Source organism: Crotalus tigris, unplaced genomic scaffold, assembly GCF_016545835.1.
Source record: "Crotalus tigris isolate CLP2741 ecotype Arizona unplaced genomic scaffold, ASM1654583v1 scf7180000024317.942107, whole genome shotgun sequence".
Taxonomy (NCBI): Eukaryota; Metazoa; Chordata; class Lepidosauria; order Squamata; family Viperidae; genus Crotalus; species Crotalus tigris.
The window spans coordinates 107,752-251,930 of NW_024100489.1; the positions used below are offsets into that span (position 1 = coordinate 107,752).

The 144,179-nt window shown below is 40.3% G+C and overlaps 1 protein-coding gene across 2 annotated transcripts; it reads right to left on the reverse strand.

The window, feature by feature from the left end:
- Positions 1-11,943: 11,943 nt before the first annotated feature.
- MXRA5 (matrix remodeling associated 5) lies at positions 11,944-64,615 on the reverse strand. 2 transcript variants are annotated; one of them, XM_039325160.1, is made up of 7 exons: positions 63,702-64,615; positions 57,470-57,685; positions 55,826-55,955; positions 49,400-49,790; positions 36,693-41,360; positions 35,188-36,088; positions 11,944-15,518 (listed from the first exon to the last, which is right to left on the reverse strand). In XM_039325160.1, exons 2-7 carry the CDS (start codon positions 57,673-57,675, stop codon positions 13,610-13,612), a joined length of 8,205 nt encoding a protein of 2,734 aa, XP_039181094.1. In that variant the 5' UTR covers positions 57,676-57,685; positions 63,702-64,615; the 3' UTR covers positions 11,944-13,609. The 2 variants fall into 2 exon arrangements, with proteins under 2 accessions (XP_039181094.1, XP_039181095.1); XM_039325161.1 differs by lacking the exon at positions 57,470-57,685.
- Between the last annotated feature and the right edge of the window lie 79,564 nt (positions 64,616-144,179).

Sequence of the window (144,179 nt, forward strand, 5' to 3'; positions counted from 1 at the left end):
CCACGATAGATGTAACACCTTCAGAGCAAAAGAACTCTAGATCTTATGTTTCTATTCGCCATGTATTAGAAAATCAAATGGCGAAAGGAGAGGGAGATATGCAGGAAATAGCAGATATGCTCTCAGTTTGTCCTGTACATTTGACTGGGCAGGTAGATGAGAATGGAGCCCCAGTGGTTGAATATCGACCACTTTCTTATGCAATCTTAACAGAATTGCGTAAGGGTATAAGAGATACTGGGTTAGGTAGTTCATATGTGCAAGGTATGTTAGAAGCAACAATGAGGAATCATGTTTTGGTACCAGAAGATTGGAAAACAACAATTCGTATGTTATTAACACCAGCTCAGTATGTGGTATGGGATAGTGAGTTTAGACATCAATGTGCATTAAGAGCAGCAACTTTTGGAGGTGCTTACCTCCCAGAGCAGTTATATGGCTCTGGTGATTACACTCCAGTGGATGCACAAATTGTTTTGCCTATAGCTACTCTTCAAATATCCTCTGAATGTGCTTACAAAGCTTTTGGAAAAGTTCCTATAACTGGGAAACCATCTCAAGCATTTTCAAATATTCGTCAAAAGGCAAATGAACCATATGCAGATTTTATTAACCGTCTGCAAGATGCCTTGAGATGACAAATTGATAATCCTGATGCCCAAGCTGAATTGCTTATGAAATTGGCTAAAGAAAATGCCACCTCTGAATGTAAACGGGCCATTATTGGATTGGGAGCTCAACCAGATTTAGCAGAAATGATAAAAGCATGTCAGGATATTGGGACTGTTTCTTTTCAAACTAATCTCTTAGCTGCAGCTCTTACAAAACCTCAGGGGAAATGTTATAATTGTGGTAAAATTGGACACTTTAAACAGGATTGCAGAAATCCTGGAGGAGGAAAGTATGCCTCCCGACCATTTAAAAATAATGCTGGGAGACGTCCAAAAATAAAATGCCCTAAGTGTAATAAGGGATTTCATTGGGCTAATGAATGTCGGTCGGGAAACTTCAAAGCGGGCCGGTCTCTGGCCCCGGTCCAAACAGAGACCCTTCAGTAATTCCATCAACAATTAACAATAGCCCTGCTGCCACTAGAGGGAGTGCTGGGATAGATTTAACTATCCAACAAGACGTATGTTTCAAATTTCCCAGAGAAGTACAAATTATTCCTTCACAACTTTCTGGACCTCTCCCTTCTGGATATGTTGGATTAATTTTGCCTCGCTCTAGCATGGGAAAAAAAGGGAATTTTTGTAATACCTGGAGTAATTGATTCTGACTATACAGGTGTCATCTTTATTCAATTATGGACTAACATGCCACAGACTTTGCCAAGTAATACTAGTCCTGCACAATTACTCCATTTGCCCTATTTTGTCCCTGCAGGGGGTCGTGATAGGGATCGAGGGAACGGCAGGTTTGGTTCCACAGATCCTGTTGTAATTGCATTAACCACCCCAATCACTACCCAGCGACCCCGTCAGACAGTCTTTTTTCAGGGTAAGCCTTTTGAGGGCATAATTGATACAGGGGCTGATGTTTCAGTAATTTCAGCTAAAGATTGGCCTGCATCTTGGCCCACTGACCCATGCCCTAGTGTCTGGGGTGTAGGAGGGCGACAAGGTGCACGACAAAGTACACAATTTCTTTCTGCAAGTCTTCCTAATTCTACTGTAACTGTTCAACTTCGTCCTTTCATTCTTGACATTCATGTCAACCTTTGGGGAAGAGACTTGCTTAGTAAATGGGGGGCTACTGTCACCTTTGATGAATAAAGTGTTTGTCTTACCCTTAACTTGGTTAACTACTACCCCTGTTTGGGTGGGACAATGGCCTCTTCCTCTGTACAGATTACAGGCCTTAAAAATTCTTGTTCAAGAACAATTACAAGCCAAACACATTGCCCCTTCCACTAGTCCATGGAACACTCCAGTTTTTGTTATCAAAAAGAAGTAGTGAGAAGTTTGTAAAAAAAATTTTTTCCTGTCTCTTTTGTTTTTCAACTGGCTGTGTTGCTTTAAGAGCAAGAGAGACCAAAAGAAAGAAGGAAGGGGGGGAACTGTTCGTTTTAAACTTTTTTTTTCCTTCTCTGCTTAGAATTCCAGTTTGCGAATGGAGATGAAATTTAATCCCGGCTCTTGCAGTTTCAGCTGGCAAAACTTAAGTTTTGTAAATGTTTAACCTACTTAATAGAAATTTGTTTGCATCTTTGATTAACTTGGAATTTAATTTATTGACCAAAGGAAAACAACCTGGAGATCTCATTTGTAGTTCCACTTGCAGCATTTACCACAGTTGAGCAAATTAAGTACTTGAGTACTCAATTTGTGGACAGAATTTCATATAAAATTTGTCACTTAACACTTTTGATATTTCTTACTAGTAAACTACTTACAGGAGTATTAGCTGTGTTAGAAGCGCAAAAAGTATATTGTATTGAATGGCTTTACTTATCCCATCACAAAATGTTTTATCTTTTATCCAGGCTGTTACTGAAATAACCTCAGGACACAATCAAGCTTGTCCTTGAAATGGGACTGATTTAATTAATATTTTTCTTCTTATCCCAAAATTTGATTTTCAATTTTATTTTCAGAATAACTTATCTCTTCAATGCTGAATATATAGGCTGTATTTCATATCATCTGTCTACATTGCAGTGCAATCCTCATTACAACGCTCAGAATTATCTGCTGCTATTTTAGCTTTCCACACCTTTTCTCAACAGATTTTTAACTTAATCTCTGATTCTCATTATGTGTGCCAATTTATTTTTAATCTTACAGGTACTTACATCATGCCCAGGATCAACCCCAATCTTATGGCTTTGTTTTTAACTTTACAGCAGCTATCCTTTGTTTCTCACATATGTATCGGTCCTTTAAGGACTGTCTTCATAAACAATTAAAAAAGGAGGGATCAAGGGTACCTAATTTGCAATTTGCATCAAGTCAATAAAGTCCTAATAACTTTAAACCAGCTAAATATTTCTTTTCAAAACACTACTGCCTACCAGCGTCACTTTCAGCAGAAAGCTGTGCTTCCTAATCCATTGGTATATTATCAGCAATTGCCTGATAAAACCTGGTTAGATCCAATTCCAGTACTAATTTGGGGGCAAGGCTATGCTCTGTGCTTGCTCCTACAGGCCCTCTCTGGATTCCAGCCCAGTGTGTGTGACCAGCCAAAGATGTCATGGCATCAAGTCCAGAACCCAATAATGGAAATGAAGCAGATGACTCTTCAGACAGCACAACATCCCTTTCACTCTTGCCATCGCAATTGACCAACAACCTGGGACAATGTGAAGAACCTGACATCCAAAGCGCAGGAGGTTCTGAGGCAACAGGAAAAAGAACCTACACCAGAGAACTTATGCGCTGCCATATTTGTGGTTTTGACTGCAAATTCCTTAGTCATTCTTTGCCTCTCTTTCCTTCTTAATTGCTGTGTGGGGGCTCAAGTTCTTCCATCTCATCCTTTAGAATCACGGATGAAATATAATATCTGGGTGCAATTAGCTAATGTAACACAAGTGACAGACTTTTGTATTTCTGAATCATATGACATGGAAAATTTACTCTCTACCTGTCTTATACCTGTGTGTGTCCCAGCTTCAGTTTTTTGTGTTATTTCAATATTTCTGAGCAATCTGGCATTATTCAAAAGCAAATTAATGTTTTACATAACTTGGCTTCTGATTTAAAAATTGATACCTTAGGAAATTGGTGGAGTGCTCTATGGTCATGGCTTCCCATTGGCCTTCTTGGAAAGATTGTTCAATATCTCATTATAATAGTTGCTATCCTTATCAGCTGTTATTGTTTATTTCAATGTCTTTTTTCTTTACTTAATAAGATGTCTTGCAATCTTCCATACTAAGCTAAGACCCACTAACTACTCCTGCTTAAAATGTCTTCATTAATAAAATAAAAAAGGTGGAATGTGGAGGAATTTGCATGTGCAGCAAACTGCCGTGCACTGCTCCCCACAAACCTCATAACCTTTTGATACCCTTTGTCCCAAGGAAGTAGCCAAAAGATCACCCCCTTTTTGACTTAATATCTTACCTACCTAAATAATAAGTTCCCCCTTATCTCTTCCTGTCTTTATCTCTTCTTGTCTTTATCGGTTCTTTCTCCTTTCCTAATTTACCTGTATTTGTTTTACCTGCTCTCAACAGGTAATGTGTTACTAGAAAATAATTGCTTATATGAAGGAATTTTTCAATTACTTTATGTCAACAGCTAAAGATTAAACTTCTAAATGTAAAATGTCAGCAGTTAATGGTAAAGCCTATGTATGTAAAAAGTATATAAGAAACAATAAACTCAGAGTTTGTCAAGCTGTGTGAAGCTGTGTCATGCAGCTTCAAAACCTCTGCTCAAGACATGCCTGAGTCTTTTTCTTAGCATCGTTACACTTCTTAATGCCAGCCACAATAGCCAATGCTTCTCTGTCAATTTGAGTGTAATTATGCTCTGCAGAAGACAGGGTCCTGGAATAATAGGCCACAGGGACCTGTGTCCCATCAGCCTTCAGGTGGCTAAGTACAGCTCCCACCCCATATGGAATGCATCGCAGGCAATGCAAACAGGTAGCTGCTCATTGAAGTGAGCTAGCACTTAATTGGAAGTAAGCAAGGCTTTAACCTCATTGAAATTTTTTCATGGACTTTAGTCCACTGCCAACAGGCTTGTTTGTCTAAGAGCCTGTGCAAAGGTTCAGCTATTGCAGCTTTATGTGGCAGAAATGCATGGTAAAAGTTTAATAGCCCCCAAAAGGCTTGTAGTTCTCCCTTAGACTTAGGGCTTGGGGTCTGCCGAATGGCTTTCAATTTAGTTTCAGAAGGGTGAATGCCTTGAGCATCTATCCTGAATTCCAAAATGTCAGTAGAATTGACTCCTATCTTACACTTGTCCTTCTTTAACTTAAGGCCTGCTCTTCTAAAACGAAGCAAGACAGCCCTTAATCTCTCTGCCAAGTTTTTTTTTTAATTGAAAATTTTTAAAATTTTACAAAAAAGAAAAACAACCCTACCCAACCCACCCCAACCCTCCCACTCCCTCCCTCGACCTTCCCAGAGCTGAATATAGGCTTAATTAAAATTTCTTAAGTTTCTTAAAATCTCAAAAAGAAGAATATAAACCATAAATAAGTCTAAATACAATACTTATACAACTTATAAAATAATTAACAATAATATATATATATATGTAAAAAGCATAACTATTAGGAAAAAAAAAGAAAAAAATGCTTAGAAAGAAGAAGAATAAAAAAGAAAAAAGAGGAAAAGAAATATAAAAAATAAAGTAGAGATAAAAGATATAAGGAGCAAGAGAAAAAAATAAAAGAAAAAAGAAAAATACAATCTATAAAATATAAAATTTATATATAAGTTATTGAAAAACTAAATAATATTTTTTTATATCCAACCTGTGTTGTACAAAATCTATCCATTTTTCCCATACCGCAAAGAAGTTCTCTTGCGATTGATCCTTTAAAAAAGCCGAAATCTTTGCCATTTCCGCCAAATAAGAAACTTTAGAAAACCACTCTTGCAAAGTAGGCAAAGATTCCTTCTTCCAATATTGCTCTACTAACAACCTTGCGGCTGTGATTAAATTTAACATCAATATAACCTCCTTAGTGTCACAATCAGTAACAATACCTAACAGAAACAATTGTGGGGTAAATTTAACCCTCCTTCTAAAAATTCTTTGAATATTCCACCATATCTTAATCCAAAAGGCTTTTATATTTTTACACGACCACCAGATATGATAATAAGTAGCATCCAAACAACCACATCTCCAGCATTTAGGCTGTAGGTCAGGATACATACGAGACAATTTTTGTGGATCAAGGTGCCATCTATAAAACATTTTATAAAAATTCTCCCTTAAGTTCTGGGCTTGAGTAAATTTAACATTCCTCTCCCAGATGGTTTCCCAGGTATCTAGTAGAACTGGTTCACCGAAATTTTGTGCCCACTTAATCATACAATCTTTAATTAATTCTGGTTCTGAATCCAATTCTACTAGGACCCCATAAATTCTCTTAATGTGAGTTCGCCTTTGATCCTTTACTTGTTTAAAAAAATTTTCATCTTCTCTAAGCAGACCCACATTACGATCTATCTTCCATCTATCCACTATTTGTCTATACTGAAACCACGAGTATATAATGTTTTCTAGTGCTAAATCTTCCAAAGATTTTAACTGCCAATTTTTACCATCCCATCTGAGTAGTTGTGCATAGGAAACGCTATCCATCTTAACTCCTCTCTTTATACCCTCTATCGCATGCCAAGGTATAGCCCATAATGGTATTTTAAAATCACTTCTATAATATTTCCTCCATACCCGAAGTAAAGAAATCCTTATAATATGGGATTTAAAAACCCGATCAACTTTTTTATTAAAAATTAAATAGGCATGCCATCCAAAAAGTAAATCCCAACCCTCCAAGAGGAGTATTTCTACATTTGTTAAATTAACGCAATCACTAATTAATGTTAAAACCACAGCATCATAGTACAATTTCAAATTCGGTACCTTGAGTCCACCTCTCTCACGAGTATCTTGTATAATTTTAAGCTTTACTCTTGGTTTTTTCCCTGCCCAGATAAATTTATTGATACCTTTCTGCCATTCATTTAAATTGACCTCATTCTTTAAGATAGGTATCATTTGAAATAAGAAAAGGAACTTAGGCAGGACATTCATTTTGATCACCACAATTCTTCCCAAAAGAGATAATTGCAACTTCTCCCAATTTTTCAAATCTCTTTGTATCCTGACCCACAACCTTTCATAATTATTTTTATACAATTTTACATTAGAGACAGATAAAGTAACCCCCAGGTATTTTACCTTATCAACAACCTCAAAATCTGTCAGATTAACCAGAGTCTGCTTATCCATGTTAGTCATATTTTTAGGTAGTATTTTAGTCTTGTTGTTATTAATTTTAAAACCCGAAACCTGTCCATATTGGTATATCAATTGTAATAACTCTACTACAGAGTAAGTAGGTTGGGACAGTGTAACCACCAAATCATCTGCAAAAGCTCTTAGTTTATATTCTTTTTATTGACTTCTATTCCTTTTATTTGCTGTGATTCTCGAATTTTAGTCAACAATATTTCCAGAGTTAAAACAAACAGCAGAGGTGACAATGGGCATCCCTGTCTAGTCCTCTTTTCTATTGTAAAAACCTCTGATAAGCCCCCATTAACTATAAGTTGTGCCGTTTGTTTTTGATAAATAGCACCAAGAGCTTGTAAAATTTTTTCTCCAAAATTCATTTTCTCAATTAGTCTTAACATAAATTGCCAATTCAATTGGTCAAAAGCTTTCTCGGCATCTAAAAATATCAATCCTGCAGAAACTTGATTATTTTTATCTAAATATTCTAATAAATTAATAATTTGTCTGACATTATTCTTCATATACCTTCCAGTTATAAACCCCGTTTGATCCTTATGTATAACCTGATGCAGAACCCTCATAAGCCTATTAGCTAGTATTTTTGCAAAAATCTTATAATCTACATTTAGAAGTGATATAAGTCTATAATTCTTTGGTAAGGTAAGATCTTGATCTTCTTTTGGGATTAAAGATATAAAAGCTCTACCCCATGACGGGGGGATCTCTGAACCCTGTAATATATTATTAAACAGCTGTCTTAAAGGTTAAATCACCTCTTGTACCAAGGTTTTATAATAAATAGATGTCAAACCATCCGTACCCGGTGCTTTACCTAATTTTAATTCTTTAATCACTGTCTCAATTTCCTCACTGGTAATTAAACCATTAATTTCTTGTTTCTGGTCTTCTGTTAATTTAGGAAAGTTGGCTTCATTTAAGTAGTTGTCTATATCTAAAACCTGTATATTGGTACTCTTATATAATTTCTGATGATAATCTAAAAAGGATTTCTTAATCAACTCCTTCTGATGTACCAATTTACCATTATAATTTATTTTATCTATAATTCTCTGTTTCTGTTGCTTTCTCAATTGGTAAGCCAACCATCTCCCTGGTTTATTGGCATTGCAAAATATATTTTGTCTCATATAAAGTAAATTAGTTGCAGTTTGATCAGCCATCAACATATTAAATTGTGTTTTAAGCAATTTTATAGATTCTTTAACTTTTTCATCTGTGGGATTTAAAATCAAAATTTTTTCTTTTAATTTAATCTCATCTTCCAAATCCTTACGTTTCTGAATCTGTTTTTGTCTATGAATATTATTCATTTGTATCAAAATCCCACGCATGAAAGCTTTACCTGCATCCCATACCATTGACATTGGTGTTCCCTTGTGCATATTTAAAAGAAAATAGTCCTTTAAATGTCCCTTTAGTTTTTGAACATTCTTTTCTTGTCTGAATAAATTCTCATTGATCCTCCATGATCTCCTCTCGTCTTTTTCCTCAAGCAACTCCATCCAAACTGAGCTGTGATCTGTCAATGTCCTAGGAAAAATCTTAACGTTCTTTACCCTAAAATATAAATCAGTTGTAATAAAAAAAAATCAATTCTTGAGAAGGATTGATATCTGTCTGAAAAAAAGGTAAAGTCTCTCTCCTCCTGATTGCGTTCACGCCAGTAATCTCGCAACTCCCAGTCCTCTTTCAAGTCAAAAAAGGCTTTAGGTAATTTAGCCTGTTTAAAAGAAGTGGAAGTTCCTTTTTTATCTCTTTGTGTATCTAACACACCATTCCAATCACCCATTAATATCACAGATCTATAGTCCAACAAAGTTAAGTTCTGATGTAACAATCTATAAAATTGTTCCTGTTGTTGGTTTGGTGCATACAACCCCACTATAAGTATTTTTTTACCATATAAACCAACTTCAATCATAACATATCTCCCTTGAAGATCAGATTCTACCAAACTGGCTGGTAAGTTTTGCTTGACATAAATAACTACACCCCCTTTTTTCCTAGGAGCAGAAGATACAAAATGAGATCCCAAACGAGCATTAACTAAATATTTTTGATCTTTAGATAAGATATGTGTTTCCTGCAAACAGATAATATCATTATTATGTTGCTTTAAGTAGTGAAAGATTTTCTTTCTCTTTTGTGGAGAATTGAGGCCGTTAGCATTCCAGGTCAGGAGCTTTACCATCTCCCTTAACCAGGAGCCTGGAGAAGACTGCTTGAAGATCTGCCATTGAAGAATGTGCTGCAGAACTCTTGGGTCTTGCTCCTCCCACCGGCAAAGAAACAATTTCTTGAAGAGATTCTTTGACTTCTTTCTTCTGTTGTTCCTTTTCCTTGCGTCTATGTGCTGCACGGGTCATTCTTTGCTCTTTGATCTCTGTTTGTTGCGACCACTCCACCTGTGGTTTTCCAGCAAGCATCACACCTTATCCTTCAGACTGTTGTTCAACCTCTTTACCATCCAGAACTTTCTGCATCATGGATAATGGTGAGCCTGCTCCCAGGACCGATCTGTAAAACTCCTTTGCTTTAGTGACTGTATTAAGTCTATAACGCGTCCCCGCATGGCTCACAACAATACCCATCAGAATCTCCCATCTGAATGGCATCATTCTTGTTTTAAGTTCATTGGCTAGAAAAGCAAAATCTTTTCTCTTTCTTAAAATTCTAGATGGGATCTCCTTTAAAATCATAACATCTTGAGCAGCAATCTGAAATCTCTTATTATAAAAAGCTTGTATAATTTCATTACGCAGAGATCTCTTTGCAAAGTAAACCACCACATCTCTTGGTAAATTCTTCTGTTTTGCGACCCAAGAGTTAACTCTGTAAACTTTTTCCACTTCTCTAAGTATTCCGTCTTTCTCCCTATTCAAAATAACAGCAAAGTCATTTACCACAATCTCTATCAAATCTTGATCCATATCCTCTTTCAGACCCCTGATTCTTAAAGCATATTCCATTTCCCTATACTGAGACATAACAATGTCATCTTGTGAAATTTCCATCTTTTTTTCCATGCCTTCAAATTTATCTTCCAGAACATCAACCTTATCTGCAACCTCTTCAATCCTGGAATCAAGCTTCTCAACCACAGTGGCAAGTCCTGATATAGCCATAACTATATCTTGCCTCAAAATAGTGTTATTCTGCTCTAACAAATTCTTCATTTCACCTCTAATTTGAGTTTTATTCTGATCTAAAAGCTCCTTCATTTCCCCTCTAATTTCAGTTTTATTCTGATCAAAAAGATCCTTCATTCCTCTCTGATTTGGGATACAGCATTTCCCATTATATCTTTCATATCTTGCACAGATAGTACTGGCAGAGAAGGAGAAGATGGTGGTGTAACTTTAGGTTGTTGTACCGGTGTAGCTTTAGATTGTTGTATCGGTAAGATCGCAGGGGAAGAAGCTCTCTGCCAAGTTTTGAGATGATTCCCCAGCAATGAGAACATCATCAAAATATGAGCAGACCCCAGGAATATCCCTCAGAGTGTTTTCCATAACACTTTGGAATATGCCAGGAGCTACATTCACCCCAAATTGCAATCTCTTGACTTTAAAGGCCCCTCTATAGGTTACAATTGTTTGAGCCTCAGCAGCTGCTTCATCAACAGGCAACTGTTGATAGGGAGGTCAAGCTTCGCAAAAATGCCCCCCCCCCTTGAGGGAAGCCAGGATGTGGCTTACTACAGGTACTGGATAAGCATGCTGCTGCAGTGCCTTGTTTAGTGTGCACTTGTAGTCTGCACATATATGTATGTCCCCATTAGCCTTTAGAGGCATTACTATGGGGTTTTCCCATGGACTAGAATCTACAGGTTCTAAGATGCCCTGCTGGAGCAATTTGTCCAGTTCAGCATCAGTCTTGCCCTTGAGAGCAAAGGGTACCCTCCTGGGCTTAACTCTGATGGGCGTTATGGCAGGATCTAATCATAATGAAACTGGAGGCCCCTTGTAGGTTCCAAGCTCAGAGCTAAACACATCTGCAAATTCCTTGCAGACTTCTGCCAGGCTCCACGTTTGCAAATTGTGTAGCCCTATAACCTGGATTTCCAGAGCCTCGAACCAATCGAGTCCAATAACACTTGTGCGTTCACCCCCAACAACCAACACATCTAAGGGACCTTCAAAATCCTTGTACTGTATCTTAAGGGTGGCCTCCCCCTTAACACACACCTTAGAATTCTGGAAGTCTGTGAGTATTACATTGGATGGCCTGAGTTTAGCTCGAAGACCACTACTGCTGCAAATTTTCCTGAATGTGTTGAGGGAAATAATGGAGAGAGCGGACCCAGTGTCTAATTCCATGGATAAAGGAACCCCTTGCAACCTTACTTTAAGGGATAGCTTCTTCTTAAGGGGTTTATGTGTGCCTATCCTTAAAATATTACTGCACGTTGCGCAGAAAGCCACCCTATTTTGGTTGGGGACCCTGGTACCTTTCAGATGCAATTCTTCTCTAGGTTGTACCTTCTGATGACCCAAACAGATGGATGCGATGTGGCGTTGCTTGCCACATGCTCTGCAAATGGCGGAACGGAACCGGCAGTCAGCTCGTTTGTGGCGTCCTCCACACCCGAAGCATTGAAGAACTGTTGGGACCTTTTCTGTGCATTCCTTCTGTCTCCTTCCAGCTGCCTGGTGAAGCTTATCCATCTCCTCTTCAGGATCTTCCTCTGAATCTTCTCGCACGTTCTCCTGATGTACAGTGACTGTCTCTGGAGAGCTTCTGGTGGCCGTAGATTCTTTACCGCCCTGCCTGCTGCTTCCTCTGCTGTAACCTCTCGCAGAGCATCTTGGAAAGAGACATCTTCTTTAGCGAAGATCTTCTGCTGTAAGTCTCTGTTCCTTAACCCACATACAAAACGATCGTGCAGCCTTTCTTCCAAGTCTTTAAACTCGCACGGTCTGGCTGCTCGCCTCAAGGCCGCAATAAAGTCCTTAGCAGATTCACCTGCTGGTGAATCTGGTCCCTTTGTTCAAACGTGTGCCTCCAAGCAATGATGGACAACTTAGGCTGGAAATGTTCTTTCAGAAGTTTCTTTAGGTCAGTATACGTTATTGACTCTAGGGAAGCAGGGGCGACCAGATTTTCTGCAATTTCAAAGGCTTCCTGTCCACAGACACACAACAGGGTTGCAGTCTTCAAGCCATCTTCTCTGATCTGGTTTACCCTAAAGTAATTCTCCACCCTCACAACGTAGGATTCCCATCTCTCCAGGTGTGAGACATCGAACTCAGATAAACGGCCGATCTTCGCCATCTTAAACCTGTACTTCACCACTCGCTACTCTTAGGGAAGGGGTCTTTCAGCCAAACTCACTCTCCAGTGACGCTGTACTGGCAGGCTGGGACGCTGACTTTAACACCATCTTCCCTCTTCAGGACTTCTATGGGTGAGTATTTACAGCTTCCTCCTCGCAGTAATGGCGAATGATGAAGACACATCTTTCCAGGAACACTCTTTATTTCAGTTTCAGCCAAAACTCCAACAATGAGCAAAAACACGCAGGCCTCCTTTTATATGCCCAAATCCCCAGACACAATGGCAACAGAAAACAGGCACTTTTCCTGCCTTGCGCATGCGTGCAAAGCCGGCGCCACTCAGTCTGGTCCCGGGCAGCTTCTGCAAAGCCCGGGACACTTGCAACGTCCCAAGCCTGCATTTGCAGGCTCAGGACACAACAGCTATGGTATTTCTTAAAGTGTTTGTTTCAAAAGCTTATCTGTGGTTAGAATACAATAAAAATGGCTTATAAAAATTGTCAACAAATGTTTTCCAATTTAGCATTCTTTGTAAATATTGACATATTTACAGTACATTCCAATTTGCTTCCTGTCCAATAACATTACAAATTATGGAAAATAAATGAGAACAATAAATAATTTACAAATGAACACTAAATAATTGGATTAAATTTATAAATGAGATTTAGGCCAAAACTATATATTACTAGATTTGCAGGATTATTGCTGGAAAAGGTCTCCTTGTCTTTCCCTTGTAACTTGCCCCATCGTGGCAACTGAATTTTGAATTTCTGCACCCACCTCACTGGTAGCTAGTGGCATAATATGGTAGCAGGAACCTCAAAAACGATGCTACCACATTCAAGGGTCAGTTATATCAAGATGATGTATATTCATATTTACATATGAATATATGAATGTAAGGAAGAGAACTTGAAATTAGAAGAACACGTAGTACAGCCTAAATTGGGTTAAGGATTAGTTTTAGGCTTTATGCATAGTACAAAAGAATTAATTACACTGGTGGTCCTCATGAAATCCCCCTTAATCAAATCCAAACAAATTTGGCTTGATTGATACATGGATATAGGGTCCCTCCAAGTCAAATTTCAAAGTTCTATTCAAACACATCCATTTTACGGTGGTCCCCACTGAATTTTGATTGTATACCCCCTTGTTCTAGTGCCAGGTTCCAAGGCAGATGGTGAGAATTTCTCAGTATTGAGATTGTTCCTAAGCCTTCTCTAAAACAATACCTGTCTCAATTGCAGTTCGTTATTTTATTAATATTTAGCTGTGTGATTCACCATTTGTATTCAGCAACTTTATATTTCTATCATTGTTCACGTGACAAGGATTTTAAATACCTCTACATATTCAAAGATGTTTGCTAGGATTTTAGAATATGTGTATATAGGAAGCTTTGGAATCACTGCCTAGTATATTTTTAGCAGTGCATTTATAGACACCGGCATCCTTTTGTGTAGCCTGCTGGATGATTAGGGAGCCCTGAGGATGAAGGAATTTGTTTCCATACAGACGAGACTGGACTCCTGTGGTTAGATGCAGTTTCTCTGGCAGTTCCCATGTTATTTCTGCTTTAGGAATTCCAATGGCCATACAATTCAGCTTCACTGTATTCCCTGGCCTTGCATAAATTACAGGTGCTGGTTCGCTTGTGATCCGGGGTGGGTAGGCAATCACAATCACAGGAACTTTCATAAAGGAAGAGCCATAATCTGTTGCTACCTTACACAGGTAAGTCCCTCTATCAAATACAGAGGCCTCATGTACAATGAGAGAGCCATTCTCAAACAGGAAGAATCGTCCAATGGCCTGGGGACCATCTAACACCATTCCATTAGGCAGAGTCCAGGCTACATGAGCTCGCTGACCAGGCTGGGTGGCACAGTGAAGCTGCAATGTCTCTCCATTGATGATGCTCACCAGGTTGTTATAATGATTGCTGATTTCTGGTTTCACTCCCACTTTGAGGAAGACCATCCTCTCTGCATAGCCCCCTGGGTTTCTGGCAGTGCAACGGTAAGTCCCAGCATCTGTTGCAGAAAGAGCACTGATGTGAAGTATCCCATCTCTTTTGTGATAAAATCTCTGCAGATGACTGTGTTTTAACAGTTCAGTACCATTGGGAAGGATCCAGGCAGTTCTAGGTGAGGGGGTCCCATGGACAGAGCAATTTAGATTGATGCTATGACCTGCAATGGCTGTTATCTTTTCAGTAACAGGATCCCCAAAGAAGGGTTTTTCCACATGATCCACAACCTGAAGATGCACAACTAGGCGGGCCTCTCCCCCTTCATTTCTGCCAATACACACCAGCTGCAAAGCATCTGTGTGCCTTACTCCACGAATATCCAGTGTTCCATTGCGATGTACAGTGATTCTGTTGCCATAATAGGGGGCAGGGAGGATCACTCCTTCTGGGAAAGCCCACATGATCCGGGGAGATGGGATGCCATCTGCCTTACAGTCAATAAGTTTCTGGCTGTCTTTTACAGCCATTTCTCTGACTGAGGTGATGGTGCTAGGATGACCATTTATTTTAGGGGGTTGAACATTGACATGGATCCAAACAATTTTGCGGTCCTCTCCAGCACTATTGCGGGCTACACATGTATAGTTGCCACTGTCAGATCTTTGGGTTTTTTGTATGAGAAGTGTCCCATCTATGTACACTTGATATTTATCTGATAAGACTGGGATTGGTCTATTGCTTGGTGATAACCAGAATACTTTTGGAGTAGGCTCCCCTTTTGCTTCACATCCTATAGATATTGCATCACCGTATGGGATGTTGAGAATGACATAGGTTTTATTCCTAATTGTAACAGGTTCAGCTACTACTTTAACCCGCACTTTCATTTCATCTTTACCAATCTGGTTCTCAGCATAACAAGTATAGTCTCCTTCTTCCCTCAGCCCTACTTCATTGAAATACAATGTTCCATTATTAAATACTACATATCTCTTTGCTCGGCTTCCACTGTCATCTGATTGCACAAAGGTATTAACCATACTTCCATCTGGAAGACTCCAGGAGATCTCAGGGTTTGGTAGACCTGTGGCAATACAATCAACTTTTAGATCTCCTCCATATATCACTTTGTGATTATTCTCATTCTTGTGTTCAATTTTAGCAGGTTTCATCATTACATTCACCTTGAGGACGACATAATCATCTCCAATCTTGTTGCGGGCCATGCACAGATAGTCTCCTGCATCCTTGTCAGTGACAGAGTGGATAACCAGAGTTCCATTGCCAAATACCTTGATTCTGCTGTTCAAACTGTTTTAAAGGGGGAAAAAAGGAAGGAGAATATACTCTCATTAAACCGTCATCTGTTGAACTACCAACAAACAAAAATAATTATCTTCATTTGCAGGCTAATGATCCCATACTGAAACTTTATTTTAATAAAAGGATGTTTTTATTTACTTCCAATTTCCCTTTTGAATACTGTGATTTTATATATAAAATATATATAAAATAATCTTGAAGTTGTGAGTCTTGGGTATATTCATATTCAAAAATGTAAAACACAGATCACTGAGACTGAAGAATTTATTTAAAAACTTAGCTTTCATTAGCATCTGCTGACATCATCAAGAGTTCTAGCCAGGACTGAGAATCACGTTCTTATAGTCTCTGTAACACCAAGTGTTTGGCTAATGAGCATGTTACTGGTCTATTCAGCTCCTGCCCCCCTATAGTTAATTGCTCTATTGTTCCAAGTAACTTTATATGCATGGGTTCACATGTTTATAAAATGAACAGGATATTGAGACTACAGTCCATATTAAAAGATGTACAAATTTTTACTAACCAAGAAATCTTTCTGCAGAGGCTGATGGTATTTTGACTATAGCAGTTATACATTTTTGTATATTAAAAGTGAAATATATATGTATTTATTAATATTCAAATTTTGACATTAATCTCATACATATTTCTGGGAAATATATTTCACATTTGAATAGACTTACACTAAATTATACTGTCAGTCAGTAATAATCCATCGTGGGTTTCTTTATTTCTAGGCGGTTTTAAAATCATTTCCTCGAATGCAGGAGAAAAAACAAACAAACAAACTGTTATGTCCTGGGCCTGCTGAGTCATTCAGCAGGTGCAGGAGGCTGCAGAAAGGCCCGGGTAGACCACGTGGATGCCTGGGACCAGACAGGCTGTCTCCAACCTACTGCGCATGGGCAAGGTGGGAGAAATATGTTGCATTGATTGGTTGAAACTGTCTCTGCAAAAGGGGTATAAAAGGAATCTGCACCATTTTGTTTTGGTTCTGTTGTGAATTGAATAAAGACAAGACTGTTTGTTATTCCTGCCTCGTCACAATGCCTTTTACTTGGAAACAGAACACAAACCACAACCCTTTTAAAACCCACAGCTGGTTTTTACCTTTGTAAAAATCTAAAGACACATATTTTGCCAATTGCACCCTCAAATCCTCATGTAGACGTAACCGTTTGAAGCACGGACTTAATAAAATTTATTCTGTCCCCCTACAGCAAAAGACAAGGAATATTAACAAAAATTAAAATGCTCACAAGAGGCAAGGAGCCAGGCAGCAAGTAGGGGTTAAGCATTGTTCAGTCATGTCAGGACCGCGATTCCAGGCATGCGTGTTTCTGTCTGCTAGTAAAAAAGGGGGTTAGGCCTTGCCCAGGCATGTCATACCCCCCATGATTCTGGGCATGAGCAATGCTCAAGGGTAGGGGAGTTTGTGTGGGCAGGCCTGAACAGCTAGCGATTTAATTCCAGCAGTCTTTTGAAGATGGCAACCTCTGATTCCAAAACTCTTTTTAAAACAACAGCAAAAGCTACCGTCGCACGCTCTGACACAAGGCCCCAGCTGGCAGAATGCAACAAAATCTGTTGCAGGGGTTATGATAAAGAAAATTTTTTATTCAGACCCGTTTTGCACGGCTGTAGCATGGTGTGTTGTAACTTTAACGATGAGGTGCAGAGTAGTTACCAGATAGCTCGTGAAATGGTGAATGATGCTACATTATCTCCCAGCAATAGTAAGTAAATATGTTTTTATTTATGATAATGTAAATGCTGCTAGAGTGGATAGCATACTAACAGGATGTGCTTTATATTTTGCAGACTCTGAATTAATAACACCTAGACAGCAAACATTTCAAGACACCCTGATTTTATATTCCTGTGATAATCACCGTGGTCACAAAGCTTCTGCAGATTTTTCTGATCTAGACTATAACAGGGATTCTGAGCTATCCCAAAGATCATGCTATCTACCCTGTGAGTTAAAGAGCTGCAATTTGTGTAAAGTCTGGTTTGCTTGTGACTGTGGACATGATTTGTGGGGTACAGGCGGGTCAACGTATTGTAAAATAGCGTGTTATGGTCCTTTATCTTCTGATTCTGATAGTGGTGATGAGGGATATTTTTCTGATGGTGGAGCCATGTCCCCTCTGAACTCTGTATAACCAATAAAAGACTGTGTTAACGTCAACGCTTGACCATTTGTCAGTGGTCTTTCAGTATAATGATGCATGAAAAGCTTCTAAGCCATATTTATTATACACCAGGATGTGTAGGGAGTTATGGAGGTGTGAATACCCTTTTTCAGGAAGCTAGAAAACATGATAAAAACCTGACCATGAAGCAAATCAAGATGTGGCTGTCAGGGCAAGACGCTTATATGGTTCATAAACCTGCAAGAATTAATTTTCCTAGAAATAAAACAGTAGTGTTTGGCTTAGATCATCAATGGCAGGCTGACCTCATAGATGTCTCCAAATTTTCTAAGGAGAACCATGGAAAAAAGTACATCTTAGCAGTTATTTTTTTTTTATTAAAAGTTTTTTATTTTTTCCATATAAACATTATAAAAAAAAGTACAATACAATTTTGAAATGAAATAACCATTAATACGACCTGCCCACTCCCCCCAGACCGCGTCCACCCTCTCTTAAAACATTCCCTACTTCCCTCCTCTTTCTCACCTCCCATCCTACTCTCTTCCCCTCCCCCTCTCCTCTCACTGCCCTACTTCCTCTCTACACTTTCTCACCTCTCATCCCTATCAAACCCATGAACGCAGCATAAGGGGAGTGCCCAGGCCACACCCCTATAAGCAACCATTATCTATATTACACTTACCCCCCCACATTTCCTCCCTCCCACCCCCAACCCCCCTCCCTTCACTTCCCAGACATCTTAGCAGTTATTGTTGCATTATCTAAATATTCCTGGGCCTCCCCTTTATCTGATAAATCAGGGAGGGAAGTTACAGCCACCTTCCAGAATATCTTTGAAACAGAACACGAACCCCGAAAAATACAGACAGATGCAGGTAAAGAGTTCTTGAATATTCCGCTGAAGAAACTTTTAGCACGTTATGGCATTCATCATTTTGTCACTCATAGTGAAACAAAAGCAGCCATTATAGAGAGGTTTAATAGAACCCTAAAAAACAAACTCTGGAGATATTTCACAGCTAGAAATACCCATCGTTATGTGAAAATTTTGGCAGATACTCTTCAAGGGTACAATAACACTTACCATCGTAGTATCAGGACTGCTCCTACCACCATAAATTTGTCTAACGAAAGGGATGTGTGGATGAGGCTTTATGGGGTAGCTTTAAAAAGTAAAAGAAAGGAAAAATGTCTTAATATGGGAGATCATGTCAGAGTATCCAGACTGAAGAGTAAGTTTGAAAAGGGCTATCAGCAAACCTATACGGATGAGATATTCATTGTCAAAGAACTGGAGACAAGGGGGGAAAGAGTGGTGTATAGATTAAATGCACTAACCAAATAGGTAGTAAGACAATAGGTGGCGCAGCAGTTAGAGTGCAGTACTGCAGGCCACTTTAGCTGACTGTGTTCAGCAGGTCAGCGGTTCAAATCTCACCGGCTCAAGGTTGACTCAGCCTTCCATCCTTCCGAGGTAGGTAAAATGAGGACCCAGATTGTTGGGGGCAATGTAAATATATATATATATGCATTGCTTACTGGTGTACACCGCTTAGAGAGTGCTTGCACTTAAAGCGGTATATAAGTCTCATAAATAAATAAATAAATAAATAGGGGAAGTCAGGCACCACACAGGTTATGTAGAAAGTAAACACAGGGTCAGTCATAAAGGACTCAAATGTCTATATACCAATGCACAGAGTATGAACAGCAAACATGGTGAACTAGAAATTCAGGTTAATGGGGGCAGATATGATATTGTTGCCCTTACAGAAACATGGTGGGATGAAACCCACAAATGGAACACACAGTTAGAGGGATTTAAATTATTTAAAAGAAACAGACCAAATAAAAGAGGAGGCAGAGTTGCTCTATATGTAAGAAATAACTACATCTCTACAAAAATAGAGCACAACCAAACAGAGTAAATCGATGAACTTTTTGCTAGTCAGCTAATTAAGGTATGTAGGAAGCACATCACAATAGTAATGAGGGACTTTAACTACCCTGACATCAACTGGGAGACAAACTCTGCACCAAGTGGAAGATCAAACAGATTCCTTGAAAACCTAGCAAACAATTTTGTCTTCCAAAAAGTAGAGAAGGGAACTAGGGGATTAGCCATTTTGGATCAAATTCTCACTAACAGAGATGAAATTATAGAAGGTGTTGAAGCCACAGGAACCTTGGGAGGAAGTGATCATGCAATATTGGAATTCAACGTTATGGAAGCACAAGCAATAGAACACAGTCAAACTAGAGTCTTGGATTTTAAGAGAGCTAATTTCAATAAACTTAGAGAGCACTTGGGAAGGATTCCATGGATGAGAATCCTCAAGGCGAAAACAACTCAGGAAACCTGGGAAATTTTGAAAAGTGAGATAATAAAAGCCCAGTCCAGCACAATACCAACAAAGAGGAAAAATAACAGCTCTCAAAATAAACCATGGCTGCATAAAGAACTCTCTGATAAATTGAAAGATAAAAAGGACAAGTATAGAAAGTGGCAAGAGGGGCACATAACTAAGTCAGAATATCAATAAATAGCTCGAGCCTGCAAAGACGAAGTGAGGAAAGCTAAGGCTCAAAAAAAAACTAAGGCTTGCGACCAAGGTCAAAAACTAAAAAAAAAAAAGTTTCTTTCAACGTGTAAAAAACAAGAAGAAAGTGAAGAAAATGATTGGTCCATTAGTGGGGGAAAGTGGCAAGAAGGTGACAAGCAACAGGGAGAAAGCAGAACTATTTAACTCGTTTTTTGCATCTGTCTTTACCCAAAGGGAAAAAATAGACCAACCTACCAAAAATAGTGCCATAAAAAACAGAATAGAAACACAAGTTAAGATAGGCAAGAAAACGGTAAGTGAGCATCTGTCCAGCCTAGATGAGTTCAAATCGCCAGGAACAGATGTATTACACTGCAGGGTTCTCAAGGAACTGGCAGATGTGATCTCAGAACCATTGAACCATATTTTTCAAAGATCCTGGAGCACTGGGGAACTACCAGAGGACTGGAAAAGAGCTGATGTAGTTCCCGTCTTCAAAAAAGGAAAAAAAATGGATCCAGGAAATTACAGACCTATCAGCCTGACCTCAATACCTGGGAAGATTCTGGAAAAGATAATCAAACAATGAATCAGCGAACACTTAGAGGCAAACAAAGACATTACTAAAAGTCAACATGGGTTTGTCAAAAACAGATCATGCCAGACAAATCTTATTGCATTCTTTGACCAAGTGACAAAATTAGTGGATCAGAGGAATGCTGTCGATATAATTTACTTGGACTTCAGTAAGGCATTTGATAAAGTAGATCACAACCTACTACTTGATAAGATAGAAAAATGTGGGTTAAACAGCATCACTACGAGATAGATCCGTAGCTGGCTGACCAGCCGTACTCAGCATGTGGTCCTCAATGGAATCACATCTACATGGAGAGAAGTGTGTAGTGGGGTGCCCCAAGGCTCTGTTCTGGGCCCAGTGCTCTTCAACATCTTTATTAACGATTTGGACGAGGGGATAGATGGGGAAATCATCAAATTTGCAGAAGACACCAAGCTGGCAGGAATAGCCAACACTCCAGAAGACAGGCTTAGAATACAGGAGGATCTAAGTCTAAGTGTTCTTTTCCCTCTGTTAACTCTGTTTTGCCAATAGAGTTACAAAATCTTCTAAATACTTAGGAGATTTCCTGGCTCTCTGTGACCTCCTAACTTCTGGGTACCTGCCAAGTACCCCTTGACTGAGGGGTGATGCGTGCCTATCCCCCTTGTTTTGCCTCGGTGGTTCCCAAGGACTGTGCTCCAATGCCTGGCCTGCTTGCTTGCCCACCAGGCTCGTCAGGCCAGGGCTTCTTTCTTTGTTCAACCTGGTTGTCCTGCCTTGCTGCAGGCTCTCTGGCCCCTCTAAGTGACTGTCACTGTTGGGTGATTCTGTAGAACCTCCAAGGTCCGTCCAAGACCTGTCAGGAGGTTGTCTGTCCCCTGGTTCCCGTTCTGTCCCCAGGCATGTGGGGTTTTCAGTACTGTCCCAAAACTCAGTTGTCTCCTGAGTGAAGTCAGAGGTGTTGTAGTCGGGATTTGGTTCCTCGACCACCTCCCTGTATGTTTGCCCCCTTCTAGGGACAGGGGTAGTGTCGGGCCAACTAGAAAGAGTGTGTGCCAGCTCTCTTGCGGGAAATGGTTTATTGGGATGCTCCCTGACTGGAGTACTGTGTGATGCGGGTGAGTAGTGATTATGCCCCCGGGGTGACTCCCTGGCTGGAGTAGGCGTTGATGCCTGGTATCTAGTTGGGCTCCTTGAATTCCTGTTTGGAGCACTCGCGGAATCTTGAGATGAGCCGTTTGTGGCTTCCTCATTGATAATGGGCAGCAGCCCATGCCCTTCCCCTTGCCCAAAGGGGTCCCCCTCCCCCCCTGGAAAAGACCCAGAAGTCTCAGAGGGAAGGTCCCATCTAGGGCGAAGTTGGTCGATGTGTCGACGCAGGACACGACCATTGTCCAGGGACACCTCGTAAGACAGAGGACCTGTGACCCTGGATATAGAAGCAGGGACCCATGAATGACCAGTCCCGTAATTACGAGTCCAAACTGGGGCACCCACAAGGAGTTGTCTCGGTGCCCTGGGGCGTGAGTAAGAAGAAGGCAGTCTATCCGGATGCAACCGGTCAAGCTTGGTAGTCAGTTTGCGCCCCCAACGAAGTTCAGCTGGGCTCCTCCCTGTAGAAGTGGACGGTGTAGTGCGATAAGAAAGGAGGAAGTCAGCCAACCTGTGATGCCAGTCTCCGTAGGTAATTTTCTTCAAGGCGTCCTTGGTGATGCGAACCATGCGTTCAGCCATACCGTTGGTGGACGGGTGGAAAGGTGCAGAGGTGGCATGACGAATCATGTTAGCCTGTAAGAAAGCTTGGAATTCGGCAGACGTGAATTGAGGGCCGTTGTCAGACAAGAGGACATCTGGAAGCCCGTGTGCAGCAAAAATCCCCCTCAGTACTTGAATAGTCTTTGCAGCGGTGGTGGAAGATACAGGTACAACCTCAAGCCATTTTGAATGGCTGTCAACTAGGACCAAGAAGAATTGACCCTGAAAGGGCCCAGCGTAGTCAATGTGCACCCTTGACCATGGAGACTGTGTTTCCTCCCATCTATGTACAGGGGCTTGCGGCATTTCGGGGCGTGAGCGTTGGCAAAGGTGGCATGCGTGCACCTTAGCTTCAATGTCACTATCTAACCCAGGCCACCACAAGTGGCTGCGCGCGAGCGCCTTCATGCGTACAATGCCAGGATGACCCTCGTGGAGGGAACCTAAGACCCTAGTCCTCATTGAGGTAGGAATGACAACTCTGCTTCCCCAAAGCAGACAACCCTGGAAACTGGACAACTCGTTCCTTTTAGACCAGAAACTCTTAAACTCAGTGCCAGGACAGCTCTCTGGCCATCCAGATAAAACCCAAGAAAGGACACGTGAAAGTGTGTGATCTGTGCCTGATTCAGCGGCTACATCTCTGGCATTCAAAGGAGACTCGGGCAAGGCCTGAATGGAGAGAAGATTGATAGCTGGTGCAGGGTCAGCTTCTATTACCGGCAGGGGTAACCTACTGAGACCATCAGCATGGCCCATTTCCTTCCCAGGTTTATGAAGTAGGGAGAAATCATAGGCAGAAAGAAAGATAGACCATCTTAGCATTCTGGGGGAGATGATTTGGGGAGTTTGCTTACGTGTGGTAAACAGCCCCAACAAAGGCTTATGGTCCGTGAAGACTGTGAAATGCCTGCCATATAAAAAATCATGGAATTTTTTAATTCCAGCAACCACAGCTAAGGCCTCTCTGTCTATTTGAGCGTAATTACGCTCAGCAGAAGACAAGGTTTTGGAGTAGTATGCAACAGGAACCTGAGTTCCATCTGCCCTGAGGTGGCTTAGTACAGCTCCTACCCCATAAGAAGAAGCATCACAAGCGATGCACAGAGGAAGGGATTCATTGAAATGTGCGACTGTTAGAAGTGAGTAAGGCCTTGACCTCATTGAAACTTGCCTCATGTTTTTGTGACCACTGCCACACTGCCTGTTTGTCTAATAGCCTTTGAAGAGGCTCAGCTACACTAGCCTTATTGTAGAAATTCAGAAGGCCCAAGAAAGCCTGTAGTTCGGCCTTAGACTTTGGCCTGGGAGCATGCATAATAGCTTTCAGTTTGGATTCAGCGGGGTGAATCCCAGAAGCATCAATTTTGAATCCCAGAAAATCAGTAGAAGGCACCCCAATTTTACATTTGTCCTTTTTAAGCTTGAGGCCCGTTTTCCTGAACCTTAACAGGACAGCCCTTAATCTCTCAGCTAAACTGTGTGTAGAATCTCCTGCAATTAAGACATCATCAAAATAGGGGCAAACCCCTGGTATACCCCGTAGTGTGTTTTCCATTACGCTTTGGAAAATTCCAGGAGCGACATTTACTCCAAATTGAAGCCTCTTCACCTTGAAGGCCCCTCTGTGGGTCACAATGGTCTGCGCTATAGCAGCAGCATCATCAACAGGCAGCTGTTGATATGCCTGAGCTAGGTCAAGCTTTGCAAAAACGCGCCCGCCCTTGAGGGAGGCCAGAATATGACTGACCACAGGAACAGGATAGGCATGTTGCTGCAATGCCTTATTCAGAGTGCATTTGTAATCAGCACAGATGCGAATGTCCCCATTTGCCTTGAGAGGCGTGACAATGGGGGTTTCCCAGGGACTGGAGTCAACAGGTTCTAGAACTCCTTGCTGAATCAGTTTGTCCAACTCAGTGTCAATTTTACTTTTTAAAGCAAAAGGGACCCTTCTTGCTTTAATTCTAATGGGAGTGACAGTGGGGTCTAGTTTTAATGACACAGGGGGTCCTTTGTATGTGCCCAGCTGGGGGCTGAAGACATCTGCAAATTCTTTGCAGACTTCTTGTAGGTCAAGTGTTTGCAGACTATTGAGCCCTGTGACGTGTATTCCCAAGGCCTCAAACCAATCGAGTCCTATGAGACTCGTTCGTTCACCCCCTACTACTATTAGATCTAGTGGACCTTCAAAATCCTTATACTGTACGTTAAGGGTGGCCTCCCCCTTAACACACACTCTGGAGTTTTGAAAGTCTGTTAACACAATGTCAGAAGGCCTCAGCTTGGCCTGAGTTCCACTACCGGAACAAATCTTCCTAAACGTTTGCATGGAAATGATTGAAAGTGCAGACCCCGTATCCAGTTCCATAGCCAATGGAACCCCTTGTAGCTTCACCTTAAGTGACAGCTTTTTCTTAATGGGCTTGTGTGTGCCTGTCCTATAGATGCTTCTTCGCGAAGCGCAAAACCCCACCCTGTTTTGGCTGGGAACCCTGGTACCTTTCAGGCGCAATTCTTCCTGAGGTTGTACCTTCTGACGGCCCAGGCACACAGCTGCAATGTGTCCTTGTTTTCCGCACGCCCTGCAGATAGTGGAGCGGAACTTGCAGTCGGTTCTCTTGTGGCAACCTCCACAACTGATGCACTTGGGGAGAGCTGAAGAGCTTCCTTTTTGTTTCCCTTCTTTTGTGGAGTGTAGACGGTCCACTTCCTCGTCAGGATCCTCCTCAGAGTTCCTTTGGACTTCTTCCTGGTGCACGGACGCAGCATCTGGACTGTTTCTGATCGGCCGCATGTTCTTGATGGTGCCGCCCGCTGCTTCTTCTGCGGTGACCTCTCTCAAGGCATCTTGGAATGACAAGTCCTCCTTGGCATAAAGTCTCTGTTGTAACTCTCTATGCCTTAGACCGCATACTAATCTGTCCCTCAGTTGTTCTTCGAGGTCTTTGAACTTGCAATGTTTGGCGGTTTTCCTCAACGCGGCGATGTACTCCTTGGCCGATTCTCCGGGTCGTTGATCCCTCTGCTCAAAGGTGTGGCGCCACGCGATGACGGACATCTTGGGCTGGAAGTGCTCCTTCCGTAGCTTTTTTAGATCTGCGTAGCTGACACACTCTAGAGGAACAGGTGCTGCAAGGTTCTCAGCGATTTCGAATGCGTTTTGACCGCAAACGTACAGCAGGGTGGCAGCCTTTAAACTATCTTCCCGTACTTGATTTACCTTGAGGTAGTTTTCCACCCTGGCTACGTAGGACTCCCACCTCTCTGGATGTGAGACGTCGAATTCCGAAAGCCTTCCAATTTTTGCCAATTTGTAGAATGAAGGGTCTATCTGCCAGCCTACCCCCGAATGTATGCTGGATTGGCGGGTAGCTGCCGAGTCAACGCCATTCCTGCCGCTCAGGACTCACTCGGGTAAGCTTACACCTTTTTGCTTGATGTAAGGCATCCCATCCTCGTTGCCAGTGTTGTGTCCTTCGCGAAATGGCAAGACACAAGAAGCAGTTGTAGTTCTCAAGACTTCTTTATTCTTAGTTCAGCTTACAGTTAGAAGACACACAGCAATGCCCAAAACTCCTGGCCTCTTATATAGGCCATTCCCGGGTCAATCTGCAACTTTTGGCATGCCAGCACTTGTGCATGCGCACAAGTACTGGCGACAGCCTGTCTGGTCCCGGGCAACTTGCACCTGCCCAGGACTATTTGCAATGCCCTGAGCCTGCTTGCACAGGCCCAGGACATAACATATAGTATAGGGGGTACCTTGCTCAATAGTAGTAACTGTGAGAGGGACCTCAGAGTCCTAGTGGACAATCACTTAAATATGAGCCAGCATTGTGCTGCAGCTGCCAAAAAGGCCAACACAGTGCTGGGCTGCATTAACAGAGGGATAGAATCAAGATCACATGAAGTATTAATACCACTTTAAAATGCCTTGGTAAGGCCATACTTGGAATACTGCATCCAGTTTGGTCACCATGATGTAAAAAAGATGTTGAGTCTCTAGAAAGAGTACAGAGAAGAGCAACAAAGATGATTAGGGGACTGGAGGCTAAAGCATATAAGGAACGGCTGCTGGAATTGGGTATGTCTAGTTTAATGAAGAGACGGAAGAGGGGTGACATGATAGCAGTGTTCCAATATCTCAGGGGCTGCCACAAAGAAGAGGGAGTCAAGCTATTTTCCAAGGCACCTGAAGGCAGGACAAGAACAATGGATGGAAACTAATCAAGGAGAGAAGCAACCTAGAACTAAGGAGAAACTTCCTGACAGTTAGAACAATTAATCAGTGGAACAACCTCCCTCCAGAAGTGGTGAATGCTCCAACACTGGAAGTTTTTAAGAAGAGACTGGACAGCCATTTGTCTGAAATGGTATAGGGTTTTCTGCTTGAGCAGGGGGCTGGACTAGATGACCTCCAAGGTCCCTTCCAACTTTATTATTATTATTATTATTATTATTATTATTATTATTATTATTATTATTATTATTATTATTATTATTATTACTACTACTACTACTACTACTATACAGGTGACCCTGTAAAGAGGGCTTTTTACTTTGAGGAGCTCAAAAAGGTTCCTGGTGACCAACAGCGCATATACAGAATAGAGAAAATTATCTAAAAAAGAGGGCTGGGGAGACACAGAGATTTCTAGTCAAATGGACTGGATAGCCAGAGAAGTTCAGCAGTTGGGTTAAGGAGACTGAAGTACAACATTTTTGATATGGAGGAGTTTTACATCACCATTCCCAGCAATGCATCAGCAGCAATTTTCCCCCAAAACAAAAATTCTAATTTTACTATTCAGTTAGCGAGATTGTTGGATCTTCCAGAGTCATTGGAAGTAGGGCTAGTAGAGATACAGTATCCGCATAGTTGGCACACATTAACTTCTCCTGGATATTTTGAAATTGCTAACGAGAGAAAAAGATGGAATTTTTCTTTTGAGAAGCGGGTACTATAACAGCATCTGACAACTGTTAGAAAATATGAACAAGCTTATATCAAATGCCAAGGATGGACCTAAGACAACCCTACATTATGATTCAGTGGGTCAAAAAATTAATCTTAAAGGAGATGAACTACATACCATTCTAGGTAGCGGAGAACTTGGACATCTGTTAGGTATGTTCCCTGGGTTCAGCACCTTATATGTTTACACAGACATTGTAGAGCTCCAGATAGTGGGTGACTTCTATGTGCCATTACTGTGAGAGGGCAAGACAATAATTTCATCACAATGATCTATGACCGTCCAGATTATGTACCAGTCAGCAAACATCACATCGATACCGTTACTATAGAAATCAAAACCGACCAGGACAAAAACGTGCATTTTTATCACGGGAAGGTGATTGTCAAGCTTCATTTTAGGCCTCAGAAAAGTGAAGGATGGTTGTAATCAAGGAGCACAGGAACCCTCAAGACTACGTGGCTTACTACAGGGCACAAGCTGGTGGCGGCCTTCCAGGCTTCCGAGGAGCCCCCATTATGTACGAGATAGGTTTAGGGGGTCTGTTCCATGGGCTTTTTCGAAAAGCAATGCCTTTTTTGAGGCGAGGATTAGAAATCATTAAGCTGCATGTGAAATCTGCTGCCAGAAAGATTGCCAGAGATGTTGCGGGGCATCTTGTATCCCGTGTTGTTGAGAGGCAGCAGGATGGATCAGGGATGTTCATAGCCAGGAAGAATTATGCATCGGGCCCACCTATTCCATTTAAAAAGAGAAGACTTGTGAAAAAGACCTGTCATACCAAGAGGAGACATGTGCAGAAGAGGAAGCCCTGTGACAAGGAAGACATATTCTAATACAATATGTCATTTATTCATTCTGCTTCAGAGGAATGTGTTAAATCAGAACTGTATCTTTTTCAACTGGCACCTACACAGACTAGTATTGAAAACAGTACCTATGTCAAGATCCCTCCTTTATCAGCGCTAGCACCCAATGCTCCCCTGGAATTTTTTATCATGGGGCATGGTGAGCATTACATGGATTTAAACAACACATTGCTGTATGTGAGTTGCAAGATTGTAAAGGCTGACGGGATTGATATTGATGATGGGGCAAGGGTGGCCAACTAACCCATAGCATCACTGTTTAACCAGCTGGATGTTACCTTGGGAGATCAGCTCATTACACAGAGCCATCATTGCTATTCTTATCGGGCCATGATTGAACTGATTCTGAACTTTGGTGGTGATGTGCTGGGTACCCAATTTACAGCTGGGGGGGGTTTTACAAAGATGACTCGGACCTCATGGAGAGTACTCTACTGACAGCCACTGGGAACTCCGGTTTCAAACTAAGAGCAAGACACACAGCTGGTAGTCGTAAATGGGACCTGCTAGGGCCTCTGCATAGTGATCTGTTTTTTTTTAAGACAGACAGCTAATTAATGGCATTGATGTGAAAGTCAAACTCACAAGAAGCAGAAATGAATTTTGCGTGATGAAGGATGGCAATGAGAATTACAAAGTGCAACTCCTGGTGGCTTCTCTCATCTTTGTAAAATTCCCCAGCTGTAACCCTTGGTTTTGATTTCTATAGTAATGGTATCGATGTGATGTTTGCTGACCGGTACATAATGTGGACGGTCATAGATTGTGATGAAATCATTGTCTTGCCCTCGCACAAGCACACAGCGCAGTAATGACACATAGAAGTCACCCACTATCTGGAGCTCTACAATGTCTGTGTAAACATATAAGGTGCTGAATCCAGGGAACATACCTAACAGATGTCCAAGTTCTCCGCTACCTAGAATGGTATGTGGTTCATCTCCTTTAAGATTAATTTTTCGACCCACTGAATCATAATGTAGGGTTGTCTTAAGTCCATCCTTGGCATTTGATATAAGCTTGTTCATATTTTCTAACAGTTGTCTGATGCTGTTATAGTACCCGCTCCACAAAAGAAAAATTCCATCTCTTTCTCTCGTTAGCAATTTCAAAATATCCAGGAGAAGTTAATGTGTGCCAACTATGCGGATACTGTATCTCTGCTAGCCCTACTTCCCATGACTCTGGAAGATCCAACGATCTCGCTAACTGAATAGTAAAATTAGAATTTTTGGTTTTGGGGAAAATTGCTGCTGATGCATTGCTGGAAATGGTGATGTAAAACTCCTCCATATCAAAAATGTTGTACTTCAGTCTCCTTAACCCAACTGTTGAACTTCTCTGGCCATCCAGTCCATTTGACTAGAAACTCTCTGTGTCTCCCCAGCCCTCTTTTTTAGATAATTTTCTCTATTCTGTATATGCACTGTTGGTCAGCAGGAACCTTTTGGAGCTCCTCAAAGTAGAAAGCCCCCTTTACAGGGTCACCTGTGTAATCATTTAATCTATACACCATTCTTTCCCCTCTTGTCTCCAGTTCTTTGACGATGAATATCTCATCCCTATAGGTTTGCTGATAGCCCTTTTCAAACTTACCCTTCAGTCTGGATACTCTGACATGATCTCCCATATTAAGACATTTTTCCTTTCTTTTACTTTTTAAAGCTACCCCATAAAGCCTCATCCACACATCCCTTTCGTTAGACAAATTTACGGTGTTAGGAGCAGTCCCAATACTACGATGGTAAGTGTTATTGTACCCTTGAAGAGTATCTGCCAAAATGTCCACATAACGATGGGTATTTCTAGCTGTGAAATATCTCCAGAGTTTGTTTTTTAGGGTTCTATTAAACCTCTCTATAATGGCTGCTTTTGTTTCATTATGAGTGACAAAATGATGAATGCCATAACGTGCTAAAAGTTTCTTCAGCGGAATATTCAAGAACTCTTTACCTGCATCTGTCTGTATTTTTGGGGGTGCACGTCCTGTTTTAAAGATATTCTGGAAGGCAGATGTAACTTCCCTCCCTGATTTATCAGATAAAGGGGAGGCCCAGGCATATTTAGATAACACATCGATAACTGCTAAGATGTACTTTTTTCCATGGTTCTCCTTAGAAAATTTGGAGACATCTATGAGGTCAGCCTGCCATTGATGATCTAAGCCAGACATTACTGTTTTATTTCTAGGAAAATTAATTCTTGCAGGCTTATGAAGCGTACAAGCATCTTGCCCTGACAGCCACGTCTTGACTTGCTTCATGGTCAGGTTTTTATCATGTTTTCTAGCTTCCTGAAAAAGGGTATTCACACCTCCATAACTCCCTATACATCCTGGTGTATAATAAATATGGCTTAGAAGCTTTTCATGCATCATTATACTGAAAGACCACTGACAAATGGTCAAGCGTTGACGTTAACAGTCTTTTATTGGTTATACAGAGTTCAGAGGGGGCATGGCTCCACCATCAGAAAAATATCCCTCATCACCACTATTAGAATCAGAAGATAAAGGACCATAACACGCTATTTTACAATACGTTGACCCACCTGTGCCCCACAAATTATGTCCGCAGTCACAAGCAAACCAGACTTTACACAAATTGCTACTCTTTAACTCACAGGGTAGATAGCGTGATCTTTGGGATAGCTCAGAATCCCTGTTATAGTCTAGATCAGAAAAATCTGCAGAAGCTTTGTGACCACGGCAATTACCACAGGAATATAAAATCAGGGTGTCTTGAAGTGTTTTATTAATTTTGAGTCTGCAAAATATAAAGCACATCCTGTTAGTATGCTATCCACTCCAGCAGCATTTACATTATCATAAATAAAAACATATTTACTTACTATTGCTGGGAGATAATGTAGCATCATTCACCATTTCACAGGCTGTCTGGTAAGTACTCTGCACCTCATCGTTAAAGTTACAACACACCATGCTACAGCCGTGCAAAACGGGTCTGAATAAAAATTTTTCTTTATCATAACCCCTGCAACAGATTTTGTTGCATTCTGCCAGCTGGGGCCTTGTGTCAGAGCGTGCGACGGTAGCTTTTGCTGTTGTTTTAAAAACAGTTTTGGAATCAGAGGTTGCCATCTTCAAAAGACTGCTGGAATTAAATCGCTAGCTGTTCAGGCCTGCCCGCACAAACTCCCCTGCCCTTGCAATGACACGCCCTTGAACATTGCGCATGCCCAGAATCACAGGGGGTATGACATGCCTGGGCATGTCCTGAACAAGGCCTAACCCCCTTTTTTACTAGCAGACAGAAACACGCATGCCTGGAATCGCAGTCCTGACATGACTGAACAATGCTTAACCCCTACTTGCCGCCTGGCTGCTTGCCTCTTGTGAGCATTTTAATTCCCGTTAATATTCCTTGTCGTTTGCTGTAGGGGGACAGAATAAATTTTATTAAGTCCGTGCTTCAAACGGTTACGTCTACATGAGGATTTGAGGGTGCAATTGGCAAAATATGTGTCTTTAGATTTTTACAAAGGTAAAAACCAGCTGTGGGTTTTAAAAGGGTTGTGGTTTGTTTGTTTGTTTTTTCCCCTGCATTCAAGGAAATGATTTTAAAACCTCCTAGAAATAAATACCTTTTAGAAAAAAGGAGGTTAAATGCAGGCCCTGGCTGCCTTTTAGGGGTTCCTTTTTTCCCAGTTTTTGAGGCACTGATTTTTAAAACTCCACAAAAATTAAAAGCATCATTAGGCTAGAATGATTAGAAATAAAAAGCATTTTTTAAAATTTCACAGCTCCCCAAAGTAGGGGTTTGTTTCCCCAAAACACAGGCCTCTGCTAATTATTCACTTTACTTAGCTTTTTTTGGTTTTGAATGTCCATAGAATTAGTCTAGAGTTAAACTAATCATGTACCCAGAGGATTGACTGCCACATCTTTCTTGATGGGGTTAGGTTCAACACGCCTTATCTGAAAATAGGGCTGTTAGGGCTACTCATGCTTATCTTGATGGGCTTAATTGACCTGGTGACATAATCATCACGTGGGTTTGTTTACTTTGATGATGTCACTGATCAAAAGTGCTAATAATTTTCATTTTAAAAGGTACACACTATATCTACTCTGGCATTCCCAGGGAACTAGAAACATGCTTAAATGGTTCAAGTATTGAGGTCACAATTTTTATCCCCTCTTTGCCTAGACTTTGTACATTTGTTTTTCTAATACTTATCTTTTAATATGAATTTTATTTATTTTATAATTGTTGTTTCTATATTTTTGTTTTCTTCAGTTGCTGTATGCCTGCCAGAGTCACTCTTTGTGAGATGGAAGGCTAAATGTAATTAATAAATAAACACATAAAAATAATATTGGATCACATTTTCAGTATTTTGTGGTAGTTATCTAGTCATAACTACTACAGCTTTGGCGTAGAATGCAGTTATACGTATCAGCCTAGTACTCTTGAGACTCAGAACTGTGAGAATAGGATATTTAATTGCCACTCATTCATTTGTAGCTGGTATTTTAGCTGATACTTTTATACTTGTTACCTATGATTTTCTATAATTAATTTCCTTTCTACTATTCCTGATCTGCCTTAGAATATCCTATTCAATATAGGTTCTGCCCATGTCACAATGCAATGGGTAAGTAATTAAAGCCCACCAATTTTCCCATGCTAAGGTATTAATCTATGTAGGAACATGTAGATTGAGCTAGATAATGGGGTTACCAGATCTGGACTGACAAAAATAGCATGGTACAAATGAGGTAGAAGATACTGTTACCACACCAAAGGCATTTAGGAGAAGGGAGCAACACCTGTTGGTTTTTGGCTTATTGGAGGGCTCCACCCGGTTTGGTGATTGTCTTATGGGAGAGCTCCTCTTCAGCCTGGTGTGTGCTGGGTGCTGAAGTTCTGTCTGATTTAGCTAAGTGAGGTTTAGCAGGTCGAGAGTGCAGGGGCCATGGAGTAGCCTCTGCAAGAAAACAGTCTCGGAGAAGAACAAGTGATAAGAAAGAAAGTCTGCCCCTCATGGGTAGAAATAGGTAAATGAGGAGGTGGTAGTTCAAGGAAGGGGGTGGGATTAGGATTACATGCTGGAAAGGTGGGGAGATAACTGCATTGCTAAGGCTTTGAGGCAGAAGTGGAAAGAAATGTGGAGAGCTTGGGCTATGCTGAAGGAAAAGGGGAGCAATCCCTGAATTAGGCACACTAATATTCTAGTCAAGGGACAGTGTAAAAGCTGAAACCACATTCACTGGTCACCTCAGCTAAATGGCTTTGGTGTGGTAACAATTATCTTCTACCTTATTTCTACCATGTAGAACTCTGTAGTTCCTGTGCCTCCCTCCCTCCCTCCCCCGCCTCTTCCTGCTGCTGGTGCTGCTACCGCAGGGTGAAGCAAGGCAGGTAGTGGGGTGGAAATGATGCCACACATCAGCCCCTACATGCTTGACCCCACCTTCCCATCTGGTCCTCCAGTCAGCCTGTTGCCCACCGCCACACCCACTATGACCACAGCAAACAGGAAATGTGAGGAGCCCCCATCCCCAAGAGGCAGCCAGGACTCCCCACCCTGGCTGAGTCCAGCCCCAGAGCTGTCCCACTCAACCTGAGAAGGTTGATGAGGCTCCTCTGGTGGATCAGGCCTTGGCGCCCACCCTGGTCCACTTCCATCTGTTGGAGACCCCTAGATCCCCGAGCCGCACTGTGGTTCCCCAGGTGCCCCCTGACACGAGCAACATCAAACTGACACACACATCACAGGGCAACCACAATGCTGGGGCTTATTTTTAGGGTAGGTTTTATATTAGGCACATGCTTAAAAATCATGCTAGGGCTTATTTTCTGGTTGGGTCTTATTTTCAAGGAAACACAGTATTAATCTACTCATGCATTGGTATTAGCTTTTCAGAGCTATGGTGGAACTTTCCTTGGCCCACAATCAAAGACTTGAGTCCAGGAAGTGAACTCTTTTTCATATTAAGCATGTACTCCACCAGAAACTGCAGCCTGTAGTAAATGCAACAAGATATAATTCTGTCACAAGTTGGAATATAGAATTAGAAAGTGACCTCACCACTGCAGTTGAAAAATGATTCTGTGCTAAGAAATAAATTGTTCCTGTCTTACTTCCTATTCAAACATCAGCAGAGCATAGTTTTAGCTTTATCAAATCCATCCAGGATGCATAAAGCATTGCAAGGACTGAAACTGTGACCTAGTTCCTGCCTCAGTATATCTGTCTCTTAGGGTCAAGTTTAGCTATCGAATGACCTGGCTTATTTCTGAAAATATATACATAAAATCAAGCAATCCACAAATGTTGCAATGTTACATGAAAGAGAAATACAATGGTATTAAAATTATAATATGTTTGCTGGTTAGTTCATATTCAGAAACAATGATATATAGTTAGATTCTAATGCATCTTTGCATACTCAGATATAAAATTATAATTTATAATCATAGAACATAAAACAAATGTCCAATTTTTTGGAACTCAAATGGCCACAGCAAATTACAACTGAGGTAATTTGAATTAATTTAAATAATATATTTATTCTCCAGATGTTAATAATTTCTCCCATTAATATCTTATTAAAGGTTAAACATTGGGAGCAACTTCTGTAAGGACTTTGAAAGTCATACCCATAGCTTAGGAAGCCACAGATAATCATGGGACCACAGTCCATGAATCCCAGACTTAATGTAGATATTACTGGAATGAATGAAAGGATTACATTGATTTGAAGAATCTATAAAATCAAAATGCAACAACTTATACATGGAATGCCAAAATAAATCTTTACCTCTGTAGAGAATTCATTATTCTTTTTGAAGGAAGCCTCCAGATGATCCATGGCCAGGGATCCCCAGAGGCACTGCAATCCAGTTGTAGGGTGCTACCATAGGTTATATCTGTTTTCTGGGGTGAGCTTCTTATGATCTTGGCATTTGTTGACTGCTTTTTGACCTGCAGCTGTACAGTTCTCTTTACTGCTCCAACCATATTTGCTGCAATGCATTCATAGCTCCCACTGTCTTTGGGCAAGACATGGTGTATGTAAAGGGTTCCATTTGGAAAAACAAACAGATTACCATGGACAAACTGAGAGGGCTGAATCTGAGTCCCATCAAAAAGTATCCAATGGATGCCAGGTGGAGGGGCTGCTTTTGCACTACAGTGAATGTTAACGTTTTGCCCCATATTGAGGGAAATATTTTCTTCTTTCTCTTGCTCAATAATTGGTGGCAAGGCAGCTATGTGAAGTCTCACTGCAATACTGTCAGCTCCTGCAGCATTGCTGGCTATGCATTTGTAAATTCCCCGATCTGAAAAGTTAGTGTCTTTCAGGAGCAATGTTCGGTTCTCATATAGCATAATCCTTCCCTCTGTAGTACTCACAGTTTGAAATATTTTACGGTTAGGAAAAATCCAAGAAATGTGTGGGTTTGGGATTCCAGTGGCTTGGCAATCCATAGTCACTTTTTCTCCAAAATAAACAGTCAAATCCTTAAAGCGAGAACCCAGCATTCTGGGCTGTTGAGCTATGACAGTCAACAGGACAATCATTTTATCAGTGCCATGAGAGTTCTCAGCCACACACAGATACTGTCCATGGTCCTGAAGCTGAACACTGTGAATAAGGAATGTGCCATTTTTCAAGACGTCAAAACGTTGCATCTTTGTTTGGGCTATCATTGTTGCTCCTAAAGTTTCAGGGTATAAAAATAAAACACAAGTCATTGTTTCAACACTTTCTAAAGTACTTATAATCTATTAAATAGAACTTAGAAATGCACTGCAATACTCTAACAAAATCTAAGTTTCACAGATTTAAGTACCATATCTAACCATTTGCTTCAATCATTCAATAAAAATTAATGACTTTAAATTTAGGGTGTCTTTTTAACATTAAAAGAATCACCAAGACTTATAACATATATTAGGGTATTCTTGGAGATATTTTACATCTTCCGATCCTATGCTCTTGACAAGATTGGCTGGAATTAACATGAAACCAATTTACTGACTTAACCTATCCAATATAGCTTCAATGAATTTCACAATAAAGATGGGAATGCCTATAAAGATATAATTCTTTATTTTGCATCAATAATGCACACCAAAATTGCAAATATGCATGGTGCAGCAATCTATTTTACTGATTGGCTAACAACTTTATAAAAGTACTGCACTTCTGAAATCATCAAAAGAAACAAAAATACATGCTTATTATTAAATAAAATACATTCAATGTCATTGATTTTACATCCTACTGCAGCTGTTGAAATGAGATGATAAAAAGGTTACCTGTAGAGATTTTTGTCCAAGAAAGGAGAGGCTTGGGTTCTCCTGTGGCATCACATGGGATAGCAACATCTGACTCAACTAGGGCGGAAAGACTGTTAGACATTTTAGTGATAATTTTAGGTTTTTCTCCTTGTTGTGTTAAAAGCACAGAAGACTGAATGAGACTTGAGTTGAAAACCTTAATTCTATCCAATTTAGCCACAAATAACACATTTGGATTATTATAATAGATACCACTGGAAGACTGCGAAGTTGAACTCACTTGAGATTTTATTTTTGGAGTAGTGAAGGTAGGAATGATTGTGCCAGGTGCTAGTACAGTATCCAAGGATATAGGGGGTACTGGGATAGTGGTGGCTTTTAAAGAAGTGCTATGCATTATCTTCTTGGTAATAGAGAAAAATGTTTTCTCAGTTGTGCTTACTAGAACTGGTAGATTAAGCACCAGTGGTTTAGAGTTCATTCCCAAATGTTGAAATATCCTGGTTCTGTTGATCAGAAATGGGGTTCTAGCATTGTTCAAATATGGCATAGCATGATTGATTGTTCTTCCAGACTTATCTCTACTTTCAGGAAGAAAGTTGGTGACAAACACTTTGGAATAAATATTTTGTCTGATTTCATCTTGGTTGTCAGATTTGCCTGGAATAGGCATTTTAGGTCTATATAATGGAGCAGGTGTGGGGGTAGGGAAAGTTGAAGAGGTTTTTCTCTTTTGTATGGTATAGGCTGCATATGCTGTTATCTCTGGTTTATTGGTATAATGAAGGGGCACTTTGTGAGTTATAAAATTATCAAAAAATCCTGATGCAATAAGATATGGAGGTTTCGCAGTCCCCCTCCCATGAATATACTTTGGAGATGAAAAATCTGGTTTTTTTCCAACTGGTTGGTTTGGAATATTTGGATTTAATGAAAAGCTGCTGTATGGCATGCTACTACCTTGCTTTTGCTGATTGATGGAAAGTTCATTCTGTCTTGAGCTATATCTGGCTCTTATGCTATCGACAGTGGATATCTTCTTATCTGGATATATTAGTTTAACAGACGTGTGGGGTTTTTTTGTTGAAGAATTATATGATAAATTAAGATTCACAGGTGTTAATGGAGGAAGAGTAGTGAGCATTGAAATGGATACAACTGAGGGATATTTTTTTTCAGTTCTATATATTGCAGTCTCATCATCATGATTACGGAACTGGCTAGTAATTTCTTTGGAGTATCTTGAAGTTGGTAGAATGTGTGTTTTATTTTGCCAAAGATCAAGAATTTGGTTCATTTCTGTAGTTATAGAAGTATGATCAGAGACTAAACTGTGGTGAGACATAGTCATTTTTTCAACTTCATGAAAAAATGGTTCCACTGTAGTCTTTATTAGGTAATCTGAAAACTTCCACAATTTTTCTAAATATGGCAGAGTTTCAGGATGTTCTGTTTGGCTAACAGATAAATACTGTTGAGTAGAAAGCTTTGATTGAGCTACCCTTGAGTCAATAACTTTTGTGTAGGCTGATGAGACAAAGTTAGCTTTAAGTTCTGGAATTACTGAAGAGGTAAGACCAGAAGATGATGTTGAGCTTTCTCCTAAAATGTTTGTTATGGGTGTATTTGTCACTTTATTATTACCTATGGGTAACTTATTTTCTGAAGCTGTTGCATACTCTGGATTGTGGGATAATTGCAACTGCTTTGGGAGTGATGTAGTCACTGAATGATATGTGGATGTCACTGTTTGACTTTTCTGATCCTTTATGTCACTAGAAAGAGTTAACAGTGTTTTAAGTAATAAAGAAGGAAAATGAACAGCTGAAGTTGCTATTGTGTCCTGGGGTTTTTGTAAAGTAGTTGTATTTTTTAATGATGAACTCAGTTTTTGTATTTCATCCTCAGGTTTCTGATATCCAGCCATAAAACCTTGGATGGTTTGAATAGCATGGTCAAGTCTAGATAGTTTTGGAACAAAAGATATCACTTCTACATTAAAAGCTGTAGGAGGAATAGGTTTTGGTCTTTTGAATCTATTTGTTCTCCATCTCCCATATGGTCTTCTTCGTGAATGTTTACTAATCACTGGTTTAGATGTAGTCATTTTTCTTTCATATGCTGTTATTGTGGTTGCTGTAGTTGGTTTGTTAGTAGTAGCAGCTGTCAGCAGCTGTTCTTTCTTTTTCAGTGGATGAATAGTACTTTCTATAGTAGAAGAGGATTTTGCTTTTTCAGGATTCACATTTGTTAATATTAGGCTTTTAGAATCTGTAAATGGAATTACTTGTACATGTTCTATGCTGTCATGTTCTTTAGGAGCAAAATCTGTTATTTGAGCAGCAGATGCAACAGTAGTAGCAGAGTTGTTGATTTCAGCATGTGTAAAATTTATTGCAACCTTACTTACATTACTCATAGATTTAGATTGTAAATATTGTTTACTAGTTTTAATCTTATGGCTTTTGGCAAGGATGGGATCTTTGACTGAAATTTCTGAATATGGATTAGGTGTGGCTTTCTCCCTGTTGCTGACTGTCATTGAAGTGCTCTGAGTATAAGGTACAGCTTCTTTTTTTGCGATCATATTCATTTCTCCATCAAAAATTTCTATCCTTTTTGGTTCTGCTACTTTTGATTGTGTGTTTGAATCACTATGATCCCAAGGTTGTGTCTGTATAGTTGGAGATAACTGGATCTCCTGTTCTACAGAGGTTTCCATATAGGATGGATTTTCTGGTATTTTTGAGAATTCATGTTCCACATGCACTGCTGAAGAAAGTATTTGGTCTTGATTATAATTCTGCATGCTGATGACAGAGGGAACAGTGACTGAAAATAATTCTGCTTCATCCAAATGGGAAGTATCTGCTGAAGATTCTTCTCCACTGATTTCCATAACACTCCTTGGTGAGAGACTGGAGATAGGTAGATGACTTCTTGTGGTCCAATGTGTAAAAGGAATCTCTGATGTGGCACTTAGAAGAGGAACAGAAGTTGTAAGTCTGAGAAGACTTTTTCTTCGGACTTTTGCCAAAATGTTAGCCCAGTGCTGTGGATTAATTTGTTTGTTTGTCATATGAATTCTCCTCCTAGATTCAAATATTCTTCGACCCTCAGCAACATTAATCTCTTTGATCCTATCAATGCCTTTCCATAATTTCATTTTGTGTTTTCCTTTTTTATTTGTTCTTACCTGAACATGAGAAATGTCATCACTCTTCTGTTTAAGTGATAGTTCAAAGTTTTTGAGATGAAATTTCTTGCTTGGCATACCATCAATCTCTTTATCACCGGATCCCTCATCATCTCCTATGACCTGCCCCCTTACTGAGGTTCTTGAACTAGATTGCTTTTTAAATTTTATGCTTTTAGAAGATCTGTCAGAAACCACCTTATTTACTGTTACTTTAGCAACAACTTCATCTGATCCTTGTTGATTGATGGCCACACATCTGTAGTAACCGCTATCACCTATATGGCTGTATGGAATTAACAATGTGCCATTTTCTATCAAATATCCACTAGAAGAGTTTGACAAATCATTAATCATTTGATTGCTTGGAAGTATCCAGCTTAAATGAGCATCTGGTATAGCCACTGCACTACAAGGTAATAGTATGGAATCCCCCACATTTTTTTCAATTTTTGGTAGTTCAGAATCAACTTGCTGAATAACTGTGGGTTGCACTAGAACTCTGTAGGCCACTGTGTCTACATCATCTCTCACTTGGGCAACACAGTGATATATCCCTGAATCAGCATAGGCCACCGACTTGATGATTAATTGGCCACTGCTGAGAACAGAAAACATTTTGCCTTCCATTTTGAATGGAGCTTTCAATTTTGTCCCATCTGGGAGAATCCACCTTATAGAAGGACTTTCTGATGCTTTGACATTACAGCTAAGCTGAGCATTTGAACCTTCTACTATACTTTGAGCAGCTCTTATGTGCTGGTCTTGCTCTATCATAACCCAACTGCTTCTCTGTTGCTTGTTTTCATGAGGTTGAATAGTTTGAGAAACTTGGGAAGAAAAAGAGAGAACTACCATTTTTCCTGTGCTCTGGTGTCTGTTTAATTGGATGTGTATGAATGGCTGCATCACCCAGGCAGGCTCAGCAAAGAGTCTGCCTTTGACACCTGTGTAATAGGGAGCATCATAATCAATATCTTGCCTATAGTGATAGCTTAATTTAGGTTCATGAGTGAGCACATGTTCTCTTTTAAGTTTGACAGGCACTTCACTGTAATATGCAATAAGCTTCCACAATTTCTCGTAGTTTTCTCGGTTCATATGACATTCCACATCCAGAGAAACAGTATCATTGACCACAATTTCATAAGGAGAGATCTGATTCCACTGAATTTTGGTAGAGTCTGTTGGTTTTTTAATTTCACATTTGAGGTTCACTGAGTTTTTGTGCTCATCGGTCAAGTTCAGAGTAATGTTCCATGGAGGCCACTGAAATTCTTCCATTAGTAACTCAGAAATGTCATCTTCTTTATCCTCATCATTTTCCTTGATGTTGATGCTTTGTTTTAATGGGGACTGTATGATTGGCTTTCTGCAGGAAATGTCTTTCATATTTTGAATATCTTGTTTCTGGAATTGTTTGGGAAAGGTACATTTAGGACAAAGCTGACCATCCTCATAGGCTTTATCTTTTTTACACTTTAGGATACCTGAAAGACAAAAAAAAAAAAAAAAATTCACAAGACTTTTTTTTGCTCCATGTTTTAAGCTATATTTTGAATTTAATTAAATTATTCTTTTTAACTGGTCAGAAATTATTTATTTTTATCTAGTTTGTTCATGTTCTTTTCAAGATAATGCTGTCTAGGTTAACCATTAGATAATGTATATTTTTATAAATGTTTCATTTTATATTTATTAACTTATTTTCATAGTACCAAATAGCTCATTGGGTCATAAATAAGTTTATGTAATAAAATAAATCTAAGTACATGTTACCACTATTATGCATTTTTACAGAAACATATAAAATCAAAGAGAATACTTAATTGAAAATATTATAAAGTGTCTTCATTTCTCTTGGGTTTGTCCTTTCTTTCCTTATTCCCATTTGTAGCTATAATAATTTATTGTATAAATGAGATCTCAGAATGATCTTCTCTTGAATCCTACTAGTCATCCCATAATCGCTCTTAGTAGTGACTTTTAATGACACTTATCTAGTGTGCATCCAAGTATCCTTTGTCCTTATATATGCAACACCTGGAATATACTGGTTCCAAAACTGTTTAATGGAATGGATAATTTCTTCTAATACTCCTGAGAACTAGTCAAGGTGGATGACTACAGTGACCTCTTCAACAGTAGTATTATATATTTGTAGCATGCCATTCCCATAGTTTCTCCTAGTACCATGTTATCAACATTACAGTACCATGCAAATATTTTTTTTAAAAAATAGGAAAGCAGAATATACTGTTAAACACTCCTTTTTTTGTTCAAGTCAGAAGCACATACAAATTGTACACATGTAACATTCAACATTGAGCAAATAAAATAAATATAAAATAGGTCATAGAAATATAACATGTGTAAAAAGAATAAATAGGATTAAAACCAAATGACATTTGTCCAGTATCGGGACGCATCAACAGCATTTTCTCTCACTAGTATGATTAAACACTATTTTGCTGGCATTGTTTTGGATTTTTTAAATGTTACATCATCATTATTGTTGTCATCATTGTTGCCACTGCTGGTGGTTTGATTGTGTTTTATTATATTTAATGATTTTTGTATATTTATAATATATGCTCCCTAAGAAACCATGGATATGGGTCACTAAAATTTAATTTTAATAAATAAATAAATAAGAATATGATTCATAATTATTCAGATTATTCTACAATATTGGTTTTGCTTCTGTAATAGCAAAGTCAAATACATTATTTTTTGTTGTTTCTTATATCACTTGCAAATCTGAGCTCATAAATACAAAACTTTCCTTACAATCTCAGAAAAGTTTTTATGAACAGTTTTTTTAGTGGTTAAAAGACTCCTGTAGTATCTAATTAAATGTCTGTGTTATGAGAAAGTAAGTTTGTTCCATCCAACCTGAACATTGTACAATATCAGAAATATATTAAGTGTGAAGATGCCCAGTTTTGCCTTTTTGATTGTAAATTGAATGATATATTATTAGTTTTGAAAAGAAATGCCATTGCCACTTGAAGTGTATTCTCCTTAGAATGTTTATTCTTGATGTATTGGGAGACAAATGGTTTTCATTTTTGTTCATTGAATGGCATGACAAATTAAGCAAATTACATTGTTTTGAAGAAAAAACCTTAAACATGATGGATATCATGTTTTAAATACAGATTACAGGATAAATTGGAAAGGCTGAATGTATACAATACATTACATGAAAACACCTCAAGATGATTTAATATAGATTGTTATCAACTTACAACCACAATCATAACAAAAGTATTGATTGCTGAGCAATGCAGTCATTAAGTGAGTCATCATGTGTCCTGACTCAATTTTATGACCATTTTTACAACAGTCATTAAGTAAATCATATGGTTACATGAATTATGTGGCAGTGAAGCAACTCTGATTTTCCAACCTGTTGGAAGACAGCTGGTGTCAGAATCCAATTATATTTCATCTTTAAATTATCAAATATAGAAACTCCCAATTCTGCCTTCTCTGGATTCTGCCATAAGAGGGAAAGAAGGGGGAGAACAAAGGGGCTTTATGGCCCTCACTTCCTTCTTTACACTTCAAAGAGCTGAATGCTGAATGTGTGTTTATTGTAACCTCGAAGTGTTAACATACCAAAGGAGGGAAGTTGCCTTTCATGTAGTTATCTGAAGTCTCCATCCAGACGGAAGAAAGAAGAAAGGGAGTGGAATTGTGATACTTGAAACTATCACTGGAAGGGGGGTTGATTGGGTGGGACTACTGGGGAACCCCTTAAAACCTTGAATGGGAGAGCTTGGACCCCAAGTCCTGTCTAGCATGCCTGCAACCATTTTCTCTTAATAAAGGATTCCTGTTGGAAGAATTATTCCAAGAGTTCTGTCTTCTTAAGATGCAAAGTGGGGTGGGTCCTTACATTAGACAGGACTTGCAAAATTAATCCACCTGGAAGGAAGACCCTTGCCGGGGGATTTTGCAAAAATTTACCATGTCAGACAATGGAGCAAGAGAGGGGGAAAACTCCCTGGAAAGAGAGCCGCTGACCCAGTTGGAACCTTGCCAGATGTTGGGATCCGAGAGGCCAGATTCCTCAGGAGAAGAAGTGGTGGAGACACAGGACCACAAGCCTCGCTGGTCGATGGGCGTTGGAAAGAAAAGTGAGTGGGGAAAGGAATCAAGAAAGGTGACCCTGAGACGGGGGACCAAGCAACCAGAATGGAAGCAGGAGATGGAGAAATCCCTGCACGCAAGTGAAGAGGGAGAAGCTGGGCACCGTACTCAGACTGGATCCTAGAGAAAGCTATTGACCTGATGAAGAGAACTCTCAGCTCCCTAGGAGAGGAGAATACTGAACCCTACGGCCGCCCCAGCTCCTGGAGCCGCAAAGGGAGAGACACCGAGGGGGACATGGAACCTGCAACCCCAGGGACATCTACTGATCCAGGAGCTCCCACCCCCTACCGGACCACAGATGGCAATCTGGACGGAAGGCACTACCACCCACAACAGAGGCACCGATCCATTCCAAGACGTCCACCGTTGGAAGTGAAATTCAAAGGGGAGCCAACACGCTTGGGGTTTTTCCTAACCCAAGTCCTCAGCTACATGGAGGAATATGGGCAGGATATTCCCAGCGACAAAAGCCCGCATCCGGATCGTGCAATCTGCCCTGGATGGACCAGCTGCGGATTGGGTAGTGAACTTGCATGACTCCAATGCCCCAGAACTCAGTAACTTCAACCGTTTCATGTCCTCTTTGAGAAGACGATTTGAAGACCCCCTGGCTGATCGCAAAGCCCGTGAAAGAATAACAACGATGAGGCAGGGCAAACGCCCAGTGGCTGAGTATACACAAGATTCCGGGCCATTGCCAGCAAACTGAATTGGCCAGAAGACATCCTCCTTGGCCGTTTCAAAGACGGACTAAACTATGATCTATATGATGCTTGCCTGCCCCGAGGGGACCCACATCGACTTGAGGAATGGTACGTCTTGGCAGAGGAAGCAGAGATCGACATATTGAAGAGGCACCGCCGAGGAAAACAATGGAGCCGCCCCCCGCCTGAGCTGACACACCAACCGGTGAAATCATCGGATACAGCCAAGAAGCAAATGGGGTGTTTCAAGTGCGGAAGAGAAGGGCATCGAGCTGTAGAATGCCGCTCAAAGGCCCCCCAGCACAACCCAGACAGATCCCCAATCAACAAACCCGGAAAGTATTCAGCTAAGCCAAAAGAAACGGCCATGAGAATGATGGAAATTGCAGAAACCCCCACCTCTGCTCACCAAGGGGAAAGGACTCCAGCCTACACCACAGGGCCGGTGGATGCCTCAGATGACAGCTCGGAGGGCGAACCCCTGGTAAGTGGATGCATCACACCCATCTTCAAAACAGTGACTATATTAATCCCCCCCATGCCCGAAGCTGTGAAGGTGAAAGCCTTAATAGACTCTGGCTGTACCCGCTGCCTCATTAGCCCAACACTAGTGGGGAATCTGGGCATACCATCCAGGAGACTGGAACAACCAATCTCATTTGGCCAGCTAGATGGATCCATAGCAGGGGGGGTGCCAGCTACCCTAGCCACTTTGCCAATACATCTCTCCCTGGGCAACCATGGAGAGGACTTAACGTTTGTGGTGACCCCAGGTATGGAATGCCCAATGATTCTAGGGATGGAATGGTTGAAAAAATGGAACCCCTGGGTAAATTGGAGGACGACAGAAATCAAAGTCCCGAAGGGGGACCCTATGGACTTAAACCCCCAAGGGAGGCTACCAGAATCAAGAATCGAAAAAGCATCCATAGGAGAGGAAAAAAGATTAACAGAAATACCAGAGGAATATAGGGACCTTGCTGAAGTCTTCAGTGAGGAGAGGGCGAATGAGCTTTCCCCCCCACCGACCCACAGACTGTACCATTGAATTCAAGCCTGGGGCAAAACTCCCGAAGCCCAGATTATACTCCATGAGTCCAAAGGAGAAGGAGGAAATGGAAAGATTTATAAAAAAAAAAAACCTGGAGAGAGGTTTCATTGAGCCAGCCAAGCCTAAAGTGGCTGCCCCGGTCCTTTTTAGAGAGAAGAAGGATGGCTCTTTACGTTTATGCGTGGATTATAGGGCCCTGAATACAATCAGTGAAAGCAACCTATACCGCTGCCCCTCATGAAAGACATGCTGTCACACCTATCGAAAGGGAAAATTTTTTCTAAACTAGACCTAAGGGAAGCTTACTATCGCGTGAGAATCAAGGAAGGGGACGAATGGAAGACTGCATTTAACTGCCCCATGGGGTGCTATCAATTCAAAGTCTTGCCATTTTGATTACAAGGGGGCCCTGCAGTCTTTATGCAATTAATCAATGACGTTCTAAGGGAGCACCTGTTTAAGGGGGTCCTTGTTTACTTGGACGACATTCTTATCTTTACTGAAAGAAAAGAAGAACACGTCAAACTTGTCAGAGCGGTTTTAAAGAAGCTGCGAGCCGCTCACCTATATGCCAAACTCTCAAAATGCGAATTCCACCAGGAAAGGATAGACTACCTAGGCTATCGCATATCCCCACAGGGCATTGAAATGGACCCAGAGAAGGTCAGAGCAGTATTAGAATGGGCACCACCCCGCACAAGAAAGCAACTACAAAGTTTCCTGGGCTTTGCAATTTTTACCGCCAATTCATCCCCTCATTTGCACAGATAGCCTTGCCCCTCACTAACTTACTAAAAACGAAGGGAACATCCTCAGTAAAACCTAGCCAGCCACTAACATGGACAATGGAGTGCCAAGCAGCGTTTGAGAGACTAAAGAGACTTTTTTCTGCCGAACCAGTACTAAGGCACCCAGATATGGACAAGCCCTTCATAATACAGGCAGATGCAAGTGATGTGGCAGTGGGGGCTGTGCTATTACAAGAAAATGATGATGCAGTATTGCAACCCTGTGCATATACATCCAAGAAACTCACGGAAACAGAACAGCGCTGGCCCGTATGGGAGAAGGAGGCTTATGGGATACGTTGGGCATTACTCACATGGCGACAGTTCCTGGAAGGCAACAAAATCCCCTTCCAGGTGTGGACTGATCACAAAAATTTGGAAGCCCTGAAAACTTCCAGGAAACTCAATCCCAAACAAGCCCGCTGGTCCCAGCATTTTCACCAATTCCAATTTAAGCTCAAACATTTACCAGGAAGAAAGACTCTGGCAATGCACTATCTCGCATGCCCCAATATAACAGCGCACGAACCACAGACTCTAAACCAATAATGGCAGAGTCACAACTGCAGCACACCAGTAACCAAAAGAACCCAAGCCAAATTAAAACCACAACTGGACAGCCAAACTGGAATTGAATTCAGAAAAAGTTTGGAAACAGATGATTGGTTCCAGAAAAACAAAAATGTGTGCACAATGAAAGACGGGTTGCCTTGGATAGGGGAAAAGTTATATATACCAACAACTCAAAGAGTAACTTTCATGCACCTTTGCCATGACACAAAATCAGCAGGGCATTTTGGATTTGTAAAAACTTTACATTTAATTAAACGGCAATTTTGGTGGCCATCCATGAAAAAGGACATTGAAAGTTATATAGCCAGTTGTCCAAAATGTGCCACGGCAAAGAGGTTGCAAGGGAAAGTGCCAGGACTATTGCAAACAGTGGCAAGTCCCTCAGCCCCCTGGAGAGAAATAGCCATGGATTTTATAGTGGAATTGCCAGAAAGCAATGGGAATAACTGTGGTCTGGACGGTCACGGACTTGTTTTCCAACAGGTGCACTTTATCCCTTGCCAAAAGATTCCACTTCTGCAAAAAACTTTTTCATCCAACACATTTACAGATTGCATGGGCACCCCAACGCATCATCTCTGACAGGGGGGTGCAGTTTACGTCTGCATTTGAAGGAATTTTTATCCCTCTTAGGAACCACTCAGGGACTGACATCTAGCCACCACCCTCAAGGAAATGGGGGGGCTGAAAAAATGAACTCAGTACTTAAGCAATATTTAAGATGTTTTCTTAGTTTCCAGCAGACCGAGTGGGCGGACTTACTCCCCTTTGCAGAAGTTGCCTACAATAATGCAGTCCACTCCAGCACAGGTTACACTCCTTTTCAAATAGCCACCGGTCAAAGTTTCAACCCCATGCCAGAATTAACCCCAAACGAACCAACGATCCCCTCGCTGAAAGAATGGATGGAAAAATTACAAAACACCTGGCCAATAGTCAGAAAAGCACTAGATGAAGCTAGGCAGGCTTACAAAACACAAGCCGATAAAAAAAGGGTTGAGCCTACACCATTCATTATAGGAGAAATGGTGTACTTATCTACAAAATACCTAAAGTCCCTACAGCCCTGTAAAAAACTTGGACCAAAATACATAGGACCTTTTCCAATTAAAAGAATCATAAATCCAGTAACAGTAGAATTAGAATTACCCAAAAATCTCAGGCAAATACACCCAATTTTTCATTGCAGCTTGCTGAAAAGAGAGCATCAGTCACCTCTACGGCCAAAAATCCCCCCCCCCACCTCCAATCATGGTGGAGGGTGAACAACACTTCGAAATAAAGGAAATCCTTGACTCTAGGAGATATCATGGAGCAACTCAGTACCTAGTTGCCTGGAAACACCTCCCTCCCTCACAAAGTGGGTGCCATAAACGTCATGTCAGAGCCCCGAAGCTATTGAAGAAGTTTCACACAGAGTATCCTAACAAGCCTGACTAAATTTTATACTTGTGTTTTCTTCAGGTGGATCTCTCTTATTGTTAAGAGGGGCCGGATGTCAGAATCCAATTATATTTCATCTTTAAATTATCAAATATAGAAACTCCCAATTCTGCCTTCTCTGGATTCTGCCATAAGAGGGAGAGAAGGGGGAGAACAAAGGGGCTTTATGGCCCTCACTTCCTTCTTTACACTTCAAAGAGCTGAATGCTGAATGTGTGTTTATTGTAACCTCGAAGTGTTAACATACCAAAGGAGGGAAGTTGCCTTTCATGTAGTTATCTGAAGTCTCCATCCAGACGGAAGAAAGAAGAAAGGGAGTTGAATTGTGATACTTGAAACTATCACTGGAAGGGGGGTTGATTGGGTGGGACTACTGGGGAACCCCTTAAAACCTTGAATGGGAGAGCTTGGACCCCAAGTCCTGTCTAGCATGCCTACAACCATTTTCTCTTAATAAAGGATTCCTGTTGGAAGAATTATTCCAAGAGTTCTGTCTTCTTAAGATGCAAAGTGGGGTGGGTCCTTACAGCTGGGAAGGTTGCAAATCATGATTGTGTATGAATGCAAAATGCTGCAACTGTCATAAATTGAACCTGAATTGTGATCACCTGATTGTGGAGATAACGCAATAGTGATAACTTCAAGGTTATAAGTCACTTTTTCCAAGGCTGTTATAAATTCAAATTATTATTAAAGAAATGGTCATAAATTGAGAACAACCCGTACAATGCCTATACCCAGACGGTATTTCTGGCCAATTCCTTTTGAAGGTGATTTCCTACTACTGTTTGATATAAAGTTCCTCTTACCTGCAGATTTCTCAGTCCATTCAAGGAACCATTTCAGCTTGCAGTCACAAGACCAGGGATTCCCATGAAGATAAATATTCTCTAGTAGAGGCATCCTTTCAAAAATGCCTTTAGGCAATGTTCTAATGGCATTTTCAGATAAATAAAGATATTTTATTGTTGACACCCTGAAGTAATCAAGGACTAAGAATGTTGAAAATGTGTTTGGGTGAAGCTGCTGAAGCAGGTTTCCTTCCAAGTGGAGAAGTCTGAGGGAAATTAAACCACTGAAAGCATTTGGATGGATGAATTCAATTCGGTTATGGTCCAGATGCAGTCTCATCAAGTTGAAAAGGTCTTGGAAAGTTTGGCCAGTTATAACCTGTAGTTTGTTATAGCTTATTTTGAATACCTAAATGGACAAATAAATTAATATGTTACTATCTTTATTGATATTATAACTTTACAGGAAAAGCATGTTTTTATAGAGATAGGAAATTTGTGCCCCACCAGACATAGCTAAATTACAATTCCCAATCTTTCTAGGAAGCATGGGCAATTGTGAAGGTTGATGAATGTGTTTTTCAACAATCTTTAGAGAGTCATAGTTTACACATCAGTGGTACAGGATAACTTAATGGCTCAATCTAGAGATCCTTAGTTATCCATGTTCAGAATTAAGGGACTTTGAGTTAGATGCATAGTAACAAAATCATTGGCCTCTATATAGACAGATTTTGGGTGCCTACTGGAAACCACTTTTGTTCAATACTTAGGAAATAGACTATCAGAACCCATATATATTAAGGGGAACTCTTTTCTATTTCTAATTCTTCCACCGCTTTGGGTTCTGCCATATTCCTGAAGGGGAGGAGGGAAGATGCTGCAGGCTGTCTCTTTGTTTCTCTCTATCACTACAATGTTTCCCCTCTGCTGTTCTACATATTCACTCTTTGAACTATCTCTCCCTTGATGTTACCTTGAGGTGAGAAAGGAATGTGCCTCCGGCCATCTAGCTTATCTCCTGTTTTGGAAGACAAAGCGCGAAGACCCAACAATCTTGTTGCGAGCCTGGGAAAGACCGATGTTATCGGCACCTTTCCCACAATGGACTTAACACCTAGAGATTGGCCTGTTCAAATTGACCAGATAAACTATTGGGGTGGGGTTTGCTTGGGACTCTTTTAATCTATTGATCTGAGCAGGAAACCCTCATATCCTGCTTATTATGCCTGCTGTCAGCTTCTCCTAATAAAAGTTCCTTTTAGAAGAAACTGCTTCCATAAGTTCTGCTTTCTTAGGATGAGGTTTTGAAGTGGGCCCTGACATTAAGCAGGATCTGCAGTAACAGTCAGCCTGGAAGGAAGACCCTTACTGGGGGACTCAGCAAAAAAATGTTTGATATTGGAATGGAGAGGGAAGAGCCTGCGATGGGGGGGGGGGAGCCAAGCAGATCCCTGCAAATACACCAGCTCTGAATCCTCGAGCTCATTGGAAGAGGTAGTGGTCACCAAATGCCACCACAAGCCCAGGTGGTTGATGGGTGTCGGGAAGAAGGAGGATTGGGAGAAGAAGGCCAGGAAGGTGATACTCTGATGAGGCAGTCATCAACCAGGTTGGAAAATTGAGATGGAGAGTCTCTCCACCTTAGCGAAGATGAGGAGGACTGACCATCACATTCTAGCCAATTGCTGTAACGAGCGATTGACATGATGAAAATAGCACTCGACTCCATGAGAGAAGAGAAACCTGACCCATGCTGGGGCACCATCAGTCTGGGCTCCACAGAAGGGACAGATGGAGGGGGGGCTGAGCCAACAGTCCAAGGGCCTTCTGCCAGTAACACCGAAACTGCCGTCGTCACTGCTGTCGCTGCCACCCCTCATAGAGTAGCAACCGCTGACAGAGATGGGAGATGACACAAACAAAAGAAGAGAAATTGTTCCATCCACTTTCCACTGCTAAGTGAAGTACCGCGGGGAGCCACGACGCCTGGGATTTTTCTTGACCAGGTGCTAAACTACATGGAGGAATATGGCCTCAACATCCCAAGTAACCGAGCCTGGGTTTGCATCTTGCAAACAGCCCTAGATAGCACTGCGGCAGACTGGTTCATAGACCTCCATGATGCTGATGCACCAGAGCTGCAAAACTTCAATCAATTCATGGAAGCCCTTAGACGTCGTTTCAAAGACCCCCTAGCTGACTGGAAAGTGTGGGAGTGAATAAAGACAGTAAAGCAAAGCAGGCGACCTGTAGCGGAGTACACACAGGAATTCCGAGCCCTGAACAGCAAACTAAATTGGCCGGAAGACATCCTAATCAGCCATTTCAAGGACGGGTTAAACTACTACCTCTACAATGCCTGCATCCCCTGAGGAGACCCCAAACGGCTTCAGGACTGGCCGAAGAGGCAAAGATCAACTTAGCTAAGAGGCAATGACGAGGGGGAAGATCGTGAGAAAGGTCTCCAGCTGAGCCGACTCACGAGCCATTGAAGCAAGTGCCAGCAGCCAAAAGAACCTCAGGATGTTTCAAATGAGGGAAAGAGGGACACCATGCAGCTCACGTACCCCTACCTGGAAACCTGAAGCTGACAGAGACAGCCATGAAGAGCAGAAGTCATCGAGTTCGCTGCCTCACCTGAACGAGGGAAGGGAACTCCGACCAACCCAGGGGGAGTGTCCAACTCGGACAACAACTCAAAAGATGAACCCCTAGAAAGTGGACCCATTGCGCCCCTCACCAGTACAGTAGAACTGTTAGCCCGAGAGAATAGAGGTCAAGGTATTAATTGACTCAGGCTGCACCCGCTGCCTCATAAGCACAACCTTAGTGGGAAATTTGGGGATCCCGGTGAGGAGGCTGAAGAAACCAATCCCTTACGGTCAATTAAATAGGTCCATAGCAGAGGGGATTCCAGCCACCCTAGCCATACTGCTAGTCCAAATCACCATAGGGGACCACGTAGAGACTATAACATTTGTGCTGAACCCTGGCATGGAATATCCCCTTATCCTGGGCATGGCATGGCCAGCCAAATGAAACCCGTGGGTGGACTGGAGAATGGCAGAACTCAGATTCCTAAACGGGGAACCAGCCAGGTCACCAGCTCGACCCTGAATCAGTAGAAACCTGGCCAAGAAAGCTGCAATGGGGGGGGGGGGGGGTTTTACTGGAACTACCAGAGATTCCAGAGAAATATAAGGACCTGTGAACTAGGTCCGATGAACTACCCCCTCACTGGCCCATGGACTGCTCCATAGAAATCTGGCTGGGTGTGAAACTTCCAAAGCCCAAATTGTATTCCAAGAGCCTGCAAGAACTGGAGGAGATACAGACATTCATAGACAAAAATTTAGAGTGGGGTTTTATTCAGCTGACAAAGCCAAAAACGGCTTCCCCAGTGTTGTTCTGAGAAAAAAAAGATGGGACCCTTCATCTCTGCGTTGATTATAGGGCTCTAAATGCAGTGAGCGAGAGCAATCTATACCCTCTTCCCCTTACGAAGGGCATGTCCCACCTGTTGAAGGGGGAAATCTTCTCAAAGCTAGATTTGAGAGAAGCCTATTACAGGATTAGGATAAAGGAGGGGGACAAGTGGAAGACAGCTTTCAATTGCCCCTTAGGATGCTACCAGTTTTGAGTTCTACCATTTGGATTACAAGGAGCACCCAGAGTATTCATGCAGTTGATAAACGATGTGCTATGGGAGCACATGTACTACAGGGTGCTTGTTTACCTAGATGACATCCTGATATTTACTGAGACCATGGAAAAACATGTGAAACTAGTCAGAGCTGTCCTGAAAAAGCTCTGGGCAGCTCACTTTATGCCACGTTATCTAAATGCAAATTCCATAAGAAGAAAATTGATTATCTGGGATATCGCATATCACCTAATGGCATAGAAATGGATCCTGAAAAGGTCCAAGCAGTATTAGAATGGGCTCCGCCCCGCACCAGAAAGCAATTGCAGAGTTTCCTTGGCTTCACAAACTTTTACCAGCAATTCATTCCCTCTTTTGCCCCAATTGCATTACCAGTTAAAAACCTGTTCAAAACCAAAGGGGAGGGGAAACCCAGACCAAGCCAACCATTAAAATGGACAATGGAATGCCAAGCCGCATTCGAAAGGCCTAAAAGGCTATTTTCCGCAGAACCTGTGTTGAGACACCTCAACATCGATAAACCTTTTGTGATTCAGGCTGATGCCAGTGATATAGCAGTGTGGGCTGTATTTTTACAAGAAAATGATGAGGGGGCCTTACAACCCTGCGAGTACACATTGAGGAAGCTCACAGAGACAGCAAAGGTGGGCGGTCTGGGAGAAAGAGGCATACATGGTGCGATGGGCTCTTCTCACCTGAAGGCACTTCCTGGAGAGGAACAAAATTCCTTTCCAAGTGTGGCCTGACCACAAGAACCTGGAAGCACTAAAAACACCCAGGAAATTAACTCCTAAACAAGCAAGGTGATTGCAACACTTCCACCATTTTAATTACATGTTAAAACATTTGCTGGGAAAAACTTTTTAGCAGACACTTTGTCCAGAATGCCACAATATAACAGTGCTAGCTGCCTGGTTTGTGCCTTAGCAAAGAGATTAAAAGGAATGACACCTGGCTTACTGCAACCGATGGCAACCCCCTCAGCACCCTGGAAGGAGATCTCCATGGACTTTATCGTGGAATTACCCGAGAGTGGGGGAAACAGTCATCTGGGTTGTAACAGACCTATTCTCCAAACAAGTACATTTTTTTCCCTGCTCAAAGATTCCAAATGCAAAAACACTTGCAAAAATGTTTGTTCAACACATATACTGATTTCATGGAGCCCCACAGTGCATCATATCCGATAGAGGAGTGCAATTCACATCAGAGTTCTGGAAAGCGTTCCTAAGCCTGTTAGGAACCACCCAGGGACTATCATCTAGTCATCATCCACAAACGAATGGTGGGACTGAATGGTCAAACTCAGTACTGGAAGAGTACTTAAGATGCTTTATTAATTACCAGCAGGATAACTGGACCAACCTACTCCTGTTTGCAGAAGTTGCCTGTCACAACGCAGCCCATTCCAGTACAGGCTACACTCCTTTTCAAGTGGCAACAGGACAGAGTTTTAACCCAATGCCAGAATCTCCATCAGCTGACCCTGAAATTCCTTCCCTAAAGGAGTGGATCATGCAACTCAGAAACACCTGGCCAATAGTCAGAAAAGCCCTAGATCAGCATTGCTGGCTGTGGAATTCTGGGAGTTGAAGTCCACATGCCTTAAAATTGTCAAGGTTGAGAAACACTGCCCTAGATGAAGCTAGACAAGCATATAAAATGCAAGCTGATAAAAAGAAAGTTGAGCCAAAACCTTTTAGTGTGGGGGAGAAGATTTACCTATCTACCAAATAACTAAAATCCCTACAACCCTCCAAGAAACTAGGACTCAAATACGTTGGACTATTCCCTATCACCAGAATCATAAACCCTGTCACAGTAGAATTAGAACTCCCTAAAACCCTCAAATAAATCCACCCAATCTTCCACTGCAGCCTTCTAAAACACGAGCAGCAGTCACAATTAAGATCAGCTGCTGCTCCTCCCCCTCTCCTCATTATGGTGGAAAGGGAACAACATTTTGAAATTAAGGAAATCCTATACTCTAGAAAACACCCAATATCTAGTGGCTTGGAAGCATCTTTCACCTTCCCAAAATGAGTGGGTCCACAAACGTCATGTTAAGGCTCCTAAACTCCTTAGAAAATTTCACGCAGCATACTCCAACAAACTGGATTAATCCATATCTTTTATATGTTTCTGTTCTCTCCCACAGATGGATCTCTCTTTTAAGAAGGGTAGGATGTCAGAACCCATAGATATTAAGGTAAACTCTTTTCTATTTCTAATTTTTTCACCACTCTGGGTTCTGCCATACTTCTGAAGGGGAGGGGGAAGACACTGTGGGCTGTTTCTTTGTTTCTCTCTATCGCTACAATGTATCCCCTCCACTGTTCTACATATTCGCTTTTTGAACTATCTCTCCCATGATGTTACCTTGGGGTGAGAAAGGAATGTGCCTCCAGCCATCTAGTTTATCTCCTGTTTTGGAAGAGAAAGCACGAAGACCCAACAACCTCATTGCGAGTCTGGGAAAGACCGATGTTACCAGCACCTTTTCCACAATGGATTTAACACCTAGAGATTGGCCCATTCAAACTGACCGGATGAATGATTGGAGTGGGGTTTGCTTGGGACTCTTTTAACCTATTGATCTGAGCAGGAAACCCTCAGATCCTGCTTATTATGCCTGCTGTCAGCTTCTCTAATAAAAGTTCCTTTTGGAAGAAACTGCTTCCATAAGTTCTGCTTTGTTAGGATGAGGTTTTGAAGTGGGCCCTGACATAGACTCTAGGTGTTGTGATTTATTTAGTAAATAATATTTCTGGTTTTACCTGTAGTGATGACAGATCTTTTAAAGCACCATTAGGTATGTTTTGGATGTCATTGCCATGAAGCATGAGCAGTTCAAGCTTTGAATGTCCTGCAAATGAATTTTCAGATATAGCTTGAATGTTGTTAAACCTGGAGAAAAAGGAAATGGAGATTTGTTCCATCATTCACCATTATTCTGTAATGAAAAGGTTTGTCATTATGGGTAACCTTGGTTAATTCATAAATTATAGACTTTGAGAAAGTTAATAAATTATTTTAACAGTATTATTGTATCTGCAAATGACATGTCACAAATTGTTTTTAACTTCCTTCTTTCCTTCCTTCCTTCTCCATAAATTATAAATAAATTCCACTTGGAAATTAAATTCATGGAAAATGCCAATTAGAATGGTTTTTTTCTGATAATATTCTTCTTAAATGAATAAAAACGTATGTAGATGACATTTAAAAATGGATGCCTGCAAAATAAGTACTAGTAGCTGAATTATTAGATCTGAACATGTTGGAAATAATAAGAAATTTGACTGGTAATATAAATCGACTAGAATCAGTGTCAAGAACAGATTAACTTAAAGTTATCTGTCTTTCAGAAGAACTTCATTATATTATTGCAGCCTGCTTTTGAAAGGTTAACAGAACATAGCATAGTTTCTAATTAAATAAAACCCACTTTTAATTGTTCAAAAGGCCAATTATATTTTTATGTTCTACATTTGTCCCTAATATTAACAGCAGCACATACAATCTTGCGTAAGCTAGGTAGGGTAACATCAGAATCCAAATAAAAGCAAAATATATTAACCGACTATAGAGTTTTATATGCAAAGTGTGCACTGTTGAAATAAAGCTCTCCATGATATAGGAAGAAATATAAAGGGGGCAAGAAGAAATATTTATTTATTTATATATCTATTGCCTTTATCATTTTTATAAATAATTCAAGGTAGCAAAGTTACCTAGTACTTCTTCCTCCTTTTATTTTCTCCATAACAAACCTGGGATATGGGTTGGACTGAGAGAGACTGACTGGCCCAAAATCACCCAGTTGGCTTTTATGCCTAAGGCAGGACTAGAACTCACAGTCTTCTGATTTCTAGCCTGGTGTCTTAATCACTAAATTAAAAAGATGCAGGAGGAGAAAACATGAAAGCAATACCAATGGCAGGTATGGTTTATTCATTTATTTGTATCTCATCTTGCCCTCTTCCTCCTCTTTTCCCCACAACAACCCTGTGAGATGTGTTAGGATGAGAGAGAATAACTGGTCCCAAATACACATCTGGCTTTCATGGCTAAAGTGGGATTTGAACTCATAGTCTCCTGCTTTCTAGTGTTGTCTTAACTAATAGACCATACTGGCTCTTATTTGATTCACCTGATAGAGGTGAAACAAATGAAGCAAATTTAGTGAGAAATTGATGGGGTTGAAGAGTATCTCACATTTAACCAAAATTTTTAATTACAATAGTTAATCAAAGTGTTTACAACAGTCATTAATCTCTTTATGAAAGGTATTTGATGGTTTCATATTGTAGTTTAGTTCCTTGACAATGAACAATGCTTCACCTAGATGACATGTAGGATTAATTTCATAGAATTGTATTCAAGAATATAAAACTCCATAGAAAAATTACTATACAAACCCCAAATTAATTCGTTCCACATGCTTAGAAATTTTCGAGGGCACAGCCACTAAGGACCGAAATGTGCAGTGAACTTCACTAGGAACATAGCAGGCACATGGCTGAGGACATGCCAGGATGACTTCTGAAATCCCCAGGCAGAGAATCAGCACCATGAATAGTATCTCCAAATTTGGTTGCCTTTGCATCTTCCTAAAATTCTTCATTTTGCTCTACCTTAATACATTTGTGAAAGAGATTCATTATTAGATAGGTACAACTTAGATACAACAACCAAGATCTCAAAATAGAAGCATTTATTAATAGGTTTAGAATGCTTTGTAAATTAGAATAAATTGACAAGAAAGGTAGTCTAACATAGGCTTTTGATCTTAGCATCAACACTGACATTTCTGAGAGTACAGTCACTTTCATTCTAAGCACCGTACTGTATTCAATACTGATCCCAGTATTGAATACAGTACAACATGTGAACAACAGAAATAGGCCTGGAAAGTCATTTGATGTTGGAGATGTCCTAGTAGCTCAATCAAAATGATCTCTTCAATTTGTCAGAAATCTTATGTGCTAACCCTTGAAGAAGACTGAATCCCCAACCCCAGACATTACCACATTAGTCAACAACAGGAAACAAAGGATCCCTCATTTATTTACATAATTAAGAATATATTATTCTATGGAGTAGAATTGTCCACAGGATAGGACAGACCAGCATAAACTCTGTTGACAATAGAAAAGTCATTAAAACCTGACCTTTCTAAGGAAGTGTCATGGTTCCAATAGACGAAACCCATTAAAGAACTTCAAGGCAAGAATTCTTCCTTAAAGAACATTATTGCGGGTGAGTACTGGGTTCTCTAGCCAATAAATGTGATTTTATCTTTTGTATGCATTTTGCTTAGCATCATATTATATGATTACAATTTTGTTGATTTTCACAACACCGTATTTTTACTATGGGGTATAGAAAGTTGCTATATTGCAGTTGTTATTGGATTTGTGCATATGATATTTAGAGTTCATTTTATGGCTGAAGTGAAACATTAGCTGAGAACCAACCAAATAAATAAATTACTGTAATGCAATGCCACAAGGTTTAAAAATGCAAGATCAAGATTCACTATTATTCTTAGCAATTAACACAATTTTTTGAGATCAACATATTATTAAAAAATAAAATTTCTAAATATTTGGACTTAATAAGTAAAATATGGCTATACTGCTGGAAACTATAAACAATAAATACTGAAGTATGTACAAAACATTCCCTATTCTATATTAACTATGGTTAATATAATTCAACATTTTTAAAGTGTTTTAGAAAAATGCATAAATGTCAGACATTCTGATAATTTACCCCCCAATTTTCATATTTGGAAACTTCTTTTCCTATAAGGAAAATTACTTATTTAAAGCTGATATAAATTATATGACCTCTCACTTTGTTCCTATTTACCAACAAATTTCACTTGGATTTTTCTGATTTTCTGCTTGTTATACTCAGTTTTTCTTGAGTACTTTCTCAATTTTTCTTGAGTATCTTCTCCTCTTACCTTTTCAACCAAGATCTGCTATGCCATGGCTAACCCAATATGCCACACTTATACTGCATATAATATTATGCAGTATTATCTATATTATAGAGAGTTAGTGGAGAAACCATATTCTTGAATCAAATGGTATCACAAATTTACCAAGTAAGGCCATAGCTTCATGCTGGTATTATAATCCTTCCTATTCACAATAGATCGTACCTGAGCCACTAGTCTTCAAAAGTCCTGTTTACATTTAAATCTGCAAGCAATAAAGTGCCTTTCCTATCAGCATCATATGCAAGCCATTATAACTGAAAGATTTCATCAGGCTTAGAAGGCTTCTGAAATATTTGTGGTTAGAGTGCCCCCTCAAATATTTGTGGACAAGAATATCCTTCTTACAAGGAAAAAAAATACCTCTGGTATGAGATGTCTAACAAAGTTCTATTTAACAAGGTGTTTTTTTCACAAAACTGGTCGTATTTAGATGGGTTGCCTATTTTCTTTTCTTTTGAGAACTAATCTACATCATCTGCTCTTCATGTAATTCCTGTTTAGAGCCAGACAGAATTTGTAACATCAAAAGATGCTATTTAAAATCTCAGACTCAAACTTCTAAGTTGAAAATATTGCATAGTGCAGTGAGGTTTCTCTCTTCCTTTTCTGAAAATAATCCAAATAGCAATGGAAATGTACATTATGCCTTGACATTCTCTTTTTTCCTCATCACTGTCTTGAAGGTCAGCAAATATATACCAACCAGATAACCATAGCTTTAGAGGGTTTTTTAGGGTCTTGACTACAAAGAAAAAGGAGAGTAAAATCTAAAGATTTTAATAAAGCTATGAAGACACCATTAATTAGAAAACTTATCCAATTCTGTTTACTAGATCGAAGTATAGATACTTATACTTGTAGTTATTCTGCAACAAAATTACACACACACACACACACACACACACACACAAACACATATGTCTCTGTGTGTATGTATGTGTATATATGTATATACATACACATACATACACACACACATGTGGACATACATTTTTGCTCTAAAAATATATGGTTGTAGTGGGATATAAATGTGATAAATAAATTGGTGGCCTATATTCTTTTGTACAGCAGTGCTTATTTTTCTTTAAATAAAAATATAACAGAACTTGATCAACAGTTGATATTCTGAAATGAATAAAGTCTAAGATTTGTGATAAAAAAGGTATTTTTAGAATTTATATTTACATTTGCATCTTCATGAGGCACACCCATCTGATTAGAAATAAGATTACATCTCTATATAAAAGCTACTGAAAACATTTCTTCATATTGTTCTATTAATCTTCAATTTTCATACACATAATTCAGTAATTGCAACATCAAACTGCACTCATCATAAGTCCCATACTATTGGCAAAGACTTTGATATACCAAACATTACATCAAATATAATGGCTTGGTTCAGACATGATGTGAAACTAGTTTTGTGCTACCTATGTAAATGAGCTTGAAATGTGCCTTAGGCCTATATAGCTTCTTCTCACCCTCTCTTCCCATTTTATAGTCAGTTTAATTAGTTACTACTTGGTTTCATTGTGGCATGGAAAACAAACACAATCCATATTTTGCCGTTTCGTGTTTAATAGGAAACTATGATTTATCATATTCTAAGGAGAAGTTGTGTACATAAATGGAGAACTAGAATGGAGGAATCCATGTATGTGTTTAAGGCTCATTTCAAATTCTTCATGTCTCACTAAAACATGGCAGAGTGCCAAGACTGAACTAGTGCTTTTCAGTGGAGAGAGATTACAGTTTACTGATGATGAGCAAAGATATTCTGCTGGAAACTTGGCCATGAGTCACTACTGGTGGAAAGGCAAGAAAAACATTTATTTGAATGTTTTAAATAGAGACAAATCAGCAATCACCAGATGCCTATATGAATTATTATATTTCTTTTTTTGCTTTAGTTAGGACTAAAGTCTCACTAAATGAATAGCTGTGAATGGAAAAATACACCACTAAATGTACTCCAGCTTTTTCTGAAATGCTGCTCTAATCCCTAGCTAAAATGAGCAAAATTTATGCTGATGGAGACTATTATAGCACTTGAAATCGAACACATATGAGTCTCCAAACTGAGATAGACTATTCTGGGCCATTCAACTTCTTTGAAAAAGAAATCCATCTCAAGTAGACATTCTGAAAACAGAGCCCCAACACCCTGCTGATAGTTCTACTATCAAATTAGTATTAAAGTCTAGACAGTTATGCCAACATGGAACTGAAAGCTAACATCCTGTAATTTAGATTTAGTATAGCCTTCTACTTATGTTTTCTTTTTCTTCATCTTAAATGTACAGTATTAATATATGAACTTTTTGCACATATTTTTGCAGTTAATTCATATGAGATTTATGATTTATTATCTTGACATGGTTTCACATCTAATTCTGGCAAACATGTATTCCATGTTACTCTTGTACAACTTTGCATGTTCCTGTATCAACTCCATTCATTTTCATAATGTGCTTATATACATCTATTGCATTAATTTTCTTAACTTCAACTATGCATTCAATTTTACTAAAATCGGTTTCTATCTGATAAGATGTGGCCTATCCTCCTCAGACATATGTCATTTGCACATAAGTCCTGATGAAAAGACCTGTCATTGCTTAATCTAAGATCTTGATAAAATTATGGAAGAGTATTGGTAATTCATTTTAAACAAGACCTATAGGTTAATAAAATAATTATTGATAAACACTCTGTTTTCCAGCCCACACTGATTCTACCTGATGGCCTACTTGCCTAAAGTTATTCAATCAGTTTGCAGTTTTTTTCTTGTCTCTGACCTATCATTAATTAATGTGCAGTGAACCCTGGGCAGATATCAAGTCAGATACATACATGCCCATAAAATTCAATGAATGTTTAATTTATTCTTGTATCTCAACAGAATAGGTCTGTGTATGAACTTTGAGGGAAGGGAAGATATACATAGAAAAGATTCTAAAGACCTTGAAGAAAGGGCACAATTTTAAATAAAATGATAAACATGACCCCAAAATATCTGCTTCAGGCTGTGATAATCTTTATACAGATAAGGTCTTTAAAGAAGCAGAGTTGAGTCTGAATTATATACTGAGTTAAATGGTACAAATTTTGATTTCATTCTACTATTATTAACATGGTGTAGTGGTTGAAGTGTTGGAAACTAGGTTCGAGGATACCTATGTTCATATTTTTATTCAACTAGCAATTCACTGGGCTATTTTAGGTCCATTACTATTTTCAGCCTAAACTACCTCTCAATATTTCTTGTGTGGATATAAATGGAGAAATGGATGAGGAATGTTACTTTTGCCATCAGGAAATTCTGAAGGCTATACATCTTAAAATAAATAATAATGTAACCAAAAGGTGAAAAAGAATAATTGTAAAAAGAGAGCAATATTTCCCAAGCTAGAAGTTCAACAGATAGGATGGACAGCAGGGAGTATTTCTTTTTATTGTATTATATTGTATTTTTGCAAATTTACATTTAAAGTATTCTGCATTATTTCTTATCTTTACAATTCCAATGTTACCACATTATCAAAGCAAATTATTTAATAACCTGCCTGAAGCACATTATTAGATGCAGCTCCCATTTTGGGGTATTTGGCTCATGTTTAAACATTATTGATTTCCAAAACTGATGAAAAAATATGCATAAGATTAAGACATTGGCTTCCCCCTCCTCTGTTTCTTTAAATGAAATTCAACTTCTGAATATTCATACAGTAGCTCAGGACCCCCTAGGGACTGTTTAAAGCAACTACCTAGTTATGGAAAAATAGAGGAAGCACGGATGAGAAAGACCACCTGATGCTCAGATGGTCCTAAAGTGTTATGTGTGTCCTAACAGAGGATTATGGGATAGTATTGTTTGGTCAGTGATTGTGAAGGATGCTGGCTGAGAATCTGATCATGGGAAAGTCAAGAACTTTTGTTCAGAAGAGATCCACTTTGGGTCAAACTTTGCAGACCATTATGTGAGACTCCAGCATACAGTATAGGCCCCCCTTATTTAAATAGGGACTGTGGGATCAGATCCACACATTTATCCCCAAGCCTCAGGCTTCCTTCTGAGAAAGAAAAGGAGAGAAAGAGTAGGCTGTGAGGGAAAGGATGAAGGCTGATTACTTCATCAGCTCCACTCAGGTTAGCAACAGAGGAATGTGGCAGAAGTATAGGACCACGTGACACTGGAGTTGGCTATGCATAACCCTGTGAGTCCCTTTTAAGGACAAAAGCTTCCCATTAGAGAAAAATGCCCCTAATTTTCTGACTAATTACAATTATATATTCAGAGACACTGCCAGACTATGATGGTAGGGGTGGGGGGAGATTAATCTCCTCACCTAATGAATTTCTATTGCATTCCAGCTCCCAAATACATCTAAAGTGGTGGCTGTGAGGAAAAAAAAAACACCCACACACAAAACAGACCCCAAACTTTCCATTCATCGCAGTTAGGAAAATAGAACCCAAAATCCATTTTTTCGTTTGCTAAAATACACGAGCGCGCACATTCACACAATTAAAAAAATCAGCAAACGACAGGAGCTATTGGCGGAAGAAGGGAACAGACGACCTCCGGCAGCCGGGAGAAACCCTTGAGGAACTGAATAACTGCTTAGCCGCATTACCTCAGCTCTGCGCTGGCAGGTCAGACGTCTTCGCCCGCGTAGCCCATCCTTTTCTTCGCCGGGGACTTAAGAGTCAGCGTCGCCTCAGGATGTTTCGTTTGCCGGCGGAGCACCCGCTGCCGTTCGCTTCTGCTCTTCTGGCTCGTTTCTTTCTCGGCCGAGTCCCCGAGAAAGTTGCAGACGTTCACCTCCCACCTTCAAAGTGCCTGACTGGAGCCAAGTTTAGCACTCTGCCATATGGGATACTTCAGCAACTCCGCTCTGGGAAGTTCATCGCTCCCGGACAGGGGATAACAGGCATAGAGAAACTGACGGAGGAAAAATTAATCAATTAATAACCTCTCCGGGAGTTCTTTGTCCCTCTCACCCTTTCAATCCCGGATTGCTCGTGTGAAAAGCCGAGGGAACGCGACCCATTGGCAGAAAAACCTCTGTTAATTTAATTCCGTTTCTCTTTTTTCTTCCCCTCCCCCTTGGAAACTGGCCAGATAAGTTTGCCGGCCAGCCCAAGTGGATGGGAGATAGACTCAGGCAATTGTCCCGCGCAAGGCATGCCCTGCGCTTCCTCTCCGCCTCCCCTTTCTTCTAAGGCGCTTTTGAAGAGGGCGGGAGCAAAGCTTCTCCAGCCCTTTCTTAGTGGGCGGCTTTTGGAGGAAGGAGAACTCCGGCTGCGGGTGGAATAAAGAAAACAATTGGATCCTCCTGTGGAGCCAGACTCTCCCGCCCGGACCCGTTCTGGTGGAGCTCCCGCTGGTGTGTGACTGCTTTCCTCTGTTCCTGCCTTTCGTTTGGGCGAGATCCATCCCCCCATGCAGTGAGACGCGACGGACTTTTACAGCATGATGCGCCCTGGCTCTTGCATCAAGTGCATCGCTGCACATGGTGCGCCCTGACTCTTGCATCAAGTGTATCGCTGCACACGGTGCTAAAATGCTAGAGAATCTTTAGCTCTACAAGCAAGCGCTAGTGCCTGGCATATTAATATCACCTATGACCCGCTGCCAAAGATTAAAATTTGGGGTGAAAAAAAGACTTCTGTTTGGGTAGGGGGAAAATTCTCACACATAATGAGGGGGAATCTTTTCCCTGGAATGTCCTCCAAAGTTAGGGACCTGCTGGGGAGTTGTTAGGTGTCCATGACTCTGGCATTCTTTCTTTGGGATCCCCACTCCAAGGCTGCCTGGCACATAGACATATCAGTAGGTCCACTCCTGCAGCTGGAAGATAATGTAGAACCAATAAGAATGTAGAACAAATAAGGGAATATTTTTAACCCACTAAGAGTATTTCTTTGCTCCAAACTAATGCTTTCTGAAACCAAAAGAACAATAACAATATCTGATATCACAATTAGTTACACTGTATTTTAGCTGTGCCACTGTAAGGACCCACTTCAATCCCACATCTTAAGAAAGCAGAACTCTTGGAGACGGTTTTCTCCAACAGGAACTTTTATTAAAAGTAGTTGATAGCAGGCATAATAGACAGGATCTGAGGAATTCCTTTGCAGATAGATACTTTAAAGTGTCCCCAAACACCCCACCCCACACTTCATCCGGACAGTTCAAACCGGCCAATCCCCAGGTGTTAAGTCCATTGTGGGAAAGGGGAGATAACATCGGTCCGGCTCTAGTTGTAGTGTGCTGTTGAAGCAGCTCTTTGCACCTCATTTTGAGAATGGAGAAATAAGCCAGGTTCCGGAGGTTGTATTTCTTTCTCCCCTCCTCCCTTTCCCCAGCTGACAGGTTAGGGAGAAGAAAGTTCAGAGAGAGATAGTGCAGGAAGCAAATTGTTACATTGTAGCGGGTAGCAGACACAGAAGCAATAAATGAAGCAAAAGGTTACATTGTAGCAAATAGAGGAAGGGAAAGCAATAATCCCGCAGGCACATACCCTCTCCCCCTTGGGAGTATGGCACAACCCAGGGGAAGGTGGGATTGTTTTTAGGTCAGAGGGCATAGGTAGAAATGAAATAGGGATGGGTTCTTACATCCTGCCCCCCTTAAAACTAAGAGAGATCCACCTGTAGAGAAAACAAAACAGGTATAGAGGTTAGTCTGGTTTGTTGGGATATTCTGTATGAAACTTCTTTAGCAGTTTAGGTACTCTGACATGACGTTTATGGACCCATTCATTTTGTGAAGAGGGATGGTATTTCCATGCTACTAGGTATTGAGTTGTCCCGTGATACTTCCTAGAATCTAGGATTTCTTTTGTCTTGAAGTGTTGTTCTCCTTCAACCATGATTGGAGGTGGGGGGGGGATTTTTGGTCATAAGGGCAACTGTTGTTCGCATTTCAGCAAGCTGCAGTGAGAAAATGGGTTTATTTGCCTGAGGTTTTTGGGTAATTCTAATTCTACGGTTACTGAGTTTATGATTCTTTTAATTGGGAAAGATCCTATATATTTTGGCCCCAGTTTTTTACAGGGTTGTAGGGATTTTAGGTATTTTGTAGACAATGAATGGTATACGTTTGACTCTTTTTTATCTGCTTGTGCTTTGTATGCTTGCCTAGCTTCATCTAAGGCTTTCCTAACTACTAGCCAGGTGTTTTGTAATTGTGATATCCATTCGTTCAGTGATGGGATTGCTGGTTCATTTGGGGTCAGTTCTGGCATAGGGTTAAAACTTTGACCAGTGGCTACTTGAAAGGGAGTATAGCCTGTGCTGGAGTGGACTGCGTTATTGTAAGCAACTTCTGTGAAAGGGAGTAGGTCCGTCCAATTCGTTTGCTGGAAATTAATAAAGTACCTTAAATATTGCTCAAGTACTGAGTTTGAACATTCCGTCTGTCCATTGCATTGAGGATGATGACTAGATGACAGTCCCTGAGTGGTTCCTAAGAGGGATAAAAATTCATTCCAAAGTTCTGATGTAATTTGCACTCCCTTATCAGATATGATGCATTGGGATGCCCCGTGCAATCTGTAGATATGCTGCACGAATAGTTTTGCTAAGGTTTTTATGGTGGGAATCTTTTGGCAAGGGGTAAAGTGCACTTGTTTGGAAAACAGGTCTGTAACCACCCAGATGACAGTGTTTCCATTGCTTTCTGGTAATTCCACTATAAAATCCATGTATATTTCTTTCCAGAGGGCTGAGGGATTTGCCACTGGTTGTAACAGTCCGGGCGATTTCCCTTGCAACCTCTTAGCAGCTGCGCACGTTGGGCAGCTGGCCACATAACTTTCTATGTCCTTTTTCATGGATGGCCACCAAAATTGCCTTTTAATTAAGTTTAATGTTTTTACAAATCCAAAATGCTCTGCAGATTTTGTGTCATAGCACAGCTGCATGAATGTGCCCCTCTGGGTGGTTGGTATAAATAACCTCTCCCCCACCCATGGCAGTCCATCCTTGATTGTGCACACGTGTCTATTTTTCTGGAACCATTCATCTGTTTCCAAAGTTTTCCGGAATTCAATTGTGGTTTGACTACCCAGCTGCAGCTTTATTTTAGCTTGGGCTTTGGTGGTTACTGGCACTGCCAACTGTGGTTCAGGCATGAGTGATTTAGAACCAGTGGCTCGCATGCTGTTATATTGGGGCATGCGAGACAGTGCATCTGCCAGGAAGTTCTTTCCCCTGGCAAGTGTTTGAGCATAAAACGGAATTTGTGAAAATGCTGGGACCAGTGGGCTTGCTTGGGAGTGAGCTTCTTGGGTGCTTTTAAGGCTTCCAGGTTTTTGTGGTCCGTCCAGACCTGAAAAGGGATTTTATTCCCTACAAAGAAATGGTGCCATGTAAGTAACGACCATCTCACAGCGTATGCCTCCTTTTCCCACATGGCCCAGTGCTGTTCTGTTTTGATGAGTTTCCTGGACATGTACGCGCACGGTTGCAATACCCCTTCATCTGCCACATCGCTTGCATCCGCCTGTATTACAAAAGGTTTATCTGTGTCTAGGTGCCTCAGTACGGGTTCAGTGGGAAAGAGTCTCTTTAACCTCTCGAATGCTGCTTGGCATTCCATTGTCCATTTTAGTGGCTGGTTGGGTTTCACTGAGGATTCTCCCTTCATTTTTAGTAAGTTCATGAGGGGCAGGGCTATTTGGGCGAACAAAGGGATGAACTGGCGGTAAAATTTTGCGAAACCCAGGAAACTTTACAACTGCTTCATTGTGTGAGGTGGTGCCCATTGTAGTGCTGCCCTGACCTTCTCGGGGTCCATTTCGATGCCCTGTGAGGATATGCGATAACCCAGGTAGTCTATTCTTTCATTGATTAATTGCATAAATACTGTGGAGGCCCCTTGTAATCCAAATGGCAACATTTTGAATTGGTAGCATCCCATTGGGCAATTAAATGCAGTTTTCCATTAATCCCCTTCCTTAATCCTAACACGGTAATACACTTCCCTTAAGTCTAGTTTAGTGAAAATTCTTCCTTTCGATAGGTGAGATAACATGTCCTTCATGAGAGGTAGGGGGTATAGGTTACTTTCACTGACTGCATTCAGGGTGCGGTAATCCACACACAAGTGCAAAGTGCCATCCTTCTCTCCAAGGAGGACCAGGGCAGCTACCTCAGGCTTGGCAGGTTCTATAAACCTCCTTTCTAGGTTTTAATCTATGAATCTTTCCATTTCCTCCTTCTCTTTAGGGCTCATAGAGTATAGCCTGGGCTTCGGGAGTTTTGCCCCTGGCTTGAATTCTATGGCACAATCCATGGGTCAGTGAGGGGAAAGCTCATCTGCCTGTTTCTCACTGCGGCCACCCCATCCAAAGTGGATTGCATGATACGGATATGGGCTTTGTCCCTGGGGATGTCTCGTCCATATTCTTCCATGTAGCAAGGACTTGGGTTAGGAAGAAGCCCAAGCGTTGTGACTCCCCCCTGAATTTCGCATCCAGCAGCGGGAATCTTTGGATGGATTGGTGCCTTTGCTGCCAGCGGTATTGTCTCCCATCCTGATTGCCATCTGCGGGTCAGCAGGAAGTGGGGGCTGCCAAAACGGTAGCTGATGTCTCCACGGACATCCCCGGGGCTACAGTTTTTGAATCCCTTTCAATGTCTCTCCGGTTGTAGCCCAAAGTGTTGGCGCAGGATTCAGGGTTCTCCTCCACGAGAGAGCCAAGGGTTCTTCTCATCAGGTCAATAGCTTTCTTGAGGATCCGGTTCAAGTACTGCATGCAACCTCATTCCTCTTCGCTAAGGTGCAGGGATTTCTCCATCTCTTGCTTCCATCCAGACTAGTGGCTGCCCTGCCTCAGGGTCACTTTCCTTGATACTTTTTCCCATTCATCTTTCTTGCCAACACCCATCGACCACGGAGATTTGTGGTCATACATTTCCACCACTTCTTCTATGACATCTAGGATCCTGACAATTGGCTGGGTCCCTGCTGGAGGGAGGGCTCCCCTTTCATGGTGGGTTCTTCCTTCCCTGCCCCGTCGTCCAACATTGTAATTTTTGCAAAGTCCCCCGGTAAGGGTCTTCCTTCCAGGTTGACTATTACTGCAGATCCTGTCTAATGTAAGGATCCACTTCAATCCCACATCTTAAGAAAGCAGAACTCTTGGAGACGGTCTTCTCCAACAGGAACTTTTATTAAAAGTAGTTGATAGCAAGCAACTATCTGAGGGATTTCTTTGCAGATTGATACTTTAAAGTGTCCCCAAGCAAACCCCACCTCCCAGTTCATCCAGACAGTTCAAACTGGCCAATCCCCAGGTGTTAAGTTCATTGTGGGAAAGGGGAGATAACATTGGTCTGGCTCCGGTCATAGCACACTGTTCAAGCAACTCTTCACACCTCTTTTTGAGAACGGAGAAATAAGCCAGGCTCTGGAGGTTGTATTTCTTTCTCCACCCACCTTTCCTAGCTGACAGGTTAGGGAGAAGAAAGTTTAGAGGTAGATACAGTACAGGAAGCAAATTGTTACATTGTAGTGGGCAGCAGACACAGAAGCAATAAATGAAGCAAAAGGTTACATTGTAGCGAATAGAGGAAGGGAACGCAATAACCCCACAGGCACATCCCCCCTCCCCCCTGGGAGTATGGCAGAACCCAGGGGAAGGTAAGATTTGTTTTTAGGTCAGAGGAGATAGGTAGAAATGAAATAGGGGTCTGACAGCCACACTGTCAGTCAGCCACGGTCACATTACTGTCATTTCCAATGTTCTCTGACAGCTTCCCATAAGTCAATGGAGAATCTAGCAGAAATTCTAAACTCAGTTGTGATTGCTGACATTCCCACAAAGTCCATGGGGAAGCCCAAGAAAGTTATAAGTTCAAGGCCATCAGGCAAGTAAGTGACTGCTATCTGGTGGAGGAGGGATTGAAGGGGTGCAAGAGGTACAGTGAAGGCCAGGGAGGGTATGCAGGGATATGCAAGAGATGTGATGTGGATCAGGGAGAGGGTCCAGAGGTGCCCAAGAGGTACAGTGAGGGTAAGGGAGAATGGTGAGGGTACAGCACAGTTTAGTGCACAGACAGTGCTCAAGGATGCAGGTGTGCAGGGATGTGGTGCAGGCCAGGGAGGGTATGTTGAGATGTGGCACAGGTCAAGAGGGAAGTACAAGAATTCAGATCAGGGAGGATGTGCAGGGGTGTGAAAGTGGACAGCACACTATGAGCACAGTGGACTGAGGGAGATGCACAGTTGAGGAGGACTTCCCAAGCATCTTGCAACCTTCCCTGTTGGCTTCCCCATTGACTTTCTCCCTGCAAACCTCCCACAAGCTAAATCAGTGGGAAAGGTGGCAAAAAGTCAGAAATCACACCCACTGCCACTGCTTTTTTGCTCACCCACAGTCACTTGATTGATCTACTAATTTTGTTTTTTTATTAATCTAATCTGTACAGCAACCCATCTCCCCCAAGGGGATTATTGGCAGAGCACAGTAATATATAAAAATGTCCAATATGAAACAGATACAAATCTAAAATGGCACAGTAATAAATAACCATAAAAACAAAATACTAACTCTGGGCAAAGAGGGGATAAAAATGCCCTCCTCAGAAATGGACCCATCAATACAAAGCTATGGTTCCCCTAGAGCCCCAGTTTTGATAGCATGACCAGATCTTGAAGGCCTTCTGAAAATCAAAATAGATGAGGCCAACCTAATTTTTTTGGGGGGAGGATATTTTATAAGGTGGCACCACAGTGGAGAAGGCACAATTCCTGAGACCTACATATGTAGGTTCTTAGCCAATGATACCCTCAGCATTTCACTTCTCTGTGAAAGTTAATGGGATGGGCTGATGTAACTGGGGAAAGACAGTCCCTCCAATAACTGAATCCTATGCCATGAAGTGCCTGGAAGCAAACTAGAAACCAATGCAACTAACAGAGCAGAAGTGTTTATTTATCTGTTTAGATACTAAACACCTCTGCTCGAATCAGATCTGATCTCAGTTTAGGTAAGTAAATATCTCTGAAATGATGACAAAGTCAAAACAATGACTCAGTGCATCAGAAATTGTATAGTTATCTTCTAAAAATCTAGTACACATCGCAATGAAGCAGATACATATGAGATGAGATGCATAAACTAAAACTGTTTCAATTTCCAATAAATTCAAGAGTCCTATGTCATCAGATTTAATACTTGAGAACTTAATCCTTAATTATGCCTTGTTTGACTGGATTGGCTGAGAAGATGATACATTTCTTATTGCATGAACATATGGTTTAAGTCATAATGGTATCTGTGACACAATGTGTAAGCAAACATAATTGAACCTGTAGGACAGGGATGTCAAACTGGCAGCCCGTAGACCAGATGCGTCACATGCAGGCCATGCCCACCCCTGCTTCGCAAAGGCAAAAAACGTCATGATACATCATGATATGTCATGTGCCCCAATCAAGTTTGACACCCATGCTGTAGGACTTCAATAAATACTGGTTTACTGGTTAAAAAATGTTATTTCCTGGCCAAAGCAATTGTTACACATCAAAACATATTAACCTAATCTATTTCAATCAGTTTTGAGTTTGGGAATTCCTTAGTTATACTGATCAAAGACTCCTGTCAGTAGAAGGAATGCAATTTTATTAATTGTCCATGATTTCTCACTGCTTGCAATACTACAACAAAACAAACTGTAATGTATTGAGTTAAAATGGAGAATTGAGTTGCTTAAAACTGTATAATAACAGTTAGCAGATCACATGGCCAACAAGCCAGACTTTCTGTCTGCAAACTATTTGTTATGCATTTAAGTGGGAGAATACTGTGCTCCTATTGACTGCCGCCTTTAAGCTGAGTGTATGTATTGGTGGAGCATGTGCTTGTTAGTTTCGGTTTTGCCTTTGCAATAAAGAAAGTTGTGTTTCACCTGCTGCCTCTTCAATGCTGCATCAAACAGAAAACTTAACACAAACAAACAAACAAACAAAATCATATAGTTTCCTTTACCATTATCATACCTTCTAGGAAGACTAATTCCAAAGGCCTGGGCTAGACTTCTCTGGACATGAATTCTTGGTGTGGAGAAGCTAGATAAATATCTGTGTGTCTGTATGACTGTAAAGTATGTGATTTATCATAAGGCACACTTTATCTGACCAATGAATGGTTGAGATGCAGTTCTTGTGTCAGTTATAAGTTTGCCTGTGTGGTTGTAAAACCATGGTCCTGATCTGGGCTAAAGGGACGCCTGCAGCACTTAGATAGGCCATTTGAATCCTGCTTCTGTCCTTGCTCTAGGTGATTTTGAGAGCCACCGGGTAGGGACAAACATAGCAGTCCATTAGGTGCTGGCCACCAAAAGAATTTCTGCAATACTGTTGCTAAAAGCAATGAGTCTATTCCCATTAGCCAAATTTCAAACCTTGCTTCCAAATCCAAAAGGAAAATATACAAGAAAGAATGTTTGAGTTAGCCAGAGGTTTAATAATGGGAAGTGTGTTCCCACACAGCTGGGCAGTTGAAGAGGATTGGAGATTTTTTGCGGTATGCAGCATAAATTCAGCATAAAACCTCAGTCTAACAGCTGAAAATGCAATGAAAAATAAAATAACATGTATTTAAACTGATTCCTCTGCAGGTTTGAACAAATTTATTAGGATAGATAATATCTTGATTGTTAAGCTCTAGATTGCAAGTTTTTATTTCCTTTTATTTGTTGTAGTTACCGATCATTAGTCTATGTCTAATATCATTTTGTGAGATGACTATCAGCCCTCCAAAACAGAAAATTTATTTTTCTTCTGTACAATATTTTTATTGTATTACTCTGCTAGACTCTCCCACATTTTGAGATATACCAGCTATAATATAGTTAATTATTCTTGAATAATAATTCCAGATTATGTTATTACAAGCCTTTTTCATAAAGCCTCTTCTACAGTAATATGAAAGTAGACATTTATGGCTTTGTTAAGAGACCAAGCACTTTCTTTATTGGTCTGATTAAAAAAAATTTAAATTAGGGGCTGTGAAGTGATAGCAACTTTGAAAATGTGGTGCAAAAGAGTGGACTGGAGAGGGGTGACTATGGTCATTGGGATACTGGAGTGGCTTTCAGTGAAACCCTGTTAGTTTTGCTCTGGAGATTATTTGAATTCGTTGCTCCTATGCCATCCTCCCTGCTGCATGCAACCTCCTTGCTTGAACTCTTTGACTTTATGGAGTTCCCCAGTTTATGGTCTTTAGGGAATTTAACTTGCCTTATTTGAAGCATCTTTTGTCCTTTGAACCAGTATCTCTGCAAGTAATGTATTGAATGGAATTAAGCTTCAGTTATAGACCACATGTTTCACATGTACAGCATCTCATGTTCTACTCATCAGCATTTCCTTAACCCCAATTTTGCTTGAAACCTGCTTTTGGCTGCCTGTCAATGTAGCTACTGCTGAACTAAACAGACAAAAGTATGAATTGCCTTAAAGAAGTTTCCTGTTGTGTGCCATTTCTTTCTGTAACTTGTCACCCACTTGGTTTACACAGTCATATTTATTACAACTATTTCACAAACCAAAATTGGATGGGCTGACATGATATGCTAAGCCATCCACTGTGGTCTATAAATCACAGTAGCAAGGCTCAAATGGCACATTAAGCCAAAATAAGTCTGTATCATGCCTTAAACAATGGACAAATCTAGCCAAAGTGTCTCCTATGAATTTCTGCAGAGGATTAGTGACATCATCACACACATTGCATAATTCACCTCATTTGTGCAATAATGTCACTTATATCATTTAATCAATGCTTATATTGGATATCTATGCCCACTCCACAATATGGAGTTTTGTTTGTGGGAGAAGCAGGGAAGCATACATCTGATCTATCCAAGCCCTCATACGCTTTTCTTTCTTTTTTCTTTAGTTTTAATTATATATCATACTATTAACATAATTATATGTATCAAACTATTGTGCTAGTTTAATATTATAGAATATAAATCAAACCAGTATAGTTAAAGAATTGATTGATTTAATATATAGCACTCCCCTCCACCAAAAGGGGAATTTTGTGAAGAGATATTATATAAATGATTCTACTATATAAAATTACATTGTTACTGTGGATTATAAATCCACAAAAAGTATTTTCCCAAACGTTTACTTTAAAAAACAAACCAAGCCAAACCATGCTTTATGTCTCCTGGGAAGACTTACCAGCTGCCTTTTCCCCCATGGAATTTCTTTAGTAGAAGAAATAGTTTATGTTCCATGTTTTGCATCACAGAATAATAGACACATGAAAGCAAATCAGTGGTTTTGACATGTTGTTCTCTTACTTAAGATTTGTTATTGTGAAAACTCCATTCCATGTAGCTATGGAGCCTTCACATTGGAAGAATGTAAGCAAGTCCCACCCAGTTTAGACACTTCTTCCCATCTACTAGGCTGAATCAAACCCTTGTCAATATTGGCAACTATTGACAATCTTTATCTACTGACTGTCTCTTTAACTTTGGCTAGCCCTGATTAGTATCTCTAGATATAATGAAATATTTGGAAAGAGCAATGAACACTTGCTTTTCATAGATGTAGGTTATTTACATTAAGAGGAAAATAAAAGAGTGTGCATTAGAATTACTGGGTTTGGAGATAAAAAAAAAATCCATTCTTGAAAAGTATTAGTTATATGTCAGACTGAAATTTTAAGGAATCAAATAAGAGAAGCAAAGCAAAGCAACCATAAAAATGGACATAGTATAGATAAAAATTCCCTAAAAGAACATTTATCCAGTAATCAGTTTCTTTTGAATATCCAAACACAACTCTTGTAATCTGGAGAAAACCCATATTGTATGCACATGGGTGTGTGCTTAATGTATTAACTAATAGAGAAATAGACAGTAGTTATAGACCTCTTTACAATATTTCATATTGTTTGGGTGGCCATGTTCTCTTCCTTTTATAAAAACTGAATGAAGGCCCTATGTGAATAATATCCAAAAGTTAATGAATAATAATTTTTATTTAGATATCCAATATATGATTGAGGTTAAACAAATCTTTTAGAGTTTTTCTACCTTATTATATTTTATGTGTACTGATTCTTTATGGATAATAATAATAATAATAATAATAATAATAATAATAATAATATAAAGATGTCTATTCAAAATGTTCGATGAAGCTCAACTGAGTGTTCCTTGACCATTTAGGACCACATATATCTTTTGCCCTGTCGCCCTGCCTATTTAACTTATATGCAGAGCACATCATGAGAAAGGCAGGGCTAGATGAATCAAAAGTTGGAATTAAGATTGCCGGTAGAAATATCAACAACCTAAGATATGCAGATGATACCACTCTAATGGCAGAAAGTGAAGAGGAACTAAAGAGCTTCTTGATGCGGGTGAAGAAGGAGAGTGCAAAAGTTGGCTTGAAACTCAACATTAAGAAAACCAAAATCATGGCATCCGGCCCTCTCAATTCCTGGCAAATAGATGGGGAAGAAATGGAGGTAGTGACAAATTTTATTTTTCTGGGCTCCAAGATCACCTCAGGTGGGGACTGCAGCCAAGAAATTAAAAGACGCTTGCTCCTGGGGAGGAAAGCTATGGCAAATCTAGACAACATACTAAAAAGCAGAGACATCACCCTGCCAACAAAAGTGCGTATAGTCAAGGCCATGGTTTTCCCAGTTGCAATGTATGGCTGTGAAAGTTGGACCATAAGAAAGGCTGAGCGCCAAAGAATTGAGGCCTTTGAACTATGGTGCTGGAGAAGACTCCTGTGAGTCCCTTGGACTGCAAGGCGTTCAAACTGGTCAGTCCTAGAAGAGATCAACCCCGACTGCTCTTTAGAAGGCCAGATCCTGAAGTAGAAACTCAAATACTTTGGCCACCTAATGAGAAGGAAGGACTCACTGGAGAAGGGCCTAATGCTGGGAAAGATTGAGGGCAATAGAAGAAGGGGACAACAGAGAATGAGATGGCTGGATGGAGTCACTGAAGCAGTAGGTGTGAACTTAAATGGACTCCAGAAGATGATAGAGGACAGGAAGACCTGGAGGAACATTGTCCATGGGGTCGCGATGGGTCGGACACGACTTCGCAATTAACAACAACAACAAATATCTTTCCAATATTACTGAATTTTCAGTACTTTTAATTAACATATTGATTTGATGGATATGTGAAGTGGGTTGTAGAGGAATATTTTTAAATGCTATATATAGTAAATGGAAATGCACTGCTCTACAACTCTACAGAGCTTAGATTTTAATTTTTCAAGAAGTTTTTCTACAAAGTAAAATTTGCTTTACGAAAGGCAGTCTGCACATCTGCTTCTGCTTATGGACAATTTTGCACAGCATTTCCCCCTAATCCCATCTTTCCTCTGTGTCTTCTAAAAATATGTTTCAATGTATTTGGGGATGTAGTTGTCTATGGGGATTGTGGGGTCAGGACAAGCAGTTGATGAAATGAGAGTTGTGACATTGTGATGCAAACCACATGACCAACATATTTGTGTTTGACATGTGATACATATTTTATACTTTTTCATAATTATTGCAATTTGTATCCTACTTCTATGTCAGCAGACCTTTTGAAAGATATATTTTTGGAATGGGAAGATTTAGAATGCATTTCAGTTAAGCTTTTCTTCCTATTTCTTTCAATGGAAAGTGCCTGTTGCTTATGTAGGAAGGAATAATCAATCTTTTCTGTCCTGTTTAATATGATTGATACATTCAAATACTTTGATGTAATCCACAGTCTACTGTTTGTATTAGTATGATTCAAATGTTTGTGTCAGAATCCAATTATATTTCATCTTTAATTATCAAATATAGAAACTCCCAATTCTGCCTTCTCTGGATTCTGCCATAAGAGGGAGAGAAGGGGGAGAACAAAGGGGCTTTATGGCCCTCACTTCCTTCAGTATACTTCGAAGGAGCTGAATGCTGAATGTGTGTTTATTGTAACCTCAAAGCGTTAGCACCAAAGAACCTTACCATAACAAAGAAGGGTATTTGCCTTTCATGTAGTTTATCTGAAGTCTCCATCCAGACGAAGAAAGAAAAAAGGGGGTGGAATTGTGATACCTGAAACTATCACTGGAAGGGGGGTTGATTGGGTGGGACTACTGGGGAACCCCTTAAAACCTTGAATGGGAGAGCTTGAACCCCAAGTCCTGTCTAGCATGCCTGCAACCATTTTCTCTTAATAAAGGATTCCTGTTGGAAGAATTATTCCAAGAGTTCTGTCTTCTTAAGATGCAAAGTGGGGTGGGTCCTTACATTAGACAGGACTTGCAAAATTAATCCACCTGGAAGGGAGACCCTTGCCGGGGGATTTTGCAAAAAATTTACCATGTCAGACAATGGAGCAAGAGAGGGGGAAAACTCCCTGGAAAGAGAGCCGCTGACCCAGTTGGAACCTTGCCAGATGTTGGGATCCGAGAGGTCAGATTCCTCAGGAGAAGAGGTGGTGGAGACACGGGACCACAAGCCTCGCTGGTCAATGGGCGTTGGAAAGAAAAGTGAGTGGGGAAAGGAATCAAGAAAGGTGACCCTGAGACGGGGGACCAAGCAACCAGAATGGAAGCAGGAGATGGAGAAATCCCTGCACGCAAGTGAAGAGGGAGGAAGCTGGGCACCGTACTCAGACTGGATCCTAGAGAAAGCTATTGACCTGATGAAGAGAACTCTCAGCTCCCTAGGAGAGGAGAATCCTGAGCCCTACGGCCGCCCCAGCTCCTGGAGCCGCAAAGGAAGAAACACCGAGGGGACGTGGAACCTGCAACCCCGGGGACAGCTACTGATCCAGTAGCCCCCACCCCCTACCGGACCACAGATGGCAACCTGGACGGAAGACATTACCACCAACAACGGAGGCACCGATCCATTCCAAGACGTCCACCGTTGGAGGTGAAATTCAAAGGGGAGCCAACACACTTGGGGTTTTTCCTAACCCAAGTCCTCAGCTACATGGAAGAATACGGGCAGGACATTCCCAGCGACAAAGCCCGCATCCAGATCGTGCAATCTGCCCTGGATGGACCGGCTGCAGATTGGGTGATGAACTTGCATGACTCCAATGCCCCAGAACTCAGTAACTTCAAACGTTTCATGTCCTCTTTGAGAAGACGATTTGAAGACCCCCTGGCTGATCGCAAAGCCCATGAAAGGATAAAAATGATGAGGCAAGGCAAACGCCCGGTGGCTGAATATACACAAGAAATCCGGGCCATTGCCAGCAAACTGAATTGGCCAGAAGACATCCTCCTTAGCCATTTCAAAGACGGACTAAACTATGATCTATATGATGCTTGCCTGCCCTGAGGGGACCCACACCGACTTGAGGAATGGTACGTCTTGGCAGAGGAAGCAGAGATCGACATATTGAAGAGGCACCGCCGAGGAAAACAATGGAGCCGCCCCCCGCCTGAGCTGACACACGAACCGGTGAAATCATCGGCTACAGCCAAGAAGCAAATGGGGTGTTTCAAGTGCGGAAGAGAAGGGCATCGAGCTGTAGAATGCCGCTCAAAGGCCCCCCAGCACAACCCAGACAGATCCCCAATCAACAAATCCGGAAAGTCTTCAGCTAAGCCAAAAGAAACGGCCATGAGAATGATGGAAATTGCAGAACCCCCCACTTCTGCTCACCAAGGGGAAAGAACTCCAGCCTACACCACAGGGCCGGTGGATGCCTCAGATGACAGCTCGGAGGGCGAACCCCTGGTAAGTGGATGCATCACACCCATCTTTAAAACAGTGACTATATTAATCCCCCCCATGCCCGAAGCTGTGAAGGTGAAAGCCTTAATAGACTCTGGCTGCACCCGCTGCCTCATTAGCCCAACACTAGTGGGGAATCTGGGCATCCCATCCAGGAGACTGGAACAACCAATCTCATTTGGCCAGTTAGATGGATCCATAGCAGGGGGGGTGCCAGCTACCCTAGCCACTCTACCAATACACCTCTCCCTGGGCAAACATGAAGAGGACATAACGTTTGTGGTGACCCCAGGTATGGAATGCCCAATGATTCTAGGGATGGAATGGTTGAAAAAATGGAACCCCTGGGTAAATTGGAGGACGACAGAAATCAAATTCCCGAAGGGGGACCCTATGGACTTAAAACCCCAAGGGAGGCTACCAGAATCAAGAATAGAAAAAGCATCCATAGGAGAGGAAAAAAGATTAACAGAAATACCAGAGGAATATAGAGACCTTGCTGAAGTCTTCAGTGAGGAGAGGGCGAATGAGCTCCCCCCCCCACCGACCCACAGACTGTACCATTGAATTCAAGCCTGGGGCAAAACTCCCGAAGCCCAGATTATACTCCATGAGCCCAAAGGAGAAGGAGGAAATGGAAAGATTTATTTAAAAAAACCAAGAGAGAGGTTTCATTGAACCAGCCAAGCCTAAAGTGGCTGCCCCAGTCCTTTTTAGAGAGAAGAAGGATGGCTCCTTACGTTTATGTGTGGATTATAGGGCCCTGAATACAATCAGTGAAAGCAACCTATACCCTCTGCCCCTCATGAAAGACATGCTGTCACACCTATCGAAAGGGAAAATTTTTTCTAAACTAGACCTAAGGGAAGCTTACTATCGCGTGAGAATTAAGGAAGGGGACGAATGGAAGACTGCATTTAACTGCCCCATGGGGTGCTATCAATTCAAAGTCTTGCCATTTGGATTACAAGGGGGCCCTGCAGTCTTTATGCAATTAATCAATGACGTTCTAAGGGAGCACCTATTTAAGGGGGTCCTTGTTTACTTGGACGACATTCTTATCTTTACTGAAACAAAAGAGGAACACGTTAACCTTGTCAGAGCGGTTTTAAAGAAGCTGCGAGCCACCCACCTATATGCCAAACTCTCAAAATGCGAATTCCACCAGAAAAGGATAGACTACCTAGGCTATCGCATATCCCCACAGGGCATTGAAATGGACCCAGAGAAGGTCAAAGCAGTATTAGATTGGGCGCCACCCCGCACAAGAAAGCAACTTCAAAGTTTCCTGGGCTTTGCAAACTTTTACCGCCAATTCATCCCCTCATTTGCCCAGATAGCCTTGCCCCTCACTAACTTACTAAAAATGAAGGGAGCATCCTCAGTAAAACCTAGCTAGCCACTAACATGGACAATGGAGTGCCAAGCAGCATTTGAGAAACTAAAGAGACTTTTTTCTGCCGAACCAATACTAAGGCACCCAGACAAGCCCTTCGTAATACAGGCAGATGCAAGTGATATGGCAGTGGGGGCTGTGCTATTACAAGAAAATGATGATGCAGTATTGCAACCCTGTGCATATACATCCAAGAAACTCACGGAAACAGAACAGCGCTGGCCCGTATGGGAGAAGGAGGCTTATGGGATACGTTGGGCATTACTCACGTGGCGACAGTTCCTGGAAGGCAACAAAATCCCCTTCCAGGTGTGGACTGATCACAAAAATTTAGAAGCCCTGAAAACTTCCAGGAAACTCAATCCCAAACAAGCCCGCTGGTCCCAGCATTTTCACCAGTTCCAATTTAAGCTCAAACATTTACCAGGAAGAAAGAACTTCCTGGCAGATGCACTCGCATGCCCCAATATAACAGCGCACGAACCACAGACTCTAGGCCAATAATGGCAGAGTCACAACTGGCAGCACCAGTAACCACAAGAACCCAAGCCAAAATAAAACCACAACTGGACAGCCAAACTGGAATTGAATTCAGAAAAAGTTTGGAAACAGATGAATGGTTCCAGAAAAACAAAAATGTGTGCACAATGAGAGACGGGTTGCCTTGGGTAGGGGAAAAGTTATATATACCAACAACTCAAAGAGTAACTTTCATGCACCTTTGCCATGACACAAAATCAGCAGGGCATTTTGGATTTGTAAAAACTTTACATTTAATTAAACGGCAATTTTGGTGGCCATCCATGAAAAAGGACATTGAAAGTTATATAGCCAGTTGTCCAAAATGTGCCACGGAAAGAGGTTGCAAGGGAAATTGCCAGGACTATTGCAAACAGTGGCAAGTCCCTCAGCCCCCTGGAGAGAAATAGCCATGGATTTTATAGTGGAATTGCCAGAAAGCAATGGGAATACTGTGGTCTGGACGGTCACGGACTTGTTTTCCAAACAGGTGCATTTTATCCCTTGCCAAAAGATTCCCACTGCAAAAGCCTTTTTTCATCCAACACATTTACAGATTGCATGGGGCACCCCAACGCATCATCTCTGACAGGGGGGTGCAATTTACGTCTGCATTTTGGAAGGAATTTTTATCCCTCTTAGGAACCACTCAGGGACTGACATCTAGCCACCACCCTCAAGGAAATGGGGGGGCTGAAAAAATGAACTCCGTACTTAAGCAATATTTAAGATGTTTTCTTAGTTTCCAGCAGACCGAGTGGGCGGACTTACTCCCTTTTGCAGAAGTTGCCTACAATAATGCAGTCCACTCCAGCACAGGTTACACTCCTTTTCAAATAGCCACCGGTCAAAGTTTCAACCCCATGCCAGAATTAACCCCAAACGAACCAACGATCCCTTCGCTGAAAGAATGGATGGAGAAACTACAAAACACCTGGCCAATAGTCAGAAAAGCACTAGATGAAGCTAGGCAGGCATACAAAACACAAGCCGATAAAAAAAGGGTTGAGCCTACACCATTCATTATAGGAGAAATGGTGTACTTATCTACAAAATACCTAAAGTCCCTACAGCCCTGTAAAAAACTTGGACCAAAATATATAGGACCTTTTCCAATTAAAAGAATCATAAATCCAGTAACAGTAGAATTAGAATTACCCAAAAATCTCAGGCAAATACACCCAATTTTTCATTGCAGCTTGCTGAAAAGAGAGCATCAGTCACCTCTACGGCCAAAAATCCCCCCCCACCACCTCCACTCATGGTGGAGGGTGAACAACACTTCGAAATAAAGGAAATTCTTGATTCTAGGAGATATCATGGAGCAACTCAGTACCTAGTTGCCTGGAAACACCTCCCTCCCTCACAAAACGAGTGGGTCCATAAACGTCATGTCAGAGCCCCGAAGCTATTGAAGAAGTTTCACACAGAGTATCCTAACAAGCCTGACTAAATTTTATACTTGTTGTGTTTTCTTTCAGGTTGATTTCTCTTATTTTTAAGAGGGGCCGGATGTCAGAATCCAATTATATTTCATCTTTAATTATCAAATATAGAAAACCCCAATTCTGCCTTCTCTGGATTCTGCCATAAGAGGGAGAGAAGGGGGAGAACAAAGGGGCTTTATGGCCCTCACTTCCTTCAGTATACTTCTAAGGAGTTGAATGCTGAATGTGTGTTTATTGTAACCTCAAAGCGTTAGCACCAAAGAACCTTACCATAACAAAGAAGGGTATTTGCCTTTCATGTAGTTTATCTGAAGTCTCCATCCAGACGGAAGAAAGAAAAAAGGGGGTGGAATTGTGATACCTGAAACTATCACTGGAAGGGGGGTTGATTGGGTGGGACTACTGGGGAACCCCTTAAAACCTTGAATGGGAGGGCTTGGACCCCAAGTCCTGTCTAGCACGCCTGCAACCACTTCTTCTTAATAAAGGATTCCTGTTGGAAGAATTATTCCAAGAGTTCTGTCTTCTTAAGATGCAAAGTGGGGTGGGTCCTTACAGTTCGAAAGAAAAGATGACATTTACAGAGTAAGCAAATGAGTTGTACTCATAAAGCAATACAGTTTCATGCAGTTATGAAGTACAAGGAGAAGAAAATGTTAATATCGTGCACTAGTATTTCCTATTTCTCATAATTTGATTATATTTGTCATTAATAATCCTAACCAGCTAAATGCTAACATGTACTCTCACTGTGTCTCATTTCAAAAGTTTTTTGTTAGTTTGCAAATTTCAGATGAGCTATTGGATTATAATTCATTGAACATGAGGTCAACATACCCTCAGAATTTTTTTCTAAAAAGAAAAAAAAGATAAAATACACAAAGAGATAAACATAAATTATTATTGCAAAGAATCATCATCAGTTTCTCTCTTGCTCCACAATGTACTTTCATAGTAACCAAGCAATTTACCTTAATAACACTTGGGTTCACATATATGCTCATTTCAGAGGATGGTTGGTGTAAGGACCCACCTCACTTTATATCTTAAGAAGACAGAACTCTTGGAATATCTCTTCCAACAGGCATCTTTATTAAGAGAAAATTATAGCAAGTGTACTAGACAGGATCTGAGGAATTCTCTCCCATCCTTCAATGTTTTAAGTGTTCCCAAGCAGCCCCCCACCCCACAGTTCTTCTGGGCGACGATCCTCATCCTCTCTTTTTCCAGACCCCAGGCGCTGCATTGTTCCCCCCCTTTTCCCTTACTCCCGGCAAAAGGGAGACTTCAGAGAGTGAGTAGATGAAAGGTGATGGCCATATTGTTATGGTCAGTCCTCTTGGTGAGAATCAACATCCAGTCCTTTTGAAGTTTAATGAAGGAAGTGAGAGCCATAAAACCCCCCTGCTCATCCCCCTTCCCCTTCGTAATATGACAGAATCCAGAGAGAGCAGAAATGGGTTTTTTCCATAGTAGATAATTAGAAATGAAATATAATTGGATTCTGACAGTTGGAAAGAGATGATCTGGGTCTCTAGCTTGGATATTCATCATTATATCTTCCTTCTTTATTTTTTTTGTCAGCTTCTTTGTTTGATTGCTTTTTTCACCAATCAAGACAATACCTTCTCATTGGTATGTTGGGTTTAACCAACAAATCAGAAAGTAGCTGATGGCTAAAATCATTTTATTAAAAATCCTTGGTTGAATGATAAAATCATGGTCTGGTTTGCATAGGTGACATTAGGTGGGAGCATTACAAAACCTGAGTCTATTCAGCATTTGTTCAATATGGTATGTTGTGCCATACCTAACTATTGTTGGTTTTTAATAGTTTCTATTTTTTATTTATTTCTACAAAAATGCTCTCAATAATTTTGTGACTTCGCTATCAACAGCTGAAAAATAGTAAAAACTGAAGGAATCAAAATGCCCTATGGAAATAATATCAAGAAACTAGATGAGCAAGATCACTACAAATATCTGGGTATTCTTCTGACAACAAGCACACTGAAGTCAAGAAGAAGGTCAGTTAACATATCATGACAGTGCAAACTCAGTGGTGGATTTACCATCAACAACTGGGCAATTCCAGTCATTAAAAATACAACTGGATTAGTGAATTCAAGCTGAAATAGAAGTCCTGGATAGGTAGACAAGAAAAATGACGACAATGAATCATACGCTTCATCTATGCAGCAAAGCTGTCAGACTCTATTTAGTCTATAAAGTGTGTAGGTGGATAAGGAATGTTTCAGGTACATCAGATAACTGAAGAAGAAAAAAGGCATTAGAAGAATATCTGAAGGACAATGAAGGACAGTGAAGCTAGCACACTATAGAGCCTTACTGAATATCAGAAAGACCAAATTGTCCTATAAGAAAGGCTGAATATAGAACAGAAAAGAAACATGGCAAAGCAAAAAAATTTGCAGACAAAGCAGATAACAAGAAGACCTGCCAAAGGCTAAAAGCAGGAAAGTTGAAGAAAGAGACAAAGGAACTTCTGTCTGAAAAAAAATTAATATAAAGATCTGCAAATAGAACTACTGTGGCAAATGTGAACTATTGTGTATTATAATTACAAGTGGTTTGGGGCCTTCTTGGAGAACAGTCTATGCAAACTTTGGTAACATGAAACCATCAGATAATAATATTCTAAAATTAATAAACAAAATGCTTATATCCAGCTTACTGTAGTGCTTTGCTAACTGGGTTATCTAACTAATCCATGGTCATGAAGCTTGGCAGCAAGTCCTGGAAATATGATTAGTTTAAATGTTGAAAATCTTATCCGGACAATTAAATATTTACTGATAGAAGACTGAATTAATAAATTGCTGTTGTTTGTATGCAGCTTGGCCAATTAACAATATTTCAGCAACTTCCATATGAGATTTTTGAGCCACTCCCAGATGTGCAATCCCCAAACAACTGAAGCCCCACTTGAACAATATCAGCATTGACAAAATTACTATCAGTCAGTTTTACTTGGAACAGCTTACATCTGCAATGATACCTTTAATACTACTAAGTAACATCTGCCTATCCTAGGTCCTTGGGAAGGACGCGATAAATAGATAAAAATGTCAAATCCAGTCTAAGCATCTGGCTGACTGTGCAACCAATCATAATATATAATACAATCAAATCCCCAATCATCATTAAGGCATTTATAAGTGACCTTTGTTTCCCTCATCAGGGTTCTCCTGGCTCTTTGAACCAAAAATCTTTCAGGCAGTGATTGAAGAGGATGTTCTCTGTTAAAGTTATGTTTATTATAAGAACTAGAAAAGTAATTTGAAAAATAATCCAATGATTGTCAACTATAAAATGCAAACCATATTCACATTTGATCAATAAAGAATGCTATCCTAACTGGCCAAATGAGATTGGTTGTTTTAGCCTCCTCACCAGAATGCCCAAATTCCCCACTAGCGTCATGCTAATGAGGCAGCAGGTGCAGCCAGAGTCTATTAAGGCTTTCACTTTGACAGCTTTGGGCATGAAGGGAGCTAATATAGTCACTGTCTTGAGGATGGGTGCGATGGGTGTACTTACTAAGGGTTCACTCTCTGAACTGTCATCTGAGGTGTCTACCAGCCCTGCAGTGTAGGTTGGAGTTCCCTCTCCATGATGGCCAGAGCTTGGGGACTCCACAGCCTCTATTGCTCTCATGGAGGGTTCGTTTGACTTGGCTGGGGACTTCCCAGATTTCCTGGTTGGTGATCAGTCTGGGTTGTGCTGAGGGGCTTTCGAGCGGCATTCTAGACCCGATGCCCCTCTCTCTCGCATCTGAAGCAGCCCATTGGCTTCTTGGCCATAGCCGGTGGCTTGGTTGGCTTGCACGTCGGCTCAGGCAGCAAGCAGCCCCATGGTTTTCCTCGGTGGTGCCTCTTCAGTAAGTCGATCTCTGCTTCCTCTGCCAGGACGTACCATTCATCAAGTTGGTGGGGGTCCCCCCTGAGACAGGTAAGCATCATACAGGTCATAATTTAGGCTGTCTTTGAAATGACTAAGGAGGATATCTTCAGGCCAGTGCAGCTTGCTGGCAAAGGCCCTGAATTCTTGTATTTCTTAATTCACCCATTTTCCAGTTCCTAAACTCTTGAATTATTCTAGGCCAAGAGAATAAACATTGATGTGACATTGATAATTCAGACAAAGTATACAAGGGATGGAGAAGAGGTTATCTTCAGCAGGTGATAAACAATTAGGATGCTTGGGTTCTTTCTTTCTTTCTCTCTTTCTCTCTCTCTCTCTCTCTCTCTCTCTCTCTCTCTCTCTCTCACACACACACACACACACACACACACACACACACATTCTATCTATGTTATGTGGGTTGCGAGGATGGAGGGATCATTATTGCAGCATCTCAGGGTTGGATACTGATTTTTGCTCATTGATTTCCACATTACTGAATCAAGACAAACAAAGATGATAGTGGGTCATTTTCAATTATATTTCAAGAACCTGGGAATGGATATGGTGATGGCATCATAGATGTTTGGAAGAAGCCATGACGACGTCATGTACTCAAATAAAGCAAATTATGCTTAGAATGTTACTTTTTTCATTTGTGAATGTCCATCAATGATATGAATGTACATGGATTTTACAAGTTGAATCATGTTCTCTATGATTTTTTAAATATTAGTTTTTCATTTTTGTTCCCAAAATAACCCTATTCTGACTAAATAATACTGATTTCCCCAAATAAACTGTAAGAAGAAATTTGACAAGATTTTTTTTAAAAATTCTGCTTGCTTTCCTTTTTACAGCATTTTAGAAGTTACTTTCTGATATGCTATGCATCACAATTATAAGCTAATATATTTGCAGCATTATGGATATTTACATTTAACTAAGCTATTTCCTCAGTTATGCTCATTTATCAAGAGGAAAATGTGGAATTTAAAAAATTAATCTGAACTATGCCTTTGGATTTGTTTTTTAAAAATATTCTAATTCATCAAATTAAAAATTGTTGTTTAGAATCCATTTGCCAGTGTGGTATTTTTCCAAGCTATCAAAGTGGATCAGTTGATTTAACAGCATCTCTGGAATACATGCTTTTATGCTGTTGTCACATAGTTCATGTAGTTTATGCATGTCATAAAAAAAATCCCAAGAGACCATGAGCTTACCTTCTGTACCTTTCATGCACTCTTAGCTAATTTATTCAGATAACTGTGAAACAATGTTTCTTAGTTCTGTGAAGAATAACTAGAAATAGGAAAAATAGTTTCTCTTAAATCTCCACATCTCCCAGCAAGTCTTCTGTAAACAACTACCGTATGTCTCCTCATATTTCATAGCACTGAACTTTGGAATGTTCTTTTATTCCCTTTTGCTTCACTGAGTAAAATAAGTTTCCTGTAAATAAAGAACATTTTTGGTTAACTAATATGAAACTTGCAGTGTTTGGGGGCCACATCTGGGTATATCATTTTGAGCTGATCTGCTGGGAATCTCAGACTGAAACAGTGCTTTTAAAAGATTGTCATCAAGGCAGACATAATTTGAAACCATGTTCTTTCCTCTGGAAGGCTGCTTATTAACTAAAATACCTTTTCTGTGATAGAAAGTGGATCTTGAAAATGGATCATTTATAGGCAGAATGAAGGCTGGTTTTGGGGAGTTAAACTAGAAACATGAGTGTGAAAGCTCTCACTAAATATTTATGTGAACTGTATACTTCATCAGATAGCAAATTCTGTTCAATCAAAGCTGGTATTGTTCTTTGGGATTAGTACATATCATTGTTTTTCCAGAAGTGGATTAATAATAGGAGTGATCAAGTTATTGGGAAAAGAACATGAATTCTAAGTTTCCTTTAGCTATTGTGAGGACAATTAGAATACATACTTTCAGAGTTCCATTAGTTTATCTGCCCTGATTTTATGTTTCTGCCTGACTGTCCTTTTTTTGTTATTATCCCCCCCCCCATCCCCCCTACTGCTTTTTCCTGCCTTTTGATGCTCATGATTTCCCTGATACTCATCAAACCCTGGAACACACATACCAAGAGTTACATCACTTTAGTTCATGTTGCAACCAGCTGTAGAGAGCGTGAGCTGTATATTTTTCTTTAGGGACCTGAGCCAGGAAAAATTATCTTATGCCTTTCCTTTCAGAGACAACTTTGCCAAGCATAAATATAATCACAAATTATCCTCCTTGAATATTTCTAACTATCAAACATCTCTTATATGTATTTCTGGCATTGCATGCAATAATATTGCAACATTTTATGTATCCTTAAATATCATGCATGTTTGATGCTTCACTTCTTCTCTAGTGCAGTAAGTATTTCAATTCATCTGCTACTACCATTGGAAGACAGTGTTTGTATATACTGTTGATTAAGACATTTTATTTCATATTTCTTTCTGGAAACATCTATTATTTTAAGGAACTTGAATATACAAAAACAGCCATAAATGGCATTTTGTCCCGAACATAGGAGAAAAGTTGACATGTTAACAAATGTAAAGTCAATGAGCTACCCACTGTCCATTTGGCATTACATAATTTAGTTTACTGATGATTACAGTTAGTACTCGTTTAACATCTCCAATTAGGACTTAGTTGTAAGGTGAAGCAGTCTCTAGGTGAATCTGTCACTATGTGTGCACTATTACTTCAGCTTTCCTTTGATTTACACACCTGCAAAGGGTAAAGTCATTTTTTCATCACCATAATAACTGTGAAACAAAGCAGTCACTAAACACGGATTGGCTTTATTCTCTTCACTGATACTGACTACTTTATGAAAATCTTAGTATATAAATGGCATTTTAATAACATTCATCATACGTTTTTAACTAGCTTTATTATTTTACATATTTTAGATGTCTTGCATGGTAGAGAAATGTAAATATAAATAAGATTAAGTAGGCTTTTGAGAAACAAGGCCATATAAAGGGAAATGTAGTAAGACTTACAGAGTTTTCCTGCTTGTGTGTGTGTTTTTAGAAATTACTAAATTAGGGGAGCTAAATTCTGCATTAGCCTTTTCCAACTTGATATTCTCCAGATTCACTACATTTTACTATAATTCCCATTGTCCCATCCTTGCTGGCTGGGATGATCATAGGAGCTCTAATCCAAATTATTTAGTATCTCCCAAACTGAGAAAAAACAAACTGAGTCTAGGAAACGTGGGTGAACAAAGCAGACTAATTCTGAACAAAGTTAAATACAACCTTATTCTGTTAGGAAAAAACAGTAATTGAAAATGTAACCACACAGCACTATCAAAGCTTTCCACATACTGTTGCCATTAGCAAATTGGTTAGCTGGTGTAATGGTAAAAATAATAAATTTTTAAATGGATGTAGCATATATTAAAATAAAGCAAGGAAACAATAGAATAAGAAAGCGAGAGAGCGAGAGCGAAAGAGAGAGGGGGGGGGGATTACTATAGTTGTGGTATAAATTTGATATTACCGCAAATGAATACAGAAGATTCTACAAAAAAAATAATGAACATTTTTATTGGAATGTATATATTTTTTCTCTGTATTAGCACCTCTTTTAACAATGATATTGTTTTTCCCCATGATATTGTTTTAATCAGTATTTTTCCTTTCTTCCCCTTTTATCACAGCATAAACCCCATTACTAAAAGTAGCCGTTGAATGTTCCTTAACTTTATATTCGAAAGCTGCCACCACCAAGGTGATAGCTAACTCATATCAAGGACATTCATGCCTGTATTCAATGTCACATCTTTAGAGAAGTAGCTTACAGCCACAAATAAGTTCTGTGTATAGTTTACTGTATGTGTATGGATCAGATTACACTTCACTAAATAAAAATACCAAACCAACTTTTTAAAAAAAAGAATCAATCAGGGAGGAATCAAAAGTGATTGTTTGCCTTTTAAGAAATGAAACAGCCTTATCTAACCATTCTTACCATGAGCTTAAATTTTTGAAGCTATTCTACCAATTTAAAATGGTAGTGATAGTTTCCCTGAAGATGGCCTTTCTTTCTACTAATTTGGGAAACAGAAAACAATATTGAAGTATCAATGATGTGACAAACTAAACTGAAGCATTTTTCATTTTGACTTCATTGCCACATATTTAGTTTAGAAGAAGGAAGGGAGTTCTCAGTTAGCCAAAACAATTCAAATGTATGAGAACCAAGGTCATTGCTGATAACAATTTTCTAACAAATGGTAAATGTGATTTATGACAACAAATTGGGGTGGGAATTGCAATTTGCAACTTTGTAACCAAGGGGAGGGGAATTTAGTCTTGGGTTCATCTTTGAATGTGCTGTTATTTTGTAGCCAAATAAAAATGTTCTTTGAGAAAGAATTTCTTGCCTTGAAGTTCTTTTAATTGGTCTCATCTATCAGAACCATGACATTAACCCAAGACTCCAAACTATTGTAATACCATGAGCTCCAGTTGCCTACTCAAAGCCTTAGGAGGATGACAAAGACTCAGGCTTTGAGCCTGTTACTGCCTCAAAGCTACAGCTACCACATCAGTGGATGGGATGCAAGCCATTGCTCTGATAGAGAGTGCAATTTTGGTGGTTCCGGCAGCCGGCACAAGACCAAAGGAATGAGAGATCCAGTTGGAACCATTGTTGCTGTTGGAAGGAGTCCTATCTATTGGAGATATTTGGCGTTCAGAGTCAGCCCAAACAAAAAAGAGTTCAGGAAAGGCTGCTGAAGCCAAATTCCTGCTAACTGCACAAATCCTGATCGAAGAGGTACCCAGTAACTAGGACCTTGGGATGAGTCTGGTGAGTGGAAATATCTGTCTGCTATCTGGTTAAGAGAGAAGTTTGAAGGACTGGAGGTGGGGGGAAGGAAGCAGATCACCCATCAGATACTTTCCAGTGAACAGGATGACAGATGTCCCCAAGACCATCCCCAATCCAGGCAAAGTCCCAGTCCCATAGCTGAGGCCCGGGCTGCCTCCTCCCAACCAAAGCCACAAGCTTTAACTTTGAGTCCAGTGCAGAGGCGAAGCCAGACTGCCATCAGCGTTGCGATAGCCCCGACCATCAGTGGCGCCCTGCCAGCTCTGATCGCCATCAACGCTATGCCAGTCCTGACCATTGGCAACAGTATATTAGCCCCGATTGGTACCGCCGCTATGCAAGCCCTGACCAGTACCCACACCAGATCAACCCTGAATGTTATCAGCATAGAGCAAGCCCCGATCGCCACTGATACCCAGATAGACCTGATAGATCTCAACATCAGGCTAGTCTAGATCGATATCGGCAACATGCTAGTCCAGACCATTGTTGTTACAGAATTAGTCCTGAGCGACACCCCCAATGACTCAGCCCCGAAAGTCACTAGTGCCACACCAGTCGAGGGCCCTTGCCAAGAGCTGATCAAGCAGCGGGACTCCCATGAGATCAATTTCAATAGTATGGGTTGCTACAGGCTCTCTTAGATCAGAAGCGACCCATAGCAGCCCTTCCTTTCATGGTGGTGACCCTGAGAAGTTAACTTTGATGGTGACACAGAGAAGTTAACTTTCTTTTTGAATCATCCCACATGAATAGGAATGTCAACACCTATCCAAACCCTGCCACTATGGTCGATGTGATAGCGGCAAATCTAGAGGGGGAGGCATCAGAGTGCTTGAACAGCTTGTACAAAGAACAAGCATCTGAGCTATGGAACTATAACCTGTTCATCCAAGGTTTAAGGACCAGGTTCAAGGCTGGTTCCATAGCCCTGCAAGCTGAAAAGGACATTCACGAAGTGAAACAGAGGGGCTGGCCAGCGAAGTAATATGTGCATAAATTTTGGATAGTGGCTGGCAGAATTGGGTAGTGGCCTGAGCGATCACTAGTGCATCATTTCAAGTCCAGTCTGGACCCAGATCTATTCCAGGCATGCATCTACAGGGGGATCCCTGACCAACTCCATGAGTCATATCACTTGGCCGTGAATTTAGATATCGAACTGAGCTGCTACAAGAAGCCACTGACTCCTGGACCTGGACTGAAGCCAGAGCTGATGAGGCATCTGCTTCCCTGATGAAACCCACCGACTGGGACGACTGGAGCACCAAAGGCATCATCTGGACCACAGATCAAGTGTTTTAGATGTGGCCAACCAGGCCACTGAGCAGTTATTTGTCCAGTTTCTTTCCCTCAGCAAAAAAGCATCTCAACCCAAGCAGAAAAACAAAAAGGAAGGTCACTGTCCACCAGAGAAAAATTGAATTGGATTACTCAGGAGCAAGCCACTCAAGTCACCTCCTCTACTCGAGAGGAGGTCGAGCCCCCGACTGAAGCCACCATTTCACCCACTCCATATGACAGTGATGATGAGGGAGAGAATGATCTGATGATGAATCAGCCTGTTCCACCTTTTCCCCTCTCTGCTAAGCTCTTAGTCCCTAAGACAGGCGCCTGAATTGACTTACATGTGCTAAAAGACTCTGGGTGTTCATGATGCCTGATCAGCCTCCCTACCATCCTCAAATTGGGCATCAGAGCAAAAAAGCTTTCCTCCCCCATGAGGTTTGAGCAGGCAAACAGATCCTTAATGGGTGGAGCTTTAGTCACCCACCTAATGGAACCAGTACAACTAGAAGTGGGGGAACATTGGGAGTTTATCCGATTTGTGTTGGCCCCAAAAATGACTGAAGCAGTGATTTTGGGATTAGCTTGGTTGGACAGGTGGAAACCTCTAATATGGTGGGAGAAGGGAATGAGAATCCTGAGGTTACCCATAGGGCCATCACCCTACAACCCCTCTAATGACACCAGTCGAATAGCAGAACCACCATCTGAGACACAAAAGGGATGGCAAATCCCCTGCCAGGAATGCCTCTCATTCCCAGTGAATACTGAGACTTGGCTGAACTGTTTAGCGAGGCAGAATGTGACATTCTACCCCCCATAGAAAAAATGACTGTGCCATTGAGATTCTACCAGGGGCTAAGTTGCCAAAGCCAAAGATGTATGCAATGACCCCCTCTCAAAGTGGAAGAATTGAGGGAGTACATTGATAAAAATTTAGTGAGGGGTTTTATTGAACCCACAAAATCCAAAGTAGCTGCCCCTGTACTTTTTAAAGAGAAAAAAGATGGATCACTTAGACTCTGCATTGACTTTAAAGGTCTGAATGCTGTTAGCATGGACAATATGTACCCTCTCCCCTTAAAGAAGGACATGTTAGCCCATCTGGCGAAAGGACAAATTTTTACCATATTAGACCTAAGAGAGGCATATTATCACGTGAGAATAAGAAAAGGTGATGAATGGAAAACTGCCTTCAACAGCCCTCTGGGTAATTATCAGTTCAAAGTCATGCCTTTTGGATTACAAGGAGCTCCTGCTGTGTTCATGCAGCTGATCAACCAGGTGCTGCATGATCATTTATATAAAGGAGTTTTGGTGTATCTTGATGGTATCTTAATCTATACAGAGACTATGACATAACATACAGTTTTAGTATAAGAAGTACTAAAAAAGCTGCTGAACACTAAACTCTACACCAAACTCTCAAAGTGCGAGTTCCATCAGGCACGTTTGGATTATCTGGGTTACAGAATCTCCAGCAAAGGCATTGAAATGGATCCAGCTAAAGTAAAAGTGGTGATTGAATGGCAGCCCCCACAAACTCAGAAAGACCTCCAAAGTTTTTTGCGATTTGCTAATTTCTACCACCAATTTATCCCTTCATTTGCTGGGATTGCTTTGCCCCTTACATAACTATTAAAAACTGGCAAAAATGGGGGTAAACCACGACCAGGTCAACCCCTACACTGGTCGTTAGAGTGAAAAGCCACTTTTGAAAATTTAAAAAGACACCCTCAAACACCCTCATCCTGAGGAGCAATTTGTTATTCAAGCTGATGTCAGTGATGTGGCTGTGGGGGCAGTGCTGTTACAGAAAAACCATGAAGGAAATTTACACTTTGAAAAAGCTCACTGACACATTTGGAAAAAGAAAGCCTTTGCAATCAGATGGGTTTTATTAATGTGGCATCATTTCCTAGAGGAGTGCAAGATGCCATTTGAAGTATGGACTGATCACAAAAACTTAGAGGCACTGAAAGCTTCCCGTAAACTGTCTCCCAAACAAGTACACTGGGCACAATATTTTATTCGTTTTAACTTTACCTTAAAATACATACCGGGTGGAAAGAATTTCTTAGCTGATGCCCTCTCTAGACTGCCTCAGTATAAAAACCAACATGAACAAGTCATAGATTCTATTATGCCATCACCTCAAGTTTTTTCTCAAATAACCCCTGGGAAACAATGACATGTGAAGTCACCTAACCCAGATGACCCATTGACAAAGAAATTAAAGCAAGAACTGAAAAATGACAAATGGCTCAAGGAAAATCAAACTATCCTAACCCATAGGGATGGGTTAGCTTAGAAAGGGGGGGGGGAATTATACTTGCCTGAATTGCTCAGACTCCAAGCACTCCAACACAGTCATGATAATGTCTGGTCACTTTGGATATGTAAAGACACTACACTTAGTTCAGAGGCAATTTTGATGGCTAGGCTTAAAGAAAGATGTGGAGAGCTATGTAAAAAGCTGTACAGTCTATGCTATCATGAAAAGGATCCCAGGAAAGCCCCCTGGATTGTTACAGCCTGTCACAGATCCTTCTCAGCCATGGGAAGAAATCGCTATGGACTTTATTGTTGAATTACCAGAGAGTAAAAGAAATACAGTAATATGGACTGTGATTGACCTTTTTTTTAATTAAAAATTTTAAAGATTTTATACAATATATATCCCAAATCCCTCCCACCCCTCTCCCCCTCCCCCACTTCCCAGAGCTGATTACAGGGTTACAAATAAACAATCATAATCTAACTAACATTACCCAACTATACTAACAATCAAATCCATAACATACTTTAACTCCTTTTCAAGATAAATATTAACAAATTAAAAACTAAAATAATATAATTAAACCATAATACTAAAAATAATATTAATTCAACCATATTAAACTATTAGTAATAATCTAAAATTTACTCATAAGCTAGATAATACTTTTTAGTCTCATATTTATTCTGAATATAATCTATCCATCTTCTCCAAACCGAAATAAATCTTTCTTGTGAATAGTCCTTCAAATAAGCAGAGATTTTTGTCATTTCTGCTAAATTAGACACCTTGAGTATCCATTCTTCCATAGTAGGCAAAGAATCTTTCTTCCAATATTGCCCCACCAATAATCTTGCAGCTGTTATAAGATTCAATATCAAATTAATTTCCTTAGCATCCAAATCTACAATAACACCTAACAAAAACAATTGTGGTATAAACTTTATCTTTCTCTTAAAAATCTTTTGAATGTTCCACCAAATCTTAATCCAAAAAGCTTTTATATTTCTACAAGTCCACCAAATATGAAAATAAGTTGCATCTAAGCTTCCACATCTCCAACATTTGGGCTGTAAATTAGGATACATACAGGACAGCTTTTGAGGATCCAAATGCCACCTATAAAACATTTTATAAAAATTTTCTCTTAAATTTTGAGCTTGAGTAAATTTTACATTTCTAACCCAAATTGTCTCCCATGTATCCAATAAAATCGGCTCTTGAATATTTTGAGCCCATTTTACCATACAATCTTTAACTAACTCCGTTTCAGAATCCAATTCTATTAAAACATTATAAATTCTCTTTATATGGGCTCGGGTTTGATCTTTAATCTGTTTTACCAAATTCACATCCCCTAAAGTAATACCAACCTTTTGATCTAAACTCCACCTAACTAACAATTGATTATACTGAAACCAAGAGTGTACAATATTTTCTTGCTTCAACTCAGCTAAAGATTTTAATTGCCAATCCTTCCCTACCAAACTAAGTAATTCCTTATAAGAAATCCTATCCAAATTCACACCCCTAGATACCCCCTCTATCGCATGTCCAGGAATCCCCCAAATTGGAATATATAATTTAACCTATAATAATACTTCTTCCAGACACGTAATAAAGCATTTCTTAAAATATGAGATTTAAAAACCTGATCTACTTTTTTATTATAAATTAAATATGCATGCCATCCATATAATAAATCCCATCCCTCAAGAAGAAGTATATTTTTATTTGTTAAGTTAAGCCAATCACTGATCAATGTTAAAGCCACCGCATCATAATACAATTTTAAATTAGGTGCCTTAAGTCCTCCTCTTTCCAGTGCATCTTGTATAATCTTAAACTTAACTCTTGGTTTTTTCCCTGCCCAAATAAACTTGTTAATACCCTTCTGCCATTCCTCCAAGTTGGCATCTTTTTTCAAAATAGGTATCATTTGAAACAAAAAGAGAAACTTTGGGAGAACATTCATTTTAACCGCTGAAATTCTCCCCAGCAAAGATAACTGTAGTTTTTTCCAATCATTTAAATCCTTTTGTACTTTTACCCATAATGTCTCATAATTATTTTTATACAATTTAACATTAGAAGCTGTAATATATACTCCCAAATATTTAACCTTTTTCACTATTTCAAAACCTGTTAATTTAGCTAACTTATCCTTTTCCTTCATAGACATATTTTTTGATAGTATTTTAGTCTTATTGTTATTTTAAAAGCAAGCTCACCTTATGGCATGCTCAGGTCTCCCATCTGCCCAGAAACTAGCCAAATTGTTTCTCAAGCATATTTATTGATTGCATGGTGCACCAAAATGAATAATTTCTGACAGGGGAGTTCAATTTATGGCTAGATGTTGGAGGGATTTCCTCAATCTGATTGGATCTACACGAGGATTGTCATCAGCTTTTTATCCCTCTATGAATGGAGCAGCTGATTTTTATTTTATTTTATTTTATTTTAGATGCTATGTAGATTACCAACAGACAAATGGGACCGATCTCCTCCCTTTTGCTGAAATGGCTTACAACAACATAGTATACAGCAACACCGGATTTACGCCATTCAAGATAGCCACTGGAAGGGATTGTATTCCAATGCCTGAATACCCCAGGACCCTCCTACCTCTCAAATATTAGATCAGTGGGTGTTTGCTTGGAGGGGTGCTTGGGACAATACAAAGAAAGCTTTAACAAAAGCCTCAGAGGTTTACAAAAAGCAAGCTGATAAGAAAAGAGTACCTCAGAAGTCATTCTATGTGGGGGAAAAGGTTTATCTTTCTACAAAGTATCTAAGACTTAAATTACCTAGCAAGAAATTGGGACCAAAATACCTGGGACCATTTCCCATAGTGCAGATCTTAAACCCAGTCACTGTAGAATTAAAACTCCCTCGTGTTTTTGGAAAGATCCACCTAGTGTTTCACTGCAGTTTGTTAAAACCTTTCAGAGAATCAACTCTGAGGCCCCCCTCCTAAGAAAGCACCTGGCCTGACTTCCGGTTCTGGAATACGGTGACGCCAGTCGCGCCTGAAAACTTCTCTCCAGGGCGTCCAGAGTTTCCTTCGCTGATAGACCCCCTAGGGGGTCAAAAGTCACTGAGGAGGAGGCCAGCTGGTAGGTAGGGGAGGGTGGCAGCTTCCCCTGAATCTCCAGCTTCTCCTTAGGGTTGAAGGAGCAAAGATCAGCCTGTAAGATGGCCGATCACCCTGCTGCACCAGCTGAAAGTCACATCATCATCTAAGCATTAAAGACCCACCGCAGATGATCCGGGTGAGACCCCTTTTGTTCCTCTCCATACCCCTGCTGTTTTTGCTTGTAGAAGCTGTTTGTGCTATTATTTTCCCATCTGGAGAAAGTGGCTTTAGTAATCGTGGGAACAAACACGTTTTTCAAAAAGGACAGAAAAAATAAATAAATATTCATTTAAAGAATAGGAATATTCTATTCCTACCTACATTGTGCTGTAGAAAAAACTGTTTGTTGTGTTTTTTGGAGCGGTATTATATTGGCAGAGTATTTCTTTTTCTACTCTCCCTTTAAAAGATAGAAAAAAGGGAAAAAATGGCGTTTGAAGAAGTCTTTTTAGCTCACTGAGGACACCTACTGGTCAAAAGTTAATATTGGATTGTTGTTTATTTGGAGATGAGAGAGCTTTGGCCTTCAAACTGTTTTTCAAGAAAAAGATAATTTGAGCTAGCTGTGTGATCTGTGGGGGGTGGATAATGTTCAACTGTAACCTTCACTAAAAAGGAAAAGGATTCTTCTTCAACTATTGCTAAAATGGAGAAGCCTCAATCACATTTAAACTGTAAACTTATACTGGAAAAGATTTATGAGGCAAAAGAAGAAATATGTACTACAGTAAAAGAGGCTACTACAGAACTATATAAGAGCCGAGGTGGCGCAGCAGTTAGAGTGCAGTACTGCAGGCCACTTTAGCTGACTGTGTTCAGCAGATCAGCAGTTCAAATCTCAAATCAACCGGCTCAAGGTTGACTCAGCCTTCCATCCTTCTGAGGTAGGTAAAATGAGGACCCAGATTGTTGGGGGCAATGTAAATATATATATATACATTGCTTACTGGTGTACACCACTTAGAGAGTGCTTGCACTTAAAGCGGTATATAAGTCTCAGAAAGAAAGAAAGAAAGAAAGAAAGAAAGAAAGAAAGAAAGAAAGAAAGAAAGAAAGAAACTAAGAGCCAGAATCTCTACTTTAAAACTTAAAACTGACTCCCAGACTACACTTGACTATTCTACAAAACAGATTATACAAGAAGAGGTTTTAAGGAGAAGGAGAATCTTATTTTGCCTTACAAGCAAGATCAGGAAAAGCAAAGACCGAACTTCGGACTTCTGAAGCAATGAGGCTTTATGGACAAGAGAAACAGTGGATTAAATCAGAGATCAAGATGGTCGGTATCGAATCAAGTGACATTACAAGCAACAAAAAGAGACCTATTATCTGGAAGGGAAGCCCTGTTATGGAAACCTACCTGGCAAAAGAGGAAAGCTAGAATAAGATTGAAAAATTAAATTTAAAATTTCTTAAATTGGATTAAAGGCAACCTAGAACTATGGACTGATGTAATGACTGAGATTTTGAGTTTGAAGTAAAAAGATGTCTTAGAGTTGGAGTGAATCAATAATTAATTGAATGTTAATTAAATAAGACGACTTGTTTGTTCTATAACATGTGAAATTTAAACTTTACTTAAAGGATTGAAATGATTTAAGGTTTGATATTAATTTGTTAACTCAAAGAGATTGATTAAGTGAAGGATATCTATAGAATAGTTTGATAAATACATACATTTAGATGTGTCTAGGATAGATTAATATTTTTGTTTAAAAACGAGATATCTTTCTATATAAGGGATTAAAGACAATTTAGAATACTAGGAATGTTCCTTTTAGAATGTTAGGTTTATTTCTATGAAAATTATGATGTAATGGAATGACGAAAATTGAAGATGTTTCAGATTTGAAGTGAACTAATAGTTAATTGAAATTTAATAAGATGATATGATTTTCCGATGATATGGATGTTATTAGTCATGATAATTAACTGGAGATTTGAATTTTGTTTAATGGAATGACATGATTTAAGATATGATATTATTTTTTTAGCTTGAAGAGATAGATCAGTTGATAGATTTGATAGGTACAGGATAGATTAATATTTTACCCTAAATAAGGGAGATTAATGGAAGAAGAAACAAATAAGATTTTGATAAAATTAAGAAAGTAGAACATATGTGGAAGGGATATTTGAATTGAAAATGTTTTTATTTAAAGTTCATTTGATTATGGTAGAAATTGATGAAGCTTAAAAACAAGTTCAGGTTGAATAAATTTAAGCTAGAATTGGATATTCTAAATATACTATGCTATTTGAGGGAAAAAGAGAGGGAATATTTGACGTATTGATTATATTATGTATATATGTCTTGTTTTAAGATGTTTGATTACCCAACACCATGGTGTGTCCTGAATATGTTGCTTTAAGAACTTTAAAAAACCAATAAAATTTGTTTTTTTTAAAAAAAAGAAAGCACCTGGCCTGCTTGTGGTGGCTGGAGAGACTCATTACAAAGTAAAGCATATTCTTGATGCTAGATTATACAAGGGTAAAGTACTTAGTGCAGTGGAAGGGATATCCATTATCAGAAGCCATCTGGGTGAAAAGTATTGATATGAAAGCTGATAGATTTATATACAAATTCTATGACAAATACCCAAGTAAACCGAGAGGGGATTCTTAATTTCTATTCTTGTTTAATTTGCAGGATTTCTCCTTTCTTTTAAGGGAAGCCAAATGTCAATGCTGTGACAAACCGAACTCAAGCCATTTTTCATTTTGTCTTCATTGCCACATATTTAGTTTAGAAAAAGGATGGGGGGTGTAGTTCTCAGTTAGCCAAAACAATTCAAATGTATGGGAACCAAGGTTATTGCTGATAACAATTTTCTAACAATTGGTGAATGTGATTTATGACAGCAAATTGGGGTGGGAATTACAACTTGCAACTTTGTAACCAAGGGGAGGGGAATTTAGTCTTGGGTTCACCTTTGTATGTGCTGTTATTTTGTAGCCAAATAAAAATGTTCTTTGAAAAAGAATCCCTTGCCTTGAAGTTCTTTTAATTGGTCTCATCTATCAGAACCATGACATTAAGATTACCAGCCTATTAAAACCAAATAATACTACAACAAATATATATTATGTCAAGAATGTATCTGGAGCAGATTATTCATGAAGATCTTTTCCCTTTACAAGAAAGTTTAAGATATACATGGATTTAAATTAATGGCACATTTGTTAGATGGCAACTTCAGGAGGCTAATTTAAGCATTGATTTGCATTGGTGTTTCCATAGTTAAATAGTCAATTTCATTGCAAGTTACATAATTGGAATATCTCTTGCTGCACTATCCTGGAGTACATGAATTATGATTTAGGTCAGTGGGCTCCTAGAACTAGTGTTTGGATTAAATGATAGACCCTAAGCCAGGCATGTCAAACTCGCAACATCATGTGATAACGCGCGACGTATCGGGAGTTTTTCCCCATTGCCGGCAATGGTGTAGGCGCGGTTTTGGCATGACACATCCAGCTCATGGGCCGGCAGTTTGACATGCCTGCCCTAAGCTATTATTGAATAACTCATTTTGAATTCTATTTAAGCAGAATTGGACAATCTATATTTGCAAGGCACACCCAATTTTCTGTTCTTCTTAATTCATTATCCACTGAAACTGTGCATCAAAATTCTAAAATTTGTAAATCTGAAATACATACATAAAACCTAAGATTGCCTTCACTCACCTATTTTATTTCAATCATCCAAGTACCACTACCAAAAAGGTGTGACACACAAAATTCAACCTGTTTTCTTTGGGATAACATACATAATTATTATGTCCTTGGATGCCAATTTAACAAGAAAAAAATTCTGTTCTGGCCACAAAAATGTTAGCTGACATTCTCCTAAAACAAATGGTATCCAACCCAGAAGATAGATGAGAAAGAGCAATGTTTGCCTCAGGGTTAAGCCTTTGGAATCTGTAAGGAGCTGGAGACATGTATATTCATGACCACAATTTCTCTTTTTTTGCAAGGGAGTGATTGCCAGTCATTAATGTGGGGGAAAGTAGTGAAAGTCATCCTTGTAATGTGGTCCAAGTCAATACTGTCTCCAATAAATTTCATTTATTCTTATAAAGTTCAGCATTTTTTTAATGCCAGTGGATAGTTCTTATTTATTTTCTGATAAATTAAAGATATCTTTTTAATTTTTTCCTGTCATTTCTAATAATCTGCAAGTACCATTATATTGCAGTATATATCCCTAGATTTATTTATATTTTCTGTTGTTGTTAACTAGTCACCCAGAAGAAGAGATAAATTGAGAACATGGCAGCACTCCAAGGGACACACAGCTTTGTCCCTGTTCTAGCTGGATTCCAGTTGATTATTATTTTGTGCTTATAGTCATTTTTGATCTTTAACCATATATGTTTCCTGGACAGCCAACTGAAATTGCATCAAAATTGTGATTCCATTTTCTAGAAGCATGGGATTAAATATTAACTTTACCAAGGCTACCAATGCCCTAGCCATTATCTCAAAAGAATTCTCTTTAGTTCATAATCTTAGTATAGATAATTGGAAGAAATAATCTGCCATTACCATGGAAATCTGCTCAGAAAAGAGTGAAGGTAATTGTATGACAGGAGTAGTCATAGAACAACTGCTAAACGTAGCCCAAGAGAAGAGAAGAGAAGAGAAGAGAAGAGAAGAGAAGAGAAGAGAAGAGAAGAGAAGGCGGTTGCACATGGCTTATTAATTGTCTATTTTTTGCCCTTGCCTACACAAGATTTGGCATAGAACTGAGAATTTGGTAAAAGCTGGTATTAATACCATCTTGCTTGAAAAGCTGTTTCCAATTGTTTTTATATTAGGGGTCTAGACATTTTGTAGCTCACAAACCAAATGTTACCTTTGACTTTGCAATTCAAGGATGAAGGATGATGGGGTGATAATTATTATGTTTCAAAAACAAGTTCTGAAACAGTTTATAACATACATTTCTGTTTTATATCACAGAGCAGGTGCATTTAATGTAGAAAATGGTTTATTTCATATATCTTGAAATAAGCTACTGGGACGTGCTATATTGCATCAACTGCTGCCAGAGCTGTAAGTTTTGGGAGAATCCACCAGGAAAGTAGCTAGGCCCTGATTGGATCTCCATTATATTTATAGTGTATTATACTGTATTTAAACTCCATTTCAACTCCTGCCAGAGCTGCTGGGACGTGCTATATTGCATCAACTGCTGCCAGAGCTGTAAGTTTTGGGAGAATCCACCAGGAAAGTAGCCCATTTCAACTCCTGCCAGAGCTGCTGGGACATGCTATATTGCATCAACTGCTGCCAGAGCTGTAAGTTTTGGGAGAATCCACCAGGAAAGTAGCTAGGCCCTGATTGGATCTCCATTATATTTATAGTGTATTATACTGTATTTAAACTCCATTTCAACTCCTGCCGGAGCTGCTGGGACGTGCTATATTGCGTGAGAATTATATAACTAAAAATCATAAACAGCAGCAGTACATTCAGGGCAAATGTGTCTGAGATCCCCTGTATCTAAGAATGTCTGGCTTAGTTAAGTGCAACAATTGCTTTGCAGCTGTCTTTTGCAGTACCCTTTTCAAACTTGGAAACTGTCCTATCTGTAAACACATCACTAGCCTACAAGGACAGATCATTTACCTAGGGTCTGTAATCTGTGCTCTTCAGGCAGAAATTAGGCGTCCAGTTCAGCCCCTCTACTCTAGTAAGCCTCCGTGCTATCAGCCCCCTTTACCACAAAGATCCTGCAGGAGAAGGACAGTGTGGACAAGCGTGGGTTCTGGCAGGGTGAGAGCTGTGAACAATAAACACCAAGCTTTCGCTATGTCCCTGCATAACAGTTACAGTGCCCTTGCTGACCTTAATAGGGATATTAAGGACACAGGTAAAGGTATTTGTGAAGATAACTCAAATAAGCAGGGGATTGTGGTCCGAGATGAAGAACTAGTTTTCGACAGGGAGAAGTGTGAATCAGGTATTGCACATCAGTCATGCAAGAACAAAAAGGCACCCAAAAAGAGAAGCTACCTTCTGGTAGGTGATTCAATTATAAGGGATATAAATTTAGGAAAGGACACAGAGGCTTCAAAAGAGGTCAGGTGTCTTCCAGGTGCTACTGCCAGTAGGGACAAGAAGTGTATTTCTAAAATAATCAAGAATGGCAGCAAGGACTGTGATGTGGAGGCTATTGTACATCTTGGCACTAATGATCTGTCCCAAAAAAAGATGTACTTTCTGTGCAGAATGATTTCCAGAGCTTGGGGAAGGAACTTAGCAGAATAGGCTGTAGGCTTACTTTCTCAGAGGTTTTACCAGTGTACAAGGAGCAAAACGGAAAAGGCCAGAGCATAGCACAATTCAATATGTGGCTAAAGGAGTGGTATAAAGGGGAAGGCTTTGGATATATTAGTCACGATGTCAGTAGCTGGTCCAATCAAAAGATGTACAAAAGAGATGGTTTGCATCCATCAAAAAAAGGGACTGAGTTACTCGGCTATAAATTCACAGATTTTCTGGAGGGAAATTTAAACTAAACAGCGGGGACAGGGAGTTAATTGATACGGAACAACCCTGTCCCCGGCAATCTAAAAATTATAGGGCTATCAGTGCATGTAGCATAGATGTGTGTGTGGACAAGAATACCAACCTTGCTATCAAGCAAAATGAAGCCTCTAATAGCGAGTGCCACATAAAGTGCACTAACCAAATAGGTGGTAAGACAATAGGGGAACTCAGGCACCACACAGGTTATGTAGAAAGGAAACACAGGGCCACCCACAAAGGACTCAAATGTTTATACACCAATGCACAGAGTATGAACAGCAAACAGGGTGAACTAGAAATTCAGGTTAATGAGGGCAGATACGATATTGTTGCCATTACGGAAACATGGTGGGATGAAACTCACACATGGAACACACAGCTAGAGGGATTTAAATTATTTAAAAGAAACAGACCAAATAAAAGAGGAGGTGGAGTTGCTCTCTATATAAGAAATAACTACATCTCTACAGAAATAGAGCACAACAATGATAAAAACTGTCTTGAATGCATTTGGGTCAATATAAAAGGGGGGGGGATGACATTGCCATAGGTGTATATTACAGACCACCCAACCAAACAGAGGAAATAGATGACCTTTTTGCTAGTCAGCTAACTAAGGTATGTAGGAAGCACATCACAATAGTAATGAGTGACTTTAACTACCCTGACATCAACTGGGAGACAAACTCTGCACCAAGTGGAAGATCAAACAGATTCTTGGCAAACCTAGCAGACAACTTTGTCTCCCAAAAAGTAGAGAAGGGAACTAGGGGGTTAGCCATTTTAGATCTAATTCTCACTAACAGAGATGAAATGATAGAAGGTGTTGAAGCCATAGGAACTCTGGGAGGAAGTGATCATGCAATATTAGAATTCAACATTATAGAAGCATAAGCAATAGAACACAGTCAAACTAGAGTCTTGGACTTCAAGAGAGCTAATTTCAATAAACTTAGAGAGGGCTTGGGAAGGATTCCATGGATGAGAATCCTCAAGGGGAAAACAACTCAAGAAGCTTGGGAAATTTTGAAAAATGAGATAATAAAAGCACAGTCTAGCACAATACCAACAAAGAGGAAAAACAATAGCTCTCAAAAGAAACCAGCATGGCTGCATAAAGAACTCTCTGACAAATTGAAAGATAAAAAGGACAAGTATAGAAAGTGGAAAGAGGGGAACATAACTAAGTCAGAATATCAGCAAATAGCCCGAGCCTGCAAAGATGAAGTGAAGAAAGCCAAGGCTCAAAATGAACTAAGGCTTGCGACCAAAGTCAAAAATAACAAAAAAAGCTTCTTTCAACATGTAAAAAACAAGAAAAAAGTGAAGGAAATGATTGGTCCATTAGTGGGTGGAAGTGGCAAAAAGGTGACAAGCAACAGGGAGAAAGCAGAACTATTTAACTCATTTTTTGCATCTGTCTTTACACAAAGGGAAAAAACAGACCAACCTATCAAAAATAGTGCCATAAAAAACAAAATAGAAACACAAGTTAAGATAGGCAAGAAAATGGTAAGTGAGCACCTGTCCAGCCTAGATGAGTTCAAATCGCCAGGACCAGATGGATTACACCCCAAGGTTCTCAAGGAACTGGCAGATGTGATATCGGAACCACTGAACTATATTTTTCAAAGATCCTGGAACACAGGGGAACTACCAGAGGACTGGAAAAGAGCTGATGTAGTTCCCATCCTCAAAAAAGGGAAAAAAAATGGATCCAGGAAATTACAGACCTATCAGCCTGACCTCAATACCTGGGAAGATCCTGGAAAAGATAATCAAACAACGAATCAATGAACACCTAGAGGCAAACAAAGTCATTACTAAAAGCCAACATGGGTTTGTCAAAAATAGATCATGCCAGACAAATCTTATTGCATTCTTTGACCAAGTGACAACATTAGTGGATCAGAGGAATGCTGTGGACATAATTTACTTGGACTTCAGTAAGGCATTTGATAAAGTAGATCACAACCTACTACTTGACAAGATAGAAAAATGTGGGGTAGACAGAACCACCACCAGATGGATCCGTAGCTGGCTGACCGGCCATACTCAGCGAGTGGTCCTCAATGGAACTGCATCTATATGGAGGGAAGTGTGTAGTGGGGTGCCCAGGGCTCTGTTCTGGGCCCAGTGCTCTTCAACATCTTCATTAACGATTTGGATGAAGGGATAGATGGGAACTCATCAAATTTGCAGACGACACCAAGCTGGCAGGAATAGCCAACACTCCAGAAGACAGGCTTAAGATACAGAAGGATCTGGACAGACTTGAACACTGGGCACTAACTAACAAAATGAAATTCAATGGTGAAAAAACAAGGTTCTACATTTAGGCAAGAAAAACCAAATGCACAAGTACAGCATAGGTGGCACCATGCTCAATAGTAGTAACTGTGAGAGGGACCTCGGAGTCCTAGTAGACAATCACCTAAATATGAGCCAGCAGTGTACTGCAGCTGCCAAAAAGGCCAACACAGTGCTAGGCTGCATTAACAGAGGGATAGAATCAAGATCACGTGAAGTATTAATACCACTCTACAATGCCTTGGTAAGGCCACACTTGGAATACTGCATTCAGTTTTGGTCACCACGATGCAAAAAAGATGTTGAGACTCTAGAAAGAGTACAGAGAAGAGCAACAAAGATGATTAGGGACTGGAGGCTAAAACATATAAGGAACGGTTGCTAGAATTGGGTATGTCTAGTTTAACGAAGAGAAGGACAAGGGGGGACATGATAGCAGTATTCCAATATCTCAGGGGCTGCCATAAAGAAGAGGGAATCAAGCTATTTCCAAAGCACCTGAAGGCAGGACAAGAAGCAACGGGTGGAAACTAATCAAGGAGAGAAGCAACCTAGAACTAAGGAGAAACTTCCTGACAGTGAGAACAATTAATCAGTGGAACAGCCTGCCTCCAGAAGCAGTAAATGCTCCAACACTGGAAGTTTTTAAGAAGAGACTGGACAGCGATTTGTCCGAAATGGTGTAGGGTTTTCTGCCTGAACAGGGGGTTGGACTAGATGACCTCCAAGGTCCCTTCCAACTTTACTACTACTATTATTATTATTATTCAACAATTCAGACCCAAGATTATTTAATAATTATATGTGCTAAATAAAACCTGAAAACTGGCCAGAATTTTTGAAAAAAAATTCAACTTATTTAGCTAGGAAAAAAATTACTTGTCTTTTTTTTTTAATTTAAATTACACCTGCATTTTTTTTTAAAAAGATATTCCTCTTGTCATGACAAGAATGATCCATCAGCTGAAAAAAAAATAGCTGCTTAAAATTTAATATTTTTTGTCTTTTGGGAAATTTTATTTCCCCTTTTACAAGAGACATATTTTTCTCCTTCATTATATAAGAAAATTTTCTAATTTTTGGCTCAGAAATCAACAACATGGTGTGTGTGTGTGTGTGGTATGTGTGAGAGAGAATTATTTAAAATATTGTTTCTGATTTTGGGCAATTTTAAGGTGTGTGGACCTCAACTCCCAGGATTTCCCAGCCAGCATTTTCTGGAAGTAAAAATCTACACACAGTAAAGTTGCCAAGTTTGAGACACAGATCTAGAATTTCTGCTCAGCTACCATTTTACTCAGAACTCCTACAATGTATGATCCAGACAATGCTTAACAGTAGGAATCTAGGCACAGTAAGAAATTTACTAATTTACAAACATCACAGATATTTCTGACAGTACCAGAACATCTAAACCAAACTGGGCTCTCACAGTTACGTGACTTGTAAATATTTCCATAAGACACTTTCAAGTAGTTTGTTTGAATCCCAGTAGTAAAGTTTTCAGAAATATTGAAGCACTCTTCAATGTCAATAAGCTGTGACAGCATATTGATTCCTAGATCTACTCCATGTGTCTATAGAAGGATTTGCCTCCAGCAGCATGAAGTAATTAAACACATCAAAGTTATACTAATTAGACACAGAGCTGAAGGTTCTCTTTTTATATTTCATGGTTGGAATAGTTACTTTCAAAATAGGCATCATGGAGGGCATTTTTTTTTATTATGTTTTGTACTTGTGCTGATCCTCCCTTTCCTTTTTCTTCTTCCTTCTCTTCTTTTCCTTGGGGTTTTTCAATTTTGGTATATGTACTGACATACATACATACATACATACATACATACATACATACATACATACATATATGACAGTATTCCAGCTGAGCTATTCAAAATCTTAAAAGACGATGCAGTAAAAGTGCTACACTCAATTTGCCAGCAAATTTGGAAAACTCAATAGTGGCCACAAGATTGGAAAGGTCAGTTTACATTCCAATTCCAAAGAAAGGCAATGCCAAAGAATGTTCAAACTATTGCACCATTGCACTCATTTCACATGCAAGTAAAGTTATGCTTAAAATCTTACAAGCTAGACTCCAGCAGTATGTGGATCGAGAACTACCAGAAGTACAGGCAGGATTTCGAAGAGGCAGAGGAACTAGAGATCAAATTGCCCACATACGCTGGATCATGGAGAAAGCTAGGGAGTTCCAGAAAAACATCTACTTCTGCTTCATTGACTATGCTAAAGCCTTTGATCGTGTGGATCACAACAAACAAGTTCTTAAAGAGATGGGAGTACCAGACCACCTTATTTGTCTCTTGAGAAACCTATATGCGGATCAAGAAGCAACAGTGAGAACTGGACACAGAACCACTGATTGGTTCAAAATTGGAAAAGGAGTCCGGCAAGGCTGTATTCTGTCGCCCTGCCTATTTAACTTATGTGCAGAGCACATCATGAGAAAGGCAGGGCTAGATGAATCAAAAGTTGGAATTAAGATTGCAGGAGAAATATCAACAAGATATGCAGATGATACCACTCTAATGGCAGAAAGTGAAAAGGAACTAAAGAGTCTCTTGATGCGGGTGAAGAAGGAGAGTGCAAAAGTTGGCTTGAAACTCAACATTAAGAAAACCAAGATCATGGCATCCGGCCCTCTCAATTCCTGGCAAATAGATGGGGAAGAAATGGAGGTAGTGACAGATTTTATTTTCCTGGGCTCCAAGATCACCGCAGATGGGGACTGGAGCCAAGAAATTAAAAGACGCTTGCTCTTGGGGAGGAAAGCTATGGCAAATCTAGACAGCATACTAAAAAGCAGAGACATCACCCTGCCAACAAAAGTATGTATAGTCAAGGCCATGGTTTTCCCTGCAATGTATGGTTGTGAAAGTTGAACCATAAGAAAGGCTGAGCGCCAAAGAATTGAGGCCTTTGAACTATGGTGCTGGAGAAGACTCCTATGAGTCCCCTGGATTGCAAGGCAATCAAACCAGTCAGTCTAGAGGAGATCAACCCTGACTGCCCTTTAGAAGGCCGGATCCTGAAGTTGAAACTCAACCTAATGAGAAGGAAGGACTCACTGGAAAAGAGCCTAATGCTGAGAAAGATTGAGGGCAATAGAAGAATGGGACAACAGAGAATGAGGTGGCTGGATGGAGTCACTGAAGCAGTACGCATGAGCTTAAATGGACTCCAGAAGATGGTAGAGGACAGGAAGGCTTGGAGGAATGTTGTCCATGGGGTCGCGATGGGTCAGACATGACTTCGCAACTAACAACAACACTGAATGATATACTGTGTATTGCAGAGTTAATGTTAATGGTTAATGTACTCAAAAGCAGAGGCCAGCTTGAAAATTGTATAGTATTAATAAAAAGCAAATGTATGGATTTCTTGTTCAATAAGATAAATTGGACCAAAATTATAAAATTAAAAACTAAAATCTCAGAAAGTCCAAGAACTTAAGCTGAGTCTTTGACCTAAATATCCAGAATGATAGATTGAAAATGTCATATCTTTGCTATTAAGATCTTTCAGATGCTGTATTATATCTAGATTTTAATAAAATAAAATAAAATCCTACATTTAAAGGAGGGCATGAACTGCTGTGCCCTGCCCTTAATGATGACAACTGGTAAGCAGTGCTTTTTTTGTTAAAAAGAAAAAAGGTGCCGGAACTCACATCTTGTTAATCTTTTATTAAAAAATTATATATTCAGTTCTTAACATAAATTTAATTTATTGTATTTAAGGCAAATGTTCATAGTAAATTCCAAAGTTTTGTCCAATTCTTGACTCCTTTCCTTGCTGTTAGTATCTATGGCTGAATGTCGTCCTCTGAGTAACCACAGATCAACATACTTTGAAGGATCAAAAAGTCTCAGAGGTGGTCTGACAAGTTTGATGAACAAAAGTGCTGAAATTGTCTTAGTCTTCAACGAAGCTCTTGTTGGTGTAGCAATTAGATTCTGCGAAAACCCATGTTCACATTCACTTGAAGAAATGGGAATGGTATTCATATCAAATGCAACAGTTTTTCTGGATATATCTTTTCAAGAATGTATTCACAGAATCCACGAATCATTTCTCTTTAATTTAGTTGCAGTCTGATTGACAAGTTTCTAATTTCTACTTCTTCAAATGTCAGTTGAGTATTAACATCTTCAGGCCAATGTTTTTGATCAAGTATGCAAGACCAATATGCCAACTCATTGTCTTTGCTATCAAGCAAACTTTTTTTGATTGACTCTTTCAATTTTGTATAAAATGTTCTTGGGTCAATGGGAGGATCCTTTCTTGAATCTTTTTCATGAAGTAAAACTCCACAAAAGTGAAGATCACATACAGCAGCAACAGCACATTTATAATATGGCCCAAAGTTCTGTCTTCTTTCTTCAAAAACTTGTACCAGTATTTTTATTTTCTTATTTGCCTTGTACAGGTCCAAACTTAATTCTGATAACTCTAGGAGAGCATCACACATAAATCCTACATCCAATAAAAATGTTGTAAATGTGATTTTTCTTTTCAAGCCATCATAAGTGCATTTATCATTTTTATCTCTTGTAGGACCATGCATTGCTTCTTCAAAATGATACACAAGCAAAAACTGTATGCAAACTAGATGACACCCATCAGGTACTTAAAATTCTTCCAATTTTCAGCAGCTCAGCCCCCAATAATTCTGCACATAAATGCAACTCTCTACTATTCTTTGCTGAAGCATGGTATATGACAGTGATGGTGAACCTGTAAGGACCCACCCCACTTTGCATCTTAAGAAGACAGAACTCTTGGAATAATTCTTCCAACAGGCATCCTTTATTAAGAGAAAATGGTTGCAGGCATTCTAGACAGGACTTGGGGTCCAAGCTCTCCCATTCAAGGTTTTAAGGGGTTTCCCAGTAGCCCCACCCAATCATCCCCTACTTCCAGCGACAGTCTCAGGAATTACACTCCCACCCCGTTTTCCTTACTGCCGGCTGGATGGAGACTTCAGAGAAAACTACATGAAAGGTAATAGTCCCCTTTGTTATGATTAGGCCTTTTGGTGCTATCCACATTCAGTTCCTTTGAAGTGTACTGAAGGAAGTGAGGGCCATAAAGCCCCTTTGTTCACCCCCTTCCCTTCATTGTATGACAGAATCCCAAGAAGGCAGAAATGGGGTTTTTTCATAGTTGATAATTAGAGATGAAATATAATTGGATTCTGACATCCTTCCCCCTCAAATATAAGACAGATCCACCTGAAAGAAAACAAAACAAGTATAAAAGTTAGTCAGGCTTGTTAGGATATTCTGTGTGAAACTTCTTTAAAAGCTTCGGGGCTCTGACATGACGTTTATGGACCCACTCGTTTTGTGAGGCAGGGAGGTGTTTCCAGGCAACTAGGTACTGAGTCACTCCATGATATCTCCTAGAGTCTAGGATTTGCTTTATTTCGAAGTGTTGTTCGCCCTCCACCATGATTGGAGGTGGTGGTGGGGGGATTTTTGGCCGTAAAGCTGACTGATGCTCTCTTTTCAGCAAGCTGCAATGAAAAATTGGGTGTATTTGCCTGAGATTTTTTGGTAATTCTAATTCTACTGTTACTGGGTTTATGATTCTTTTAATTGGAAAAGGCCCTATATATTTTGGTCCAAGTTTTTTACAGGGCTGTAGGGACTTTAGGTATTTTGTAGATAGGTACACCATTTCACCTATAATGAATGGTGTAGGCTCAACCCTTTTTTTTATTGAAAAGTTTTTTAAATTTTACAAAACAAATCCCCTCCCCAGACCCCCCCACCCTCCCTTACCCTCCCCCACTTCCCCAAACCTCCCAAACCCTCCCCCAACCTTCCCAGAGTTGAGTACAGGCTTAATTAAAATTTTCCAGAAAAAGAAAAGAAAAACTTGAAACACATATAAATCCTAAACAAATCTGGATACCTTAAATTAAATACTCTAAACATTTTCTAATATGCTTATAATGTTATCCATCATTCTATATAAACTCCTCCCAAAACACAAATTTAAACATTACTTTGTTTAAACATCTATACCTACAATATAAAATCTAATATAAATCATAGGCAAATCTGAATACATTTAATTAAACAAATTATACTCCCTCCAAAGCACAAATTTAAACATTACTTAAAACTTAAAACATTAAAATCCCCTTATACGCATTAAAATCTTACCAATAACAAATTCCATCTTAAAAATAATAATAATAATAATAATTAAAAAAAAACCCAAACATTGAACACATTATAATATACTCTAAAACCTTTTCATATTATACTTATATTATTATCCATCATTCTTTATAAACTCCGTCCAAAACACAACTTTAAATATTACTTAAAACTTAAAACATTAAAATTCCCTTATACACATTTAAATCTTTACCAATAATAAATTCCATCCACAATAGACACATTAAACATTTAAATCTTTACCAATAGTAAGTTCCATCCACAAAAAACACAGTCCTTATCAGTCTCGATTGTCCATATAAAATTTTCATTCGATCTCCATCCTTATCAGTCTCTCTTATCCATAAGGCTCGAAAGAAATGCTTTGAGATCTGCCCTTAAAGGTTGCTCCAAAATTATAAATCCTGACTCTCCCGCCGGCTCAGAAGCCAATACATGTGAAGATTCGTTAAATTCCTTCTTCTGTTGGTCTTTTTCTTTACTATTATATGTTGCACAAGTTGTCCTCTGCCCCTTCCTCTCAGCTTGTTGAAGCCCCTCAGACTGAGATTTCCCATTTTCCATTTCTTCAGACAGCAATTTTACCCTTGAGGGTTGCTCCCAAATCTTTATAAGTCTTGCTTCTCCCGCAGGTTTAGAAACCAATAGATGTGAGGCTTCCTTAATGTAAGGACCCACCCCACTTTGCATCTTAAGAAGACAGAACTCTTGGAATAATTCTTCCAACAGGAATCCTTTATTAAGAGAAAATGGTTGCAGGCATGCTAGACAGGACTTGGGGTCCAAGCTCTCCCATTCAAGGTTTTAAGGGGTTCCCCAGTAGTCCCACCCAATCAACCCCCCTTCCAGTGATAGTTTCAAGTATCACAATTCCACCCCGTTTCTTCTTTCTTCCGTCTGGATGGAGACTTCAGATAACTACATGAAAGGCAAATACTCTTCTTTGTTAATGCTAATGTTCTCTGGTGCTAACGCTTTGAGGTTACAATAGGTTACAATAAACACACATTCAGCATTCAGCTCTTTGAAGTCTACTGAAGGAAGTGAGGGCCATAAAGCCCTTTTGTTCTCCCCCTTCTCTCCCTCTTATGGCAGAATCCAAAGAAGGCAGAATTGGGAGTTTCTATATTTGATAATTAAAGATGAAATATGATTGGATTCTGACATCCGGCCCCTCTTAACAATAAGAGAGATCCACCTGAAAGAAAACACAAGTAAAAAATTTAGTTAGGCTTGTTAGGATACTCTGTGTGAAACTTCTTCAATAGCTTCGGGGCTCTGACGTGACGTTTATGGACCCACTCATTTTGTGAGGCAGGGAGGTGTTTCCAGGCAACTAGGTACTGAGTTGTTCCATGATATCTCCTAGAGTCAAGGATCTCTTTTATTTCGAAGTGTTGTTCCCCCTCCACCATGATTGGAGGTGGTGGGGGGGGGGGATTTTTGGCCGTAGAGGTGACTGATGCTCTCTTTTCAGCAAGCTGCAATGAAAAATTGGGTGTATTTGCCTGAGGTTTTTGGGTAATTCTAATTCTACTGTTACTGGATTTATGATTCCTTTTAATTGGAAAAGGTCCTATATATTTTGGTCCAAGTTTTTTACAGGGCTGTAGGGACTTTAGGTATTTTGTAGATAAGTACACCATTTCTCCTATAATGAATGGTGTAGGCTCAACCCTTTTTTTATCGGCTTGTGCTTTGTATGCCCGCCTAGCTTCATCTAGTGATTTTCTGACTATTGGCCAGGTGTTTTGTAGGTTTTCCATCCATTCTTTCAGTGAAGGGATCGTTGGTTCTTTTGGGGTTAACTCTGGCATAGGGTTGAAACTTTGGCCGTTGGCTATTTGAAAAGGAGTGTAGCCTGTGCTGGAGTGGACTGCATTATTGTAGGCAACTTCTGCAAAAGGAAGTAAGTCCGTCCAATCACTCTGTTGGAAATTTAAAAAGCATCTCAAATATTGCTCAAGTACCGACTGGCACCGTTCCGCTTGACCATCTCCTTGAGGGTGGTGGCTAGATGTCAATCCCTGAGTGGTCCCTAAAAGGGATAAAAATTCCTTCCAAAATGCAGACGTAAATTGCACTCCCCTATCAGAGATGATGCGTTGGGGTGCCCCGTGCAATCTGTAAATGTGCTGGATGAAAAGTTTTGCTAAGGCCTTTGCAGTGGGAATTTTTTGGCAAGGGATAAAGTGCACCTGTTTGGAAAATAGGTCCGTGACTGTCCAGATAACAGTATTCCCATTGCTTTCAGGCAATTCCACTATAAAATCCATGGCTATTTCCCTCCAGGGGGCTGAGGGACTTGCCACTGGTTGTAACAGCCCTGGCGATTTCCCTTGCAACCTCTTTGCTGATGCACAGGTTGGGCAGCTGGCAACATAACTTTCTATGTCCCTTTTTTATTGATGGCCACCAAAATTGCCGTTTAATTAAGTGTAAAGTTTTTACAAATCCAAAATGCCCTGCTGATTTTGTGTCATGGCAAAGTTGCATGAAAGTTAGTCTTTGAGTTGTTGGTATATATAACTTTTCCCCTACCCAAGGCAATCCGTCTCTCATTGTGCACACATGTTTGTTTTTCTGGAACCATTCATCTGGTTTCCAAACTTTTTCTGAATTCAATCCCAGTTTGGCTGTCCAGTTGTGGTTTTATTTTGGCTTGGGTTCTTGTGGTTACTGGCGCTGCCAGTTGTGACTCTGCCATTATTGGTCTAGAGTCTGTGGTTCGTGCGCTGTTATAATTGGGGCATGCGAGATAGGCATCTGCCAGGAAGTTCTTTCTTCCTGGTAAATGTTTGAGCTTAAATTGGAATTGGTGAAAATGCTGGGACCAGCGGGCTTGTTTGGGATTGAGTTTCCTGGAAGTTTTCAGGGCTTCTAAATTTTTGTGATCAGTCCATACCTGGAAGGGGATTTTGTTGCCTTCCAGGAACTGTCGCCACGTGAGTAATGCCCAACGTATCCCATAAGCCTCCTTCTCCCATACGGGCCAGCGCTGTTCTGTTTCCGTGAGTTTCTTAGATGTATATGCACAGGGTTGCAATACTGCATCATCATTTTCTTGTAATAGCACAGCCCCCACTGCCACATCACTTGCATCTGCCTGTATTATGAAGGGTTTGTCCATGTCTGGGTGCCTTAGTACTGGTTCGGCAGAAAAAAGTCTCTTTAGTCTCTCAAACGCTGCTTGGCACTCCATTGTCCATGTTAGTGGCTGGCTAGGTTTTACTGAGGATGTTCCCTTCGTTTTTAGTAAGTTGGTGAGGGGCAAGGCTATCTGTGCAAATGAGGGGATGAATTGGCGGTAAAAATTTGCAAAGCCCAGGAAACTTTGTAGTTGCTTTCTTGTGCGGGGTGGTGCCCATTCTAATACTGCTCTGACCTTCTCTGGGTCCATTTCAATGCCCTGTGGGGATATGCGATAGCCTAGGTAGTCTATCCTTTCCTGGTGGAATTCGCATTTTGAGAGTTTGGCATATAGGTGAGCGGCTCGCAGCTTCTTTAAAACCGCTCTGACAAGTTTGACGTGTTCTTCTTTTGTTTCGGTAAAGATAAGAATGTCGTCCAAGTAAACAAGGACCCCCTTAAACAGGTGCTCCCTTAGAACGTCATTGATTAATTGCATAAAGACTGCAGGGCCCCCTTGTAATCCAAATGGCAAGACTTTGAATTGATAGCACCCCATGGGGCAGTTAAATGCAGTCTTCCATTCGTCCCCTTCCTTGATTCTCACTCGATAGTAAGCTTCCCTTAAGTCTAGTTTAGAAAAAATTTTCCCTTTCGATAGGTGTGACAGCATGTCTTTCATGAGGGGCAGCGGGTATAGGTTGCTTTCACTGATTGTATTCAGGGCCCTATAATCCACGCATAAACGTAAAGAGCCATCCTTCTTCTCTCTAAAAAGGACCGGGGCAGCCACTTTAGGCTTGGCTGGCTCAATGAAACCTCTCTCCAGGTTTTTTTTTATAAATCTTTCCATTTCCTCCTTCTCCTTTGGGCTCATGGATTATAATCTGGGCTTCGGGAGTTTTGCCCCAGGCTTGAATTCAATGGTACAGTCTGTGGGTCGGTGGGGGGGAAGCTCATTCGCCCTCTCCTCACTGAAGACTTCAGCAAGGTCCCTATATTCCTCTGGTATTTCTGTCTAATGTAAGGACCCACCCCACTTTGCATCTTAAGAAGACAGAACTCTTGGAATAATTCTTCCAACAGGAATCCTTTATTAAGAGAAAATGGTTGCAGGCATGCTAGACAGTTATATGTTGCACAAGTTATCTTCTGCTCCTCTATCTGAACTTGTTGAGGTCCCTCAAGCTGAGGTTCCCCAATTTTCATAAGTATAGGCTCTTCAGGGTATAATTCTACATTCTTTTCTTCCAAGGCTTTAAACTTAGTAGATGGCGATGAACATACCCCCAGGACCGAAGTATAAAAAACTTTTGCTTGAAAAACAGTATTAAGTCTATAACATATCCCCAGGTAATTCACCACCATTCCAATCGGAACATCCCATCTGAACGAGATTCGTCTCTTTTTAAGTTCATCTGCTAAAAAAGCAAACTCCTTTCTTCTTCTTAAAATTTTAGATGGGATCTCCTTTAAAATTATAACGTCTTGTAGGGCAATTTGAAATCTCTTTTTATAAAAAGCTTGTATAATTTCATTGCGCAAGGATCTTTTCCCAAAGTAAATTACCACATCTCTTGGCAAATTCTTTTGCACTGCCACCACAGAATTAACTCTAAATAACTTTTCAATTTCACTAAGTATTTCCTCTTTTTCTTTATTCAAAAATCACAGCAAAGTCCTTTGCAACCATCTCTTTCAGATCTCCTTGCAAAGACTCTCTCAAGCCTCTGATTCTTAAGGCGTATTCCATTTGTCCATATTGAAGCATAAGAATCTCATTTTCCATTTCTTTTTCCATACTTTCAAATTTTTCCTCCATCAATTCCACTTTTTCTTTTACCTCTTCCACACGGGAATTCAGCTTTTCAAAAACAGAGGCAACTCCTTTTAAAGCCAAAACTATATCTTGCCTCAAAATCTTATTATTTTCCTCTAAAATCTCTTTCATTTCTGCCCTAATTTGAGATATAACATTTCCCATCATATCTTGCAGATCCTTCACCATTATTGGCTGAGCCAAGGAAGAAGGTGAGGCTATTGATTTGGGAGCTGTAGGAATCCCTGGACGCTTTGGAGCCATCTTAAAAAAAAAATCTTTACTCCTTCTTGAGAATTACAAAAATTAAACAAAAGAAAAAGAGAGATTAAATCCCAAAAAAAATTTCAAAAAAACCTTCAAAAGGAAATCATTATAGCAAAAAAAAAATACTAAACACTTTGGGGCCACAAAAATTAAACAAAAGAAAAAGAAAGATTAACTCCAGAAAAAAAAAATCAATAAATCCTTCAAAGGGAGATCATTATAATAAAAAAAAGGGGAGAAAAAAAAGGGAAAGAAAGGGAATTAAATAAAGAGAAATCCATTCCATTTTTTTAAAAAATACAAAAAACAAAACAGAAAAGTTAAACAAAAATAATAATGCCTCTAAGATCCAAAAAAAACGATCGCTATCTTATTTTCCCTTTCAGCAAGAAAAAGAAATCATTAAAAAGAAGAAGAAAGGGAAAGAGAAACACCAGGAAGCCTGCCTTTAAAAGTAAACAAAAATAATAATGCTTCTAAAATCCAAAAAAGCCGATCGCCATTTTATTTTCACTTTCATCAAAAAAAAAGAAGAATAAAACATCCATTCCAATCATAAAAAAGAAAAGAAAAGAGAAAGGGAAAGAAAAACACCAAAAAACCTACCGATCACCATTCTAGCTTACCAAAAGGAAAAATAAAATAAAAAAATAAAAAAAACGCCGGAAAGTCTGCCAATCGCCATTTTACTTTCCCTTTCAGCAAAAAGTAAAAAGAGGGAATATAAACGTAAAAATAAATCTTTAACTAAAAATCCATATAAAGTCAAAGAAAGTAAAAGCTAATCCTCCAGTCAACTCTGTCCGCTTCCAAAAAACTCACCAGATCTCTTTAAATGCGGAGGTGGTTGCAACGGCTTGTTTTGTCCCTAAGGACAAAAGCAGCTGGGAAGCAGAGACAGTCTGAACTCCGTGGGAGCACTCTTTTCACCCCCCCAAAAAAATATTGGGGGTGTATAAGAGGCTCTACCACTATTCAGACAACCCTCTTCCCCCCCCCTTTGCCCGGGAGGGGGATTTTGAACCGCTGAACAGCTGGTGTCCGCTGTTCATAGCGATTCATTACACTTACCCAGGAGGACGGCTACAAAGTAGCCGCCATCGCCGCGCAGATCCACCGGAAGGCGCCGGCTCAACCCTTTTTTTATCAGCTTGTGCTTTGTATGCCTACCTAGCTTCATCTAGTGCTTTTCTAATTATTGGCCAGGTGTTTTGTAGTTTTTCCATCCATTCTTTCAGTGATGGGATCGTTGGTTCGTTTGGGGTTAATTCTGGCATGGGGTTGAAACTTTGACCGGTGGCTATTTGAAAAGGAGTGTAACCTGTGCTGGAGTGGACTGCATTATTGTAGGCAACTTCTGCAAAAGGGAGTAAGTCCTCCCACTCGGTCTGCTGGAAACTAAGAAAACATCTTAAATATTGCTTAAGTACGGAGTTCATTTTTTCAGCCCCCCCCCCATTCGATTGTGGATGATGGCTAGATGTCAGTCCCTGAGTGGTTCCTAAGAGGGATAAAAATTCCTTCCAAAATGCAGACGTAAATTGCACCCCCTTGTCAGAGATGATGCATTGGGGTGCCCCATGCAATCTGTAAATGTGCTGGATGAAAGGTTTTGCTAAGGCTTTTGCAGTGGGAATCTTTTGGCAAGGGATAAAGTGCACCTGTTTGGAAAACAAGTCCATGACCGTCCAGACAACAGTATTCCCATTGCTTTCTGGCAATTCCACTATAAAATCCATGGCTATTTCTCTCCACAGGGCTGAGGGATTTGCCACTGTTTGTAATAGTCCTGGCAATTTCCCTTGCAACCTCTTTGCAGTTGCACATTTTGGTCAACTGGCTACATAACTTTCTATGTCCTTTTTTATTGATGGCCACCAAAATTGCCGTTTAATTAAGTGTAAAGGTTTACAAATCCAAAATGCCCTGCTGATTTTGTGTCATGGCAAAGCTGCATGAAAGTGACTCTTTGGGTTGTTGGTATATATAACTTTTCCCCTACCCAAGGCAACCCGTCTCTCATTGTGCACACATTTTTGTTTTTCTGGAACCATCCGTTTCCAAACTTTTTCTGAATTCAATTCCAGTTTGGCTGTCCAGTTGTGGTTTTAATTTGGCTTGGGTTCTTGTGGTTACTGGTGCTGCCAGTTGTGACTCTGCCATTATTGGTTTAGAGTCTGTGGTTCGTGCGCTGTTATATTGAGGCATGCGAGATATATGTTTGAGCTTAAATTGGAACTGGTGAAAATGCTGGGACCAGCGGGCTTGTTTGGGATTGAGTTTCCTGGGCATTTTCAGGGCTTCCAAATTTTTGTGATCAGTCCACACCTGGAAGGGGATTTTGTTGCCTTCCAGGAACTGTCACCATGTGAGTAATGCCCAACGTATCCCGTATGCCTCCTTCTCCCATACGGGCCAGTGCTGTTCTGTTTCCATGAGTTTCTTGGATGTATATGCACAGGGTTGCAATACTCCATCATCGTTTTCTTGTAATAGAACAGACCCCACTGCCACATCACTTGCATCTGCCTGTATTATGAAGGGCTTATCCATTTCTGGGTGCCTTAGTACTGGTTCGGCAGAAAAAAGTCTCTTTAGTCTCTCAAACGCTGCTTGGCACTCCATTGTCCATGTTAGTGGCTGGCTAGGTTTTACTGAGGATGCTCCCTTTGTTTTTAGTAAGTTAGTGAGGGGCAAGGCTATCTGGACAAATGAGGGGATGAATTGGCGGTAAAAGTTTGCAAAGCCCAGGAAACTTTGTAGTTGCTTTCTTGTGCGGGGTGGTGCCCAATCTAATACTGCTCTGACCTTCTCTGGGTCCATTTCAATGCCTTGGGGGGATATGCGATAACCTAGGTAGTCTATCCTTTCCTGGTGGAATTTGCATTTTGAGAGTTTGGCATATAGGTGGGCGGCTCGCAGTTTCTTTAAAATCGCTCTGACAAGGTTGACATGTTCCTCTTTTGTTTCAGTGAAGATAAGAATGTCGTCCAAGTAAACAAGGTCCCCCTTAAACAGGTGCTCCCTTAGAACGTCATTGATTCATTGCATAAAGACTGCAGGGCCCCCTTGTAATCCAAATGGCAAGACTTTGAATTGATAGCACCCCATGGGGCAGTTAAATGCGGTCTTCCATTCGTCCCCTTCCTTAATTCTCACATGATAGTAAGCTTCCCTTAGGTCTAGTTTAGAAAAAAAAATTCCCTTTCGATAGGTGTGACAGCATGTCTTTCATGAGGGGCAGAGGGTATAGGTTGCTTTCACTGATTGTATTCAGGGCCCTATAATCCACGCATAAGCATAAAGAGCCATCCTTCTTCTCTCTAAAGAGGACCAGGTGTTTATTATTTATTATTTTAGAGATTGAGTCCCCAAACGGCAATCCAAAACCCACTTATGTATCATTAGGTTCTGGGTGGGCATAGCCCATTCGGTGGGTGTGGCCCATTGGGTGGGTATGGCCAATTGGGTGAACATGGCCCATTGATGGGCATGGCTGCAGTGGTAATGGCAGACTTGGTGGGACTAAAAAGTTCAATCAATCAATTCCAACTTTGCAAGATCTTTTTTTTTTCGCATGAGAAGTTGAAATTGATTGATTGATTGATTGAACCTTTTTTTGCACACGGTGGCGGAGGCCTAAAGCGAAAAGGTTTTATAAAATCCAGCTGAAGGCCTAAGACTGGGGCAATGGCACGCGTGCCCACAGAGAGGGCTCTGTGTGCCATCTGTGGCACATGTGCCATATGTTCGCCACCACAGGTATATGACATAAAGTTTATCAATAAATGATTTGAATCTATTTATGCCAGAAATCAATAACAATCTATTTATTCCTGAAATCAATAACATTCACATTTTGCCTGCAAACACAGCAGATTCCACCCAAGAGTTCCCCTTGCAGCTCTTTCTAGACCCAGAATCTACAGGAAATGCTAGAGCTATATAGGAGACCCCAGAAAAAAAGAGAAGAGGCTTCTGACCATTCACAAAGTGCCGCCCCATCCTGCAATATTTCCAGGGACCCGATCTGAGCCTCTATGCAGAATTAAACCCTGCTCTCCCCACCTCCCACCCCTGTCCTCTCTTATTCACAAGAAGACTGTGTAGTTGGGAAGCAGTGAGGGATGAAAAATTTCCGCCAACTCACATCTGTTGCAGACAACTTTGATGTGCAGCGTTTGCTGGCCAGGTCCTTTGGCATGCTCGGTGGTGCAGAGACAGTTGTCAACAACGAGATCCAGGCAATTCCTATTGGATTTTGAAAGCCAACAGAAGGAATAGCACAGCTCATGCATGGTGAGGGGGTGACGCCTCGGTTCTCCTGCATTTTGGCATAGTCAGCATGCACAGCAGCCCTCTGGCAGCAAAAGGGAGTTGCTGTCCATCATCACTCCTCTTCCTCCTCCTCTTTCTCCCCCTCCTCCTCCTAAGGCCAGAGATGGGAGGCACTCCCTCACCCTTGGCACCGCCGCTTCCTGCCACTGAATCTCTGGGCGGACCATGCTGCAGTGGATGAAATGCTTTCTACCTTTCCACCATTGGAGGAATTATTTTTCTTATTTTTTTTTCCTCAAGGGTTTCTTGGCGGGGCAATGCATGCTGCTTCTGAGGGACACCCCCTCCCCTCAGGAGACAGCAGCTGAGTTTGGTGCACACAAGCATGCTAGTCATACCCTGGGACTAACCACACACTGTTCTCCTGTTGGGGCAGCAGAAGCCAGGAGTCTTTCCCGCAAAGCAGCATGAGCTGAGTGAAGAGCCACCTTCACTAATGTTTCTGTGGAAGTTGAAAATCTGTTGGAAAAAAGGTGCCGGAACACCATTCCATGTGTTCTATGACAAAAAAAAGCCCTGCTGGTAAGTATAGCAACATTACCTCTTAGGACAGTGATGGCGAATCTTTTAGAGACCGAGGGCCCAAACTGTAACCCAAAACCCACGTATGTATTGTCGGGTGTCGAGTGGGTGTGGCCCATTGGGTGGGTGTGGCCAGTTGGATGGGTGTGACCCATTGGGTGGACATGGCTGTGGTGGTAACAGCAGACTGGGTTGGACTAAAAAGTTCAATCAATCAATTCCAACTTGGCGAGATTTTTTTTCCCGTGAGAATTTGAAATTGATTGATTGATTGGACCTTTTTTTTGCACATGGCGGTAGAGGCCTAAAGTGAAAAGGTTTTATAAAACCTAGCTGAAGGCATAGGACTGGGGTGATAGCGCGCGTGCCCACAGAGAGGGCTCTGTGTGCCACCTGTGGCATGCATGCCATAGGTTCGCCACCACGGTCTTAGGACCTCCTTTCCTTATTTCTTACTCCCAAAGAGGAGTCTGTAGTACACACTCTGTTGCCCTTTATTATCACATCTGGTGTCTTGAAATTATTGAATCACATGTTAGCAGGCTTTCCCACCTACTACAGTCAGTAATTATAAACCAGCTACTGCATTAACAATGTATTTAAAAATTGAAAAAGGATGTCTACTATTTAACAGTAGCAATGGTTATCAGAACCAGTGGGTTTGTTCTCTAACTAGCTAAATCAGGGACTCTGTTTTTCTGTTTAATGTTATACTCCTTGACTGCTTTGTCTCAGTTTCTTCTATTAGTTGCCAGCCATGAAAATATCTGCTGGTGGGTCTGACTGACATCATATTTCATTTCTTCTTTTTTCTTTTTTTAATAAAAATTTTTTATTTTCCATTTATCCAGCATAATTATACAACAAAATTCACTTTACAAAATAAAATAAATTCATAATCATAACCATAACCATAGGTGCTGCTTGCTCATTCCCTCCAAGCTGCATCCACCCTCTCTAATACCTTCCCTACTTCCCTCCTCTTTCTCTCCTCCCCTCACTACTCTCTTCCCCTCCCCTTCTCCTCTTACCATCCTACTTCCTCCCTTCACCTTCCTCCCCTCTCATCCCTCTCAAATACAGGAATATAGCGTAGGGGAAATGCCCAAGCAGCACCTCTCCATAAATTACCATATCTATATTATCCTATTCTACCTATTTACCCACCCACTCACCCACCCACCCACCCTCAACCCCCCCCCTCACTTCCCAGAGCTGAGTACAGGGTTATTAATAACAAAATTAACAATATACAATAAAAAAAGAAAAAAGAAAAGGAAAGGAAAGAGAAAAAAATCATACTTAGCCCTTAACTCCCCTTAAATTACATCATAAACAAATCTCTTATACAACATTTACTATAAAATTTACTCATAAAATAAATGAAACTTTAAAGTACCATATTTTTTCTGAATATAATCTATCCATCTTCTCCATACAATAATATATCTTTCTTGTGTATGATCCTTTAAATAAGCAGAAATTTTTGCCATTTCTGCAAAATTAGAAACTTTAAATATCCATTCTTCTAAAGTAGGCAACAAATCTTTCTTCCAATATGAACCTACTAGTAACCTTGCTGCAGTTAATAAATTCAACATTAAAATAGTTTCTTTATCATCTAAATCCACAAAAATACCCAATAAGAATAATTGAGGAGTAAACTTTATCTTCCTTTTAAAAATCTTTTGAATGTTCCACCAAATCATAATCCAAAAAGCCTTTACCTTTTTACAATTCCACCAAATGTGAAAATAAGTCGCATCCGTGTTGCCACATCTCCAACATTTGGGTTGTAAATTAGAGTACAATGTGATCCCAAACAAAAATTTATCAAATATTTTGAATCCTTTGAAGTTATATGAGTCTCTTGCAAACATATTATGTCATTATTATGTTGTTTCATATAGTGGAAAACTTTTCTCCTTTTCTGTGGTGAGTTTAAGCCATTAACATTCCAGGTCAGGAACTTTGCCATCTCCACCGGCCTGAAGCCTCTGAAGCATGGCCTGAAGATCAATTGTCAAAGATCTTTTAGGTCTTGCCCCTCCCACAGGCTCTGTAGTAACAATTCCTTCTATTTTGTCACCACTCTTCTGCTGCTGCTCTTTTTCTTTACATTTATGGGCAGCTCGTGTCATCCTTTGTTCTTTTATCTCAAAATTCTGTACAGGCAACACCGCTTGTTCCATGACCATCCATGAAGAGGGTCCTGCCATTACAGGCTCTTCTTCAATTTTACTTATTTGTGAGGGTGAAATCTTTAAAATAGAATAATAAAAATCTCTTGCCTTTGAAACTGTAGTTAATCTGTAACGTGTTCCATCATAATTCACTACTATTCCATTTGGGATCTCCCATCTAAACTGGATTTGGTGACGTTTTAACTCATCAGACAAAAAGGTGAAATCTTTTCTGCTTCTTAAAATTTTTGGAGGTATTTCTTTTAAAATTATTACATCTTGGGCTGCAATTTGAAACCTCTGTTTATAAAAAGCCTGTATAATTTTATTACGAATAGATCTTCTGGAAAAATAGATGACGACATCTCTTGGTAGGTTTCTCTGTCTAGCAACCCATGAATTGACTCTAAAAAGATTTTCTATCTCATTCCCAACTGCTTCTGGTCTCCATCCAAGATTAAAGGCAATATCTTTAACAATAGGCATCTTTAAATCTTCCTGCAAGTTTTCTTTCAGTCCCCTGATGCGCAATGCAAACTCCATTTCTCTGTATTGTGAGATAGTTAATTCATCCTGTGTGGCTTCTATCTTGTTCTCCACTTCCTCCATTCTAGATTCCAGTCTTGCTGCATTTTCAGTGACTTCCTCCATTTTATCATCAATCCTTTCAATATGCAAAGCAAGACCTTGAAACGCAAATAATATATCCTCTCTAACCTCCTTATTTTTTTTCTCCAATAATTCTTCCATAATAGCCCTCTCTGCAATCATAAGATCTTTTACCTCCTCTTTAATATCCAAAGCATTCATTTTTAAAGCTTCTTGTAAGTCTTTAAGAGAAAGTGCAGGAGGAGAGGAGGGAGGGGGTGACTTTGGTTTAGACTGAGAAACAGATTGAGTCATTGGAGAGGAAATAGAAGCTTTAAGAACTGGAACCAAACGTTTTGAAGCCATTCTTTTAATTTCAAAGGAGCAAAATTCTTGCCTCTATAATATCAAAGTTCTTTAAATAATAATAAAAAAAGAAAAAAGAAAAAAAGAAAAAAGGAACAAGATTCTTGCCTCTATATTTAAAACATAAACTGTATCCAACTTTTAACTTTGTTGCAAAATCAAACAAGAAAGACAGTTGCCATTTTACCTTTCACTTTCCCTTTCTTCTTCTTCAAAAGGGAAAGTAAAGAATAAAAAAGGAGAAGATACTTGCAGGAGTTAAAGTCCCAATCAATCCTAAATCCACTTTCTCCTGGTCTGCTCAGTCTGCATATAAATACTCACAAAGCCACCCAAAAAAGCAGATGTGGAAGCAGCGTCTTGCTTCGTCCCAGAACTTCGGGACAAAGACGTCCTGGAGTGTGGAGTTGGCTCAGACTCCGAGGGAGCTCTACCCTCCAATCCCCAAAATTATAGGGATCCAGGGGAGCTCTTCCTCTACCTATTCTTGTCTCTATAATATCACAGTTCTTTAAATAGTAATAAAAAGAAAAAGAGAAAAAGAAAAAAAGGAACAAAATTCTTGCCTCTATATTTAAAACATGAACTATATCCAACTTTTAACTTTGTTGCAAAATCAAACAAGAAAGACAGTCACCATTTTGTAAACAATAAAAGGGGGAGAAGATGCTTGCAGGAGTTAAAGTCACAATCAACCTTAAATCCACTTTCTCCTGGTCTGCTCCATCTGCATTTAAGTACTCACAAGCCTCCGAAAAAAGCAGATGTGGGAGCGGCGCCTTGCTTCATCCCAGAATTTCGGGACAAAGACGTCCTGGAGTGCGGAGTTGGCTCAGGCTCCGAGGGAGCTCTACCCTCCGATCCCCAAAATTATGGGGATCCAGGGGAGCTCTTTCCTCTAGCTGAGTGGCTCTTCTCTTCCCTTTCTCCCAGGGAAGAGATTCAAGCCGTGGGACAGCTGATTGTCAAAGTCCCGCTGGCTTTTACACGATCCGGGAACGGGCAGCTTCTAAGAAAGCCGCCATCGTCGCGGCTTGATCCACTGGAAGTCTCCCATATTTCATTTCTGATATGTATGTCAGTAATAAAAATCATGCTTACGTGCTTTCTTATTATTATTTATTGTATACTGTGCATTGATTTTGCCCTACAACCAATCTGTTAATGAATTAAATTAAAATGAAATAAATAGGCCAAAAAGAAGCACTCAGACACATAGGCTGAGCAGTGGAGCAGTGAAGTTGATGGTACAATAGGAAGTGAAGTATAACTCACCAGGACTCTTACACCTTAATCTTTCCAATTCTATAGTTTAACTTGGCTGCTAGGCTCAACATTGGCTGAAATCTCTCAGAGAATGACGTAGTGCAGATAAATAAGAATCCTTATTGCAAATGAGAATGAATTCACCCTGAGTAGGTGAAGTGGTTCCCAACCTTTTCTATACCCTGCACCCCTAGAACACTTCTGATATATTCTCGCACCCCTTACAAAAGTATTACCTGGCTTGAAGATGATGAAAGCAAATATACACTCAGTCTGAACAACAAACGTATTTAAACAACTTTTGAATTATGTGAATATAAAAAATAAGAAAAAATTATACAAATTCAAATACGTGCAAATAGTCAATTTGAATTTAATGACTTTTTTCCTCCTCTTCTTCTTTATGGTTTTGTCAAAAGGTGGCACTTTATTGCTGATGGTGATCCACAGGTCTGCTTGTGGGTTCAGGCGATTTCTCGATTTTGTCTTGATTGACAAAAGAGAACTGAATCCTGCCTCACATAAATATGTTGTCGAAAATGGGATAAAGACACCCAGTGCCTTTACACAAAGTCTTGGAAACCAATCCATTGCTGAACACCAATTCTCCTCCAAAGTGTTGCTTTCAAATTTCATTTTAAAATCCCAACTTGTCTGCAAATCAAGATTTTCCTTCAGTTCATCATCATCTGACATTTTCTCCAAATTGTAGGAATATGGATTCACGATCCATTCTTCAGACATCTTCAGGTCTCCAGGAGCAAAATATCCATCAAACGATTTTGATAGCATTTCCAAATGAGCCATGATTTCTTCATGCACAATTGTAATCATAGATCAATGATCATCAAAAAAAATTTCAAGCGATGGAAAATTTGAAAAATTACCTCTTTCCACCTGTTAATGCCAAAGAAGCTTTTCTTTGAAAGCATTCAACTTTGCGCAACATGTTTATCTGTTTCCCTTGAAGAAAAACACTCAGATCATTCATACAAGTGAAAATGTCAGCCAAGTATGCTAGCATTTGGATGAATTCTTGATTCTTGAAAGCTTTGGGCAGATGAGAGTCACATTCCTCCAACAAAATTTTGATTTCTTCCAACAGTTCAAGGAAGTGGATTAAAGCTCCTCCTTGTGAGAGCCAGTGGACTTCTGTGTGAAAAATCAAAACTGTGTGTTCATTTCCCAGTTCTTCACAAAATAATTTAAAGATGAGATGTTTTAGAGCATGACCCCTAATCCAGTTGATGTTATTTATGCAAGTGTTGAGTACTTCTTTCAAATTTGGAGGCAATGTTTTTGATGCCAATGCATGATGATGAAGGAAACAGTGGGTAATTTGCAAGTGCAAAATCTCCTCTTTCATCAATGCAGAAAATCCTGATTTATTCCCTAGCATCACAGGGACACTATCAGTGCACACAGAACCAATTATTTGGATGTCTAAATCATGTTTCACAAAGAAGTCCTTCACAATCTGAAATACATCTTTCCCTTTCGTGGTTGTTTTCAGTTCTTCAGAAAAGAAGAAATCTTCCTTTACAGCTCCATCATTAACATACCTTACCAAAGCAATGAGTTGATTGCAGTTGGACACATCAGTTGACTTGTCCAATTGAAGAGATATCTTCAGGGGACTGGACCTTATATCTGAGATTACTTGATCCAAAATATCTTCATTCAAATCACCAATTCGGCTGTGAATGTATGTGGCTTCTTGGGTGAGGCTACTTTATATGCCACTTTGTATGAAGCTAAGAGAAACATTTGTCAACAGAAACAAAACCTAATTTTGAAAGGGTTCCTCCAGAATCGAAACATGCTTTTAATTTTAAGTGACTCCATATAATGTCCAGAAACACCTGCTCCACCATGCTTATTGTTGAAGTGCTCTTTAAGCTTAGATAGCTACAGATTTCCATTAGAAAACACAGCATTACAAAGCATCCTTTCCTGTAGAAGTGAAATTGAAGCACATGTTATCATTTCATTTCCTCTTCTTTGACATAATCAATTAATAATTGATTGGGTTGAGCAATTTAATTGCAATCAATTACTGACAACCCTTGTATGGGCATCTGCGTTGAAGGGACACCACTCACACCCTGGCCAACATGCACGTGCTACAGCGATTGGGTTATATGGGCAGGTGTTGAAGGAGTGAAAAGCACCGGCACAAGGTTGAGGGGTGAGAGTCGTGGCTCACCTAGTGCTGGCTCAAGGGTGAGGGGTAAGGTGCAAGAGTTGTGGCTTGCCTAGCGCCAGCACAAGGGCAAGGGGTGAGAAGTGAGACTTGCGGCTTGTCTAGTGCCGGCACAAGAGTATCGTCTTGCAGTTGGGAATCCCTGCTCTATTCCTATGCAAGTGCACTTCCTTCATACACAGGTAGTCCTTGACTTATGACTACAAATGAGCCCTAAATTTCCATTGTTAAGCAAAACAGATGTTACATGAATTTGACCCATTGTATGGCCTTTCTAGCTACATTTGTTAAGTGAATCACTGCAGTTTTAAGTTAGTAACAAGGTTGTTAAGTGAATCTGGCTTCCCCATTGACATTGCATATCAGAAGACCACAGAAGGTGATCACAAGACCCGGGGATATTGCAATCATCAAAAATGCATGTCTATTGGGGGGGCAGAGCCAGCTGTTACATCGAGCAGCAGTGCAAATGTTTTTTCCGGCATCGCCAATCACTTGTCCCAGGTCCGTGGGGCTCTTTCGAGCCAAGAGAAGCCTCGTAGGGGTGGCGGAAGGTGTGAGCGATCTGCTGTTCTGTCGGTGGTGGCGACTGGCAACAGGGAGCAGGTGAAACTCAGGACCAAGCAGACTGGGAAGAAGGTGACCAACAATGGCCACCGAATGACTTGACAGCTGGACGGAGCTAGCGAGGAAATAGCGGAATGACAGTGCATCGGACTTGACCGGATTGACTTTCCCAAAGCTTTTGTGAGTAGACTTGGAAGACGCATTTAAAAGGATAGCTGAAAGCGAAAGCCTGGCAAAAAGTTAGCCGGAATAGCAGTGAGGAGGCGGTGAGTGAAAGTGGCAAGAAGAGAGGCCGGAAGGGAGCCAAAAAGCACCAATCAGAGACTTTAAGTTACTTTATTTTTTATTTTTTTTAACCAACAAAACAAAACAAAACATAACACACATACACACACAGTATATACTCCTCCCCCTTTTTTTAACAGCGATTACGTAACGGTAATCTTCTATTATTTACATTTCCCCCCTTATTCTTCTTTAGAATATTTGTCCTTATTGCCCCGTTGTTTCTTATTTACATTTTTCTTTCTTCATATTCTACTTCTTACTAAGAATAATTCATATTATTATTATACATTATTATGCACATATTTTCACTTTTGACCTTTCCATATTTATTCTCCTCTATTATTTCTAGTCTCCAACCAGTCATACCACTTGTTCCTTGTTATATAGTACTCTGTGTCTTCCTTTTCTTTTATCTCTTTTGTTAATTTGTCCATCTCAGCACAGTCCAGGATTTTTCTTATCACTTCTTCCTCTGATGGTATATTCTCATTTTTCCAGCACTGTGCATATGCTATTCTTGTCGCTGTTATTATATGTAAAATTAAGTACCATATTTCTTTACTATATTTTTTGTTTAAAATACCTAGCAAAAAGATCTCTGGTTTCCAGTCTACGGGTTGGTCTATTATTTCTTCTATCCATCTTCTTATTATAGTCCAGTATTTTTTCACAACTGGGCATGTCCACCATAAATGATAATATGCTCCATGTACTTTTTTACATTTCCAGCATGTTGGCAAATTGTTCTGGAACATCTTGGCAAGCTTTGCTGGTGGAAGATGCCATCTGTAAAACATCTTCAACTGGTTTTCCTTGAATGCCACCGACGTAGTCAATTTTATATTTATTTCCCATATTTTTTCCCATTTCTCCAATTCTATATTATATCCAAAAATTTTTGCCCATCTAATCATTGTGTCTTTGACAACCTCGTCTTTCATTTTATATCTCAATAGGTATTTGTATAAATTGCTAATTAATTTTATTTCTGTTCCATGTATAATTTTATCCAATTCTTGTGGCTCTTTTTGTATTTCATATGATTTTTTGTCCTCTGTATATTTAGATTGAATTTGTGTAAATGTCCACCAGTCAATCTCTCTGCCAATATCTTGTTCCAATTCTTGTTTTGTTTTCAGATTTCCCTGTTCATTTACTAATTCCTTGTATCTGATTATCTTATTTATATCTAGTAGGTTTGGGTATTTCAGAGCTTCCGTTGGGGATAACCACATTGGAATTCTTATATAATGTTTTTGTTTTATTTTTTCCCAAGTCTGTAGCAATGCATTCCTAACTATGTGTCTTTGAAAGTATCTGTGTATTTTATGTTTTTCGTCCCATAGGAATGCATGCCACCCTGCTTGCAAGTCATGTCCTTCTATTGTTAAAACTCTAGTATTTTTCAAATCCATCCAATCTTTTAGCCAAGTTAAGCTCGATGCTTGGTAGCATATTTCCCACTCTGCTAAGGCCAATCCCCCTTTATCTTTCATATCTTGCAAGAGTTTTAATTTAATCATGAGTTTTTTCCTTTGCCATATAAATTTAGTGATCAATTTATTTAATTCTTGAAAGAATGTTTTCCCTAATTTTATTGGAATAACCTGGAACAGAAATAATATTTTTGGCAATACATTCATTTTGACTGTAGCGGTCCTCCCTAAAAATCAAATTTGCAAATGTTCCCAATTTTCTAAATCTTTTTTTGTCTGGTGTAATATTTTATCATAATTGTCCTCCTTAATCGAGGAACATTTCGCTGTAAGCCAGATCCCTAAATATTTTATTTTCTTGGTTATACTTATCTTTGTTTTATCTTCCAGTTCATTTTCCTGTGCCTTTGTAAGATTTTTTGTTATTAATTTGGATTTATTCTTATTAATCTTAAGTCTGGCTACCTCACCAAATTCTTCTATTTTTTTAATCAATTTAAAGCCGGTTTCTAATGGATCTTCCAAAATAAATACCAAATCATCAGCGAAGAGACTTTAAGTTACTTTAAAGGGGCAGTAATTAACTCTAACTGACACCGAGGACCTTTTTGAGATTTTTGACTTTGGCTTTGATTTTGACTTTGGAGTGGACTGGCTGACGAAAAGGTGTTTTTTTTGGGGGGGGGAAGAAACAGTGATTGAATGATAGGAGGAACTGGAGTGGGATAGAGACTTCCAATTCTGGAAGGAGCCTGCCGAGGAGATAGCGGGGGTGATTATATGGAACTAAAAATGGAATGGAGTGAAAAGAAAGAAGAAAGAAACTAAAGAGAGGTCGAAGGGTATATTGGATTATAAAATTATAATTAGAACAAAAAAGACAGAAGGAAACATTGGGGGGACTTAAAACTAATATTTGACACTGAGAAATTAGAATTTGAAATATATTGATAGATTTGTAAAGAATAGTTTATAGAGATAAAAAGTGGAAGGACGAAAAGAGAGAAGTAGAGAGTGGATATTTTGGAGAAATAGCAAGATGTGGGGAAGGTTATTAAAAATGGCAAGCAACCCAAACTTATCTAAGTTTGGGGGGGGAATGCAATACAAGGTTCCAGCCCTATGAGTCAGAAATCATTAGACAATATGCTTCAAAGGGAGCAGTCTAACTCACTTAAAGACCTTCAGGTAAGGATGCAGACAATGCAGGAAGTCATGTTGAAGAATCATGAGGAAATTAAAAAAGAATTGGAAGCGATAAGAAGTGATACAGGAGAAATGAAAGAGAAGATTCAGGCAATGGATGGGAGATTTGAAGCCTTCCAACAGCAAATCACAAAAAATGAACAGAAGCTGTTGGAAGTAGAACGGAGAATGGATAATGAGGAAAAGAAGGTCAAAGAGATGAATAAAAATTTAACCTTAGTTAACAAAGAATTAGTGACAGAGGTGATGCTGCTGGAAGTGGAGAAAGCAGCTCAATATCTCAGATTTCAAAATGTTACAGAGGAGAGAGGGGAAGACCTTTGAGAAAAAAATGGCAGATTTATTGGTAGGAGTTCTCGGGATAGATAAAGAAGAGTTGATTGCTGGGATGGACGAGACATACAGGGTGCAGACAAACTATGGGAGAAGATACAACTTGCCTAGAGAGGTCCATGTAAAATTTATAAAAAAGACAATCAGAGATGAAATATTACATAGGACATGTGATGAACAGCTGGAGTATAGAGGGAAACAAATTACAGTGTTAAAACAAATGCCTAAAAGGATGAGAGATTTGTGGAAGAATTATCATTTTTTGACATCTAGGCTGCACCAAAGTAAGGTGCATTGTAGATGGCTAACACCTGAGGGGATTATCATAACTTGGCAGGAGAAGAGATTCAGATTAGGCACAGTGGAGAAAGCTGAAGACTTCTACAGACAATACTGTGTCCCAGAGGATGACTTGGGAGAAGTAAAAGGGGGAGGAGGACAAGAAAGACTAGAACAGCAGGGGAGAAGTCTTGAGGAGGTGAAGGAAATAAGAATCACTAGAAGTATCAAGGCACAACAGAAACAAGACGATGGGAGAGGAGTATAGGATATGATCAACGAATATCAGAGGTCTGAATTCACCAGTAAAGCATCGGAAAGTCTTTAGTAAACTTACTAAACTAAATGCAGATATTATTACATTACAAGAGGTTCATATAAAAGATGATCAAAAATATTTATTAGAGCAGCCTAAATTAGGAAATATATATGCTTCATTAGATGAGAGCAAAAAAAGAGGAATCACTTTGTACGTTAAGCAGGAGATAGCTTCCAAACAAATTTATAAGGATAAAGAGGAAAGGATTTTGATAGTGGAGGCTAAATTGAACAAAAAAATATATAATAATTGTTGTAATTTAGGCGCCAAATGGAGCCCAAATATCTTTTTTTAAAAAATGCACAGTAAACTAAGTGATATAGAGGGAGATGGGTTTTGCGTGATTGGAGATTTTAATGCAATAGTAGATAGAACAAAAGATCATAAAAGTAATGAGGTAAGGAAAGGGAATAAAAAAATACTTCCCAAAACATTTTTTGAGATGTGCATAGACCTCAATTTGCAAAATGTCTGGAGGGAAAGAAATAAAGATAAAAGGGAATATACATATCATTCTAACAGACATAGATCGTGGACTAAGATTGATATGTTATGGCTATCAAAAGAATTAGATTCAGTAATTCAAGAAATTAACAAAGAACCCAGTCTATGGGCAGATCACAATCCCATAAGTTTTTGCTGGAAAGGGCAAAGGAGTAGGCCAAGATGGACCTTTCAAAGAGTGATCCTTAGAGAGAAAGAGGTTAAGGAAAAGATGGAGAAAGAAATGTATTTTTTCTTTCAAGCGAATAAAAATGGGGATACCTCACTGCAGAATATCTGGGACACAGCTAAAGCATATATGAGGGGAGTTGCAATCTCATATATGGCTAAGAGAAATAAGGGGAAAAAACAATATAAGATGAGGCTTGAGGAAGAATATAAACAGGCCGAAATACAATATCAGGGAGACCCAAATAATAAAGGATTGAAAAGTAAAATGGACTTAATTAAACATAAACTTTACATAGAAGATTCGGAAAAGTTAGCACAACAGCTTAAGGTTGCCAAGCAAAACAATTTTGAACATGCAAATAAACTTGGAAGATGGTTGGCGTATAAGTTACGAAGACAGAAAGAGAAGCAATAGATTATTAATTTGCAAGATGAGGAAGGAGAGACCCAATATGATGAGATTACTAAAAGGGGAATTGCTCAAAGATATTATGAAAAATTATATAAGAAAGAACAATAAGGCAGCCGGTCCAGATGGAATACCAGTGGAATTGTACAAAGAGCAGCAAAATGTATTTAATCAATATCTATTAGAAGTTTTCAATGCCGTTCTAACTGAAGCAAAAATACCTAAATCTTGGTCAGAGGCAAACATAGTACTAATACCAAAAGAAGATGCGGACGGAACACTGATACAAAATTATAGGCCTATCTCCCTACTAAATGCCGATTATAAGATTTTTGCATCAATAATGCAGAGAGATTTAAAAATGATTTAATTGTCTTTATACATTGTGACCAAAATGGGTTTTTATCAAATAGGCAGATTAAGCGGAACATAAGGACAATTATAGACATTTTGGAATTTTATGAATTGCATAGCGACTGCCAAGTGGCATTTTTGTTTCTTGATGCACAGAAGGCATTCAATAATGTCAATTGGCTATTTCTGATTCAACAATTGAAACTAATGGATGTAGGTAAAAAAATTTTAAACGTAATAACTGCAATATACTCTGAACAGAATGCTCAGATCATAATAAATGGTGAGGCCACTAATAAATTTACTATTCAGAAAGACACAAGGCAAGGATGCCCTCTCTCGCCATTGTTATTTATATATACGTTGGAGATTTTAGCAAGAGTAGTAAGGCAAGAGGAGCAGATCAAAGGGCTTGAGGTTAAGAAGGAAATATACAAACTCCCAAGCATATGCTGACAATTTAGTATTTATATTGGAAGATCCAGTGCAATCAGGTCAGAAACTATTTGAAATATTGGAGGAGCATGGAGATTTGGCAGGCTTGAAAATAAACAGAAACAAAACAAAGATCATAGCAAAAAATATGGCTAATATGCAAAAAGAAAATATTGGGGAAAAATTAGGTATACAAATAGTTCCTAAAATAAAATATCTGGGAATTGTTATCTCCACACGGTGTTCATCAATCAAAGAGGACAATTATGGAAAATTAGTAAAGCACATAAAAGTTGACTTAGATCGTTGGAGAAACCTACATCTCTTGCTTCTTGGAAGAATTTCAGCAGTGAAAATGAATATTTTACCCAAAATGATATTCTTGTTTCAAAATATTCCAATCCAATTAGATAATTTTTTTAAAGAGTTGAATAAATTAACTTTAGATTTCGTGTGGCAAGGAAAAAAGGCGAGAATAAAACAAAAGTCTCTACAGGATGCTAAAGAGAGGGGGGGATTAGGCTTTTCGGATTGGGAGCTGTACTATCGAGCAGCGGCCCTGACGTGGATTAGGGATTGGATTACTCTGGAAAACAAAAGATGTTTATATTTAGAGGGGCGTGACCTCCAGCAGGGCTGGCATGCTCACTTATGGACAAAGAAAAGTAGGAACTATCAATATTTCTTGAGGCACAAAGTTCGGCAAGAACTCATAAAAAGCTGGAACATAGTTAAACGCCAACATTATACAGGAGTTCCCAGTTGGCTCTCACCATTAGAAGTAGTTACATACCCCAACTTATACAGGCAAGATAAGGTTATTGCATATAAAGATATCCTGTCAGAGAAAGGCGATCTAAAGCAAAGACAAGAGTTGAGACAACAGGAAACAGTTTTGGAATGGTGGTCCTATCTTCAGATGCAAGTGAAATATATGAAAGATAAGAAAGAGTGGGGAATTAATAGACGAGATACGTGGCTTGACAAAATATTACTAGGTTCGGAGAGAAAACAATATATAAATTTGTTTTAATATATATATATACATATTAGAATATAAACTATATGAGGAGCAAGTCAAAGAAACGATGGTTACCTGGGCAATAGATTTGGGACACACAATAAATTTTGACCAATGGCAGCAAACCTGGGACCAATGGCAGCAAACTTGGGAGCGTAACAACAAAATTACATTGGCGACATCCTACAAAGAAAATCTTTACAAGATGCTTTATAGATGGCATCTGCCACCGGCCAGACTTACAAAAATGTATAGTGGTTACTCACCAATGTGTTGGAAGTGTCCACAATGAGCCACAAATTCTAAGGTTTTGAATTGGGAACCAAGTTTTCAGAAGTGGGTGTAAATTAAACCTTTATGGAATATATCTCACAAGAACACACCAACACCAACATTATAATATATATCTCACAAGAACACACCAACATTATAAAAATGTGGATTGAAGTTTGAAATTTGATGTAACATATTACTGTGATGACAGGTAAATATTCCACATTGCTGAAAACTGAAATTTCCAGCAACCTGCTGAATCCAGGATAGTTATTTGACCATCAGCCTAAAAGTCTACTGCCATTTGGTGTTTAATATCTTTGAAAAAAATACGCTAAACCTATTTGAAATCCCCCCCCCAAAAAACCCCTTTGGGTTGAATTTACATTATTTGGGCTTTTGTAAAAATAATTTAAGTTTATGTCTTTTATTTTAGAGGAAGGATGATCCTCATCAGTATTGTTAAATCCTTCGTTCACATGCGAATGATGAAGACACATGGTGACAATTAACAATGTTTTATTCTCCTTCTCCAACTCCAAGCAAAAAGCAAAAGGCACGCAGAACTTTTTATAGGGCTTGAAACCCAGACAGAGTGAACCAATAAGAGTTCTTCTTTCTTTGCACCTTGCGCATGAGCACAAGGCTGGCGCCACTCTGTCTGGTCCTGGGCAGCTTTTAGAATGCCCGGGACCATTTGGAAAATTTCTGGGCCTGCTGAGTTTCCTCATCAAGCCCAGGACACAACACCCCTCCCCCCTGGATAGAACACATACAATTCCAATTTTCTTTACAATAATAATAAAAGAAAAGAAATGAAAATAATAGTCTGCTCACATGCAGACACCCTTCTTATAACTAATAGGGTTAGCTAACCAACCCACTCTCTAATGTGGACTTCATGTGTCTATCTTCTACCCAACATAGGTCCCATTTCCTCAACCTAGACCTGTAAGGTCCCTTGTACTGACAGGAACCTCACATATTCGCCTAGATGCTTAGGAGGGGCCTTAGCCCGTTGTGACCTATGCAAGGTTAGGGAGGGTGCCTGGCCTATCAGCTCACCTGCCCAGCTAGGCACACCAGGACTTGTACTTAAGGGCACCTGACCTACCGGCCTGTCTGTTGGGCTCACTAGACCAGGACTTTTATGCACAAATTTTGCAGGTGACCCCTGGTGAGGCGTGCCGGCAGAATTTCCAGGCTCCGTTAGAGCAGCTGAAATTCCCCAACCCTCTGAATTGGCTGAGGATTCCCCAACTACCCTGGATGGCTCCAGGGAACTTAGTCCCTCGAGCCCGCAACCAGTCTCGGATGTGACCTGCGTTGAAGGTGTGCCCCAATACTCCTAGTCCCCTGTGGCCGAGGTACCAAAGTCAGGAGCCACCTCTATGGTAAACCCCTCCTCAGGTGAATTCTTGCGGATATGCATGACTCCCAGTTTGGCGCAATAGCTGAACCCTGAGGATGCCCTTGCACCTCCCCTGGGAAATCCCTAGTGACCTGCGGTAGTTCCCAGGAACAGTGAGATTGTGTCTCAGAAGGTTGACCTGAAGTGTGATGTGGTTCCTGGGCCCCCTCCCCCCGAAAGCGGAGGCAGGGGCAGAATCCACAGGGGACAACCACCTGCGCAGTTGATCAATGTGATGCCGCAGGATCCAGCCATCTCCCAAGGTCACTTTGTATGATAGAGATCCAGAGATCTTACAGATGACAGCAGGAACCCACAGATGACCAGGAGCATAGTTCCTAGCCCAGACCAGATCACCCAACTGTAATCTCCTCGGTGCCCGCAGTTGCGACACCTGTGAAGCCACTCGGTCTGGGTGCAACCTGTCCAATTTGGTAATGAGTCTGCGACCCCAGCGGAGTTCAGCTGGGCTCTTCCCAGTGGTAGTGCAAGGTGTGGTGCAGTGTGCAAGAAGAAAATCAGCTAACCTGTGATGCCAGCTACCGAATGTTAGTCTTTTGAGTGTGTCCTTGGTGGTGCACACCATCCTTTCAGCTTGTCCATTGGTGGAAGGGTGGAAGGGAGCTGACGTTGCATGCCGGATCAGCTTGGCTTGAAGAAAAGCCTGGAACTCAGAAGAGGTAAATTGAGGGCCATTACCTGAAACCAGGACATCTGGAAGTCCGTGTGATGCAAAAATTCCTCTCAGCACCTGGATAGTCCTGGCAGTAGTAGTGGAGGAAACAGGAACAACCTCTAGCCACTTGGAATGGCTATCAACAAGGATAAGGAAGAATTGCCCCTGGAAGGGCCCAGCATAATCTAAATGTACCCTTGACCAAGGGGTGTGTGTCTCCTCCCACTTGTGTACAGAGGCCTGAGGCATTTCAGGCCATGATTGTTGGCATACTTGGCACCCGTGCACCTGAGCCTCGATAGCTTTATAAAGCCCAGGCTACCAAAGATGGCTGCGCGCAAGAGCTTTCATGCGTACAATGCCTGGATGTCCCTCCTGCAGAGAGGACAAGACCCTAGACCTCAGTGAGGCTGGGATAACTACTCTACTCCCCCATAAAAGGCACCCATTAAAGGTAGACAGTGCGTGTCTCCTTTGCCAAAAACTTTGAAATGTCGCATCTGGACACGTGTCAGGCCATCCTGACAACACCCATGTCAGCACTTGTGCAAGCGTGTGATCAGTAGCAGTTTCTGCAGCCACATCCCTAGTATTGAGGGGAGATTCAGGCAACTCCTGAATGGAAAGAATATTGATAGCAGGAGCAGGGTCTGCTTCTACCTGTTTCAGAGGCAATCTGCTTAGGCCATCTGCATGCCCCATCTCTTTTCCAGGTTTGTGAACTAGAGTGTAGTCATATGCTGACAGGAAAATGGACCATCTCAGCATACGAGAAGAAATGATATGTGGTGTCTGTTTGTTAGTGGTAAACAAACCCAACAGAGGCTTATGGTCTGTATAGACCATGAAGTGGCGGCCATATAAGAAATCATGGAATTTCTTTATGTCAGCCACTATGGCCAAGGCTTCTCTGTCAATCTAAGCATAATTCAGCTCTGCAGATGACAGAGTCCTTGAATAATAGGCCACAGGGACTTGTGTCCCATCAGCCTTCAGATGGCTAAGTACTGCTCCCACCCCATAAGAAGATGCATCGCATGCGATGCAAACAGGCAATTGCTCATTGAAATGCGCTTAAACAGCATTAGAAGTGAGCAAGGCCTTAACCTCGTTGAAGCTCCTGTCATGGACTTTAGTCCACTGCCATGGAGCCTGTTTGTCTAAGAGCCTGTGTAACGGCTCTGCCACTGCAGCTTTATGTGGGAGAAATGCATGGTAAAAATTTAAGAGCCCCAAGAAGGCTTGCAGCTCACTCTTGGAATTAGGACTTGGGGCCTGCTGAATAGCTTGCAATTTAATTTCAGCAGGGTGAATGCCTTGGGCATCAATCCTGAAACCCAAGTAGTCAGTGGAAGTGACTCCTATCTTGCATTTGTCCTTCTTTAATTTAAGGCCTGCTTTTCGAAAACGAAGCAAGACAGCCCTTAACCTTTCTGCTAAATTTTGAGATGACTCCCGAGCAATGAGGACATCATCGAAGTAGGGACAGACCCCAGGAATACCTCGAAATGTGCTCTCCGTGACACTTTGGAATATGCCAGGGGCTACATTTACCCCAAATTGCAGTCTCTTGATGTAAGGACCCACCCCACTTTTCATCTTAAGAAGACAGAACTCTTGGAATAATTCTTCCAACAGGAATCCTTTATTAAGAGAAAATGGTTGCAGGCGTTCTAGACAGGACTTGGGGTCCAAGCTCTCCCATTTGAGGTTTTAAGGGGTTCCCCAGTAGTCCCACCCAATCACCCCCCTCTTCCAGTGACAGTTTCAGGCATCACAATCCCACCCCTTTTTCCTTTCTACCGGCTGGATGGAGACTTCAGAGAAAACTATATGAAAGGTAAATAGCCTCCTTTGTTATGATAAGGCCTTTTGGTGCTATCCACATTCAATCCCTTTGAAGTTGTACCGAAGGAAGTGAGGGCCATAAAACCCCTTTGTTCACCCCCTTCTCTTTCTTTATGACAGAATCCAGAGAGGGCAGAAATGGGGTTTTCTATAATTGATAACTGGAGATGAAATATAATTGGATTCTGACATTTGACCTTGAAGGCCCCCCTGTGAGTTACAATAGTCTGGGCCTCTGCAGTTGCCTCATCAACAGGTAGCTGTTGATAGGCCTGTGCCAGGTCAAGTTTCATAAAAATGCGCCCCCACTTGAGGGAGGCCAGAATGTGGCTTACCACAGGCACTGGATACATGTTCTGTTGCAGCGCCTTATTCAGTGTGCACATATACGGATTTCCCTATTAGCCTTTAGAGGCGTTACTATGGGGGTTTCCCATGGACTAAAATCCACAGGTTCTAAAATGTGCTGCTGGAGCAATTTGTCCAGCACAGCATCTGTTTTACTTTTGAGGGCAAAAGATACCCTCCTAGGCTTGACCCTGATGGGCGTGATGGTTGGGTCTAACCGTAGTGCAATGGGAGGCCCTTTGTAGGATCCTAGCTCTGAACTAAACACATCTGCAAACTCCTGGCAAACCTCTACGAGGCCCAGCATCTGCAAGTTGTGCAGCCCAGTGACCTGGATTCCCAGGGCCTCGAACCAATCGAGTCCAATAAGACTTGCACGTTCACCCCCAACAACCACCACATCCAGGAAACCTTCAAAATCCTTAAGGGCCTCCCCTTAACACATACCATAGAATTTTGAAAATCAGTGAGTATTAGATTCGATGGCCTGAGTTTAATTCGAAGGCCACTACTGCTGCGAATCCTTTTGAATGTGTTAATTGAAATAATTGAGAGAGCGGACCCTGTGTCCAACTCCATCAGTAAGGGAACCCCTTGCAACCTCACATTAATAGAAAGTTTCTTCTTAAGGGGCTTGTGTGTCCCTGTCTTCAGAATACTCCTGCGTGAAGCGCAGAAACCCACCCTGTGTTGGCTGGGGACCCTGGTATCTTTCTGAAGCAATTCTTCCCGAGGTTGGACCTTCTGGTGACCCAAGCAGATGGATGCAATGTGGCCTTGCCTGCCACATGCCCTGCAAATGGTGGAGTGGAACCTGCAGTCAGCTCACTTGTGGCATCCTCCACACCCAAAGCATTGAAGAGATGCTGGGGCCTTGACCAGACGTCCCTTCTGCCTCCTCTCAGCTAGCTGGTGAGGTCTGTCCACCTCCTCTTCAGGATATGCTTCTGATCCTTCTCAAACGTCCTCTTGATGGATGGTAGCTGTGTCTGGAGGGTTCCTGGTGAGGCGCAAGGCCTTCACAGCCCCGCCTGCTGCTTCCTGGGCTGCCATCTCACGTAACACATCTTCTTTTGCAAAAATCTTCTGTTGTAAGTTTCTGCTTCTTAAGCCACATACGAAGCAATCTCACAGCCTCTCTTCCAGATCCTTGAACTCACAAGGCCTGGCCACTTGCCTTAAGGCAGCAATAAAGTCCGCAGCAGATTCATCCGGCCTCTGGTCTCTCTGCTCGAACACGTGCCTCCAAGCAATGATGGATAACTTCAGCTGGAAGTGTTCCTTCAACATCTTTTTCAAATCAGCATATGTTACTAACTCCAGAGGTGCAGGGGCCACCAGATTTTCTGCAATGTCAAAAGCTTCTTGTCCACAGGCACACAAAAGAGTTGCTGCCTTCAGGCCATCTTCTCTTATCTGATTTACTCTGAAGTAGTTCTCCACCCGTGCTATGTAAGAATTCCATCTCTCTGGGTGGGAGATATCGAAATCAGTCAAGTGGCCAATCTTCGTAAAGTTTACGATCTTCACCAATTGCCTCCTCTGCAAGCTGAGGTTTGGGAAAGGGTCCTTAAGCTGAGCTCACCCCCCCCCCCCCAGTGACGCTGTACTGGGCAGGCTGAGACGCTGATGCAGATGCCATCTTTCCCCTCTTCAGGACTTCCTAGGTGAGTCCTTACTTCTTTTTCTTAGGCTTGCAGAGGATCCCACCTTCATCGCCAGTATTAAATCCTTTGTTTGCATGCAAATGATGAAGACACATGGTGACAATTAACAGTGCTTTATTCTCCTTCTCCAACTCCAAGCAAAAAGCAAAAGGCACGCAAGCCTTTTTATAGGGCTTGAAACCCTGACAGAGTGAACCAATAAGAGTTCTTCTTTCTTCGCAACTTGCGCATGCGCACAAGGCTGGCGCCGCTCAATCTGGTCCTGGGCAGCTTTTAGAATGCCCAGGACCATTTGCAACATTTCTGGGCCTGCTGAGTTTCCTCATAAGGCCCAGGACACAACAAGTATGATGTGGAAAATTTTGACTGGGCTGTTACCCAGCTGTTTTTACTTCAAAATAAAAGTATAATTCTATTTCTAAAAGAATAAACAACTTAATGGGAGATTTGGCACTTAGACCCAAATGAAAAGAGAAACAAAAATAGGCAGGACTTCAGCAGTTATCAATAACTAAAATATTATTCAAAATATTTTAAAAATTGTTATTAGACATCTAGATTATTTTAAATGACAGAAAATATATAGTATGTTGCAATTAGAGCATGCCAAAAGGCAGTCACCTTGCTTTGCTGGCTTGGAAGCCAAACAAAATAGAAATTTTCAGTTAGAATAAATTTTCTAGTAACAACTAAGTAATCTAAGTTCCTTATCAATGCTCCATCATCCACAAGAATTATCTTGCATTTTAGGAATACATGTTTCTAATGGGAAAAAAAGAGTTGTCTAGTAATGTCAGGATTTTTTTTCTTTTTTCTCAGTTTCTTTAATTAATAGTGTAATTTGTTTTGGGGAAAACAACGCACATTTTACTGATTAATATGTCAGACTAAGTGGCTTTAAGGGAAAAAAAGTTCTGGTGGTATTTTTTGGATGCAGAGCATAAAGAAGGGAGAGAGGGGCTATTTTAATGCCCCTGAATCTAAAGTGTTGTGAGATATCAACAAGTCATGCAAGCACTTTTTTCCCCTCAAATACAATTTATCCATTAAAATACTCAGTTGATATCCCAGAAAAACTGAAATAAAGGAAATGTGTTAGTGATAATATATATAGCATTCCCCCAATCACCTGATCCCAGGCCTTTGTGGTAGGTCAGGTCAGGAAATAGACTCCACCAGGAATACTGAAGCTCGGCTTTATGGATAGAGACTTTAATAACAGAAC

Bases quoted from the DNA above. Each gene is read 5' to 3' on its own strand.
- MXRA5 (XM_039325160.1), bottom strand. From the start codon at position 57,675: ATGAAGAATTTTAGGAAGATGCAAAGGCAACCAAATTTGGAGATACTA. The intron at 55,956-57,469 runs GTTTGTATAGTA...CTTTTTCTCCAG, and splicing joins GTGGAACGAATTAATTTGGG to GTTTAACAACATTCAAGCTA. The intron at 49,791-55,825 runs GTAAAACCAGAA...TTGTCCATTTAG, and splicing joins AAGATCTGTCATCACTACAG to GTATTCAAAATAAGCTATAA.